This window comes from Syngnathus scovelli, chromosome 4 (assembly GCF_024217435.2).
Source record: "Syngnathus scovelli strain Florida chromosome 4, RoL_Ssco_1.2, whole genome shotgun sequence".
NCBI classification, from domain to species: Eukaryota; Metazoa; Chordata; class Actinopteri; order Syngnathiformes; family Syngnathidae; genus Syngnathus; species Syngnathus scovelli.
Genome location: NC_090850.1, coordinates 1,567,074 through 1,711,252, shown reverse-complemented (window position 1 = coordinate 1,711,252; position 144,179 = coordinate 1,567,074). Strand labels below are relative to the sequence as shown.

At 44.3% G+C, this 144,179-nt stretch overlaps 3 protein-coding genes and 1 long non-coding RNA gene across 10 annotated transcripts in view; 1 reads left to right on the top strand and 3 right to left on the bottom strand.

The window, feature by feature from the left end:
• efl1 (elongation factor like GTPase 1) overlaps positions 1-9,311 on the bottom strand; it is a 94,651-nt gene extending 85,340 nt beyond the window's left edge. Inside the window, exons 1-3 of one of the 3 annotated variants that reach the window (XM_049717402.2) lie at positions 8,832-9,311; positions 8,592-8,690; positions 8,155-8,222 (exon numbers count right to left, since the gene is read on the bottom strand). In XM_049717402.2, coding sequence (XP_049573359.1) covers positions 8,155-8,222; positions 8,592-8,682 — 159 coding nt within the window. In that variant the 5' untranslated portion in view covers positions 8,683-8,690; positions 8,832-9,311. The remainder of the gene's footprint in view (positions 1-8,154; positions 8,223-8,591; positions 8,691-8,831) is intronic. The other 2 variants (XM_049717400.2, XM_049717401.2) reach the window with 2 other exon arrangements.
• Positions 9,312-14,602: 5,291 nt separating this feature from the next.
• On the bottom strand, positions 14,603-34,043 carry spg21 (SPG21 abhydrolase domain containing, maspardin). Of its 3 annotated transcripts, XR_007480566.1 has the most exons (10): positions 33,886-34,043; positions 31,827-31,889; positions 24,998-25,159; positions 24,635-24,715; positions 24,126-24,271; positions 16,071-16,179; positions 15,896-16,003; positions 15,670-15,810; positions 15,010-15,118; positions 14,603-14,796 (listed from the first exon to the last, which is right to left on the bottom strand). XR_007480566.1 is itself a non-coding variant. In XM_049717493.1 (9 exons), the coding sequence occupies exons 1-9, from the start codon at positions 33,916-33,918 to the stop codon at positions 14,692-14,694; spliced, it is 948 nt and encodes a 315-aa protein (XP_049573450.1). In that variant the 5' UTR covers positions 33,919-34,042; the 3' UTR covers positions 14,603-14,691. The 3 variants fall into 3 exon arrangements, 2 of the variants coding, with proteins under 2 accessions (XP_049573450.1, XP_049573451.1); XM_049717493.1 differs by lacking the exon at positions 15,010-15,118 and having other exon boundaries at positions 33,886-34,042; XM_049717494.1 differs by lacking the exons at positions 15,010-15,118; positions 31,827-31,889 and having other exon boundaries at positions 33,886-34,031.
• Positions 34,044-41,716: 7,673 nt separating this feature from the next.
• Positions 41,717-105,226, bottom strand: shcbp1 (SHC SH2-domain binding protein 1). Of its 3 annotated transcripts, none has more exons than XM_049717447.2 (13): positions 104,938-105,226; positions 102,530-102,742; positions 96,943-97,058; positions 92,582-92,790; positions 79,102-79,197; positions 78,796-79,026; positions 78,540-78,717; positions 71,869-71,989; positions 67,651-67,782; positions 56,265-56,383; positions 52,224-52,325; positions 43,276-43,417; positions 41,717-43,013 (listed from the first exon to the last, which is right to left on the bottom strand). In XM_049717447.2, the coding sequence occupies exons 1-13, from the start codon at positions 105,116-105,118 to the stop codon at positions 42,697-42,699; spliced, it is 2,157 nt and encodes a 718-aa protein (XP_049573404.1). In that variant the 5' UTR covers positions 105,119-105,226; the 3' UTR covers positions 41,717-42,696. The 3 variants fall into 3 exon arrangements, with proteins under 3 accessions (XP_049573404.1, XP_049573402.1, XP_049573405.1); XM_049717445.2 differs by having other exon boundaries at positions 102,530-102,760; positions 104,938-105,224; XM_049717448.2 differs by lacking the exon at positions 52,224-52,325 and having other exon boundaries at positions 102,530-102,760.
• Positions 105,227-129,130: 23,904 nt separating this feature from the next.
• On the top strand, positions 129,131-132,536 carry LOC137840269 (uncharacterized). The gene is made up of 2 exons (XR_011086801.1): positions 129,131-129,546; positions 132,291-132,536. It is a non-coding gene; the product is annotated as an uncharacterized lncRNA (long non-coding RNA).
• The last annotated feature ends 11,643 nt before the right edge of the window (positions 132,537-144,179 follow it).

Here is a 144,179-nt window from a genome sequence, read left to right as displayed (position 1 = left end):
CGAGCACCCTTAATCTCTCCGCACCAAAGTCCAGAACGCCATAAAACCCACTTCCGCCGATGTTGAGCAGAACATGCCCGCCGCACTAGTAGCACGACGTATCACACGAGACGAACATACACAAAATTGCCGGACAAACACTCAGTAAACACTCACAAAACACCGAACGGGACAGAGAGTGGCCGCTGCGTGTGCACGCGCCGCCATCTTGAACCGCCTAATCGTGCTTGCTACCTGGCTCATATCAGCATCCACATGCTCATACGATAAAATTTTCAAAATAAAAGCACAGCATACCGTATTTGCCGGTGTATTAGTCGACCATTTTCGATCAAAAATCGACCGAAAAAAATCGACCTCGACTTGTACACCGAGTCATAAAATTTAACTTCGTATTCATCGCTTCAAATGTGATGGTAACCAAGGCCGTTTCTCATGCATCTGTGCGTGGGTGTGCGTCCGTCAGGCTCAAACAGCGAGAAACTGAATCATTATAAAGCGTTCGTCGCATTAACACGCATCCTCAGCAACAATTTCAAATATTCTCACCTCAATAACGGACATCGAAAGCCAGGCAGCGACAATGACTGCTAGGGGGAAGTACTGGGTATTGAGCGAATGTGCGAGTCATCGCGCGTCAAGCAACGACAATAACTACCGGTACGTAAACATTCAATCGCCATGTCTAAATGAATGGCGGCACTTAGAAAATATTCGCCAAACTTGGCCAGACTTCCAGGGGAAGAGGCCGAATTTTCACTTGTTCTGGCCGACTGGAGGAACCAGCCGAGGCGGACACTTTACGGCGGTTGAGTCGTTGGCACTTAGAAAATATTCGCCAAACTTGGCCGGACTTCCAGGGGAAGAGGCCGAATTTTCACTTGTGGTGGCCGACACGGGGAACCAGCCGAGGCGGACACTTTACGGCGGTTGAGTCGTTCGCACTTTGAAAATATTTGCCAAACTTGGCCAGACTTCCAGGGGAAGAGGCCGAATTTTCACTTGTGGTGGCCGACATGGGGAACCAGCCGAGGCGGACACTTTACGGCGGTTGAGTCGTTGGCACTTAGAAAATATTCGCCAAACTTGGCCAGACTTCCAGGGGAAGAGGCCGAATTTTCACTTGTTCTGGCCGACATGGGGAACCAGCCGGGGCGGACTCTTTATGGCGCAAGAGCCGTTGGCACTTAGAAAATATTCGCCAAACGCTCTCAGGATAGAGAAGACCAAGAAGATGCCCTTTATGACGACGAACTAAAAGAAAACGAATGGAACGAGCTTTTCGGAAATAGCGACGATTAAGACGAATTTTGAACTCTATGTACCGGCAATCACTTTATAATTATAATTTGTAGTTTCTTAACTAAAAATAAACCAGTTTCTAAGAGTGTTCATTGTTGTTAGTCTCTCGGCGCGTAATATCACAGGGTCATGAAGTAAATAATATTTAAAATGGCGTATAGATCGCTCGCTACAAACTCGCGAATTTGAACACATTTCGTCAATAAATTTCGCATATTTCTGATTGAATTTTGAAGTTTAATATAATGCAACAATTGAGCTCGACTTATACAAAGGATATATCATAAAATCGTAAATTTCCGTTGAATTTTAGTGGGTCGACTTATACACCGAGTCGACTTATACACCGGCAAATACGGTAGTTAACATTTTACTTTGACTTCGTGGTCACTGTGATAGCCAATCAGTGGCTCTGGATGTGGCCCCTGGGCTGCACTTTGCCCAAATCTGGATTACATGGCCAAATAAAATAATTTCGACTATTTTAAGTTGTTGAGTGGCATGGTGGTACAAGATGGTGTATAATCCGGATTTAGCCCAGGCACATTGGCTATCCTAAAACATGTAACTCCAAATTTCACCTGGAGATGGTGCTAAAGCTTGACATAGAGGTGACCTGTTGAGGGCCTAGTAAAAGTTACTTAAAAGTTAGTTCCTCAAAATTAACTTTTGATAAACTGATAAAGGAGGTGACTGATTGATCTAGTCAACCTCTATTGTAATTCAAATATTTCACCAGGAGATGGTGCCAAAGCTCGACATAGGGGTGACCTGATGGAAACTAACAAATCTAATAAATTAAATTGTTTGCAGTTGGGAGGAAACGACCTGTTCAAACACGTAGCAACACACAACTTTGGAATATGATTTTGCTTTACCATAATTTTAATCTGTAACAGTTTGAGCAATATCATTATATATGTTAAATTTAGAAGAACCCATTATTATGGCTACTGAGGATTATCTGTTAAATTGACTATTGTGAAAACATGCTTTTTTGATGTTGCAATGTTTAAATCGATATCCAACATGTATTTAACATTGTTGTTCCATCGATCCATGAATGTATTAAGTTGTAGGGAGACAAAAGAGGTTATTTGCTATACTGGTGGAATCGGCCAGATATTCACCTAGATATTCCTATGACCTGGTGCAGGGATTCTGACCTTCCACCTCGATATTCCTATGACCAGGTGCAGGGATTCTGACCTTTCACCTAGATATTCCTATGACCTGGTGCAGGGGTTCTGACCTTTCACCTACATATTCCTATGAGGTGGAGCGAACGAGCCTATAAAAGCTTGGTTCCGGACAGGAAACTTGCTCTCTCTCGCCAGTATGCTGGCACTGCGTGCCCGGAGCCAAGAACGCCTTTAGACAAAGATGGATTTTCATCCTTTTTGTGATTGGAATTTCTGGAGTCTTCGAATTGGACTTTGTCAAATTTTAAGCTTATAGATATGCATGGAGAGAGGACTTCGGGCCAGCAGAGAAAAGAGATGCCATTTTCAAGGCGTGGTCCTCCTCCTTTAGGCCACATATCTATTCAAACAGAATTCGGATTTTGGAACAAAGGAGAACTGATCACTCGACTTTTTCCACCAAATAGCATTTCAGACTTTTTGTCTCCTCTTTTGCTCTGAGATTGGTGAGTGGAATTGTTGTTAATTGTTCGACTTGTAATTCTTTTCCTACTCTGTCATTAAAATTTCTTCTTAAGCCTTAATTTGGTTATCAATTATTTCGTATTAACTATGTCGAGCAAGGTTTAATATGCGGTAATTAGAACTTTTTACCTCTCAAAATCCAACCCTAACGTCCCCGTCGTGAGAGGTGGTAACAGGTGAAGCTGGCAAATAGGGCAATGGTAAAGCTCATGGGCCAATCACCCGTGTAGTGGATTTAAAAACGATTACAGAAACATTGATGAAGAAAAAGAAACCCACAACCTAGGAGATGTAGACTCTTCAAGCATACAATCTGAAGAGGAAATGAAGTCGCATACTGAAAACCATTTGGAGAGGGTGCGGTGGAATCTGCTATCCCCTAGGAAACCGACCAACATAGCAACCTGGAACATCAGGTTCGCAGCAGGGAAAACAACAGTCATTGCTGGAGAGATGAGAAGATAGAAGGTTTCCATTCTTGGCCTGTGCGAAACCAGATGGATCCAGACAGGTGAAGTCAAACTAGCCAGTGGCGAATACATTCTCTACTCTGGGCATGCAGAGGAAGCAGCACCACACACAGAAGGAGTGGCACTCATGCTCTCCAAAGAAGCGCAACAGGCCCTCATCAGTTGGGAGCCCATCAGCTCAAGAATTATCACTGCGAGATTCCAAACCACCCATAAAAGAATCAACCTTCAAATCATACAGTGATATGCACCTACCAACAATGCAGAGGAGGAAATGAAGGACAATTTCTATAACCAACTAAAACATCTACTCCAGTCCAGGAAGGAAAAAGACCTAACCTTACTCATGGGCGACATGAATGCCAAGGTGGGAAACAACAACAATGGATACGAACTGGCCATGGGAAGACATGGACTTGGCACCATGAACGAAAATGGGGAAAGATTTCCAGACATATGTGCTGACACCAACCTGGTCATAGGAGGCACCATATTCCCCCATAAACCCATTCATAAAGCCACCTGGATATCTCCCGACCACACTACCGAAAACCAGATTGACCACATATGCATCAACCGGAAGTTCAGACGGTCTCTCCTGGATGTGAGAGTTAAGAGGGGGGCAGACGCTGGATCAGGCTGCAAAATTCCAACTCAAGCTAAAGTGCCGCAATACCCCTGCTGGGAACAGAACAAAGTACAACATCCAGCTCTTCCAGGACATTGGAACAACTGAGCTGTATAAAACCACCCTCCAGAACAGGTTTCAAGCCCTGCAAGAACAACCAGTGAAGGAATACTGGAACAGACTGAAAAGTGTATGGAAGGAGACCTGTCTGGACGTTTTAGGGAAGAGGACAAACCATAAACCTTGGCTGTCAACAGAAACCTGGAAAAAAAATAGAAGAAAGGAGAGCCAAAAAGGATACACTAAACAAATGCAAGATACGAGCGAGAAAGGCCGCAGCCCACAAGGACTACGAGGAAGCAATCAAGGAAGTAAGGAAAAGTGCCAAACGGGACAAGGAAAACTACATTGAGGCACTGGCTAAAGGAGCACAGGGAGCAGCAGCACAAAACAATCTCAAGGAACTTTACATGAACACCAGGAAACTAGCTGGGAAGTTCAGACAGAACAACACACAAATCCGGAATAAAGAGGGACGACTCCTCACCACCAAGGAGGAACAACACCAAAGGTGGACAGAGCATTTCAGCAAGCTGTTGAATAAACCACCGCCCGACCAAGTAATAGAGATCTCATCAGCAGCACACCAACTCAAAATCAATTGCGACCCCCCAACAAGATCTGAGGTAAAGAGGGCTATCATGATGCTCCGACGTGTCAAAGCCGCAGGGCCAGATGAAATCCCAACAGAGGCCCTACAGCCGGATGTTGAAACTACAACCGCCATGCTCCACACACTCATCAGGAAAATATGGGAGGAGGAAGAAAACATACCAGCAGACTGGAAAGATGGGCTTATTGCTGTCATCCCCAAAAAATGAGACCTTGGAGACTGCAACAACTACAGAGGCATCATGATGCTATCAACACCGAGCAAAGTGTTAAGCCGCATCATCTTAGAAAGACTACGGAAAGGGGTTGACGAGGAGCTCAGAGAAAATCAAGCTGGTTTCAGAAGTGAGAGATCATGTATTGACCAAATTGCTACCCTTAGGATCATCATAGAACAATCGAGAGAATGGAACACCCCGGCTTACGTAAATTTCATAGACTTCGAAAAGGAGTTTGACAGCGTAGACCGGAAGCTATTATGGAGCTTAATGGCACATTACGGAATACCCCATAAGTTCATAATCATCAAAAGCTCATATCAGGACATGCAGTGCCAAGTGCTGAAACCAGGGACCAACACAGAAAACATTCACCGTGCTCACTGGAGTGAAACAGGGATTTCTACTTTCCCCCTTTCTATTCCTTCTATGCATTGACTGGATCATGAAACAAACTACCCACAATAAAAAGACAGGCATCCAATGGACTTTGACAGAACAACTGGAAGACCTGGACTTTGCTGACGATATTGCTCTACTCTCACACAGCCACCAACAGATACAGGAGAAAACTCAACTACTCGAAAATACAGCAGCTGGACTGGGACTAAAAATAAACAAAGCAAAAACCAAAGAAATGCGAGTAAACAACAAAAACACAAACCCCATTATCCTCAGGGGCTGCCCACTGAAAGAGGTAGACAAATTCACATACTGAGGAAGTGTAATTGCAGTGGACGGTGGAACGGAGGAAGATGTGAAATCAAGAATAGGGAAAGCAAGAACAGCATTCAACATATTAGAAAATATCTGGAAAACCAAAACCATTTCACTCAATACTAAACTCAAAATTTTCAACTCCAACGTCAAAACAGTGCTGCTATATGGGTCAGAAATATGGAGGACCACCAAACACATCACCGCTAAACTGCAAACCTTCACAAACCACTGCCTAAGACGCATCCTCAGGATCTTCTGGCCCAACCGCATCAGCAACACCAGCCTATGGGACCGCACCAAACAAGAAACAATAAAGATACAGGTTTTGAGGAGGAAGTGGAGCTGGATAGGACATACCCTGAGAAAAAAACAACATGGCTATAACCAAGCATGGAACCCACAAGGCAAAAGAAGCAGAGGGAGACCCAAAAACAACTGGAGAAGGAGCACAGAGCTGGATGTCAAGAAGATGGGACTGTCGTGGAAACAGCTGGAGAAAATGGCACAAGACAGACGAGGGTGGATACTCTTCATCGATCGGCTATGTTCCGAAAGGAATGGAAAGGCTTAAAGAAGAAAGAATTTGAACTTTACATTGTCTTTATTTCCCTATCGTAGTCATTCTTTAAATCTGTTCAATTCTTCTTAAAGTGAAGACAGCTTTAATTCTTAACATCAGGAATTGTCAAATCTGGTTCGAAGTAGTTATCTTGAGCTCAGCTAGGGCGAGTGCGCTCTAGTAAATCAACGAATCCCTTTGGTCTTACCAAAGACGGATAGATTTATCCGAGCGGTAACAAGAGCTACAAATCAAAAAAGGGGAAGGAGCCGCTGTAAAAAGGGAGCGGTCGTCTTGATTCCAGGCCTCAAGTGGTACTCTGCACCGGTTTCAGGGTGACTTTAAAGGGATTGGCGTCCTAAAAAGAATAAATTCTTTCTGAATTGATATCTTAGAAGCGGTTAGACTCGGACGAATCTTTCCCCGCCCTGACCTGAAAACTCTCGTCTCCCCGTCAAAGGGAACAAGGAGAGTTTTTAACCCTTTAAACCAGGGATGTCAAAGTCAAACACACCGAGGGCCAAAAAAACAAATTTGCTACAAGCCGAGGGCCGGACTGGTTCAATGTTTATTAAAATATATCGGAATGATTGCACATAGCCTATTGAACTAAGACCTAACACAGTGTACATTATTTAATGATTAAATGAATATGGCAATATTTTGTTATGGCTCTGTCAGTAACTTCAAGGGAAAATATTTTCAACAGCCAAACAGCAAAAAATTAAATTGTTTTAAAAACAAAATGTGTTTCTTAATATCAAGATAAATGCATAAATAAAAGTGCATGCATTATAAACTGAAAGTTTATTATTGTGCTGCTCTATGATCTACCGATCATTGCTTTCAAATCGTAAAATAAAAAATTAATCAAATCAGTTGTATTCTTTCTCATGGCTCTTATCTGCAATTTTCCCTTGGTCCATTCAACTGAAAAATATAAATAAATAAAATTCAAAAATGTACGGCACACAGACAAAACAATACTTTCTTCAAAGAAAAACCACGTCTTGTAGAAACAAATGTAAAAATGTAACCGAATTAAAAAACGGAAAATACGTTACTGTTCTGTGATGCTCACTTGTCTGAGCCTGAGCCTGATTCTTAGAGGTGTCTCATCTTTTGTACAAGTTCATCAATGTTCGGGGTTAGGCTCTGAGGCTCAAAACCCGTTTTTGATCAACTCTCCTTCTGCAAAGGGCCGGGCTGATTTTGCGATCTCTTTTGCCACAATAAAGCTAGTCTTGGCAGCAGCGTCGCTTTGCGATTTAGCATACGTGAACATAGCCTGTCTGGACTTAAGGCCTCGTTTTAACTCTTCCACCTTCTGTAGCTTTTGTTCATATTCCATTTTCTTGTCTTTGTGTGTTTCTTAGACGTTTGATAGTGCCTTCTTAAATTAAATTCTTTCATTACAGCCACATTTTCTCCACACAGAAGACACACAGGTTTGCCTCTTACCTCCGTAAACATGTACTCTGCCTCCCACCTGGCCTGAAAACCCCTGTTCTTAGCGTCCACCTTACGTTTAGCCATTTTTAAGGAGGGGGGTATCAGAAAGTTGAACTCTGCTCTGACTACTGATGAATAATGAAGCCGCTTGTGCGAGCTGCAGGGACATCGCGGGCTACCGTTGCATTGTGGGAAATGTAGTGTTGGTGCGTGCAAAACACCAGCGGGCGGCTGTGGCCTGCGGGCCGGTTCTAATAGTAATTCAATATTATCCAGGGGGCCATAGATAAGCAATTCGCGGGCCGGATCCGGCCCGCGGGCCGTAACTCTGACATATGTGCTTTAAACGGAGGGTCGGGTCACTTACGGTCGATAAGTGCGGATTTGACAAAATTAAACTGTGGCTTTTTGATAAGGGAGTGAGGACATTTATATTTTTACTGGACATATGCAGAAAGAAACTTACCTTCCCTGCCTGGCGGCTTGATATGATACCATTGCTTGCCACTAAGCAATCAGCAAGAGTAGTTTTACCTGGGGGGTGGGGGGGGGGGGAACAAACGTAGTCAACAAATGTCTTAAATGAATGAGGATGTTGTATTTAAACCTTTTAAAACTACAACAACCATCATGGGGAGGATAACGTATTTTTCTTTATCAAACTACTATTTCACATTATATCAAGAACTTGTCTCGGAAAAGGTGGTTGATTACACAGGAAGTGGTTCCACTATACCGAATGTTATTTTAAACGGAATGAAAGGTGTAATCTATTGACTGTACTGTATTTTCTGAATGCGTCTACTCTATATTTTAGGTTGAACGTTTATGTTACATTCAGTTATAGCACTTGTATACAAACTCTGAAGTAGACTGTGTAGAAAATCCTAAGAATAAACTCACCGTGGTCAACATGTGCCAATATGCAAAGATTTCTAATACTGGCTGGATTTTTCTGCAGTTCAATGATTCTATCCAGACTGGTAGGGCCCATTGCGAACCCTAAAACAATTATATAACACACAATACACACAATGTTAGACGGACGATGACTCCGATAGAATATGCTCCATAATGTCAGGCCTTGCAGCACATTTGAGTTCGTTTATGACAATCAAAGCTGTCAATGTAGCACAAACAAACCTGAGCAAGTACGCTGTAAAAAGCAGGCGTTGTAAACTCAAGACTGCTCGTGAGCCGAGTGGATAAGAGAGAAACAAGTCTTCTGAAACTTCTGATGGTACAAAACACCGAATGGCACGGAGCAACGTGCATTAAATCAGCTGAAGAATATGACGATACGGTCGTCTAATTCACATGCGTGTCTATTGTTTCCGGGCGAAAGAAGTCCAGAATGACGTCATTCCTCTTCTTCTTCTGTCGTATTTTCGGCAGAGTAAACGCGACGTGGCGCAGCACAGCCTTCCCAGATAAAATAAAATGATGTATTGCTACAACGACAAAAACAAAACTGAACCACGAGCGCCTCATATCTGCGATTACAGCTCTAAATCGTGTACAAAATACTTATGTCATCGGCTGGTGGTTCCCATTCACTTCAAATAAAAATGAGTTAAAGAAAAAACTGTGGCATGAGTAAAAAACACGTCTTTATTCTCTGACTAACTGCCAAGAAATGATCCAAGTGAACAAAGGAATAAAGACAAGATGACGCAAGACGCTAACTGCAGGCTTGCTGTGTTAGACCCCTGTTACGAAAGTACGCCACAATACACCCTCGGCGGTGCGAGTGTAACTGCGGTCCAGTAACTGCGTGTAGCTGGCCCAGTGTCTTTTTTTTCTTAGTGTACTGAGTGGAATTGTCTTCGTTGCTCAGCTGGTCTTCAAAAGCACTTGGTGGAGGGTGGCTGGCTCAGGGAAGGAAAACTTCAGTGACACACGGCTGATTGGGAAAATATTTTATTCTACAGATGTCAGAATGAAGTGATTCATGCCCAAAGAAAAATAGTTGAGTGGCCCGCCCCGAGTCGTCCAGTCCCCAAGCTTTATACCTAGCGACTCTTGACCTTATCGCTTTGCCTAACAGCTGCGGGTTACTGAAACTAAACCTCACTATCCCGCGCAAATAGGTCCGTGCTTGATCTGGTACATGACCCCAGCCTTATAAGGGAAACATACAGGAACAGGGCCAGAGTAAAAATATACTACAGCACCACTATAAAACTAATAAATGTCAGTGTACAAATGTTTTTATTAGTGTAAATGTTTTTGTTATTGTATATATGTTAGGGTGACCAGATTTGGCGTTTTTAAAAAGAGGACACCTTTTTTTGGAGGGGGGGGGGGTCATTTTTTTTTTTTTTTTTAGGGGGGTTCATTTGTGTCATGTTATGACACAAATGACATGATGCCTGTATAGCAATTGCATTCATTGGCCCGAATAACACAAAACAACATATATACAATAGCAAAAACATATTTACACTAACAAAAACATACGTGCACACTGACATTTTTTGAGTTTTATAGTGGTACACTAAGTAAAAAAAGACGAAAGAAATACAGCCATCGGTGCAGCATTTGACGATAAAAAAAAAGGTCTCTTCAGTCCTCCTCTTGTGGGGCGCACCTTTATTTGCCACAGACACGTAAGAGCCTGCCTTGCATGTCAAGCATAAGGATCACGACCCTGGCGAAAGCACAGGAATTGAATCAAAAATTCAACCCCTCTGTGAACGTGCATTTTCATTTTGGCATTGCTTGTAAACACTCAGTGGAGACTGGCCAGCCCACCCTACTTCGTGGCAAAGTGACTAGATTTGAGGATAAGGGCGTGACTTGTTTGCGAACAATACAGAAAAACCTAAAATTAAGTGAAATCAAACGGAGTGGCAATTTTATTGACTGTCCATGTATTACCGTATTGGCCCCAATATAAGACGACCCCCTCTTTTTCAAGACTCAAGTTTGAAAAGACTTTTTGAACACCAAATTTAATTTTTATACAGAAAATGATTACATATGAAACAAATGATTGTAACAATATATTCGAGAAAAAAAGCATGTTGTTTTGCCTCATTCAAATCATGCAAAAACTGTCTATCACATCGTAATATCTGAACATTTAAATACGTAAACTAAAGTGCAATCACATTTGTAAATGAATGGCTTCTGTTTTTTGAAATGTAAATAAAGTTGATCTCAAATGACGTCATGTTCGGTCAGTCGGACAAACATTGTGTCCGACTGACCAACTGTAGTTGCACGCATCATTTTGGTGGAGGACAACGTACCAGGGGCACGGTTTTATTGCCAAACATAGTGTGGAACTACTCAAACGTTGGCTGACACGCAAAGGCCTCAAAGTGAGCGGGAAGAAACCCGTTTTGGTCGAAAGGTAAGCTTTATTTTGCGATAACTCTCTCACTCCGGTAATGTCCTGGAAAGTAACCTCGTGTTGCTGACTTTCCTGATAATTAATCGACAATCATAGTGTGGAACAACTTAAACATTGTCTAACATGCAGAGACATTAAAGTCAGCTGAAAGAAAGCCGTTTTAGTCGATAGGTAAACTATTGTGTGATAGCGTTCTCGCTCAGGTGAGGTCCTGCAAGCTAACTCTTGTGTTTGTTCGACTGTGGCGCATGCTGTTCTAAAAATAGTAACTTTGGGGTAATTGTGACAAGCCCCAATCAAAGTGAAGTTTAACTGTAACTGTCTTGAAACAAATCTGAATAAGGAAAAACATTGCAATAAAATAATGCAAACTGCTACCGCTATTGTTGGGGAGCCTGAGGACTGTATAGGGGGTTGGCTCGGGTGGTTATGCTTTTTTGCCCCCGGGTGTCGGTCAGAACACAGGAGGGAAGACGTGGTTCAGTTTTGATTGCTTTACTGAATTATTGGCAAAAAAGCACTGTGGCTCATAGGGGCATACAGGCAAACTGGCAGGGTATAGGCACACGTTTGGTCATAAGGATGTGAGAGCAGGTGAGTGTAGTGTACATGGGTAAGTCTTTGGGTGTGTGAATGTGATTCTTGTGTGTGAGATTATTGTATGAAGCGTGTGGGGTGTGTGTGTGTGTGTGTGTGTGTGTGTGTGTGTATGTGTGTGCACGTGTGTGTGGTTCTGCAACAGACAGAAATACAGCACGTAAGTCAACGCTCAACTTCTGACGTCACAACACTAGTAGACGGCACACATTACTTAACTAACTGCGCGTAACGGTTCCGCTATACTAAATAACCATAAATGAAATACTCTCTGCAACACACCAAATATAAGTCAGAGACAACAAAATAAGTTTGCTGGCGACCGTTAGTCGCCGTGCCGCTGAGTAACGGCTACTCGTACGACGTGAGGGAAACTTAAAGGAGCGTGCCGGAGCTGTCAATCAAACGGCGCGCACACGAAGCAAACTGCGATCGGACAAACGGCACAACAGTGGACAGTAGTAACAATGAAATGTATAAACTCACTTTGTGTCAAAGACGCACACGATCACAGCAACATACTCAGTCGATACCAGCAACCTTTAACTTACCGCTGCGCACAAGTGAATGGGTATAATGTCTAGACCCTGAATGTAAGACGACCCCCACTTTTTCAGTCTCATTTCAATGCAAAAAAACATTGTCTAATATTCGGGCCAATACGGTATGTTTGAGGCAGTCCAACAAAATCCCGGACGGTTTTGAAATTCCCCCCGGGCATATTGTTTAGGGCTCAAAAGTAGGACATGTCCGGGTAAAAGGGGACGTCTGGTCACCCTAAATTATAGGTATGTTGTTTTGTGTTATTCGGGCATATTGCTAGACAGTCACCATGTCATTTGTGTCATTACATATGAGTTTGACAGTCTGTGGGCGGTTTGTCAAGGAGTCTTTGATCCAGAGGCAGGTGGTGATGGGAAGACCCAGGTGGTGCAGCTTCTGGATCAGGATCTCCGGGATGATGTGGTTGAAAGCTGAGCTGAAGTCCAGGAAGAGCATTCTTACGTAGCTCCCCCGGTGCTCCAGGTGGGTCAGCACAGTGTGGAGCGCTATGGTGATATCATCCTCAATTGATCGGTTTGCCCTGTAGGCAAACTGGTGGGGGTCCAGAGTGGGAGGCAGACAGGTTTTGATGCGCTGAGAGACCAGTCTCTTAAAGCATTTCATGACTACAGGCATAAGTGTGACAGGCCTGTAGTCGTTGGGGTTGTATAAAAGCTAGTCTGACTGAGGAAAGCTTTGGACTAGGACCTCCCATCCATGGGACTACCATAAAGTGTGTGAAAGACCTGTCCATTGGTTGCAGAAAAAGTAATGTAACCCTAAGAGATTACCAACTTCACTGCAGGTTATTTCAGTCATGCCAGTAGGATTCCTGTTGAATTGCTTAGAACCATGGTGAAAATACAGAAAATTTCAGATTATTTTTTTGCCATCAGCAAACATACAATTTGAATGTGCGTGTAGTTCCTTACGTACGATTTGAAATTATCTTAGCTTGAGATGACCTTTCAAAAATTAGCCTTAAAATGCATTACCTATGACGCCATCCGAGGTCTGCCGTAACGGCGCTATCAGCACTGGTGAAAACAAAGTTGTCTTGATCTTCAATCTGTACGTCGTACTTATGAAGCTCAAGTAGTGACGAAGGACCATGGCCTGCTTCAAACAGATTCAATAACTTCTTCATCTGAAACATCTCGGTGTATCAGGTCATCAGCACAGTTGATTGGGTGATTGTAAACACATCTTATGTAGACAATCATCGGGAGTTTGTGGAGATAGACACAACAATTCCATGAATTTATAACACGTGCACATCAAATGCCAACAAATCGCCATTCGTGCATGCACGATAGGTTGTTTACATGTGGTATTTACCTTCAGTTGTGAGATTTCGGACAAAGACCTTTTGTCACACTCACACTAGTGGACTATATGGATGACGTGGCGGGTTCTGGCTTCATTATTGGCTGAGAAGTACCAGAGGTATCGTTTGAAAAATAATTTCCCTGGCGAAGCTTACTTTGTTGGAAAGTGGGCGGGATTGATTCTAGTGGGCTGGACTGTTTCTGGAGCAGCTCCATCCAGTGGCGCTGCAGCGAGCGGCCTGTAACCGTTTTAGCCACGGACTGTTTTATTGTCAGACAATTTTCACAGACCAATGTTCGATGACGTCCCTAGTTTTGCAAAGAAAACTTCTAAAAAACATTCTACAAAAAATAAATAAATAAATAAATGTCAAATAATCGACTGCACATTGTTTTTAGAAGTTTTCTTCGCAGAAATTGTCCGTGTTTGGACTACAATTCCATTTCCGAAAAACAGAACAAGTACAATCTTAAACCTCACCGTACTATCCTTCCAGCCAATCATATAGCGTGACGTCTCAAACGTGTTAGACCCCCAAAGCCGAGCTGAACATCCGAGTGTGGTGGATAAATTCAACAAAATAAAATATGACCGGCATAAAAACAATGGTATTGTGGTGCTGAAGGAAATGAGACGCAGGAGGTGTGTCGCAAAATACTTGACTGAACATACACGTAAAACGAGATATAAGAACAACGGAAATGCGTTAACACATAAACACTACGTTCGCAACACACGCTTCAAGCCTTAGTTCCATGGGGGAATAATTTATGCGAACACCACAGTATAATAATAAACGTGAATCCACTGTGTATTCCTATGCAAGTTTACTTGCAGCGTCCTCATAACATCACGTCAAAAACACAACATGAGTAATGTTCACGTCACTGAGGTGTAGAAGAGAATCCGGTCCATTTTACAAAATAAAAGATTGTTCAGACTCAGGTAAATACAATGGAAATAATGCAAGTTATTTATTCTTTCTTGTGCAGCCTGGTACCAAATGATCCACGGACCGGTACCAGTCCACGGCCTGGGGGTTGGGGACCCCTGAACTAGATGACTGACAATATACATAGACAAAATGTTTTATGATCAATTTCATTTTTAATCAAAAAGGTTCAGTTACATTTTTGCAGCGCTCCAAAATGCTGGTCATTGGTCTTCGTCAGATTCTTAGCATGTTTTCAGGTGGCACTCCTGGACCTCCAGTTCCTCAACACTCACCATACCCAGGTCAATGGCAGCATACCGTGTTCCATGGAACTGATGCAAATGAATCTAAACATCAAAGAATAAGCGGCACTATGGTTATAATCAAAATTATGAAACAGACCAAAAAAACTATGAGGTTTCAGTGGAATACGTGCGTTTCCCACCCACTGTCAATTTGCCATGCCTTCATTAACTTACTGGATATGAAGTGGGTATTGTGGGCTTGGTATATAATTGGTGGGAAAATCTTGTTCACGACTACATAAACATCCTTCTCACCTAGTGCAATGTCGATCTCCTTATTTATTTCTAGAAATGTGACCAAAGAAACATCCAGGGCAATAGATGAGGAAGCACATTCAAGTTATGGAGTGGCCCGGTCAGTCTCCTAACCTCAACCCAATAAAAAACATGATTTAATCAGCTGAATCTTTGTATTTCCAAGCAGAAGCTGAAAACCCAGAATGATGCAGACAATTTCTATAAAAGAGGGGTGACAAAATACCTCCTGAGCTGTACAATAAACCTGGTGGACCAACTAACTGTGCAGGACAAGGTTTGCTACAAACTTAGGTTTTGTTTGGGTATCAGACATTTGCTTTAAGCAAAATTCACATTTTACAACTTTTCTGTTCCAGATGGTTAATTTCTAATTCCTTTTCAAGTGAACAAACTGACAAATTCAGCATAAGAGCCATTAGTCATTTTCCCCTGAAAGTGTTGGGTTTCACAATTACAATTTTTGCTTTGAGAGCAGCAGTAAGTTTGTTGAAGGCCGTGGTTATAATTTGACTTCACTGATTTGCAGATTTGGTCTGCCGCACTGGGGGGTTGTTGTCTTAAAATGACACCCACATTAAAGTTGGGTTTCCAAATAACGAGCAGCAACGACAAATTAACAAGCAACTGTTTGCAAGGCTTTATTTTGCACTACCGTACCTGTATGTAGAGGTTTACATCAGCACTTCGGCAAAGGTATGGGAAGTTTCCACCAGTTTTGAGATGAGCTCGTTTGGCATTTGGAAACAATTTATACATCTCTTCCTTTGCTTCTAAAGAGAGTGCACTCTGATCAAAAACCTAAGTGTAAAAATAAACACCATGACTTATCAGAGCTGCTGTATGAATGAATACTGTATTCATATTCACACGCATTCCCACTTACATCTATAATAGTCACAGCAACCTCCTTTATTTTATGTGGCTCCACATAAGAATTCTGACAGTTTAGCGTTAACCTGGATGCCAGCTCTCTCTGGTTTAGGCTCTCCAGCTACAACACAGAAATTACACATTATTCACTTTCATGAAGGAACAGAATATGAGCATAATTTTCTTACCCTATCAACCATGAAGTCAATCGCACCGGCCATTTCTGGGTCGACTGGTCCTTTAGCAAAGTTCCCGAGAACAATCTTCTTCAACATGAAAGCTGGCATCAACCAAAAACTGAGCAAAGATAATAAAATTAAGTTGTTTTAGGGCATACTCACACCAAGCCATTTAATCCACCCCTGACTTGGCTTAGAGTTCCCCTCCCACTCCTGTCCACCAATCACATTTAAGCAGCCTGCCTAACTTTTGCCCATTTAAATGCGCCACCACTTCATTATATGTCGCATTCTGTTTATTTCTAGTAGGCAAGGTGGCTCTCAGGCGGTATCATTGCTGTGCGCCAATTCTGTCATGCTGCTCCCGTTCTGTCTGTGCTGCAGAGCACGATGTCCCGCTCCCTGAGACACTCAGCTAAGACAAAATAGCTTAAATTTCATTTGAAGTCAACCACCACCACCCTTCCCCCTGCTAACACTTTTATTTTTAAAATAATTTGTTCACGTACATTTGCCTGTGTTAGTACAAAATAGTAAAGTATAAAGTATAGTACTTGTATCAACCTGTGTTCTAGGGCTGTCACTATCAAATATTTTTATAATCAATTAATTGAATAAAACTTTTTGTTGTATTGCAAAACACTTTTTTCCTTGATTACAGTTGATTAACCAATTATTATTGTTTACATGGTGTTGTTTAGTGATGAAAAGAACAACGAAACAATATTAGAGGAATATCATGCGTGAAGGATTGCCCTTTTTAAACTGATTCAGGTACACATTTAGACATTGTTTTCCAAAGTAAAAGCTCATGTGCAAATGGATTATTTTGGTTGAAATCAAAACATGATAAAACTACTAAAATCAGAGAATACAGTTGAGGCTGAAAGTAGAGGATATGTATAATTTTAGGTTACAAAAAAAAAGACTCAACTATTACTCAATTATCAAAATAGTGGTTGATTAAAGTGATCATTGATTACTTGTGGATTAATCACTTAATTTGATATCTCTACATATATTGGCCAGATACTGTGATCCCTCGTTTATCACTGATAATTAGTTCCAAGATAGGAGAAAATCCGCGATGTGAGTCAATTTTTTACGATATCTGCACAAGACTTTTATAGTTATATTTTTAAACACTTGATTGTATTTTCAAACACTTTTTGAATATTTTAAAGTTAAACCGACCTTCAGGAACATTCTTTAGGGCAGGGGTCACCAACACGGTGCCCGCGGGCACCAGGTAGCCCGTGAGGACCCCATGAGTCGCCCGCAGGACTGTTCTAAAATTAGCTCAAATAGCGGCACTTGTCAGTGAGCTGCATCTATTTATTTTACAGTCAAACCTCGGTTTCCGAACGTCCCGGTTCTCGAAAAAATCGTAATTTGAACAAAAAATTCGAGTTTTTTTTTTGCTTCGGTTGTTGAACAAAATTCGGAGGTCGAACCTCACGAGATGAGCCGGGAGGACCCGAGAAAACCCGACCGCGCGGCCCGGATGCCGACTGAATCAGTAGTTATTGTATTTTCGTTACTTTGAGGATTGTATTAGCCCCTAATCATGCCTCCAAAGAAAGCAAGTGGGAGCAGAAAAGCCGTCCTAAAACACAAAGACGCTCTTAAAGCAATGCGACACTGAGCGCCCGGCGCGCTGCAGTTGCGCGATCGGACCAAATAAAGCTCCCCGCGCACTGAAGTCCACTTAAATTTTAGAAAGTACATCAGGACTTTAAAAATATTTTCTAAATTTCAGCGATGGCTCTGTCACAATAATGCGACCAGCGCTGTGCAGTTGCGCGGTCGGCGACGCGCTACGGTTGCGCGTTCGGTGGTGCGCTGCAGTTGCGCGATCGGAGAAAAATGCGCAAATGAAAAAAATGTTTAAAAAAAAAAAGGGGGGTTTTTTAGTCTTGGAACGGACTAAAATTTTTTCTATTATTTGTAATGGGAAAAATGGATTCGGAATTCGACCGATTTGCTTCTCGAACCGCCTTCTGGAACGGATTGTGGTCGAAAACCAAGGTTTGACTTTATTTTTGCTATTCTTGTTAAAATCACATACATGAGAACTGGAAATGACAATAATAACAAAGTGAAAGCTAAATTGAGTAGGTGTATTCGGCCATCCGTGGACGAGTGGGGGGGTGCTACCGGCGTGGAGGGGCAGGGGCGGGGCAATGACATACCAGCTCTGCCGAACCCCTGAAGCCAACTCACCAAACCCCTGGTTCAGAACCACTGCTTTACACAAATGATAGTATTTAGGTACGTACTCTACGTTTACGTACAGCCCTCCGATTGTTTTTTTTCCCCAATCTACGTAAAAAGTAATGTCCTCTGATTGGTTCATCGGGTCTACATATTATGCCTGTATATTACGGAAGCCGTACAAAAAAACATTACAAATTTTGGAATTCGGTCCACACAAAAGGCGCACCTTATTAAAAGGTGCACCTTCGTTTTTTGAAAAAAATAAAGGCTTTTAAGTGCGCCTTGTGGTGTGGAAAATACGATATATAAAAAGGTCATAAATGGGCATCAAGCCCAGCAGTGTGAACGTAGCCTGAGACTGCTGTGGACTTGTTTTGACGATAGAATTGTTGTGTTGTTTTTTTATTGTGCAGTGTGGCAGTGATCATGATTAACTGGCAGACGAGAGGTTGCACTTATAGAATATATGCTTTGCACAAGCATGTGCCCCAGTGTAACAGTGCTAGTCATTATATATTGTATATTATGCAGATATACCGTAATTTCCGGACTACAAGCCACGACTTTTTTCCAAAATTTTGGACCCTGCGGCTTATAGTCAGGTGCGGCTTATATAAGATTTTTTTCGTGATTTTTGTGATCACTTTTACTCTTAACACTTTTATATAAAGTAAAAGCTACAAAACAAACTGACAAATAACTCGTTTTCAAATCAGACGAGTAAAAACTGGTCAAATATTTAAAAAGATATTATTAAAAGTGAAGACAATTTGCAATTCTAGTAATGACACACGAATTTGATGCACAATTTGTCTTCGCGGGCCACATAGAATGATGTCGCAGGCCGTATCTGGCCCCCGGGCCTTGAGTTTGACACCTGTGCTCTAAACCCTTTCTCTCACTCTGCCATGTCACTCAGAGATTACACAAAGCAGTGACGCTGTTTGGACCATCTGCATTGTATTAAAACCCAAACAATCAGCATTTAAATTCAATTCTTCTGACATTTTGCTCACCAAAAACAAGTTGTAATGAATGTGGACTTTTAATGCATTTTATTCAGAAGGTTACTTTGACCCCTCCGTGAGTCGTCACCTTATCGTGGTGGAGGGGTTTGTGTGCCCCTATGATCCTAGGAGCCATGTTGTCGGGGGCTTCATGCCCCTGGTAGGGTCACCCATGGCAAACGGGTCCTAGGTGAGGGGCCAGACAAAGCACGGCTCACAGAAGCCCCTTATGATGAGTGATATAAATGGACTTAGTTTTCCCTCGCCCGGACGCGGGTCACCGGGGCCTCCCTCTGGAGCCAGGCCTGGAGGCGGGGCTCGAGCGTCTGGTGGCCGGGCCTTCGCCCATAGGGCCCGGCCGAGCATAGCCCGAAAAGGAAACGTGGGTCCCCCTTCCCATGGGCTCACCACCTGTGGGAGGGGCCGAAGGGGTCGGGTGCAATGTGAGCTGGGCGGCAGCCAAAGGCAGGGACCTTGGCGGTCTGATCCCCGGCTGCAGAAGCTGGCTCTTGGGACATGGAATGTCACCTCTCTGGCAGGAAAGGAGCCCGAGCTGGTGTGCGAGGAAGAACAATTCCGACTAGATATAGTCAGACTAGCCTCCACGCACGGTTTGGGCTCCGGTACAAGCCCTCTCGACAGGGGCTGGACTCTCTTCCACTCTGGAGTTGCCCACGGTGAGAGGCGTCGAGCAGGTGTGGGTATACTTATTGCCCCCCGGCTGGGCGCCTGCACATTGGGGTTCACCCCGGTGAACGAGAGGGTAGCCTCCCTCCGCCTTCGGGTGGAGGGACGGGTCCTGACTGTTGTTTGTGTCTATGCACCAAACGGCAGCTCAGAGTACCCACCCTTCTTGGGGTCCCTGGAGGAAGTGCTGGAGAGCGCTCCTTCTGGGGACTCCATCGTTCTACTGGGTGACTTCAATGCTCACGTGGGCAATGACAGTGAGACCTGGAAGGGCGTGATTGGGAGGAACGCCCCCCCCGATCTGAACCGGAGCGGTGTTCTATTGTTGGACTTCTGTGCTCGACACGGATTTTCAATAATGAACACCATGTTCAATCATAAGGGTGTCCATGTGTGCACTTGGCACCAGGACACCCTAGGCCGCAGTTTGATGATCGACTTTGTAGTCGTGTCATCGGATTTGCGGCCGCATGTTTTGGACACTCGGGTGAAGAAAGGGGCAGAGCTGTCAACTGATCACCACCTGGTGGTGGGTTGGCTCCGATGGTGGGGGAAGATGCCGGTCCGACCTGGCAGACCCAAACGCTCTGTGAGGGTCTGCTGGGAACGTCTGGCAGAACCTCCTGTCAGGAAGAGCTTCAACTCCCACCTCCGGCAGAGCTTTTCCCACGTCCCGGGGGAGGTGGCGGACATTGAGTCTGAGTGGACCATGTTCCGCGCCTCCATTGTTGAGGCGGCCGACCGGAGCTGTGGCCGTAAGGTCGTTGGTGCCTGTCGTGGCGGCACTCCCCGAACCCGCTGGTGGACACCGGCGGTAAGGGATGCCGTCAAGCTGAAGAAGGAGACCTATCGGGCCGTTTTGGCCTGCGGGACTTCGGAGGCAGCTGACAGGTACCAGATGGCCAAGCGGAACGCGGCTTCGGCAGTTGCTGAGGCAAAAACCCGGGCGTGGGAGGAGTTTGGTGAGGCCATGGAGAATGACTTTCGGACGGCTTCGAGGAAATTCTGGTCCACCATCCGGCGTCTCAGGAGGGGGAAGCAGTGCAACGTCAACACTGTTTACAGTGGGGATGGCGTGCTGCTGACCTCGACTCGGGACGTCGTGAGTCGGTGAGGAGAATACTTCGAAGACCTCCTCAATTCCACCTTCACGCCTTCCATTGAGGAAGCAGGGCCTGGAGACTCTGAGGCGGATTCTCCAATCTCTGGGGTCGAAGTCACTGAGGTAGTTAAAAAACTCCTCGGTGGCAAGGCCCCGGGGGTGGATGAGATCCGCCCCGAGCTCTTAAAGGCTCTGGATGTTGTGGGGCTGTCATGGCTGACACGCCTCTATAATGTTGCGTGGACATCGGGGACAGTGCCTCTGGATTGGCAGACTGGGGTGGTGGTTCCCCTCTTTAAGAAGGGAGACCGGAGGGTGTGTTCCAATTACAGGGGAATCACACTCCTCAGCCTCCCTGGTAAGGTCTATTCAGGGGTGCTGGAGAGGAGGGTCCGTCGGGAGGTCGAACCTCGGATTCAGGAGGAGCAGTGTGGCTTTCGTCCTGGCCGTGGAACAGTGGACCAGCTCTACACCCTCGGCAGGATCCTCGAGGGTGCATGGGAGTTCGCCCAACCAGTCCACATGTATTTTTTGGATTTGGAGAAGGCGTTCGACCGTGTCCCTCGGGAGGTTCTGTGGAGGGTGCTTCGGGAGTACGGGGTGCCGAGCCAACTGATAAGGGCGGTTCGGTCCCTGTATCACCGATGCCAGAGTCTGGTCCACATTTCCGGCAGTAAGTCGGATTCGTTCCCAGTGAGGGTTGGACTCCGCCAAGGCTGCCCTTTGTCACCGATTCTGTTCATAATTTTTATGGACAGAATTTCTAGGCGCAGCCAAGGCGTTGAGGGGGTCCGGTTTGGGGACCTCAGCATCGAGTCTCTGCTTTTTGCAGATGACGTGGTGCTGTTGGCTTCTTCAGGCCGTGATCTCCAGCTCTCTCTGGAACGGTTCGCAGCCGAGTGTGAAGCGGTCGGGATGAGGGTCAGTACCTCCAAATCCGAGTCCATGGTCCTCGATCGGAAAAGGGTGGAATGCCCTCTCCGGATCGGGGATGAGATCCTGCCCCAAGTGGAGGAGTTCAAGTATCTTGGAGTCTTGTTCACGAGTGAGGGGAGGATGGAGCGCGAGATCGACAGGCGGATCGGTGCAGCGTCGGCAGTAATGCGGACCCTGTACCGTTGTGGTGAAGAGAGAGCTGAGCCAAAAGGCAAAGCTCTCAATTTACCGGTCGATTTACGCTCCTACCCTCACCTATGGTCACGAGCTATAGGTCGTGACCGAAAGAACGAGATCCCGGATACAAGCGGCCGAAATGAGTTTTCTCCGCAGGGTGTCCGGGCTCTCCCTTAGAGATAGGGTGAGAAGCTCGGTCATCCGGGAGAGACTTGGAGTCGCTACTCCTCCACGTTGAGAGGAGCCAGATGAGGTGGCTCGGGCATCTTATCAGGATGCCTCCTGGACGCCTCCCTGGGGAGGTGTTCCGGGCATGTCCCACCGGTAGGAGACCCCGGGGACGACCCAGGATGCGCTGGAGAGACTATGTCTCTCAGCTGGCCTGGGAACGCCTTGGGATCCCCCGGGATGAGCTGGATGAAGTGGCTGGGGAGAGGGAAGTCTGGGAGTCTCTCCTAAAGCTGCTGCCCCCGCGACCCGACCCCAGATAAGCGGAAGAAGATGGATGGATGGATGGAGGTTACTTTGAACCTTAAACGGCGGCGCGGCGTACTTATGGATTTTTACGGCCTACGGCCTCCAGGGGGCGCTCTAGCAGGAAGCAAGAGCGAGACAGGCGAAGAAGAGATAATGCGCCAAAGAAGACGTGCTAGTTTGTGTTTACATTTCGCGCATCACGCAGAACGCGATCAAGTCGGACATTACTGAAAGGAAGCCTTTATACACAAACCGTCATCATGGGGACATATGATGACGCTTTTAAGCCAAAGGCAGTCGATGTTGATGACATTATCTTGTGTCTACTCTGGAGCGTACTTATGGATTTTTACAGCCTCCGGTCTCCAGGGGGCGCTCTAGCAGGAAGCAAGAGCGAGACAGACGAAGAAGAGATAATGCGCCGAAGAAGACGTGATCGTCTCGCGCATCACGTACACACCCGCATTCACACAAAGACAGGAAGCTTTTATACACAAACCGTCATTATGGTGGACAAAAGAAATGCATATGATGCCGCTTTTAAGATATAGGTGTCGCTCGCTAATTTAATGTAATTTAGCGCTTCATGCATGAATAAGATTAGCATGAACAGACCCTCTTCACACTCGAAGAAATGCATAAAACCGACGACGAAAGAGAGACTGAGAAAGTGTGAGGCGAAGGATATCTAACGCTATTCCAATCGGACACTAAGGAGGAAGACTTTGATGGTTTCAGTGCACAGGAGGAAGATGAAGACGGCTCTTGTTTTACTTTTACTGGTATGTTTTTTTTTAACCAGCCCTGTTAGTGCTGTGCTACCGTGTTGCTGCTGTGTTGCTGCTGTTTTACCGCCGCGTCTCAGTGACTGTGCTGTGTTACTTCCGTGTTGCTGCGGTATTACTGCCGCGTCACAGGCAGTGTTTGGAAAGAAATGTTAAGGTATGTTATTAAAGCTTTAAAAAAACTTTCTGTGTCCAGTCTTTCTTTGCTAATAACTCGCGTGCACACTTCCGCGTTGCTGCGGTACTACTGCTGCGTCACAGGCAATGTTTAGAAAGACATGTTCAAGTATGTTATTAAAACGTTAAAAAGGCTTTCTATGTACTGTCTTTCTTTGTAAAAAACTCGTGTGCACGTGCGGCTTATAGTCCGGTGAGCCTTATGTAAGAAAAAAACTGAAATATCTCTGAATTTTAGCTGGTGCGGCTTATAATCCGGTGCGGTTTATAGTCCGGCAATTACGGTAATCAATAATGTGCAATACTGCAATTGTATGACACATCCACATTGCAAGCACTTGTTTGTGCAATCATGTCATGGCTTGGTAAGTGTTTTCATTTTGAGCACTCTCACAGGCCAACTTTAAATGTCAGGTGGCCTCAGACAATGCACGGACTGCCGAGTGTGAGTACGCCCTTACTCACGTTATATTATTAATAATAAAAAAATAGGGAAAACCTGTTCGCTGTCCATGTCTGGTTAAAGATGGAGGTATCACTGAATGAATTACACAGTATCAAAGAGTGCACCCTGGGGGACTTGCAAGTGAACTCTGCAAACTTCTGGGCCAGGAAGCCACCCAAGGATGCACCAAAAAGATGAACCTTGAACATGGCAAGACAGGAAAATCATTAGAAAGACTAAAAGGACAGGTGCACACGTGGGTGGGAAACCAAACAAACAAACAAACAAACAAACAAACAAACAAACAAACAAACAAACAAACAAACAAACAGTATTTATTTCAAAATCAGTGCTTTCTAAAGTGGCTATTTATAGCAATTTACTTGGGTGTTCAATGTGACAACTGATGTGTATGCAGGTATTTCAAAGAAACAATAATGGAAAAATAGAAAACGACAAAGTTCACAAATCTGTAAATGTGAAAAGGGTGAATGACAATATACACGTTGAGAGATGAAGTACATAACAGGCAAAACATAAGTGTAAAAAAAACAAACGCTTACTTTATCTAACTGCAAGTGATCGAGAAGCTTCCTAAATCCATCACAGAACTCCATGAGATCCCAGTACACTGGATACTGAAGCTGAAACAAACAAAATACTAGTACCGTCTTCAGAAATAAACAGTACAGGGGCAATCTGAACCTGGGCAATCAAAAGAACAGGCTACAATTATTATTATTATTGATATGACTAAGAAAGAACCAGCTGTCATTCCAGGAATCATTCCAGTTCAAGCAGAGTATTGATATGTGCATCCACTGACGAGTGAAAGAGAAAAAACTGCACTCCCAACATGCGCCTAGAGCGTAAGTAAGCGCTGTGCTTTTCCAGGTCTGTTCCACGCCAATATCTGTTGAACTCACAGATATTACTCTGTAGCCCCAGCCTGTCAAAGCCAACATCTGCTGGAAGAACACTTCTGCAGTTCCACTGACAGGCGGAAGGAACATGATAGGGCACCTGATGCTCTTCGGGCCTGCATCATACAAGGACCACACTTTGCTGTCATCATCATCAACAATAATCTAGAAAGGGGGAAATGAGAACATGTATACAATTTAAATAATAAAAAAAAAAATCCACCATACATTACGTTTGAATGTACTATGTGCATGTACATGCTTAACATAAACGCAAAAAAATATTTTGCATCATCACTGTTGAGGAAAGAAAACGTACAATTATACCAGTAACCAGTATAGCAGAGGACATGACCCATGAATGCGGAAAGTTTGTGTGACTGAATACTGATGAAAAAGTATTTATACTCTTCTACATGAAAAGCATTTTGAAAGCATTATCCTTATAATTACCAGTAGTATTCCAGTATCAGGGTGATACCAAGTCCATAAAATTGAAAATATTTCAACTTTTGTAATTTTCAGAATATAAAGTGGGAATGAGTAGAGAAGTACACACAAATCTTTGGTGACAAAGTTTTTTCCGACATTATGCTTTTCATAGACTGTGCTTTTTTGGTTGGGCTGGATGAGGGCGCTCTAAATTTCACCGTTGGCCGTTACTCATCAACTGGGTGGGCTTAAGAAAAATGGCACCAAAAAGAAACTCATATTTTGCAGGTTACAAACTTCAAGTTGTAAAATATGCAGCTGAAAACAGTAATCGAGCAGCACAAAGAAAGTTTGGAGAACCGTGATGTACCAATGGATTACTATTTCAAGTGACGTCAGTGGCACGGCGCGGCGGTTGTTTACATAAAGGACAAACGTACCCACGTAAGGACTACCGGCATCATTAGCGGTGATCATTTCTAAGTGACACGGAGGACAAAGAATTTGAAGGAATTAAGGATTTGGAGTGACATAGAAGGTTTGAAAAACTATTATGGCTTTTACGCACGCCCGGTCCTACTCTACTGAGTCGGGGGCCGGCGCTCGGCCGAGTGGCTGTCCGCGAACGGTGCATGGGGCTCGGACATGGCCATTACGCACGCCCGGTCCTATGCCATGGAGCTCTCGTGTCTGGAAGTCCACGCCGCCACACGCTTGGAAGTTTGTTTTGTTTAATAAAGAGCCGTTTACTAAACCCACGTCTATCCTTGTACTTTGTTAACGCTACAATATAGTTATATACTAGATCTGTGGAATAAAGACGAGGCTGACGTCAGGGCGCACGCGCGGCGATGTTGCCAAAGGACGAGGAATTTGATCGATGCATTTAATGGATTTAAAGTGCACGGATGGTTTGATAATATTATTGCTTATACGTATTATAGTTACTTGAAATATAGTTTATCTATCGTTATATGAGCCTGTGGAATATTTTGAAGTGCAAGCGCCCTCAGCTTTGTTGACAAAGAACGATCGATGGATTTAATGAATTGGAGTGACACCGATGATTTTATAAACGTGTTATTCATATAATTGTTTTCTTTAATAACTCTATATGTTACATCAGGCCCATTCTCAGCTCCTCGTTTGTGTTTGTCACGTTAGCATACCTATCGTTTAGCCTGTTGCTATCGTATCGAACGATCAATGGATTTAATGAATTGGAGTGACACCGATGATTTTATAAACATGTTATTCATGTAATAGTTGTCCTTAATCACTCTATATGTTACGTCAGGCCCGTTCTCAGCTCTTTGTTTGTGTTTGTCACGTTAGCATACCTATCGTTTAGCCTGTTGTTGCTATCGTTTAGCCTGTTGTTGCTCGTTCATGACTGTTTTTGGTGTAGGATTTTGTCGAATAAATTGCACCCCAAAATGCGACTTATACGCCGGAGCGACTTATATATGTTTTTTTTTCACTTTTTGGGGCATTTTATGGCTGGTGTGACTTATACTCCAGAGCGACTTATAGTCCGGAAAATACGGTATGTCTTATCACCGTGGGATAGTGGGAAACGTAATTGCGATCTCTTTGTATGTCTTGGCATGTGAGGAAATTGACAACAAAGCAGACTTTGACTTTGAAAACCGATTCCATCCATCCATCCATCTTCTTCCGCTTATCCGGGATCGGGTTGCGGGGGCAGCAGCTTCAGGAGGGACTCCCAGACTTCCCTCTCCCCAGCCACTTCATCCAGCTCAACCCGGGGGATCCCAAGGCGTTCCCAGGCCAGCTGAGAGACAGTCTCTCCAGCGTGTCCTGGGTCGTGCCCGGGGTCTCCTACCGGTGGGACATGCCCGGAACATGCGTACAGGAGGCATCCTGATGAGATGCGCGAGCCACCTCATCTGGCTCCTCTCAACGTGGAGGAGTAGCGACTCTACTCCGAGTCTCTCCCGGATGACCGAGCTTCTCACCCTTTCTCTAAGGGAGAGCCCGGACATCCTGCGGAGAAAACTCATTTCGGCCTCTTGTATCCGGGATCTCGTTCTTTCGGTCACGACCCATAGCTCGTGACCATAGGTGAGGGTAGGAGCGTAAATCGACCGGTAAATTGAGAGCTTTGCCTTTTGGCTCAGCTCTCTCTTTACCACGACGGACCGGTACAGAGTCCGCATTACTGCCGACGCTGCACCGATCCGCCTGTAGATCTCACGCTCCATCCTCCCCTCACTCGTGAACAAGACCCCAAGATACTTGAACTCCTCCACTTGGGGCAGGATCTCATCCCCGATCCTGAGAGGGCATTCCACCCTTTTCCGACCGAGGACCATGGACTCGGATTTGGAGGTGCTGACCCTCATCCTGACCGCTTCACACTCGGTTGCGAACCGCTCCAGTGAGAGCTGGAGATCACGGCCTGAAGAAGCCAACAGCACCACATCGTCAGCAAAAAGCAGAGACGCGATGCTGAGGTCCTCAAACCGGACACCCTCAACGCCTCGGCTGCGCCTAGAAACTCTGTCCATAAAAATTATGAACAGAATCGGTGACAAAAGGCAGCCTTGGCGGAGTCTGTTACGGTTTTTCAGATTATCCTTATCGTATGATTATGTTGGAATGCAACCGGTAATAAATAACCTACCTTGTTCCATCCTCCGCAAGGTCGTAAAACATCCCCTGATATGTTTTGACTAGAGCACAAGGACTTCCTATTCAGCCTACTCTTCCCCCCCACTCTGTTTCTCTTAATAAATATGTCCTTGCAGTTGGGAGAGTTTAGACCTCCATTCAAACATCGCTGCACGCACAGCGACGAATGGACTCTCCACCTGCAGGTGTCTAAAAGGACTTGTCTCCGGTGTGGTTCTTGCAAAATAAGTTGGAGTGAGCGAATCTCTAACAGAGTCCAACCCTCACTGGGAACGAATCCGACTTACTGCCGGAAATGCGGACCAAACTCTGGCATCGGTGATACAGGGACCGAACCGCCCTTATTAGTTGGCTCGGAACCCCGTACTCCCGAAGCACCCTCCACAGAACCTTCAGAGGGACACGGTCGAACGCCTTCTCCAAGTTCACAAAACGCATGTGGACTGGTTGGGCGAACTCCCGTGCACCCTCAAGGATCCTGCTGAGGGTGTAGAGCTGGTCCACTGTTCCACAGCCAGGACGATAGCCACACTGCTCCTCCTGAATCCGAGGATTGACCTCCCGACGGACCCTCCTCTCCAGCACCCCTGAATAGACCTTACCAGGGAGGCTGAGGAGTGTGATTCCCCTGTTTTTGGAACACACCCTCCAGTCCCCCTTCTTAAAGAGGGGAACCACCACCCCAGTCTGCCAATCCAGAGGTACTGTCCCTGATGTCCACGCAATGTTGTAGAGGCGTGTCAGCCATGACCGCCCCACAACTTCCAGAGCCTTTAAGAACTCCGTGCGGATCTCATCCACCCCCGGGGCCTTGCCACCAAGGAGTTTTTTAACTACCTCATTGACTTCGACCCCAGAGATTGGAGAGTCCGCCTCGGAGTCCGCAGGCCCTGCTCCCACAATGGAAGGCGTGTAGGTGGAATTGAGGAGGTCTTCGAAGTATTCTCCCCACCGACTCACGATGTCCCGAGTTGAGGTCAGCAGCACGCCATCCCCACTGTAAACAGTGTTGACGTTGCACTGCTTCCCCCTCCTGAGACGCCGGATGGTGGACCAGAATTTCCTCGAAGCCGTCCAGAAGTCATTCTCCATGGCCTCGCCAAACACCTCCCACGCCAGGGTTTTTGCCTCAGCAACCGCCGAAGCTGTGTTCCGCTTGGCCATCCGGTACCTGTCAGCTGCCTCCGGAGTCCCGCAGGCCAAAACGGCCCGATAGGACTCCTTCTTCAGCTTGACGGCATCCCTTACCGCCGGTGTCCACCAGCGGGTTCGGGGATTGCCGCCACGACAGGCACCAACGACCTTACGGCCACAGTTCCGGTCGGCCGCCTCAACAATGAAAGCGCGGAACATGGTCCACTCGGACTCAATGTCACCCGCCTCCCCAGGGACGTGGGAAAAGCTCTGCCGGAGGTGTGAGTTGAAGCTCTTCCTGACAGGGGATTCTGCCAGACGTTCCCAGCAGAACCTCACAGAGCGTTTGGGTCTGCCAGGTCGGACCGGCATCTTTCCCCACCATCGGAGCCAACCCCCCACCAGGTGGTGATCAGTTGACAGCTCCGCCCCTCTCTTCACCCGAGCATCCAAAACATGCGGCCGCAAATCCAATGACACGACTACAAAGTCGATCATCGAACTGCGGCCTAGGGTGTCCTGGTGCCAAGTGCACACATGGACACCCTTATGTTTTAACATGGTGTTCATTATAAAAAATCCGTGTCGAGCACAGAAGTCCAATAATAGAACACCGCTCCGGTTCAGATCGAAGGGCCGTTCCTCCCAGTCACGCCCTTCCAGGTCTCACTGTCATTGCCCACGTGAGCTTTGCAGTCACCCAGTAGAACGATGGAGTCCCCAGAAGGAGCGCTCTCCAGCACTTCCTCCAGGGACTCCAAAAAGGGTGGGTACTCTGAGCTGCCGTTTGGTGCATAGACACAAACAACAGTCAGGACCCGTCCCCCAGCCCGAAGGCGGAGGGAGGATACCCTCTCGTTCACCGGGGTGAACCCCAATGTGCAGGCGCCCAGCCGGGGGGCAATAAGTATACCCACACCAGCTCGACGCCTCTCACCGTGGGCAACTCCAGAGTGGAAGAGAGTCCAGCCCCTCTCGAGAGGGCTTGTACCGTAACCCAAACTGTGTGTGGAGCTAAGTCCGACTATGTCTCGTCTGAACTTTTCTGCCTCGCCCACCAGCTTGGGCTCCTTTCCAGCCAGAGAGGTGACATTCCATGTCCCAAGAGCCAGCTTCTGCAGCCGGGGATAAGACCGCCAAGGTCCCTGCCTTTGGCTGCCGCCCAGCTTGCACTGCACCCGACCCCTTTAGCCCCTCCCACAGGTGGTGAGCCCATGGGAAGGGGGACCCACGTTTCCTTTTCGGGCTGTGCCCCTATGGGCGAAGGCCAGGCCACCAGACGCCACCAGACGTTCACCTTCGAGCCCCGCCTCCAGGCCTGGCTCCAGAGGGGGGGCCCCGGTGACCCGTGTTAGGGTTTTTCAAATTATCCTTATCATATGATTATGTTGGAATGCAACCGGTAATAAATAACCTACCTTGTCTCATCCTACACAAGGTCGTAAAACATCCCCTGTTTTGACTAGAGCACAAGGGTTTCCTATTCAGTCTACTCTTACCCCCACTCTTTCTCTTAATAAATATGCCTTTGCAGTTGGGAGAGGCTCCAGATTTCATTCCTGTAGCGAGTGAGCTCTCCACCTGCAGGTGTCTAAAAGAACTTGCCTGTCTCCCGTGTGGTTCTTGCAAAATAAGTTGGAGTGAGCAAATCTCTAACAACCCGCGTCTGGGCGAGGGAAAACTAGATCCAATTTTCTTAATCGTCATAAGGGGTTTTGTGAGCCGTGCTTTGTCTGGCCCCTCACTTAGGACCCGTTTGCCATGGGTGACCCTGCCAGGGGCATGAAGCCCCCGGCAACATGGCTCCTAGGATCATAGGGGCACGCAAACCCCTCCACCACGAAAAGGTGACGACTCACGGAGGGGTGAAAACCGATTCCAACAAGATTAATTTCTGACAGCCATATTTGCGCGAAAAATTAGAAAGCCGTTTGGCCCAGAGAGAATCTCTCTTCAGCTTTAGGATGCCACTGATGGATGCTGGATGATATTTTGTGCAACATTGCAAAAACATGGGAAAATGGCTTTGATTTTACCCTTGTTTACAATGTAAAGTGGGACCCTGGTTAAAGTAATTCATTTTAAACTTAAACCTTTGTGGAGTTGTTGCGAGTATTATGACTGCTTGTTTGCGACTGGCAGCTCTGTATGTGTCACGTGTATGCAGACTGAACATTCGCGTGAAGAAGCATTCTGGTAGGAAAGCAGGAGCGAGCATAAGTAGTAAGAGTTTGAGTAACTAGGATGGGAACGAACGAGACAATATTGAGTCGAGTGTAAGAAGCAAGAGAAAAAAAGAGTGCCAAATTAACCTGTGTCGTGTGAGTGTGTGTGCGTGCGTTGTTGGGCCGCTGGGCCCCCTGATGACGACGTGCGATGACTGCGACCCCGTAGGCAACTCTGACATTGGCAAAACATCTCCCTTGCATTCCCTGCTCAGCCACTGCCGTGACCAGTTCTCAGTTTACTTCTTACTTTGTTTCCTTATTTAACAAAGGTTATTTGGAAGTTTTCATCAGTGTCTGCTTCTGGGTCTTACCAACCTCACTAATTACAGTTTGGTCAATAAATCATATAAGCATTCAGAATTTGGAACACACTGTATACGTACTCTTTTTAGAGGAACTGTGCTTCTGAACCAGTTATAGTCTGGAGAATCTTTGATTTCTTCCATCTGTTGAACACATTCAGAGATGGGAAAACTTAAGAACAATGAATTGCAAAAATAAAAGGAAATCGAGAACGATACTATTGTTTTGAAGCAAATCTTTCTTTGTGATCATCAAATATGATTAGCTTAATGACAAGTGGACATCGTCTTGTGTAATTGTCTGAAAAAACATGGAATGAGCATTTCAAACGCCTATAATAATCTTCCATAGCCAATAAAATGACTATTCTAGAGCCAAAAAGCTACTCTACGTAAAATGTTACATTTGCACAATTTGAGTTGCGCTTTTACAGCAAGAGAAACTAAAATGTCATGGTAGGGCTGGACTATTTATAAAAATTTAATTGATACTATCATTTTGAAGTCTATGTTTTTAAAATGTTATAATCGAACAAAAACAATTAATGTGCAGAATGCCGCATTCCATTTACAAGTTCTTGACGTGAAAGTACCCTGAATGCACCCTGTTGCTAGCATCGCATGCGTGTAAGCGCAAGTGATTCTCCCATCCTTAAGCGTCCTTTAAGTTATTTAATGACACCTTAGTTGTACTTTACTGTAAAACTTGGAAAGCAACAGCAATGTGTACATATTCTGTTAGGTTAGACAATCTCATGTAAATTTTAATGTTTATACTATGTTTGCAATTCTTTTCATTAGTTTATATAAACATAACTGCTCAATCAGAACACGAATACAACACACAGAACTGTATAAACACACACACATAGACACACACACACACACACACACACACACACACACACACACACGCACGCACACACAGATACCAAATGGTCATGTGACATTTGCCCGCCTTTCCAGACAGTATAAAACAAGCTGACCTGGAGAAGGAAGTTGTTGTTTCATGTGCCGCTGGGCCATTGTGTACTGGCTGCCATTAAACAACCCAAGATCTTGCCAATAAAGAACCAACTCCACATCGTTGTTTTTCCTCGCTCAACATCGGACATCGCTCACAACACGCAACAAACTTTACACTCAACAAAAATAATTACACACATTGTGTTTATTAATATTTTTAATTTCATGAACTCTGTATCTGGCATTAACTGGAACTCTGTCTATCATCCATCCGTCCGTCCGTCCATCCATCCACAATATATAAGTAGCACCGGAGTACAAGTCGCATTTTTGGGGGAACTTTCTTTGACAAAATCCAACACCAGGAACAGACATGAATAGGCAACAACAGGCTAAATGAGAACGTGCCTGGCGTAACATATTCATAACTATATCATAAATAAGTTGACATCGTTTCTAATTTGCAGATCTCTGTTTTTCGCGGGTGGTTTTGGAATACATCTCCGGCGAAAAACGAGGGATCACTATACACACTACACACACACACACACACACACACACACAACACACACGCGCACACACACACACACACACACACACACACACACACACACACACACACACATTTTAGTTTCCATCTAAGGAATATAAACGTATCAGCGTATCTTTAGTATTGACAGATTTTATTGTGTTTAATAAACTAAAGGTGAGGAATGTCAGAGTGGTCCTAAGACCTAAGACCTAATGTATTTCTGCATGCAACCCTTTGGGGAAAAACTAGTTTTTCTGTATGCAATCCTCTGTGAAAAAAGTTTGACTAACTCCACCTTTAATTACTAAAATGCAAACAACTGAGGAGTAAGGCATGATTGCAATGTGTATTTATTATTTACTTTTTTACTTACATTTAATGAAATGCCGTAAATATGAAATGTTCTCTTTTGTTAATTGTATTCATGATGTAAGTATGTTCCCGTTAAACAATAATATAGTTGTTATTTACTGGCACAACGTTTTTTATCTCAATAATTTGGCGAATTATACGAAAAATACTCAACTCGTGTACGTCATGTATTGGCTAGCTTACGGTATTGCAGCGTTAACCTTTCAACCAACCATTCGCTTGTGACATGCAACAAATTACATGGGTATGAAAATACTTATGCTTGTTTACCGTTTGGTTGCGGGTGTTCACTAATACGTCCATCTCAGTTTAGTCGCTCGCGCCATCACATGACATGACATGAGTTTGCCAGCTTTCACCATCACTTCCGCAAACAACTATTTCTTCATCGTCTTAGAGGTGAATGGCGGTTAGCAACCAGGATCCTGCCGCATTACCGCCACTTATCGGACTGAATTGTAAGTGAGCAGATTAGAGGGGATGATCTTATTTAAATTTTGTTTTGTAATATTTATCAAATTTCTCCACACATACCACTGATGGACTGTTATATACGTCGTTATATAATGGAAGGTTCTCGCAAAAGAAAGCCTGTTTTTGACGTGCTTGAGAAATATTGCGCTCGTGCAAGTGAGTGCGAAGACGTTTCCTATAAACAACAGGGAAGGGTGGAGAGGAGGGACCTGCGCGTGTGCTGTATTAAAAAACGAACAAATAGGCTCTGGTTTCTAAGCTGTCGGAAAAATCGTCTGTCATGCCTTTAAAAGGCCTCCACTTTTCCAAATTCAGCATACATTTTGCATTTTGTCCTCTTACGCAGTTAAGAGAAAAACATACCAGGTAAGATCAAAATAAATATCAAATTAATAATACAAAATAAATAAATAATATCTTACAATAATAAAAAAAAATCTCTGTATTATTGCAATGTTTGTTGCATGCTTATGTCTTCTGTATTTATCAACTGGCAAAATTAAATGTGCAAACTGTTAGGCTACGGATTTTAGTTATTGATCTGACTCCAAATTGCGATCAACACCGGTATATGTATAAATCGGTTTTAGTTAGCTTATGGGCTTATAAATATAAATTGACGCTCGAAACAACGAAAAGGAAGCTGTTGCTCTTAAAAATATAATTTAAATTTGCCGCACAGACGAGTTTGACTGCACCGAGCCGCCAGCCGGAAGTGACTCCTCATAACGTCTCAAGTTGTACGCGTTTAGCTTCAGTGAATGTAAACAAAAAGAGAAGAGGGGCCAGCGCGGAGACGTCGGGCCAGGTTTGCGGCCAACCCAGCTCGCCTCGCCGTGCCTTCCATTATCCTGGCGTACGTTCGTTCGCGGGACGACAAGATGGGTTGAGTTCGCCTGATAGGATCCACGAACCGGACAGTGCGTGCCTGCTGTGTGCTCGTGTTCACAGTGGCCTGGTTGACTGTCATCTTTCCGGACTCTGCTGTGCATCGGGAGCGGCTAGCGTGCTATCACTCTTATTGTTCATGTTCTTGTTTTAATTTTCCTGTGTTGTTTACTTGTATGTGCGTTGTGAACTCTGTCTTGTCACCCTGGGATAGTGAGAAACGTAATTTCGATCTCTTTGTGTGTCTTGACATGCGGAGGAATTGACAATAAAGGAGACTTTGAGACTTTGACTGTGAAAAGTATGTCGAAGCGTGACGGGAGGGGCACAATTCAGAAAACGTGCTCAGCTCGTCGAAAAAATGCGATTTAAGAAATAAAATTAAAAATGCGCCTAAAACCTAAACCAAACGCTGCAGATGTTCATTTCTCCATGCGCAGTGGTCAACTCGGCACTCTACTCTTTTTGCTATGCCAACCTAACCACAGTGACGGGAGAGGCACAATTCAGAAAACGTGCTCAGCTCGTCGAGAAAATGCGATTTAAGCAATAAAATTAAAAATGCTTATAAAACCTAAACCAAACGTTGCAGGTGGTCATGTCTTCGTGTGCCGAGATCAACTCGGCACTCTGAAGCCCCCAAGAGCACTTTTTACTATGCCAACCTAACCAGAGTGACGGGAGGGGAACAATTCAGAAAATGTGCTCAGCTCAGCCCAAGTGAACTGCTAGATTCATCATATTCTGCGTCAAAAGAGATTTCTGAATCGGATAAAATGATGCTAATATTGCCGCTAGAAACGGAGCTGTCGCTATCATCTGCCATGTTGTTTGGGTTTGTTGACATCCAGATGTACAACTTGTGACGTCACAGTAATGGCGCCGCCAGTTTGGCTTCGTGCGGGACCCGATCGATAAACTGGCATTTCATTTCAGCTTTATTCTTAGTAATCGTGTCCATTTTTAATTTCCAATGCGGCAAATGTGTTCACTTTATACATTCTATCAAATTCCGTTCTAATTGAAAAAAAAAAAAGGGATGGCCCTAGCCCTTTAACACGAGTTGCTATGTCCTAATCCACACACTGGCATACCTAACAATTTTGCGAGTTCGTTCTGTCAAAGAGAAGACCAGTACATCAATCAGACCGAATTTACCAATTGTTTATTCCTGACAAAGCGAACTAATACAGGCGCCTGGGTCCCGAGTCCCTCACACCAAAACTCGTGCGTTCTTGTGACCCACAACAAGAGACAACACATTCTTCCGGGTTGCCAAGTTTTAAAAAAAAACAATATGAATATTCAAACATGCGAAACATTGTGTGATGATTGGTCGATGGCCATCTCCTCCCCGGCTGGGTGTTATTGCTGAGTGCAGCTGTCCGGCCTCAGCCGTCTGGCGGTTGGGTCTTCCCCGCGAAGCCCGACCACCAGGACGTGGTGTTATTCTTGTTTCTCACCGACCTTGAGATGTGCTCGTGAGGTACTCCCTGTCTGGGCTGATGATACATCCTGTTCCACAACACTTCGAAGAAAACAAGTTCATGCAGTTTGCCTGCACATTCTTCGCCACCCACCAACCACACAAGCACTCCACTACTGGAAATTATATTGATATGATTATAAGTCTAACACAGCCTTAATAAAATATGTTTGCAAACTACCGAAAGCACATTTCCCTTTAAAACATAGATGCTTAGAACTTGACTTACTCCTTCATGACCCTTGGAGAGACAATTACCCAAACAAAAAAATAATTTTCTTGGTTTAAAACAAATGCAAACATTAAATCTCGGTTACATTTTTGGTTAACAACCACAATGAATAATCAAAAAGTGAAATATTTCCTGCCTCACTCACTGTGGTATGGATTCCTTTATGTCACAATTGAACCCCAACAGGAAAAACGGCTATTGGAAATTTAATTGCAACCTTGTTGGATTTTGTCCACAATTTAGGGAGCACGTTATCTTCGCCTCACGGCAAAAGCCATTGCCAATCACCTGTTATCCAATTTACTCACGTGCTCGTTTGATTTCTTCAGATTTAGGAAAATGCTAAGACACTGAAGCACAAATTAGACTTACGCAGGTTGGTTGAGTTCAATCACAATTCTTGTTCAGAAAGCTCTGTCTTCAGGAAAGTACAATACAGCGCTGGGCCTTTCAAGAGCAGAAAGTCAGAAAGGCTTATATCAGCTGCACATGCCAGTATGGGCCGAGTTTGATGGGTGATGAGTCTTTGGGGTGGGGCAAGTTCACCATGGGAGTGGGTGCTGGTTATGGGCGATTCGGTGTGTGTGGGGGCTGTTGTCTTCCATCCCGTCTTTCGGCCTTGTCGATCATCTTTGGCCGAGTCCTTGGCTGGCTCCCTCTGGCACCTGCTGGTTTTATCTCCACGTGACCTTCCTGTGAACATTCTTCTCCAATCTTGGACATACACTGTCGTACCTCATTCTTTCAATTTTGTCATTTTGTACGAAATTATGTTAGCTTTTGGCTGTGACATTATTAATCTATTGCTGTTCTTTTGATACTTCATGTCTTTGCTTATTCTTAGTTTAATCATGCTTCCAACCGTATCTTTTCTTTGTTAGACAAAATATTTTCCTCTGTGCAGAGCGTTCAGTAGTAATCAAAAACTGGCGTCTCGCATTAGTCAAAACATAAGATACAATCAAGTATTGAACGGTCAAGACGACTCTGGCCGTGTCCGTGATTTAGAGAAAAAACATCAGGCATGCATTACACAGTTCCTTAAGGGTCATTAAGCTATTTAGGCAATATGTCAAAAGTCATTTGTTATTTCAAAGTGCTCAGAAATATATATCAGATCATAAAGTTATAAAAACCTTTCTCATCACCACTTATCAAAAATATCTAGTTATGTCTTCTTTATTGATTTGGTGTGTAGGTATAATTATATGCTTAAAATGTTTCTTTTATTTATTTAATATGTGAATATACTTGTCTGCTTATGTACTTTATTCAATGAGGTTTGAGCATATCTGTTTTTGTAGCTAGGCAGGACTTTTTGTATTTCGACCCCATTCCTTCAACCTTTTAAAACACAAAGAATACTGTAAGAGGATTGAGGGTCTTGTTCAAAACCTTTTACAAGACAACTCTTTACGCTTGTATACCTCAAAATGGGAATATTTAAAGTAGAAAATCCCCAGCTCTCACTATCATTTTGCACAAATATGAAGAAACATAACTTAGCAGAAGAAAAAGTAGTGAAAAAATACTTTTGATTAACAATCAATTTAAAATTTAAAAAAAATTAAAATGACAAATTGTCTTCACTTTTAAAAATACAGATATTGCTAGCAGTTTTTGTTACCATTGATCTTGAAGATTTTCACTAGTCTACGGTTTCAAACTTAGCTATTCATCACTTTGTTGTTTAGCCTATACTGTATACAATAAAAGGCGTGTTTATAATAAAAGGCCCTCTGAAGGAAACTATGACTACAATGCGTAAAATGAGTTTGACACCCCTGATTACCGTAGGTTATGCGGGCATTTGGAGGCTTTCATGTATAAATGTCCAGCTTGAGTGCATAAGAACTGGCAGCATTGCAAATTGCCCAGATCTTCAGTCCGTATTTTGCCGGTTTGGACGGCATTTACAGTAATCCCTCGTTTTTCGCTGGGGTTACGTTCCAAAAAGAACCCGTGATAGGTGAAATCCGTGAAGTAGAAACCTTTATTTTTTAACATTATTATACAGGTATAACATTGAAACCAAGGGACAAAACTTGTTTTCAGGCCCAAGCATTTGTTTAACAAAGAGAAATAAACAATTTCTTCCAGATAACTACAGTAAAATAATCATTTTAACCATCAGCACGTACTATATAGTGTGCCTCTGTGGTCTGACTCCGCTCTGTCGTGTCTTTTTCATCTGCAGCCATAACACAATGCACTGTGAAAAAAATCTGTGAAGCAATGAGGCCGTGAAAGGTGAACCGTGATATAGCGAGGGATGACAGTACTGTTTGAACGAGCAGCGCCCTCCGAAAGAGATGAGCTTCTCATTCACATTGCCATCCCAGCCAGGATTAGGGTTGATTTTCAAACAAGTGCCTCTTGAATTCTCAGCTCCACAGAACTCCCTGAAGCTTTAAGACACTGAACAAGCATGCACAAATGCAGATGAAAACTGAAACTGACGTCATACAGGCTGCTCTCTCGGCAATGAAAGTATTGTATTTCAAACACTTGATTTTGCAAAAGACCTTCCACCAGCAGCTCTACAATTATAAAGGGGTCCATGCAAACAATGCGCATGCACACGCACACACAAACGCTCAGACACAGACACAATCAGACACACGCACTCACACGCTCAGACACAGACACACACAAACACACACAAACACACTGACGCACACGCCGTACACGCACACACACGCACACGCACACACACACACACACACACACACACACACACACACACACACACACACACACACACACACACACACACACACACACACACACACACGTTCACCGTGTGTTGTGGAGTAGGAAACTAAGAATGTACAAATTGAGCATTCAAAATGCAACACATTTAATGTAATATTATATTTGCTTTAACTCTATATCTATTTTTGTGAATGTATTATTTCTAAACTTGTTTTCCCAAAGAACCATAAAACCTTTAAAACTTGGTATGTGCACATGTGAAGCCCTTTGAAACTTGTCTGTGATTTAGGGCTATATAAATAGATTTGACTTGGTACGTAAAACTGCAAAGGTAAAGGTGTAAAGCCCAAATAACTAAAACAAGAGCAAAAATACTATCTCTATTCATCCATTGTATAAACCGCCTTTTCCTCATGAGGATCAGGGGTGTGTTGGAACTTATCCCAGCTGACTTCGGGTAGTCTCATTAAGAGTAATTCTGAGTTCAACACCATTTAGAGCACAAAAATCTCTCAAAATTATTGAATGCTCTCATAGGATGATACATCTCATGTGGACTTCAGGGTGAGCTGCACCAAGTTCCTGGGGGTGCACATCAGTGAAGACCTCTCCTGGTCCGTAAACAACGCGTCACTGGCAAAGAAAGCTCAACGCCGCCTGTACTTTCTGCGGAAGCTCAGGCGTGCATGTGCTCCTCAGGCAGTCCTGTCTACATTCTACCGTGGCACCATTGAGAGCGTCCTCACCAGTTGCATCGCTGTCTGGGGTGGTAACTGCACTGAACAGAACTTGAAGGCCCTGCAGCGCATAGTGAATACGGCTGGTAAGATTATTGGTGCTTCGCTCCCCTCCCTGAAGGACATTTACACCTCCCATCTCGCCCGCAAGGTAACCTCGATTGCCAGAGATGTGAGTCACCCGGCTCACTCTTTGTTTGACCTTCTGCCCTCTGGGAAGAGGTACAGGAGCCTGCACCACCAGACGCGCCAACAGCTTCTTTCTCCAGGCTGTTAGGGCCCTGAACTCGCTACCCCCTTCTGCGTAGCGTGCGGCACTATTGCACTATTTTCGGGAATGTCTGCTGTACGCGCACTTGCTCCTTTTTTTTTCTGCTCCTCTTATTTATTTATTTATTGTTGTGTTATTTATTCATTATTTATTCAGCACGCTTTTGTTATACTTGTTTACTTGTTTGTCTGTTGTGAGCCATGTCTTGTCACCGTGGGATAGGGGGGAACGAAATTTCGGTTTCTTTGTGTGTCTTTGGCATGTGGAGAAATTGACAATAAAGCTGACTTTGACTTTGACTTTTGATTATCGTCACCATTCGACGAATAAATGCGAGTGGAGGTGCTCATTATGCTACTGCGTTACATCGACTCAAGCGTCATTGCGCTTCTTTCGCTCCTCTAAGCACACGTCGCATTTTGAAGAAGCACGCGCCGTGTGACTGTTTTTTGGCCAGGCTTTCCAAATAATCCCCCCCTCCCTGCCCAATTGGGTGTGTTTAGCAAGGTTTTCTTTGTAAGTCTAAAAAGAGAAAACCTGAAACTTATAAGTCTTTCATATATAGACATTGTTAAATGCCATCGACTCTGTGGCGCCGCTACGTCTGAAAACGCGCCACAGTTTCTACTCTGGTTCACAGATGAAACACGTACGCTTAAGCAATTATGTAGAAACCATGAGGGCAAATGGAGTTTAACCAAACTTGAGGTTTTCCATCAGGCATGGCATGACAGCCTCTTGAAATATAAAGATGCGCTTATCTTAGCAAAAACTCATTATTTTTCGCAAGTCATTAATCTCAATAAAAACAACCCTAAATACCTAGTTGATACAGTGGCAAAGCTAACATTACGTTAGCCGACCCCCAATAGCTCCTTCCACTCAGCTGACGAGTTCATGAAATTTTTCGCTCGAAAGATTGAATCCATTAGGAATGAGATCAAGATGACCATTCCAAACGCTCAGTTGAGACCGCCGATTACCGGCGCTGACGACCATGCAATAACCCTCTCAAATTTTAAAAGTGTGTCCCTTGAAAGGCTTACACAATTGGTTAGTGCAGCTAAACAAAATCATGTTTACTCGACCCGCTTCCAGCCAAACTATTTAAAGAATTATTTCAAATTTTAGGACCGTCTGTCTTAAATATAATTAATCTGTCTGTCTCCTCTGGGATAGTGCCAACAGCCTTTAAAACCGCTATAATTAAACCGCTACTACAAAAGTGCCAAAATTAAAAGTGAGATCAATGAAAATATATAAAAGCTTGAAATTTCAGAACAAATAAAAAGACAAAATATTGTTCATCTCAAAATTCTATTTGTAAAGACGTCAAGTGACTACAGTTAAGTGACACACATTTTACATCCAAGTTAAATAGGTGAATTGAATGCTTGTTCAGGGAAAACATTTGTGTATTAACAGACAATCTGTACTAAATGTTGCCATGTGGAAGAATACCTTTTACTTTTTGTGATCATCTCGACAGGCTCAGTGCACTCAGCAAAAACCAACAACAAAATACAAAAATACTGAACAATAACAAAGAAAGGTATTCCTCAAAACAATTGTGAGTCAGTTTGTGAATAACTATATATTAAAAAGAAAACATTTGAACAGTGGCATTAGGTTTTAGAGGCCAGGACACTATATTGTAAAACTTAAAAAATTGGTATTCGTTTGTATGACCTCTACAGTACGTTTATTGCCTTTGCTCGGTATGCTTCTTCTTTCTCATCCATCTTGATACGCCTACTGTTGCCAATATTGGTTGAGTCACATACAACTATTACACAAGGGGATAGATACGTACCTTCACCACCTTGAAAATGCATGGTCAGGTCCACAACTATTTGGACAGGATTGTTCTGATTATGCCTTTAGACATTAGCACAATGGATTTGGAATATTAAATGCAAGATGTGATTAAAGTGTGGACTTTTAGCAAGTTAATTACTTGATCTCAACTTAGTGAGCACAAAAATGAATGCAAATAGCCCTAAAACAAGCAGAATCTGAACTGGCAGCAGTGAAGGCAAAAGTCCTGTGCGAAGCAGAGTCTATGACACCAAACTTAAGGCATTCAAACTGTTAAGGATTTTCGAGTATTAAAAATGGTTATACTGCATTTAGAAGTGTGTCAATTGCCCACAAACCTCTGGGACCATCAAAATAATGGTACCTTGCACAAGTTTAACACGCGCGCGTCACACGCACGCGCGTATATATATATTAAACGGTTAAGTCAATTTGTAGATCAGAGTGTTGTTTGGATTTCTTAGTATAAAAAAGTGCCAAAGTCACCCATGCCATTGCGTTTGAACTGGTTTCCCTCAATAGATATGAATATCTTGTGGTCAATAATGTCTTGCAGAGCAAGTGTACAGGATGTGTTCTTGTTCACGCTTGGCTGACGACAAAACTGCCAGTTCCTTGCCGAGTTGGCATTACGGTCTTGATGTGTATTCTCTGTCAATTTGGGTGGAGCGTCTTCTGAATTGCTTGTAATCTCGCTTGATGAGGGGATTGGGTGTCCAGCAACATTTTTCCGCAGTCCGTCTTCAAACCTCTGTTCAACATCTTTTACTAGCTCATCTAGAAGAAGAAGGAGCTTGATTAAAAATGTTACATTTATGGCACTCTAGTATAATAGTATACACCTCAGGTGTCAAAACTCAAGGCCCGCCTTATAATTTTATGTGCCTGCAAAGGCAAACCATGTGTGCCATATTTATTGCTAAAACACCAAAACTGCAACTTGTCCACACTTAAAAATGACTTTTTAAAAGGGCAGTGCGGGGCTTTTATGGAGTAAAAACATGATGATGGAAATAACGAGCATTTAGAACTACTTTACCTTTGTAAGCACAATTGTCAAGATGAATGTTCCTGTCAGTGTGAGTGGGTTTTACAAGAATCACCCCATAGCCTTCATTATTATGAATCACATTGTTATCCATGGTAATGGAAGGGATCACCTCCACCTCATCAATCAAGTCCTGTAATTATGAAAATATATTAAATATTATTACATTTAATATACAATAGTAAATCCTCTATATGGTTAGTGATCCTATTTGGCCTATGTGTTTTCAAGAGATGATAGAAGAGTGCCAGGTTATTTTGTGTCTGTATTGCAATGTTGTTTTTAAAGGGGAAGTCGACCCTGAAATGTTCTTAGTAATGTGTTCTGTGCAGCCCAACTAGTAAAAAACCAGTGTTCTGATTATTTTATTTGTGGAATATGAATTAAACAGGGTCAGGTCTCTGAAGCTGAGCCGTGATTGGTTGTGACCTGAGACCTAGAAACTATATCATTTTCAGTCAACAGCAAGTGGCAAAATGGCCAGCCCCTGAGATGGATATCAGGGTTCTTGCAGGTTTGAGTAAGTGAAATTTAAGAGCTTTTAAAACAATCATGCATATAAATTTAAGACCAACACTGTGTATTACTAGAAACATTATAATTATCTCAGACATTCTCAAAGCATGTCATTTATTGAATCAGTCGTAGAAAAATATCAAACAAACTCATAAAACATACCGTATTTTCTGCACCATAAGGCACTCCGGGTTAAAAGGCGCAGACTCAATTGCGGGGTCTATTTTGTATTTAATCCACATATAGGGTGCACCGCATTTTAGGGCGCATGCATGCCATGACTTACAGTAAACAAAAACAAAAAACCCGTCACGGGCGCAAGCCTGCGAGTTCGGTTGTACTTTATTCTACAGTCTAACCATGTACTCTACTGTACTCACATTATTGTTAATCAATATTCATACGCAAATCCGTCCAAGTCCTCATCTTCTGTATCTAAATTAAACAGTTGGGAAAGTTCACCATTAAACATGCCAAAAAGCTCTAATTGTACCTCGTAAGCATGTCTCGTTGTCTATGCCATTTTAGAGAGTCCTTATACTGTTTTCTTTTTACAAAGGATGGTATTTATTTATCAATGGCGGCGGAGGTATGTACTCAACGTGTTACGTACAGTGATTGGTTTACCGCCCCGATCTACGTAAAATGTAATGTTCTCTGATTGGTTCATTAGGTCTACATATTACGCTTGTATATTACGTCTCTGTGTGGCGGAAGCCACACAAAACAACTTTGTCTTTGCCTATGCCATTTTAGAGGGTCCTAGTGCTGTTTTCTTTGCACAAACGATAGTATTTATTTATCAATGGCGGCGGAGGTACGTGCTCAACGTGTTACGTACAGTCCTCTAATTGGTTTACCACACAGATTTACGTAAAATGTAATGTCCTCTGATTGGTTCATAAGGTCTACATATTACGTCTGTGTACGTATTAAGTCTCTGTGTGGCGGAAGCGACACAAAACAACTTTACAGATTTGCACAAACAAATCAATATTTATCAACGGCGGCGGAGGTACGTACTCTACGTGTTATGTACGGTCCTCTGATTGTTTTCTTGCCCCAATCTACGTAAAACGTAATGTACTCTGATTGGTTCATCAGGTCTTCATATTACACCTGTATCATACAGAAACCATACGAACAACTTTGGAGATGGCCTAATGGTGCGGAAAATACAGTAATCAAAATACTGATGATGATAACAGAACTTCCTGAGATCCATATTCGCAACACACTCATACATACAGTACATCCTAACCCTACACGTATCTGACTTCATCTCCTTTAGCACTGATCTCAAATCAAGGACTTTCATTTTAGCAAGTTTTTCTTTGTGCTTCTAAGAGCATTGGACTTGGCCAGAAGCTGAGCCATCTTAGAGCCATCCTTGCGCTCAGTTTCTTTTGCAAGGGCATCTGTTTCTCTAGCAAGACAGTAACGTAACAGGAAACGTAACGGGAGCAAGTCAGTGAGTTCAGTTGTTCTTTATTCTACTATTTAACCATGTAATGTACTGTACTACCATTATTGTTAATCAATATTCATACGCGAATCCATCAAAGTCCACATCTTCTGTATCAGAATTAAACAGATGGGCAAGTTTGCCATTAAACATGCCAAGTTGACTCTCGTCATCAGTCAAACTCGTCACATTGCTTTTTGGCAATGATTCCGGCTTTCCAGAAAGCTTTAATTGTGCCTCGTATGCATGTCTCTTTATCAATGCCATATTAAAGGGTCCTAATGTTGTTTGTTTTGCACAAACCGATACTATTTATCAATCGCAGCGAATGTATGTACTTTATGTATTACGTACAGTTCTCTGATTACCATGGTCTATGTATTTTACGTAAAACGTAATGTCCTCTGATTGGTTCATCAGGTATTCATATTACGTTTACATATTGCGTCTGTTTGGCTTTCTTCTTAATTTCATTTATCAAGCACACTTCACTAATAAAAATATGCAGTGGATGGATTCTACAAAGACTAGAGAAGCTCATTGCATGATCAAGGATGCGCTTTAAGCCAGTAAAATCATGGTCTCTTTTGCTTAAGAAGGGAAAGGTAACAGACAGGTACCGCTTCTCTATGGATGGAACCACTATCACGTCCATCACGGAAAATAGCCAGTCGGGAAGTTTTTTCATCACAGTCCCAAAGACTAAATATTCATCCAGAGAACCAGCAAGGAGCTTGAGGGGTGATTGAGATGTGTCGACAGATCTGGCTTGCCAGGGAGATTCAAAGCCTGCATTTACCAGCATTCCATTCAGCCCCGCATCCTCTGGCCTCTACTCATGTACACAGTACCCATCACAACTGTAGAGTTCATGGAGAGAAAGATCAGAAGCGACTTGCGAAGATGGCTTGGCCTACCCCAAAGCTTGAGCAGTGCTGCCCTGTACGGCAGTAGTCACACCTTGCAGCTTCCGTTCAGTGGACTCACTGAAGAGTTCATGGTGAGAAGAACTCGGGAAGCCCTGTAATACAGGAAATCCAGGAATGATGAAGTGGCATCAGCTGGAGTCCAGGTGCGGACAGGCTGGAAATGGAGGGCCAGCGAGGGTCTAGAAGTAGCAGAGTCGCGACTGAGGCATAAAGTACTGGTCGGGTCAATAGGCTCAGGGCTGGAATTGGTTATTTCCAATCAACCAGGGTGGACAAGGCCCAGGGAAAACAGCGGCAACACCTCATTCAGGAGGACGTGCAGGCAGGCATAGAGGAAGAACAAGCTAGCAGGATGGCGGGAATGCGACAACAAGGAGAGCATGGACCAAATGGGAGAGTGTTTTTCAATGGAAGATCACCTGGGCCAACATCTGGAGAGCAGACTCCCTTAACACCAGGTTCCTAGTCCGAGCTATTTATGATGTCCTACCGAGTCCTGCCAAAGTCCATGTCTGGGGCAAAGCAGAGACACCATCCTAACCCCATTGTCCAGGACGAGGATCCCTGGAACACCACTTCAGCAGCTGCCCAAAAGCCTTTGGAGAGGGGCGTTATCGCTGGACCCACGACCAATTACTGAAGGCGGTTGCTGAGAACATAGCCAAGGCCATTAACACCACCAAGGGCCACAGCAAGCCTGTTAGGGTTTTCCAGGTTATCTTTATCGTAGGATTATGTTGGAATGTAGACTATAATGATTAACCAATCTTGTCTTGCTCTCACAACGTAGTAAAGTAAAGTGGTTGCTTCCTCTGCTTGAGTGACCAGCTGCAGAGGAAGCAATCAAAGTTGTTCTGTTTCCCACAACATCGTAAAACACCCCCTGCTCTGATCTTACCAGAGGCCGGGGGTTCACCAAACCTGTCCACTCTCACCCCCACTCTGTTCCTCCTAATAAATATGCCCTTGCAGGAAGGAGACTTTTCAGACTTCATTCGATAATCGCTGTTCAGACAGCGACGAATGGACTCTCCACCTGCAGGTGTCTAAAAGAACTTGCTTGTCTCCTGTTTGGTTCTTGCAAAATAAGTTGGAGTGAGCAAATCTCTAACAAAGCCTGTCCATCAGGTTTCACAGAGCCCGAGAGAAGCCCACTAACCAAGGTCAGGTCTTCTCAGAACTGCCACAGACTAGCAGCTAGAAGTAGATCTGGTCGAACAGCTGAAGATTCCAGCAATAATTATATCTACACGGCTCCGGCCAGATATGATCAATGTTTTTGATTCCACCAAGAAATTCTGGAACTCACAGTGCCCTGGGAAGAACACATGGGGGAGGCAAATGAGAGGAAGCGAGCCAAGTACCAGGAGCTGGTGGAGGAGTGCAGGAGCAAAAGCTGGAAGACCTACTGTGAACCCCTGGAGATGGGATGCCGAGGATTTGCAGTGTGGTACCTTTCCAAAGTCCTCACCATGTTGGGCCTTACCGGTGAGGCAAAGATAAAGGCCAGGTCTGCAACTTAAGCCGCAGAAAGAGTCATAGGATAGCTGTGGATCAAGAGGGCTGATCCGTGGATGTAATGCTGGTGGGACACAGGCCGGAGTCTGATCATCTCCGGTCGGGTCGCCTGGGTGAGGGTGTCTGATGTTGAAAGACCCAAAACACCCAGTGACCCCAGGTTACAACACTGATGATGTGTCCCAGTGTATCAGCAAGATGTATTCTTCATATGGATTTCAGAATCAGAATCAGCTTTATTGGCCAAGTTTGTGCATGCCAAACAAGGAATTTGACTCCGGTTGATCTCAGTCTCTGTACAACATTTAAGTGACTAACAACATTCAGGTTACTAACAACATTTAAGTGGCAAGAAGATGATATTATTGCCCAGTGATGTCTCTGGGACTATGAGTGGTGTAAGTTCATCAGAGCGACAGCCTGGGAAAAGAAGCTGTGTCTGCGTCTGCTGGTTTTGGCGTACCACGCTCTGTAATGCCGTCCGGAGGGGAGTAGTTCGAACAAACTGTGACCTGGGTGAGAAGGGTCTGCAGAGATGTTACTTGCACGTTTTCCTGGTCGTAAAAAGTCTTCTCCTCTTTGTGTATTCAACTGATTAGTCATGCATTACAATTTTGTAATGTTCTAGAATCCAAAAGCTTTATTTTGGGACCTTTATCAGACATGAGTTTAAAATGTGATTAATTACATTAATTAGATATCCAGCAACTAATTAGATTATCTTTTAATCGCCTGACAGGTCTAGTGTTCAAATGAGTATATTTCTATTTAGGTTAGTGGCCTTTTCCCAAGAAGGTTCCAAGATGATGAAGTGCATTACAAAGTCAACTTTAAGTCAATCAGGCATTGGGACAGTACAGGATATCAAGTTGATGGGAGCAAGCAGGAGCATAATTATCCAATAGGGAGAAAAAAATCTTTGAAGAGAAAGGGGGCAACAAATTAGGGCTACATGATATTGGGAAAGCATGTGATATGTGATAAGGATGTTAACTATAGCGATATAGATGATATTGCAGCATTTAACATGGACCTAAAGATATTACATTTTATAATATAATGAAAGAATTAAATTTTTTCATTGTCTTAATTCATTGTAATCCCTCTCAGATAACGTTCAGCCATTGGGTGGTGAGGCACATTTAAAGTTGGATCTGACAGCTCTAGTGTTCAAATGAGTATATTTCTATTTAGGTTAGTGGCCTTTTCCCAAGAAGGTTCCAAGATGATGAAGTGCATTACAAAGTCAACTTTAAGTCAATCAGGCATTGGGACAGTACAGGATATCAAGTTGATGGGAGCAAGCAGGAGCATAATTATCCAATAGGGAGAAAAAAATCTATGAAGAGAAAGGGGGCAACAAATTAGGGCTACATGATATTGGGAAAGCATGTGATATGTGATAAGGATGTTAACTATAGCGATATAGATGATATTGCAGCATTTAACATGGACCTAAAGATATTACATTTTATAATATAATGAAAGAATTAAATTTTTTCATTGTCTTAATTCATTGTAATCCCTCTCAGATAACGTTCAGCCATTGGGTGGTGAGGCACATTTAAAGTTGGATCTGACCAGTCAAATTCAAACAAAAGCATACAATTTCATAAGGACATGATTGCATGTCTTTGCAATATGTATATTTGTTGGAATAATCTTAAGTGAAGCTTTGGCCTGCCAGACCTGGAGGCCTCGCCTTTACGAGTTTATCTTTCCTTTTATCTAGGTTCTTCCTTTTTAGTGATAGGGATGTCTTTTGATCCCTGTCAGCCATTTGTATCCTTCCTGTCCTTATGTTGTCTGTGTGTTTTGGTTCCCGTAAGAGGCCTTCACTAACAATGAGCAGGGCTTATTTGCATAGGTGACATGTTCTTTGTTTGATTCACAGGAACTTCATTCCTTTTCATTTAGATGTAGGTTTGGTTCATAGATTGTAGTTTATCAGACCTATTTTTCTTTGTTAAGGGTTACATACAGTTAGAAGTAGTTGCATAAAAGTTATCCCATATTTACTCAATGTTTGTTTAAGGAACTGCATACCGGTTACCTCACATTTGTTTAATGTGTGTTGAAATGTTTAGGACAAGTTACTTATTATTATTATGTGTTAATTACCAAGTAGATAAAGTTAGCAAAGGTCTAGTTGCATTTGTTCCACAGCAAAGCCGCAATCAACGTGCTTCAGGGTATTTGACCCCGGTCGAGGAAGAGTCAGCCAACTGAGGGAGGACAGCTGGGGACGGCCTCTGCGGGGGGTCAAGAGCCAACAACGAAGTGCTAATTCACACCACACTACATTCTTTTGTTAATCAGCGTTGCTACAGACACAATCCCCCCTCCCTTAGTGTAGCAACGCCTCTGTAACCAGGGCAACCATAACATTAAAAAGAGGGGCACGTGGAGGAAGGACTCAGAACTGATGGAGGTTGTAACTGAGATTGCTTTCTCTATCGTTCTCCTCGCGAGTAAACCTGTTCTGGTTGTCTTCTCCTCTTCATTCCAGCGAGTGATTTAATGTCTAATCGTATTTAGACCCAACAATATTGCATAGACCATTATTGCAATAGCAATTTTTAATGTACTATACAACCCTACAATTAATTGAACGAGTAAAATGCAACTTAAGTTGTTTGTTTTCTATTTCAAAACGAAAGCAATACATGGGTGGGATTGCCATGGCAAAAAGAGACGGGATTGTTATTTATTTTTTACTAAGGTCTGTGTCTGGTCAGGATTTTTTCTGTGGATGTGAGATGGGACGGGAGAGAAAGTCCACTTCTGTGTCACATACAGAGCCACCCCTACCTTGCCTTCTCTGACCACATCATACTGCTGTTCTCACCCCATTAATAAAAGGGGAAATCCGTCCAAGTCCACAGTCAGGCGCATCAAGGTGTGGCCCAGTAATGCTGCCCTCTGTTGCTTCATGACCATTTTAGAGCACAAAACTGGCAAATGTTCAGAAAAGCAGCTAGCTACTCGGGAAGGAAAAATGGCCTTGCTGAAAAATATTTTAATCAATTCTGGGCACCACCTCAAAACCTGGTTATGATGTCTACACCACCAAGATCATCATTATGTACCTGAACAAGAAGCCCTGGCTGAATGGAGAAAGCATTGCTGAAGGCATCAGGAGAAAAACTAGCTATGGGCATCAGGAGGTCTTAATACACCTATGCTTGGAAAATCCAGGGCCACTTCACCTCCAGTGGCCCTTGGAGCGCGTGGAAAGGAATTTTAAGTGTCACAATTTACAAGAGCAAGGATACATGATGTTCAAAAGAGACCTCCCAGCCAGATGCCCTTAACCAGTTCTTCATCCACTTTCAGGATCCCCACAACACCACAACTTGACACCCCATCCATCTCATCCCCATCAGACACAAAAACAACACTACAAAGGATTCCCTCCTGCAAAGCATAAGGCACTACCAATATCAAAGGGCACAGTGTTCAAAGTGCTAAAAGACATTTTCAGCACTTCACTCCAACTATGTCTGTCCCAATCATCCTTTTAGACTGCCCTCCATCATCCCTTTAGCCAAGACTGGTTTGACTATTAGCCAATAGCCTTCACTCCTAAAGGGCTTAAAGAAGCTGATCATGGTACAAATCAAAAACTCCATCAACAACACTGTAGACCCCTCTCAGTATGGCTTAAGGAAGAACCACTTCACTGATGATACCATTTCATCAGTGGTCTACACAGCCCTCAAGCAGGAACCCATATATCTGTCTGCTCTTCCTGGATTTCTCCACAGTCTTCGACACCATCATCCCGCAGAATCTGGTGCAAAAGCTGATCGTTCTTGCACTGAATCCTTCACTGGTAAACTGGGTCCTGTACTTTATAACTAGCAGACCACAGATTGTCAGGATAACACCGTCTCCCCCATCATCCTCAGCAAAGGCTCCCCACAGGGCTGTGTGCTGAGTCCCATCCTGTTGATGCTACTGACCTGTCTGCTGTCGAATAATGAAATTTGTGGATGAAACAGGATTGTAGGACACATCACAACCAACTATGATTCAGAGTATAGAGAGTAGGCAGAACATTTGGTGGGTTTGTGCAAAGATAACCACCTTGGCGTTTTTGTCTTCTGAAGGAAGCTCAGCCACAAGGTGCTATGTGCTTGACCTAGCAGCTGCATCATTCTGGTGCATTGCATCGCTGCACAAGTTCAATCCATGAATAAGCATCTCAATTATCTCTATCAGATTTATTTTGTTGTTCTATATTTATTTTCACAAGTATTGGGAATTCCGAAGAGAAGAGAGCTTTGTTATCTTATTACATGCAATATCATGTGTAAATGTGAATTGGTGTGACAATAAAATGCCTTGAATCTTTTAAGCGTTACAAAGAATATCAGTGAGGTGCAGCACAATACACGTTATAACAATATTTGTTTGGATGCATTACAGCAAACCTTAAATTTGGTCACTGCACTCCTCTGCCACCCCATGCAGATAAGAAATTACAGGTTGAACTTTTGTCCACCCACCATTGGTTGGTTCATCTTGATGAGAATGCCATCCTTACAATGGTGGATGCCGTTGCCTACCAGAGTGCACACACTGCCAGGATAAATCTCAATACCAGCTCCCTGCATAGATCACAAAGGATGTCATGTGTTGTCAAAACATGACATCAACTTTCAAATCAGTTATTGTCAGTCACTTAAAACCGAAATACAGTAATCCCTCACTACTTCGCGGTTCACCTATTGCGGCCTCGTTCTATCACGGATTTTTCTTTAAACAAATATTGCGGATAGATTTGTGTCATCGCAGATTTTTTTTTTTTTTTTTTTTAAGTCTGCCACACACACACTCACAGCGTCATATGCAATGAAGCACACAAGACAGGCAACAAGACAGGCAAGTGCTACACCATCAGCGACTCCCCGATGGTCACGGCTTTTTGCGGCATCACATGGAGTGCAGGGCTTTGTCTGCCCATATGACACTAATGGCCAATGGGAATATGTTGATCTGTGTCCTTGGAGCTGATTGGCTTAGCAGTTCTAACTACACTTTATCTCAGCCTCCCGCACTTTATTCACTCCATCTGCGTTAACATATCAGCAGCACCTCAGACTTGCACTTCATTACACACATACTATCACGTCTCCGCTCCTCGATCACCAAGCGGGGTGGAACTGCGTGTCTGCTTCTCACTCCCGATCAGATTGTCCTGTTTGTCCGTCATAAAATTATAAAAGTCTTGTGCGGAAGCCCTCGCACTGGGCAGCGGGGGCACAACAGCCGGTCAGCACGGCAAGAGCAGAGCGGAGACGCTGCACGTTTACACTTTAAAATGACGAGCCGGTCAGCGAGCTCGCGTCGTGCAGGCATCTCGTGACACAGTGGGCTAGGCAGGTGGCAGGCGTGCGTGTCAAAACAGACAAAATTGTGAGGACTGGCGATTAGCAGTTCTGTATGGCGACGCGCGCCTCAGAGGCCTAGTGCGGAGGGCGCGTGATGCCATAGGCCAGCAGGGCAAGAGCGGAGACATGACACAGCCACGCACAAAGGAAAAATGCACCGCCGTGCAGAAACAGTCGTAGGTAAAAAGCACTGCCGTCCAGGATTTGTGACAGCGGCCGGTGTTGTGCTCGATTTGGTTCCCCCGTTAGGATTTGTTCCCCTTGCCGCTGGAGCGCGCACACCTTGTTTGGAAAGCGAAAAAAGGATGTCGTACGGCGTCGTACGGTGTCAGCACTATGTTGTTTTCAATAAAAACATAAAGAACACACGTTTGCGTCAGTCAATTTTAATTTTTAGAAAGGATTATTCTCATTTGATGTCTTTAAGATCATTCGCGTTCTGCCGTTGAAGCGGGGTGCATTCAAAGACCAGTCGTACAGATGAAACACTCATTCAGTTCACCAAAAAGCAACGATATAATTACGTGAGCTCTTTGCATAAACCTCGATGCAAAGGAACTCCTCTTTTTGGGTACCGTTACATGCTACAAGGAGTATATATTACAAAGGTGACTTTATACTTAATTGTGATCATCATTCATCCATCCATTTTATTACTCTGGTATTTCCAAAGCAAATTAATATTGTTGCATTTATTAATTTGCTTTAAAATGACAGCGCATTATAATTAAATGTTGACACTATAGCAATGTCAAACGTGTTCATTTAAGAAAAAGCCACACACGTTTTGTGATAAAATCTTTCATAACGAGAATGATTTGAGTGAATTGATTTGAATGAATAATTGAGAGGAAATTTCAGTTCTGAAGGCTCCTTTTGTCCCAAGCAAAGTGACAGGTGGTGGGGGGGATAAAAATTGTAACAGGAACTCTATAAAAAATGTCAACCCATCAGAATTTGTGCCCCCCTCCCATTTTGAAAACGGTGAGTCCTGGACATCGACTGGCTTTTTTTTCTGTCTTCCTGGGAGTCTGTTCAGGTAGTGTGGCAAATTTGAACAGGTTCCCTCATTCCTAGGCCAAATTACAGGGGGGGAACAGATCCTCACAGCGGCCCAGTGAGGATATGTCCCCCCCCCCCCCTCATTTTGAGAACGGTGAGTTCTGGACTCCAACTGGCTTTTTTTTTCTGTCTTCCTGGGGGTCTGTTCAGGTAGTGTGGCAAATTTGAACAGATTCCCTCATTCCTAGGCCAAATTACAGGGGGGGGGGGGAACATATCCTCACAGAGGCCCCGTGAGGATATGTTTCCCCCCTCATTTTGAGAACGGTGAGTCCTGGACTCCAACTGGCCTAGGAATGAGAGAACCTGTTCAAATTTGCCACACTACCTGAACAGACCCCCAGGAAGACAGAAAAAAAGCCAGAGTAATAAAATGGATGGATGAATGATGATCACAATTAAGTATAAAGTCTCCTTTGTAATATATACATACTCCTTGTAGCATGTAATGGTACCCAAAAAGAGGATTTCCTTTGCATCGAGGTTTATGCAAAGAGCTCACGTAATTATATCGTTGCTTTTTGGTGAAGTGAATGAGTGTTCCGTCTGTACGACGGAATTAAAACTGACTGACGCAAACGTGTGTTCTGCATGTTTTTATTGAAGACAACATAGTGCTGATGCCGTACGGCGTGCGCGCTCCCGCGGCAGGGGGAACAAATCCTCACGGGGGAACCAAATCGAGCAACACCGGCAATGAGCACTAAGCGCAGGGCATGCCTCTGAGCAATGTGTGGATGCCCTCGTGCTGGACTGCCGGGATGCGTCAGCCGTTCAGGACCGCAAAAGCAGAGAGGAGCCGTGACACATTTACATTTTAAAATGTTTAACTATTTAAAAATACAATAAAGCGTTTAAAAATGAAATTATAAGACTTGTGCGGATGCGCTCGCACTGGGCCGCATCAGTCGGCCAGCACGCAAGAGCGGAGAGGAGCCATGACACTTTAAAAAATTCAAAAAAGTGTTTAAAATACAATAACGTATTTAAAAGTACAATAGAGTGTACAAAAATATACATAATTAAAGTCTTGAGCGGATGCGCTCACACTGGGCCGCGGGGGCGCGTCAGTCGGCCAGCACGCAAGAGCAGAGCTGAGCCAGACACGTTCATACTTCAAAAAAGGTTCATAAAAGTCTTGTGTGGATATTGTAACAATATATTTACTCATATTTATGTTCTTATTTATTTAAATATGAATGTTTCTGCAAGCGTCGGCAGTAATGCGGACCCTGTACCGGTCCGTTGTGGTGAAGAGAGAGCTGAGCCAAAAGGCAAAGCTCTCAATTTACCGGTCGATTTACGCTCCTACCCTCACCTATGGTCACGAGCTATGGGTCGTGACCGAAAGAACGAGATCTCGGATACAAGCGGCCGAAATGAGTTTTCTCCGCAGGATGTCCGGGCTCTCCCTTAGAGATAGGGTGAGAAGCTCGGTCATCCGGGAGAGACTCGGAGTAGAGTCGCTACTCCTCCACGTTGAGAGGAGCCAGATGAGGTGGCTCGGGCATCTTATCAGGATGCCTCCTGGACGCCTCCCTGGGGAGGTGTTCCGGGCATGTCCCACCGGTAGGAGACCCCGGGGACGACCCAGGACGCGCTGGAGAGACTATGTCTCTCAGCTGGCCTGGGAACGCCTTGGGATCCCCCGGGATGAGCTGGATGAAGTGGCTGGGGAGAGGGAAGTCTGGGAGTCCCTCCTGAAGCTGTTGCCCCCGCGACCCGACCCCGGATAAGCGGAAGAAGATGGATGGATGGATGGATGGATGTTTCTGCAAGTCAGTTTGACTTTAAAAAATAAACAATAAAATACAATAAAAGTTCATAAAATGGATATTGTAACAATATATTTTCTCTACATCACGGATTTTCACTTATCGAGGGTGGTCTTGGAACAAATTATTCGAGATAAACGTGGGATTACTGCATTTAAAACATAATAGGCTTTGAAGTATTTGATCAGATGTTATTCATAATTTCTAACGTTATGCCTTTGATATTGGTAGACAAGTGGGAATGTTAGAGCTTCTAGAAGAGAAAGACAAAATAAGATTAAAAAATAGAGAGAACTGAGACTTGTACTAAATAAATTACCTTGGATCCATATAGATCACACATATTCATAGTGAGGTGAGAAGATGTTTGGACAACAACTCCGGTGGTCTCACACTGAAGCACACAATTCTCCATGGACAGACTTCCCTTCCTCACACCTGGTGACCAAACAGATAAATTATAACCATTGTAACACAAATAATAATAAAGATATGTATATAATAAAAATCATAACAGGGTGGTAATTAAAGACTCTTTTAAAGCTACGTGTGAAGCTCTGAATAAATAAAGATAAGAAATTTACTGCAATCAAGACAAATATGTAGGATGTAGGGTAGAACAGGGAAATGGGGAGCGGGGAGACTGCCAGTGGGTGTTATTGATGTTTTTTTTTTTTGAAACATTGTTGCTTTTCCAAAAGTGCTGTGTATATTGCAAGTAGATTGACTATCACCAAAACAAAACAGGATGTGATGATGCAAGCAACAAACTTTAAAGCAAGCATGGTGGGCTAACCAGGGCAAAACCCTGTTTTCTCTGAACAAGGGGTAAGATTAGACGATATAAAGGGGAGGGGGGGGGGGGGGTCCAGCCAGAAGTGCCTCATGCCACCCTGGCCACTCATGTTGCATCTTTGGACATACGTGCGCGAACGACTCGCTGAAATGGGCAGAGGTGTAGGTGGTGGGGTGATGAAATGAGCCCAAAATCTAACTGTCGTAGCAGTCAGCCATTGGCCCGAGGCGAAAAGGCTGCCTGTCACCAAGCATTGCAGATCCGGCAGCCATGAAAACGTTTGCATCGGTTGGAAGGAACCAGAGACCGTACATTTAGACAAATATGGTATAAGTTTTTTTTAAATACTTGTTTAAGTTTGTCCGTATTTTCCGCGCCATAAAGCGCACTTAAAAGCTTTTAAATTTCTCCAAAAACTAAGGTGCGCCTTTTAATAAGGTGCACCTTTTGTAAGGATTGATAGATTAGTTTGATCCTATGATTATGTTGGAATGGAACCTGTAATAATTAACCAAACTTGTCCTGTCTTAAAGTAGAAGAAAGTGCTAAGATCCTTTGAACTGATTGACCAGCTGCAGAGGAAGCAATCTAAGTTGTTCTGTTTACACAACATCGTAAAACACCCCCTGCTATGATTTGACCAGAGGCTCACCCCATCCTGTCCACTCTCACCCCCACCCTGTTTCTCTCAATAAATATGACGAACAGATTCGCCACTTGCAAGTGCTCAATGGGCATACTGTCTCCTGTGTGGTTCTTGCAAATAAGTTAGAATGAGCACCACTCTAACACCTTTTGTGTGGACCAAATTCCAAAATCTGAAAAGTTGTTTTGTGTGGTTTCTGTCACGCCCGTGCCACTTCGCTCGGCCACACCCCTTTCGTTACCATAATGTCTGTCACCTGCTTCCTATTGTTACCCTGTGTATTTAAGCCCTGCCCGTGTGTTTCTCCCTGTCGGTGTCTACTGTTGTGTCCATTCCTGTTCGTGCCCAGTGTTCCTGTTCGTGTCATCTGGTTTTCCCTCGGTCTGTCTGAAGGCTCACGGTCAGAATTTTAATCTTGTCCAAGGGGACTTCATGTCGGTCAGTCTGTCTGTTTTGCTGGCCGTGAGTCTTCCTCCCGTCTGTGTCGTTCGTTCCCCACCTGCCTCCCTTCCAACTCCTTTTCCCTGCAATAAATCCTGGTTCAAGCTGCATTTGGTCGCCCTGGCTCAACTCATTCCTGACAGAAGACACCGACCATCACAGCGACCAGCGCTTGGACCAACCCTTTGCCGGCTCCCGCAACTGCTGCATGGTCGTCAAGAAGATGAGTTCAAGCGACGCAAGACGCACGGCCGCCCCCCGACCCAGTCCCGGCGGCGCGGATGCTGCGGCCGCCACCGGTTCCGGCGGCGCGGATCCAGCGGCCGTCACCCAGTCGGCTTCGGCGGCGCATGACGCACGGCCGCCCCCCGATCCAGTCCCGACGGCGCGGATGCTGCGGCCGCCACCAGTTCCGGCGGCGTGGATCCAGCGGCCGTCACCCAGTCGGCCTTCGGCGGTGTGTGACGTGCGGCCGCCTCCCCATTTCCTCCCGGCTCTTGTTGGACGGTCTTGGACTTTTTCTTTTTTGGGACGTCGGGAGCCGTCCCTTGTGGGGGGGGTACTGTCACGCCCGTGCCACTTCGCTCGGCCACACCCCTTTCGTTACCATAATGTCTGTCACCTGCTTCCTATTGTTACCCTGTGTATTTAAGCCCTGCCCGTGTGTTTCTCCCTGTCGGTGTCTACTGTTGTGTCCATTCCTGTTCGTGCCCAGTGTTCCTGTTCGTGTCATCTGGTTTTCCCTCGGTCTGTCTGAAGGCTCACGGTCAGAATTTTAATCTTGTCCAAGGGGACTTCATGTCGGTCAGTCTGTCTGTTTTGCTGGCCGTGAGTCTTCCTCCCGTCTGTGTCGTTCGTTCCCCACCTGCCTCCCTTCCAACTCCTTTTCCCTGCAATAAATCCTGGTTCAAGCTGCATTTGGTCGCCCTGGCTCAACTCATTCCTGACAGTTTCCGTATTATGTAGGCGTAGTATGTAGACCCGATGAATCAATCAGAGGACATTGCATTTTACGTAGATCGGTGTGGTAAACCAATCAGAGGACTGTACGTAAAACGTTGATCAGATACCTCCACCGCCATTGATAAATAAATACTATCGTTTGTGCAAAGAAAACAGCACTAGGATCCTCTAAAATGGCATAGACAAAGTTTTGTGTGGCTTCCGCCATACAGAGAGGTAATATACAGGCGTAATATGTAGACCCGATGAACCAATCAGAGGACATTACGTTTTATGTAGATCAAGGCAGTAAACCAAACGTAACACGTTGAGTACATACCTCTGCCACCATTGATAAATAAATACTCTCGTTTGTGCAAAGAAAACAGCATTAGGACCTTCTAAAATGGCATAGACGAGACATGCTTACTAGGCACAATTAGAGCTTTCTAGAAAGCCAGGATCATTGCAGAAGAGCAATGTGACAATGACGAGAAAGAACTTGGCATGTTTAATGGCGACCTTGCCCAATGTTTAATTTTGATACAGAAGATGAGGACTTGGACGGATTGCATATGAAGACTAGAGTACCGTATTTTTTGGACTATAAGTCGCGGTTTTTTTTCATAGTTTGGGTGGGTGGGGGGGGGGGCAACTTATACTGAGGAGGGACTTATGTGATTTTTTTCATAAAATTTCAATATTAAAAAAAAAGTGAAACCGCGATAAACGAACTGCGATGTAGCAAGGGATTACTGTAATTTGAATTTCAAGTGACGTCAGCAGCGCGGCGCGGCTGCTGTTTACATAAAGGACAAAGATTCGATCACGGGATGACGAAGATGACGAGGGGCTCCACGTACTACCGGCATCATTAGCGACTTTGTTTGTAAGTGACACGGAGGACGAAGAGTTTGAAATATTTAATGATTTGGAGTGACACAGAAGGTTTGAAAACCTATTATGGCTTTTACGCACGCCTGGTCCTACTCTATGGAGCGCTCTTTCACCTCCATGGATGGAAGTCAGGGGCCGGTGCTCGGCCGGGTGGCTGTCCGGGGACGGTGGATGCGGCTCGGACATGGCTTTTACGCACACCCGGTCCTATTCTATGGAGCTCTCTTCCACCTCCGTGGTTGGAAGTGGATGGAAGTCCACGCCGCCACACGCCTGGAAGTTGACGCCGGTGCTTGGGGCCGTGTGGCGGTTAACTATTTATGTTATAGTTATTTGATATATTTCATTTCTTGTAGCAACTTGTTTATGTTTTTATCGTTACAGTTCAGTAGTTGATGGCTTGTTGAACTCTTGTTTTGTTAAATAAAGAGATGTTTACCAAACCCACGTCTTTCCTTGTACTTTGTTAACGCTACAATATAGTTATATACTAGATCTGTGGAATAACGACGAGGATGACGTCAGGGCGCACGCGCGGCGTTGTTGACAAAGGACGAGGAATTTCATCGATGGATTTAATGATTTGGAGTGACACAGATGGTTTGATAATATTATTGCTTATATAATAGTTATTTGATATACAATTTATATATTGTTATATGGGCCTGTGGAATATTTTGAAGTGCAAGCGCCGTCAGCGGCGCGCACCCATTGTTGACAAAGGACGATTGATGGATTTAATGAATTGGAGTGACACAGATGGTTTTATAAACGTGTTATTTATGTAATAGTTTTTTGAATAACTCTGTTACGTCAGGCCCGTTCTCAGCTCTTCGTTTGTGTTTATATCACGTTAGCATACCTATCGTTTAGCCTGTTGTTGCTCGTTCATGTTTGTTCTTGGTGTTGGATTTTGTCGAATAAATTTCCCCCAAAATGCGATTTATACTCCGGAGCGACTTACGTATATATGTTTTTTCCCACGTTATTGTGCATTTTATGGCTAATGCGACCTATATTCCGGAGCGACCTTTAGTCCAAAAAATACAGTACAACCGAACTCACTGTTTCGTCACATTTTTTTTGTTTACTGTAAGTCATGGCATGCATGCGCCCTATAATGCGGTGCACCCTATGTGTGGATTAAATACAAAATAGACCCCGCAATTGAGTCCGTGCCTTTTAACTCGAAGCGCCTTATGGTGCAGAAAATACGAAAATACTGTAGTTTTGCTCACATGACTTAATAGAAATGATCTGTAGAAGCGTAACACTCAACAGGTCAATCGCCTGTGACATCCCACAATAATATTATAACACAATGTGGAAACATATACTAAAAAGTGACATTAACTAAAAAAACGAATTCTGTCAGGCTGGGTCAATGTTCTTTCTCTCCCGTTAATTTCACCAGCGTGACGCTGGCCCCTTACCTCACGCAACATTTAAGGAAAATAGTTTGTTTTGTTTGTGCTTCGTTTGTGCTGGTTTGTGCCGTAAAAATGTATTTGACAAAATCCAACACGAAGAACAGACATGAACGAGCAACAGGCTAAATAATAGGTATGCTAATGTAACAAACACAAACGAAGAGCTGAGAACGGGCTTGACGTAGCATTCAGAGTTATTCAAATAACAGTTACATAAATAAAACGTTTATAAAACCATCTGTGTCACTCCAATTCATTAAATACATCGATTGTCCTTTATGTCAACAATGCCGGTCGGGTGCGCGCCGCTGACGGCGGTTGCACTTCAAAATATTCCACAGGCCCATATAACGACATATAAATTATATATCAAATAACTATTATACAAGCAATAATATTATCAAACCATCTGTGTCAATCCAAATCATTAAATACATCGATCGTCCTTTATGTCAACAATGCCGGCCGGGTGCGCGCCGCTGACGGCGATTGCACTTCAAAATATTCCACAGACCCATATAACGATATATTAAAGGGGGAAAACTAAAGGAGTCCAAATTCTTGTGGGTCTTGTAATGGGGAGAATTAAGAATTTTTGGTAAGGGAGAATTCTTGGAATCAATAGGCATAAGATGAACGGTTTAAAGGGGTAACGAGTTTCATCGGGTGAAGAATGTAGAAGGGGAAAAACTGAATGTATCCAAATACTTGTGAGTCTTGTAATGGAGAGAAAGTAGATTTTTTTTGGTAAGGGAGAATTCTTGGAATCAGTAGACAAACTCCATAGTTTAAAGATGGAATGATTTGAATCAGTCAAGAAATGTAGAAATTAGAAGAGGGGGGGACTGAATGAGTCCAAAATATTTGTGGGTCTTGTAAAGAGAAGAATGTAGAGTTTTTGGTAAGGCAATCAGTAGGCATAAGCTGAATAGTCGGAACGGTTTGAATCGGTCAAAAAATATAGAAATTAGAAGGCAAAACTAAATTATTTTAAATGTTGTGGGTATTTTGAAGGGGTAAATGTAATTTTACTACGTGGCAATTTTGGGAATGTTAAAAATCATTCTACCGGTGATTTGAATGAGCTGAATGCTGTGAATTTCAAATGGGAACAATCTAAATGTAAAATGTTGAATATGCCGTTGAGAATGAATGGTGAAATTTATACTGAAAATTTATGAATTTGGGGAAAACTGTTTTTGGGATGAAAAAAACGGAAGCCCAGCTTTTTTGTAGGTTCATCATCACAGATTCTCATCTTAAGGCAAAAGCCCCCCCCCATTGACATGAAATCATAAAATTTCCGTTATAAGTTACCAAAAATACCAGCAAAATTGCAAAATACCTGCATAGTGTTTTTCTTTTTAACAACAATAATATACTGTTGACATCCAATATTGCCATTGTAGAATAACACCTTTCTCCCTTCACACCTTTCTCAGGTGATCAGCAGCGATCCATACTGGGTTCCTACCACTGAGGAAGAATACCTGCACTTTGGGGAAAAGGCAGACTCATCTAACCAGGCACTCAAATATATGAATGCTGTCCGCCGCCGAAAGGGCCTCTATGTGGAGTCCTTTTTGCAGTAAGCAAAATGTTAGCTCTGTCTGATTGCTGCTCTGAACTTTTTAATGTGTTATCTATCCATTATGTAGTGGGACATGGCACCACAAATGTTGGATTTGGAAAGCAATATTTTATTGAACATTTATTCTGCTTAATTAAAAACAAACATTTTTTGCACTTGTGTCCGGTATTTATTTATTTATTTTTTTTAGGAATCTGGGCAGAAACTCAACTTTTACGTCAGTGTTTCCCAACCACTGTGCCACGACACACTGGTGTGGCGTGAGAAATGTTTAGCTGGGCCGTGGGGAATTGTCCAATATTGATTACAAAGCGCATGTAAACACAATCTCCAAACCACTCGTCAGCGCCTGGTCAGCCACTTGCTAACCGCACGTGTGTATATATATATATATATATATATATATATATATATATATATATATATATATATATATATATATATACACACACACACACCGTATTTTTCGGACTAAAAGTCGCATTAGCCATAAAATGCACAATTAAGCGGAAAAAAAACATATACAAGTCGCTCCGGAGTATAAGTCGCATTTTGGGGGAAATTTATTTGACAAAATCCAACACCACGAACGGACATAAACGAGCAGCAACAGGTTAAACGATACGGTATGCTCATGTGACATAAACAAACAAAGAGCTGAGAACGGGCCTGACGTAACATTGACAGTTATCCAAATAACTAACATAAATAACACCTTTATCAAACCATCTGTGTCACTCCAAATCATTAAATCCATCGCACGTCCTTTATGTCAACAATGCCGGGTTCGCGCCGCTGACGGCGGTTGAACTTCAACTTATTCCACAGGCCCATATACCGATATATAAATTATATATCAAATAACTATCAAATAAGCAATATTATTATCAAACAATCTGCGTCCCTCCAAATCATTAAATCCATCGATCGTCCTTTATGTTAACAATGCCGCATGCGCGCCGCTGACCGCGGTTGCACTTCAAATTGTTCCACAGGCCCATATAACGATATATAAATTACCGTATTTGCCGGTGTATTGGTCGACCTTTTTCGATCCAAAATCGACCGAAAAAAATCGACCTCGACTTATACACCGAGTCATAAAATTTAACTTCGTATTCATCGCTTCAAATGTGATGGTAACCAAGGCTGTTTCTCATGCATCTCATTGTGCGTGGGTGTGCGTCCGTCAGGCTCATCAAACAGCGAGAAACTGAATCATTATAAAGCGTTCGTCGCATTAACACGCATCCTCAGCAACAATTTCAAATATTCTCATCTCAACAACGGACATCGAAAGCCAGGCAGCGACGATGACTGCTAGGGGAAAGTACTGGGTATTGAGCGAATGTGTGAGTCATCGCGCGTCAAGCAACGACAATAACTACCGGTACGTAAACATTCAATCGCCATGTCTAAATGAATGTCGTTGGCACTTAGAAAATATTCGCTAAACTTGGCCAGACTTCCAGGGGAAGAGGCCGAATTTTCACTTGTTCTGGCCGACCGGAGGAACCAGCCGAGGCGGACACTTTACGGCGGTTGAGTCGTTGGCACTTAGAAAATATTCGCCAAACTTGGCCGGACTTCCAGGGGAAGAGGCCGAATTTTCACTTGTGGTGGCCGACACGGGGAACCAGCCGAGGCGGACACTTTACGGCGGTTGAGTGGTTCGCACTTTGAAAATATTTGCCAAACTTGGCCAGACTTCCAGGGGAAGAGGCCGAATTTTCACTTGTGGTGGCCAACATGGGGAACTAGCCGAGGCGGACACTTTACGGCGGTTGAGTCGTTGGCACTTAGAAAATATTCGCCAAACTTGGCCGGACTTCCAGGGGAAGAGGCCGAATTTTCACTCTTTCTGGCCGACATGGGGAACCAGCCAAGGCGGACTCTTTACGGCGCAAGAGCCGTTGGCACTTAGAAAATTTGAACCGGGCGGCGTGCGCGAGTGCGCGGCCCGCTGGAAGTCGAATGAGGCTCAGGGATTTCATCCGCGGTGCTTATAAAGTGCCGATCCGCCGGCCGGAGCTATTTTCGGAAACCCGACGCGTGCGCACGGCCTCCCGGCTGTGCCGGGCAGCGTGCGCGAGCTTGCCGGCTGCTGGAAGTCGAATGAGGCTCTGCGATCTCCTCCGCGGTGCTTATAAAGAGCCGATCCGCTCGGCGGGAGCTATTTCCGGCCACTTGCCGCGTGTGCACGACCTCCCGGTGGTGCCGGGCGGCGTGCGCGAGTGCGCTGGCCGCTGGAAGTCGAATGAGGCTCCGCGATCTCCTCCGCGGTGCTTATAAAGTGCCGATCCGCTCGGCTTGGAGCTATTTCCGGCCACTGCGCATGCGCCCGGCCTCCCGGAATTTGAACACATTTCGTCAATACATTTCGCATATTTCTGATTGAATTTTGAAGTTTAATATAATGCAACAATTGAGCTCAACTTATACAAAGGATATATCATAAAATCGTAAATTTCCGTCGAATTTTAGGGGGTCGATTTATACACCGAGTCGACTTATACACCGGCAAATACGGTATATATCAAATAACTATTATATAAGCAATAATATTATCAAACCATCTGTGTCACTCCAAATCATTAAATCCATCGATCAAATTCCTCATCCTTTGTCAACAACGCCGCGCGTGCGCCCTGACGTCACCCTCATCGTTATTCCACAGATCTAGTATATAACTATATTGTAATGTTAACAAAGTACCAGGAAAGATGTGGGTTTGGTAAACGGCTCGTTATTTAACAAGAGTTCAACGAGCCAACAACTACTGAACTGTAACGATAAAAACATATACAAAATGCTACATGAAATAAAATATATCAAATAACTATAACATAAATAGTTCACCGCCACACGGCCCCAAGCACCGGCGTCGACTTCCAGGTGTGTGGCGGCGTGGACTTCCATTCCCGGAGGTGGCTGGGACCTACGCCGAGTAGGACCGGGCGTGCGTAGGAGCAGTGTCCGAGCCCCATTCACCGTCCCCGGACAGCCACCCGGCCGAGCGCCGGCCCCGACTTCCATCCATGGAGGTGAAAGAGAGCTCCGTAGAGTAGGACCGGGCGTGCGTAAAAGCCATGTCCGAGCCCCATCCACCGTCCCCGGACAGCCACCCGTCCGAGCGCCGGCCCCTGACTTCCATCCACGGAGGTGAAAGAGCTCCGTAGAGTAGGACCGGGCATGCGTGCAAGCCATAATAGTTTTTCAAACCTTCTGTGTCACTCCAAATCATTAAATCCTTCAAACTTTCCATCCTCCGTGTCACTTACAAGCAAAGCCGCTACTGTTGCCGGTAGTACATGGGGCCTTTCGTCATTTTTTTCATCCCGTGATCAAATCTTCGTCCTTTATGTAAACAACCACCATGCCGCTGACGTCACTTGAAGTTGAAATTAGTAATCCATTGCTACATCGCATTTTCATTTTTTTTATTTTGAAAATTTGTGAAAAAAATTCACATATAAGTTGCTCCCCAGTATAAGTCACCCCCCCACCCAAACTATGAAAAAACGCTATTTATAGTCCGAAAATGTATGTATGTATGTATGTATGTATATATATATATATATAGTTTACATTAACATTCAAACCTATAAATTCTGTACATATGTACGTAGTTATGTATGCATATATATATACGTATATATATATATATATATATATATATATATATATATATATATATATATATATATATATATACGTATATATATGCATACATAACTACGTACACATATATATATATATATATATATATATATATATATATATATATATATATAGATGTTGGAATAATTTTAAGTGAAGCTTTGTCCTGCCAGACCTGGAGGCCTCGCCTTTACGAGTTTATCTTTCCTTTTATCTTGGTTCTTCCTTTTTAGTGATAGGGATGTCTTTTGATCCCTGTCAGCCATTTGTATCCTTCCTGTCCTTATGTTGTCTGTGTGTTTTCGTTTCCGTAAGAGGCCTTCACTAACAATGAGCAGGGCTTATTTGCATAGGTGACATGTTCTTTGTTTGATTCACAGGAACTTCATTCCTTTACATTTAGATGTAGGTTTGGTTCATAGATTGTAGTTTATCAGACCTGTTTTTCTTTGTTAAGGGTTACATACAGTTAGAAGTAGTTGCATAAAAGTTATCCCATATTTACTCAATGTTTGTTTAAGGAACTGCATACCGGTTACCTCACGTTTGCTTAATGTGTGTTGAAGTGTTTAGGACAAGTTACTTATTATTATGTGTTAATTTACCAAGTAGATAAAGTTAGCAAAGGTCTAGTTGCATTTGTTCCACAGCAAAGCGGCAATCAACGTGCTTCAAGGTATTTGATCACAGTCGAGGACGAGTCAGCCAACTGTGAGGGAAGACGGCTGGGGACGGCCTCTGCGGGGGGTCACGAACCAACAACGAAGTGCTAATTCACACCACACTACATTCTTTTGCTAATCAGCGTTGCTACAGACACAATCCCCCCTCCGTTTAGTGTAGCAACGCCTCTGTAACCAGGGCAACCATAACATTAAAAAGAGGGGCACGTGGAGTAAGGACTCAGAACTCATGGAGGTTGTAACTGAGATGGCTTTCTCTATCGTTCTCCTCGTGAGTAAACCTGTTCTGGTTGTCTTCTCCTCTTCATTCCAGTGAGTGAGTTAATGTCTAATCGTATTTAGACCCAACAGAGAGTATATATATATATATGTATAGTGTTCAAACCTATAAATTCTGTTAGCGCAGTTAAACGTGGCACAGAGTACACTTGCTGTTCTGTACCTTAAGGTCTAAAGAATGTTAATTGGGCTCTGTTAACAGACGAGTACATAAAACATGATTATACACAAAACTGGTAAAGCAGGACAATGTGTATGGCACCTCAATAATAATACTCAGGGGTTATCATGGATAATAAAAAATGGTTTGGGGTGCTTTCTTTAAAAACTTAATACTCACATAAAATACCCTCAATTGCATCATGCTGAATGAATTTAATGTTGGACATTCTGATTTCAGCTCCTGTAGACACAATAAATGAGTCTCCAGTATACTTCTTCTCAAACACCACTTCATCAGGGGATCCATATCCTGGAGAGACAAGAATTAATAGGTTGATTCAACAGTGAAGGTGTTTGCCGATTGTAAGATCAACCTACGTATAGTGCATCCGGAAAGTGCTAAATGCATGGGTATTTTGTTTTGTAACATGCCTTGCACCTACGGTCAAGAATAATCATTTACATCTACAGGTTCATGTCCTGATCATTGTGTTTTCTATTTTTTTACATAGTGTTTACTGACTGCTCAATAGTAATTTTAAATTTGATTGACTCAGGGCACGATTGGACAACATAAACGAGTTTTGTGCACAGATTGAACTATTTTGAGGTGAGATTTAAGATTTGGGCACAGATTCAACTATTTTGCAAGAAGAATCTGGATATTTGTAAATCTAGCTCAAAAAAATTATTTTGTGTTCTTTTCCATTTTTATATACTGTATTTTCCGCACGATAGGTCGCATTTAAGAGCTTATAATTTACACAAAAAAAACACAGTGCGCCTTATATATGGATCAATTGATGAATTTGTTGATCCATACTGGTTGTACACAGCGCTCTGCCAAAATGTTTCAGTACGTTTCAGTACGACTAGTAAATTACAAGGTTGCATCGTTTTCAGCATTACGGCAACAGTGGTCAGGGGCGTCACATAACTAAGCTGGTCGATCACATGACATTTAAAAAAAAAAAAAAAATTCTATAGGCTTGAATCCATCCCATAGCTGTCAAGAGGCAATCACAGTGAACCGCACATGCGCAATAGACAGTGACGACACTCCCTCACCGCAGCAAGTTTAGCTGCGCATACCAAAAAACGGCACCAAAGCTAACAAGCTAATCATCGCATTACGCATCAACGCACGCACTCGCTTTTTTCTTTTAAACTGAAGGAAATTTATGACCATCAAAAATGAGTGGGGTTGCTGGACCAAGTAAGAAGTCACACCGTATCACTTTCATATGGAATGGGAGTTGGACTTTTTTTTACCTCATTGACTGGTTGGACATTCCCTTTAGCACAGCTCCATCTAGTGCAGTCTCTCAAATAGTGGGGCGCACCCCTCTGGGGGGAAACGGTGCGATACCAAGGGGGTCGCGTGTGACACCAGGGAACATGCTTTTCTTTTGGCTGTACTAGATTAAAGGGTAATTAGACATCAGTAGGTGGGAGTGGCGGTATCACTGTAAGAGACTGTAAGAGTGTGCGCAAAGAGTATTCGCTCTACAGTGTAGAGCGCACGGAACATACGCACACACAGCACAAAGCAGGCGATAAAAAAGTGCAGTGGGACACCATGGAAAGTATTTAACAGGGTTGAAAAGAACGGCGGAGCGAGATGGAGATAAGAGAATTGAGAGTCACACGAAAGCCAAGACAAGGAAATATGACGAAGCGTACGTAGCACTCAGCTTCAGTGTGACTACGATGGGAGACGAGGAAATACCGGTGTGTTTACTGTGCCTTAAAATGTTGGCAGCGGACAGTATGAACCCAAATAAATGAAGGCGGCACTTATAAAGTCATTGCACCCCAATCACGTTGATAAGATGCTTGAGGTTTTTCAGCGAAAACGGGCTGAATATTGCCAACAATCATCCAACTTTGTGAATGCTACTTCAGTCAATCAGCAATCACTGTAAGCATCATATAAAGCAGCGTAACAAATTGCTCAGTGCAAGAAAAAAACACCATTGCAGAAGAGCTGATACTACCTGCAGCCGTGGATATGGTCTCTGTCATGCTGCCTCATTTTGAGCACAAATTGTTTTATTCATTTTTGTTTTGTAGGTTAAAATGTTTTATATATTGCGCTCCTGAGTTAATGTTGCTGATTACTTTGAATTTAATATTATTTATTGCTGTTATTTAATTTAATATTATGCACCGTAATTTCCGGACTATAAGCCGCGACTTTTTTCAAAAAATTTTGACCCTGCGGCTTATAGTCAGGTGCGGCTTATATAAGATTTTTTTCGTGATTTTTGTGATGACTTGATCACTTTTACTCTTAGCACTATTATATACAGTAAAAGCTACAAAACAAACTGACAAATAACTCGTTTTCAAATCAGACGAGTAAAAACTGGTCAAATATTTAAAAAGATATTATTAAAAGTGAAGACAATTTGCAATTCTAGTAATGACACACGAATTTGATGCACAATTTGTCTTCGTGGGCCACATAGAATGATGTGGCGGGCCGTATCTGGCCCCCGGGCCTTGAGTTTGACGCCTGTGCTCTAAACCCTTTCTCTTACTCTGCCATGTCACTCAGAGATTACACAAAGCAGTGGCGCTGTTTGGACCATCTGCATTGTATTAAAAGCCAATCAATCAGCATTTAAATTCAATTCTTCTGACATTTTGCTCACCAAAAACAAGTTGTAATGAATGTGAACTTTTAATGCATTTTATTCAGAAGGTTACTTTGAACCTTAAACGGCGGCGCGGCGTACTTATGGATTTTTACGGCCTACGGCCTCCAGGGGGCGCTCTAGCAGGAAGCAAGAGCGAGACAGGCGAAGAAGGGATAATGCGCCGAAGAAGACGTGCTAGTTTGTGTTTACATTTCGCGCATCACGCAGAACGCGATCAAGACGGACATTACTGAAAGGAAGCCATTATACACAAACCGTCATCATGGGGGACAAAAGAAATGCATATGATGTCGCTTTTAAGTCAAAGGCAGTTGATGTTGATGACATTATCTTGTGTCTACTCCGGAGCATACTTATGGATTTTTCCGGCCTCCGGTCTCCAGGGGGGCGCTCTAGCAGGAAGCAAGCGCGAGACAGATGAAGAAGAGATAATGCGCCGAAGAAGACGTGCTAGTTTGTGTTTACATTTCGCGCATCACGCACACACCCGCATTCACACAAAGACAGGAAGCTTTTATACACAAACCGTCATTATGGGGGACAAAAGAAATGCATATGATGCCGCTTTTAAGCTATACGTGTCGCTCGCTAGTTTAATGTAATTTAGCGCTTCGTGCATGAATAAGATTAGCATGAACAGACCCTTTTCACACTCGAAGAAATGCATAAAACCGATGACGAAAGAGAGACTGAGAAAGTGTGAGGCGAAGGATATCTAACGCTATTCCAATCGGACACTAAGGAGGAAGACTTCGATGGTTTCAGTGCACAGGAGGAAGATGAAGACGGCTCTTTTTTTACTTTTACTGGTATGTTTTTTTTAACCAGCCCTGTTAGTGCTGTGCTACCGTGTTGCTGCTGTGTTACCGCCGCGTCTCAGTGACTTTGCTGTGTTACTTCCGTGTTGCTGCGGTATTACTGCCGCGTCACAGGCAGTGTTTGGAAAGAAATGTTAAGGTATGTTATTAAAGCTTTTAAAAAAACTTTCTGTGTCCAGTCTTTCTTTGCTAATAACTCGCATGCACAGTTCCGCGTTGCTGCGGTACTACTGCTGCGTCACAGGCAATGTTTCGAAAGACATGTTCAAGTATGTTATTAAAACGTTAAAAAGGCTTTCTATGCACTGTCTTTCTTTGTAAAAAAAACTTGTGTGCACGTGCGGTTTATAGACCGGTGCGGCTTATGAAAGAAAAAAACTGAAATATCCCTGAATTTTAGCTGGTGCGCCTTATAATCCGGTGCGGTTTATAGTCCGGCAATTACGGTATGTTTATTATTATTTTATTGTATTTTTTTCAGCATAAAATGGCAGTTGGTCAAGAATGTTTATAGTTTGAATAATTATCATTTATTTTTTATTTCAGGCAAAGTGATGCACTTTGAATCTGTTTTGTTACAGACTAAAAAACAATGTTTTTAATAAAGTTATTCTTTATTGTAAGTTGATCTATCTTTTATTTATTTTTTGTTTTCTTTAATGTTAATAACATGGGGGGGCGAGAAATGTTTTCTTCTCCCTAGGGTGGGCATCACAGAAAATGATTGAGAAGCACTGATATAGTGGATGCATAACAAAACTCTAGTCAACCCCAAGTTTGTTGCAGTAGTTTCAATTCTATTCGTCACAGGTCCTACTCAAACATATAATTTATATAACAAGTGAAGATTTGTGAGAAAATTTCCGGATGCACTGTGCTCTTCGAACCCTAATCTGAATATTGCATAACGTATACCCTCTATAGTGATGGAGTCTGGAAGCAGGATGCAGCTGGTAACACTGTATACTCCCGGGAGAACAAAGACCATGTCACCTTGATGGCATGAGTCCACCGCAGAAACTGGGTCTCTATGGAACTACATACACACAAACACACACACACATATGACTACAGAAGCACTGTAATGGCAAACTCTTGCCAAGGTGTGGATTGTATATAAACATTATTATGCCCTGAAGGGACAGCTCACTCTACTTACATAATTAACATTACAATGTTTGTCTGGATTATCGGTTCAGATGGTAGGCAACTCCAAATTGTCCTTGGTGTGATTGTGAATAGTTATAGTATTTCTATAAGTGTCCTGCGATTGGCTGGGGACCAGTTCAGGGTGTATTTTGCCAAACCCCCTAACATGACTGGGATAGGCTCCAAAACAGACGTGACCCTTGTGAGGATTAAGCGGTTCACAATGTGAATAATGTCATGGCTGAGAGCCCAGACTAACTGCGACACTCATTTCAGCATGTTTGTGTGTGCCATTGCAACAGAATGCATTAGAGTAATTTTTTTGCAATATGAAATTCTTCTGTCATGTTCATATAGTCTGTGGTGGTGGTTATCATTTGTACCTTTAAAAGAAACAATCTCAGTCATGACACTTATTTTTGTGCTTTGATTGTAGGCACGACTTATGAGGCTGCTTGCAAAGAACAAAGCACTGCTTCAAATGGATGCTAAGTAGTTGGGAAGTGTATTGTATAATGCAGCAAATCTGAATATTGATATACTGTGTGTATATATATATATATATATATATATATATATGTGTGTATATATATATATATATATATATAAAACACTTTTCCTCACCACCCGTGGGTGGTCTCTTTTTCCCTTCAAGCTCGGGTCCTCTACCAGAGGCCTGGGAGCTTGAGGGTTCTACGCAGTATCTTTGCTGTTCCTAGTACTGCACTTTTCTGGACTGAGATGTCAGATGTTTTTCCTGGGATCTGTTTCAGCCACTCCTCCAGTTTGGGGGTTACTGCCCCTAGTGCTCCAATGACCACAGGTACCACTGAAGTCTTCACTTTCCAGGCCTTCTCCAGCTCTTCTCTGAGCCCTTGATATTTCTCAAGTATATATACACACACACACGGTAATGTGCCTTAAAACAGAGGTCCCCAAACCCCGGGCCTCGGACTGGCATTGGTCCGTGGTTCATTTGGTATCGGGCTGGACAAGAAAGAATAAATAACTTGCATTATTTCCGTTTTATTTACCTGAGCCTGAACGATCTTTTATTTTGAGAAATGGACCGGATTCTCTCCTACACCTCAGTGACGTGACCATAACATTACTCATGTTATCTTTGATGGCGCCGCTCGAGTGGCAGCCTGTTACAGCAGCTCTGTCCTTTCTTCCCTTCTTTTTCAAAGTCAAAGTCTGCTTTATTGTCAATTTCTTCACATGCCAAGACACACAAAGAGATCGAAATTACGTTCCCATTATCCCACGGTGACAAGACAATGTACATACAAGTAAACAACACAAGAAAATAAAACAAGAAGGCACAAACAATGAATAAATAAAAAGTCAAAAGTCAAAGTCAAAGTCAGCTTTATTGTCAATTTCACCACATGCCAAAGACACACAAAGAAACCGAAATTTCGTTCCCCCCTATCCCACGGTGACAAGACATGGCCCACAACAGACAATCAAGTAAACAAGTAAACAACAGCGTGCTTGAATAAATAATGAATAAATAACAACAAATAACTAAATAAGAGGAGCAAAAAGGAGCAAGTGAGCGTACAGCAGACAGTCCAGAAAATAGCGCAACAGTGCCGCACGCTACGCAGAAGGGGGAAGAGAGTGCAGGATCCTAACAGCCTGGAGAATGAAACCAGCAGACACAGAGACAGCTTCTTGCCCCAGGTAGTCGCTCTGATGAACTCACACCACTCTTAGAGTCTCAGTGTCATTACTGTGCAATAACATCCCGCTTTCCACACCTTTTTTGTCTACACTGTTTGTACTATGTGTCCTCTCTGCATCCATGGCAGCCTGGTCATCCTAGAAGAGGGACCCTCCCATCTGTGGTTTCTCATTTCCCCTAGCTGGAGTTTTGAGTTTTTCCTTGCCCTCTTGGGAGTTTAAGATCAGGGGGTGTTTGAGAATATCTTTCGTTCTTCACATGTCCTGAGTGTTGTTGTTAGTCACCAAAATGTTGAACAGAGGCTGTGATTTACTGAAGTCAAATTCCTTGTTTGGCACGCTCAAACATGGCGAATAAAAAAAACTCTTGAATCTGTTGGTGAGTCTGGCGGTGCGGGAGCGCAGGCTCCTGTACCTCTTCCCAGAGGGCAGAAGATCAAACAAAGAGTGAGCGGGGTGACTCACATCACTCATAAAGATGTCAGAAAGCTCAGTGCACACTCACAAGTGCCTGTACGTACTCAGTAGTATGGACCTGGCGCACTCCGCGCTCGATTTCTATCAGTGCCGAATTTTGAGTGTGGGCTGTGACGTTAGCATTCTCGTAATTTGCGCACTGAGCTTTCAGATACAGTTTTACGCAAAAGCCACCCACAAACCTTCCCCTGGAATCCTTCCATTAAAATGAGACGCCCAAGAAAAAAAAAAGTGGACTCTGAGTGCCAACCACGCTAGCAGTAAACACAGGAACGGGCGGCTACAGCGGAGAGCTTGACAGCTACTTTGAAGACTCAGCAAAACTTTTTTCACCGACAAACTGTGGATCAAATGTCAAGTACAGAGGCAAGTCTTTGTTGCACCACCCGTTTTCGACTAATCTTAACTTTTAAAGTTTTTAAGGCCGACTTTAAGGAAGTGTTTCCCGTTTCCTTACCTCTGTCACCAGGTGTTTGTGAGTTAAAACTCTGCTCTGATTTTCAGATATCTGTCACCGTGTTGCCGTTATGATTTCTTTACTTTATTTTAATGTATTCTTTCACTGATTCTTAAAGTCTATAAAGTCGCGTTTTTTTCATAGTTATGGGCGTCGCCCCGACTTATACTGAGGAGCGACTTATATGTGAATTTTTTCACAAATTTTCAAAATTGAGAAAAAAAAAAGTTAAACTGCAATAAACGAACCGGACGTAGCAAGGGATTACTGTAATTTGAATTTCAAGTGACGTCAGTGGCGCGGCGGTTGTTTACATAAAGGACAAAGACTCCATCAAGGGATGACGAAGGGCCCCACGTACTACTGGCATCATTAGCGGCTTTGTTTGTAAGTGACACGGAGGACGAAGAGTTTGAAGGATTTAAGAATTTGGAGTTACACAAAAGGTTTGAAAAACTATTATAGCTGTTACGCACGCCCGGTCCTACTCTATGGAGCTCTCTTTAACCTCCGTGGATTGAAGTCGGGGGCCGGCGCTCGGTCGGGTGGCTGTCCAGGGACGGTGGATGGGGCTCGGACATGGCTTTTACGCACGCCCGGTCCTACTCTACGGAGCTCTCTTTCACCTCCGTGGATGGAAGTTGGGGGCCGGCGCTCAGCCGGGTGGCTGTCCGGGGACGGTGGATGGGGCTCGGACATGGCTTTTACGCACGCCCGGTCCTATTTTATGGAGTTTTCTTCCACCTCCGTGGCTGGAAGTGCCACCTCCTGGGATGGAAGTCCACGCCGGTGCTTGGGACCATGTGGTGGTGAACTATTTATGTTAAAGTTATTTGCTATATTTTATTTCGAATAGCAACTTGTATATGTTTTTATCGTTACAGTTCAGTACTTGTTGAACTCTTGTTTTGTTAAATAAAGAGACGTTTACCAAACCCACGTCTTTCCTTGTACTTTGTTAACGCTATAATATAATATACTAGATCTGTGGCATAATGACGAGGCTGACGTCAGGGCGCACGCGCGGCGTTGTTGACAAAGGACGAGGAATTTGATCGATGGATTTAATGATTTGGAGTGACACAGATGGTTTGATACTATTATTGCTTATATAATAGTTATTTGATATATAATTTATATATCGTTATATGGGCCTGTGGAATATTTAGAATATTTAGACATCAGCGGCGCGGCGCATATGCGGCATCGTTTCCATAAAGGACGATCAATGGATTTGATGAATTGGAGTGACAGATGGTTTTATAAACGTGTTATTTATGTAATAGTTATTTGAATAACCCTGAATGTTACGTCAGGCCCGTTCTCAGCTCTTTGTTTGTGTTTATGTCACGTTAGCATACCTATCGTTTAGCATGTTGTTGCTCGTTCATGTCTGTTCTTGGTGTTGGATTTTGTCGAATACATTTTCCCCAAAATGCGACTTGTACTCCGGTGCGACTTATGGTTTTTTTTCACGTTATTGTGCATTGTATGGCTAATGCGACCTATATTCCGGAGCGACGTTTAGTCCGAAAAATACTGTATTTGGTCAGCTCGCGGTGCCTGCCTCCACCTGTCAGTGGATCACCAGCTTCCTGACCAACAGGAGACAGCGTGTCAGGCTGGGGAGCACCACATCTGACACCCGGACCACCAATACTGGTGCCCCTCAGGGGTGCGTCCTCTCCCCACTGCTCTTTTCTCTCTACACCAGCGATTTCTCCTCAGGTGACTCTCCTGTGAAGCTCCTGAAGTATGCAGACGACACCACTCTCATCGGACTGATCCGGGACGGTGATGAGACTTCGTACAGATAAGAGGTGGAGCGGCTGGTCCACTGGTGCAGCCAAAACCAACTGGAGCTGATCCCGCTCAAGATCGTGGAGATGGCAGTGGACTTCAGGCGAGACCCTTCACCACTTTCACCCCTCACTATCCGCAGTAATACTATTCTCTCCACAGACACCTTCAAGTTCCTGGGAACCACAATCTCTCGGGACCTGAAATGGACCGGCCACATAGACTCTGTCCGGAAGAAGGCCCAGCAGAGGCTGTACTTTCTCAGACAGCTCAAGAAGTTCAACCTGCTGCGGAAGCTGCTGAAGACCTTCTACACTGCCATCATCAAGTCTGTCCTCTGCACCTCCATCACTGTCTGGTTTGGATTGGCCTCCAAACAAGATAAGCACAGACTGCAACGGACAATCAGGACTGCAGAAAAGATAATTGGAATCAACCTCCCATCTATCGAAGACTTGTACCTGTCCAGGACCAGGAAGCGTGCAAGTAACATGTCTACAGACCCTTCTCACCCAGGTTGTAGTCTGTTTGAACTACTCCCTTCCGGACGGCGTTATAGAGCTCTGTACGCCAAAACCAGCAGACACAGAGACAGCTTCTTCCCCCAGGCTGTTGATCTGATGAACTCACACCACTCTGAGAGTCTCAGAGTTATTGCTGTGCAATAACATCCTGCTCTCCACACCTTTTTTGAATTGTCTACACTGTTTGTACTATGTGTCCTCTCTGCATCCATTGCAGCCTGGTCATCCTGGAAGAGGGACCCTCCCATCTGTGGTCTCTTCTCAAGGTTTCTCATTTCCCCTAGTTGGAGTTTTGAGTTTTTCCTTGCCCTCCTGGGAGTTTAAGGTCAGGGGATGTTTGAGAATATTTGTCATTTTTCACATGTCCTGAGGGTTGTTAGTCACCTAAATGTTGAACAGAGGCTGTGATGTACCGAAATCAAATTCCTTGTTTGGCACGCTTAAACATGGCGAATAAAAACACTTGAAAACCTCTTGAAGAATGTTTGCCGTTTGATGTGATTTCGCCTCATTAGATAAACATCTTTCATTAATCTAACCTGCAGGCGCTGAAGTGATGGAAACTGTTATTCATAATAACAGTGTCGTATTTAATGAGAATCACTGATAGTAGTTTTTTGGTGTAATATTTTTTTTTTAATGCTGCTAATAAATGCATTTGTTTTCGAAAAGCTTTTTTGAACATCAATGCTTTACTACCTACTAAAGCCCAAAACCTTTTATGCAATGACCTTTACATGTCGTTTATATTACTTCACACAAACACTACATCCATCTGCTCCTAGTTCAGCCCCCCAGTCAAAATTTAGAACCCAATTCGCACGTCAAAAAGTTAGCCCAACCCTGGCCTAACCCTTCTGAACACGCTTGAAGATGTCACGCTATATGATTGGCTGGAAGGACAGTATGGTGACGTTTAAGATTGTGGTTGGTCTGTTATGCAGAAATGGGATTGTAGATCAAAAACACGGACAATTTTTGCGAAGAAAACTTCTAAAAACAATGTGCAGTTGGTGATTATTTGATTTATTGATGTTTTCAACATTTGATTTTGATTTTATTTGTTTTTTCTAGAATGTTTTTTAGAAGTTTTCTTCACAAAAATTGTGACGTCAAACACTGGTCCGTGAAATTATTGTCTGACAATAAAACGGTCCGTGGCGCTAAACACGTTGGGGACCGCTGCCTTAAAATACAGATTCAATTCATGCCATAATCACGCTCGTTAGTCAAAACATTCGTATCGCAAATCTTCTTTTTCTATTGAAGTGGATGTAAATGTCATTTTCCCTTACAGAGAAGTGAAAAAAGAAAATTCATTTGTGTAATGTTTTTAGTAAGAAAATTAGCACCCTATAAAATATATTACAGTATATTATTATTGTAAGATTGGTAAGATAAACAGCAAAAGACACCATCATGCATTGGCATAGTTTTGAGGATTAGTCAACATGAACATTAAAATAATACTGTGATTGCAATGTGGATACCTGAATCTCAGTGCCCACAGAGGAAAAGTGTTGTAGAAGCCTGTCATTCAGGAGGGACTGGAGCTGATTTGTGGTGCAGGAGGATGTGACCACATGTGCAACCTTGATTCCTGACTCTCTCAGCCCACGACTTTGTATGAATTGATGTCGAGGATTACCTTTGTAGCCCAGCACATATCTGGAGTTTAAAGAGTTTGTGGGTTAAAAGTGGATATAGCGGCTAATTGGTAAACATAAAGAGAACCATTTCACTTACCGTAACAGTGGGTTCTCAATGAAGTACAACTTCCGTTTGAATGTTTCCAGCTGTTCGCAGAGCTTCAGGCCCTCCACCATGGATACATTATCTAGTTCTGAGTCAGAGTCACTGCTCAGATGGCTGCGTAGCATTGAAAACTGCTGAAAGCACTGGGTACACTTTTCCAATATGAGCTTGTATTCTTTCACAAGACCTGCTGGGACTCTTTCCTCTAATATGTCATAGTGGCTGCGGTAAGAGACACATTGAATATAATTATGACTTTTAATACATATTGTATCAATAACATGACAATGTACTTACAGTCTAAGCCGAGGCTCTACACAACGGACAAAGTAGTCAAAGTCATCATCCTCATCTTCTTCATCCCACAGTCTCCACACATGCTTACAGAAGAATCTAAAAATACAGTGGCTAGTATGTAAAAGCAACGCACAACACCACACCACATCACAACAGATGATAAAATCCCTGAAACCATTGAAATTGTATACAGAGAAAATGTTAAAATGGTGGACTATTTACTCATGAAATTGTTCACAAACAGGTCAATCCCATCCTTGCGTGTGAGCAAGTGAGCCTTTTCAGGATGCTCCTTTTATATGCAATCATGACACTAATCTGTTTCATATTAACCTGCTCACATGTGGAAAATTCAAAACCAGTGTTTTTTGAGCATTCCTAAACTTCTAAATTTCTAAAGTCTAGCCAGAATGCTTCACTCAAAACGTCCTGATTGTCTTGAATGTGCCCCAATTCTAGTCATTTTCAAGTCCCATTTAAAAACGTTGTTTTCTTGTTTTTTTTGTTGTTGTTTCTGTTGCAGTGTTGTTTTATTTGCCGTTTCCTTTGTTTTATTTGTGCGTTAATCATTGTTTTATCTTTTGGTATTCTATTCTGATTTAAATGATTATTATTTTACATGCTGCTTACAGTTATTTGTTTTCTGTGAATCCCTTTGAATCGTCTCATTGACTAAGTTTACGTGTAGTCAATAATTTGTGTTAAAGTCAGAATTCCGGTACCTGAAACAATCAGAATACCGTAATTCCCGGACTATAATCCATTACTTTTTGCACACGCTTTGAACCCTGCGGCTTGTTGTCCGGTGCGACAATGGATCTATGGATTTTTCATGATTTTTGTGATGACTAATACACTTATACACTCATAAAAAGGCTGTGGACCGCTGTTGTGCAACACCGCTTAGCTGGGCGGAGGGATAAGTGTCCAGACACACGGTCACTGGGGAAAAGAGTGGTGTGTTGATCGCATGTCCGTCTGCCAAGTCAAGTCAAGTCAAGTCAAGTTAAGTTTTTTTATATAGCCCTAAATCACAAACAAGTCTCAAAGGGCTTCACATGTACAAAAAAAAAAAGACAATTATTCTCAAACATCCCCTGATCTTAAACTCCCAGGAGGGCAAGGAAAAACTAAAAAAAAAAAACCTATCAGGGGAAAAATGAGAAACCTTGAGAAGGGACCACAGATGGGAGAATCCCCTTTCCAGGATGACCAGGCTGCAATGGATGCAGTGAGGGCACATAGAATACATAATATAAAAAAAATCAAAGAAAAAGTGGATGTCCAATTCAAAGTGAAGAGCTGCAGGAGGTGCCCTCAATTGCCCTGGCAGTGTCTTCGAGGGGGGTAATCCGCTGCAGTTCCATCATCCTGATTGGTCCACGAGATTCCAGACAGCCGCTGTCAGTTTGGGTGTCACCTAATCACCTCTCCAGCCGGGGAGGAGTGGGGGGGGGGGGGGGGGGGGGGGGGGGGGGGGGGGGGGAGGGAGCTAAAACACAAACTCCAGCCGAATCGGTCACCGCAGGTTAATTAAAGGCTATATCATAAAATTGTGCCTTTAAATGTGTCTTAAATATTTCTACTGAGGTAGCAGTTCTAATATCCATTCGTAGGGAATTCCAAAGTTCTGGAGCCCGAATAGAAAATGCTCTAGACCCTGCAGACATTTTTTTGGCCCTCGGGGTCACTATAAAACTAGCGTTTAGCGCAGTCAAATATTGCCGTATAATTGGCACAAAGAAGAGACAGAACAAGATCAAGACTGACATTACTGAAGAAAAGAAGCTTTTATACACAAACCCTCATTATGGGGGACAAAATAAACGCATATGATGCCGCTAAGTTAAAGGCAGTCGATTTGGCTCTTAACGAAGGAACTCGAGCTGCTCATGCACTGTAGAGGTTTCCTCTGGTCACTAGAGGGCACTGAGCTATTGTTGATGATATCTTTTTGCGTCACCCTTTTCTTTCTTTATTTCCCGGTCACGACTACTCTGGAGCTATACGTGTAGCTCGTATCACATTGCGAACGATACCCCTGTAAGTGGTCCCATTTTATTTATTATTAGTTGTGTCCGTGGGTCACTTGGTACCGGGCCACCAAGCCGCACAAGAAAATAATTTTAAAAAAATTTCATTGACGATCAATTAATTCAGGTCAAGATGCTCGTCCCGGTCACATGACATGTTTCCCCAGTCGAACCCGCAAAGCTAGCAAAAGTGAGTAAGAATTGATTTTGAAAAATATATTAAAAATTGGCGAATCTCTCCCAATTACATCCGTCTGTTCAGGTCAAGACACTCGTCTCGGTCACGCGACATGTCACCTCAGTCGAGCCCGCGAAGTAAGCAAATATGAGCAAGAAACAGAGATGTTTGGAATGCTTCTTCAGAAAGGAAAAAAAAAGCCCTATGAGGAGACGGAAGAAGAAGAGGCTGCATTTAAAAGAAAATTTCCGGAGTCCTACTTAAAATATGGATTTATCGCCACAGGTTACTGACGCGTCAAGCCCACTCTGCGTAATATGTGGCGACAGGCTAGCTAACGAGGCAATTAAGCCTTCAAAACTGCTTCGGCACATGGAGACCAAGCATCCTGTATTAAAAGACAAACCTTAACCACTGCGGGTGGGTGTCATTGTCTCCGATTACGCCAAGATGGGACCAGCTCATTTCTGAGAAACAAGCTCAGTGCTCCCACTAATTCACCGTAATGTTGAGTTTTATTTTTATGTCGCTTATACCGTATTTTTCGGACTAAAAGTCGCTCCGGATTATAGGTCGCATTAGCCATAAAATGCACAACAACGTGAAAAAAAACATAAGTCGCTCCGGAGTATAAATCGCATTTTGGGGGAAATTTGTTCGACAGAATCCAACACCAAGAACAGACATGAACGAGCAACAACAGGCTAAACGATAGGTATGCTAACGTGACAAACACAAACGAAGAGCTGAGAACGGGCCTGACGTAATATTCAGTTATTCAAAAAACTATTACATAAATAACACGTTTAGAAAACCATCTGTGTCACTCCAAATTATTAAATCCATCGATCGAATTCTTCGTCCTTTCTGTAAACAACGCCGCTTGTGCGGCGCGCCGCACATCGAATCTTTGTCGTTTATGTAAACAACCGCCGTGCCGCGCCGCTGATGTCACTTGAAATTAAAATCACAGTAATCCCTTGCTACATCGCGGTTCGTTTATCGCGTTTTCACTTTTTTTTTTAATTTTGAAAATTTACGAAAAAAATTCATATATAAGTCGCCCCCCCACCCAAACTATGAAAAAAAAAACGCGACTTATAGTCCGAAAATTACGGTTATTGTTTTTATGCCAGTCGTATCATTTTATTTGATCGTATTTATATATTTGTCATAAATATATTATTTATTTATATAAATTTATTATTTATTTATATAAAGGCCGGTCCACGAAAATATTTCAGACACGTAACCGGTCTGTGGCGCAAAAACGGTTGGGGACCACTGCCCTATTGAACATCTGTAGGGCATCCTCAAACGGAAGGTGGAGGAGCGCAAGGTCTCCAACATCCACCAGCTTCCTGATGTCATCATGGAAGAGTGGAAGAGGATTCCAGCGGCGACCTGTGAAGCTCTGGTGAACTCCATACCTAAAAGGGTTACGGCGGTGCTGGAAAATAATTGTGGCCATACAAAATATTGACATTTGGGTCCAATTTTGAGATTTTCAGTTGGGGTGTACTCACTTTTGTTGCTAGCATTTTACACATTCATTGTTGTATTTTGAGTTACTTTGAAGTAACAATGAATTTACTTTGCTATCCAAGCTCTACCGTGACTACTTAACATTGTCACAAAGTGTCATTTCTTCAGTGTTGTCCCATGACAAGATATAATTAAAACATTGCAGAAATGAGAGGGGTGTACTCAGTTTTGTGAGATACTGTATGAACATAAGACTTGCCCCTAAATTTAGCTGGTGCGGCTTATGTGCGGGTTATATCCCGGAATTTACGGTAACTTATTTACATACATACCTTAACCAAACAAGACAAGCACAGACTGCAACGGACAATCAGGACTGCGGAAAAGATAATCGGGACCAACCTCCCATCTATCCAAGACTTGTACCAGTCCAGAACCAGGAAACGTGCAAGTGACATCTCTACAGACCTTTCTCACCCAGGTCACAGTCTGTTCGAACTACTCCCCTCTGGGAGGCGTTACAGAGCGCTGTACGCCAAAACCAGCAGACACAGACACAGCTTCTTCCCCCAGGCTGTTGCTCTGATGAACTCACACCACTCATCGAGTCTCAGAGACATCACTGGGCAATAACATCCTGCTCTTGCCACTTAAATGTTGTTAGTCACCTGAATCATCAACATTATGGCGCAAAGACTTGTTATCTCCGCTTGTTACTTTCTCACTTTATATTTTCAGTAGAGACAGAAAATAAAGTGAAAATGCCGCAGAAAAATCACTGAATTAAAGTTTGGCTTAAGGACGCTGCCGAAACAAGTACTCCCTGTACTCAACAGACCAAGATTAATTTCCTCTTGAATGTCGCAAGAGCATATGCAGTTAGGAGGTAACACAATCACAAAAACGGGATAGGGTTAGAAAAGAGGGGTATTTTTTGGAAATTTAAAAAAAACTAAGCAAGAAATATTTGGGTTTCTGTGTGTGTTTTCATGGACTTTAAAAACCCCAATACTGCAAGTATGTGGGTTTTAAAAGAGTCATTGACTGCATGTAAATGTAGTCAGTGTATGAAAGGGTAAACTGCCTTGTCTTGCTTAAAAAGACAAGTTTCTACACGCTAGACCAGGTATGGGCAAACTACGGCCCACGGGACCGTTTAATCCGGCCCGCCAACCCTAAATAAATTGTATTATTAAACTTTTTTTTTTTTCCGGTCATTTTGCCTGCAATGACTGCATTTCCCCAGTAGATGGGGAACCACTCGCCTGCGCATTTACTACCGGAAGCCGTGTCAGAAAGCTCGGTGCACACTCACAAGTGCGTGTACGTACTCAGTAGTACGGAAATGGCGCACTCGCGCTCTATTTGTCTCAGGGCCGAATTTAGAGCGTGGGCTGTGACGACAGCATTCTTGTAATTTGCGCGCCGAGCTTTCGGATACAGTTTTACGCTAAAGGCACGCACGCACAAACCTTCCCCTGCCCTGGAATCCTTCCATTAAAATGAGTCGCCCAAGGAAAAGCAAGGTGGACACTGAGTGCCGAGTGTTTAAAAAGAGTGGCCAATTTGGCTCGACGTACGCGACGTGACGTTCAGCCACATGAACATCAACATCAACCCGTCACAGATATAGGTAAACGGACCAACACCTCGGATCTCTCCTAAGAATTGCCACAACAAATTTTACTCCAGACTATGACACACTAGCAAAAAAAGGGAGACCAACAACACTGTTCCCACTGAAAATGAAGGGGAGGCTTTCAAGTTTGTTGTAAAAAAATGAATTTTGAATATGAGCTGTACAAATACCAGGGATTGAAACTAGCGACCATTCTCATTTTCAAACAATGCAGGATGCTCAAGGACATTGATGCACCACCTGTTTGTGACTAATCTTAACCTGTAAAGTTCTTAAGGCTTACTTTAAGGAAGTGTTTCCCGTTTCCTCACCTCTGTTACCAGGTGTTTGTGAGTTAAAACTCTGCTCTGATTTTGAGATACCCCTCACCGTGTTGCCGTTTTGATTACTTTATTTGGATGTATGCTTTCACCGATTCTTCAAGATTATATATTTGGTCAGAATGTTTGCCGTTTGATGTGATCTCATAAGATAAACATACATCTTTCATTAATCTGACCTGCAGGCACTGAAGTGATGGAGACTGTTATTCATAATAACAGTGTCATATTTTATGAGAATCACTGATAGCAGTTTTTTAGGGATGTTTTTTTTTTTAATGTTGTTAATAAATGCATTTGTTTTCAAAAAACTTTTTTTGAATATCCATGCGTTACTACCTACTAAAGGCCCAAATCTTTTATGCAATGACCTTTACAGGTCGTTTATATTACTTCACACAAACACTACATCCAACTGCTCCTTGTTCGGCCCCCCAGTCAAAATTTAGAACCCAATTCGGCCCGCAAGTCAAAAAGTTTGCCCACCCCTGCGCTAGACCGTATTTACTTTGGTGAACACTGCCGCGTGACGTCGTCTTTAGTGCATGTCACTCGATGGCAAGTGAGTGATCAATTATTTATGTTCTACTACAATAACTATCATAAAAGATTTAAACTTTAACTTTTAATTCATTGATTGAAACTTTATTGATCCCGGGGGTGGGGAAATTCAGGCCACAGCAGCATTTATACCACAGAGCGGGTGTATAAACTTTAAACAAAGACATAACGCGCGCGCCCACGCACACACACACACGCGCACGCACACACGCACACACACACAAAACCTCCTACATCGGGCTATGGATGCACGCGTATGTTACTATTTGTGGGTATTTTTATCTGTGGGTATTTACAGTGATCACTCATTTATCACAGGAGATGCGTTTCAGAACCACCCGCGAAAATCAAAAATACGCGAAGTACATTGACTGTATTATTGAATTGAATTCCTTTATTGTCACTGTTAACGCAGTGTTAACCGTGAAAATCTGTTTTATTAGTAAATAGACTGTATTACTGATCAATTTAAACAACATTGTATTTAAATTTCCAACTCATAGTGTTTCTTGTTGGCCGCTAGAGAGCAGGGATTTATAGCAAGCCATTTAGAAGAGTGTTTTTTCTTGACAAGCAATGCAAAATCGATAAAATTCGAAGATGGCGGCGCCCTAGTCGGCTGCGGCAGCTACGGCTCTCGACAACCTGTGAGCATTTCTACAAAATATGCCGCCTAGGACGCTACAAACAACACAAAGATTAGTTTATCCATCCAGTAGGTTAGTATATGATCGCCAGCGCCTGCTGGAGTTACGGTCATCAAGTGTTTTTGGACTTGTAGCCACAACTACCCTAGACTATCTACGTAGCCTCGGAGTGCTTTGGGCACAAGTCTCACGATGCAGCGGACTCGCCGGGCAGCACACGCCGGAGGAGGAGCAAGCGTAGGCGGTGTGACCGGCGGCGGAAGCGCGGCTGTGAAGGTGGGCTAACGGCTAAGCTAAAAGCTAACCCCTACAAACCGCAGCTTCCATCCATCTTACTCTCCAACATCCGCTCACTGGATAACAAAATCGACCATCTACAACTGGAACTCTCTTTAAAGAGGGAGTTTAGAAACTGCTGCGCTCTCATCCTGACGGAGACATGACTGAACTCATCAATACCAGACAACGCCGTTAGACTGGAGGGGCTCGCTACATTCCGCGCCCACAGAAACAGCGAACTAAGCGGTAAATCCCAAGGGGGTGGGCTGTGTGTTTACATCAACAACAACTGGTGTAAAAATGCTAGAACTGTCGCCAGCTTCTGCTCTTCGGACATCGAGCTTTTGACTGTTAACTGCAGACCCTTCTACCTGCCCAGGGAGTTTACTGTTGTTAGCACTGCTTTGTATGTGCCTCCCAGCGCTGATACTAAAGAGGCCATGAGCGTTCTCTATCGGACAATCAGTGAGCTGCAATCCACGCACACAGAGGGTGTTTTCATCATTGCTGGGGACTTTAACCAGGCTAATATGAAGACTATTCTCCCTCATTTTTACCAACACGTGTATTTTTCAACTCGGGGAGAGAACCCTCCAGACTTGGTTTACACCAATATAAAAGATGCATTCAGAGCAGCCCCCCGCCCCCACCTCAGCTCTTCAGACCACTTATCTGTTATGCCAATCCCTGCATACAGGCCCCTGTTGATCAGAGCAAAACCCACAGTGAAGCAGGTGAGGGTGTGGTCTGAGGGGGCCATGGAGGCACTCCAGGACTGCTTTGAGTGCTCTGACTGGGACATGTTCAAATCAGCAGCAACATATGACAACCAGATCAACATTGATGAGTACGACATGACTGTGTCAGCCTACATCAACAAATGCACCGAGGACGTCAGCACCAGTAAGAACATCATCACCCGGGCCAACCAACGACCCTGGATGACGTCAAACGTCTGAGCACAGAACTCAGACTTCAAGTCTGGTGACAAGGAGGCACTGAGGACAGCGAGAGCCAACTTGAACCGTGCCATCAGGCGTCAGGTATGTGGCAAGGCATACGGGCGATTACAGACTACAATTCACCCTCCCCCCCGGTGGGTGAAGTTGATGCTGACTTCCTAAATGGACTAAATAACTTCTTTGGGAGGTTCGAGGCACTAAACAGCACTCCAGCAGTTAAAACTGTTCCCCATCAGGAAGAGGAGGCACTCTGCCTTGACTCAGCCGACGTGTTGAAGACTCTGAGGAGAGTCAACCCACGTAAGGCCCCAGGCCCCGACAACATACCTGGGCGGGTGTTCAGGGAATGTGCAGGTCAGCTGGCTGGTGTAATCACAGACATTTTTAACACCTCACTGGGCCAAGCCACAGTGCCAGCATGCTTCAAGACTGCCTCCATTATTCCAGTGCCGAAGAAACCTCAAATCACCTCATTAAATGAGTACCGGCCTGTTGCATTGACTCCCATCATGATGAAGTGCTTCAAAAGGCTGCTTAAAGAACACATCGTCTCCAGACTCCCCCCTACATTCGACCCGTTCCAGTTTGCCTACCGGCAGAACCGCTCCACTGAGGATGCCATCTCCTCCGCTCTTCACCTGAGCCTGGCTCACCTGGAGGAGAAGAACACCCATGTGCGGATGCTGTTCCTGGACTTCAGTTCAGCGTTTAACACCATCATCCCACAGCATCTGGTAGGAAAACTGGAACACCTGGGCTTCAGCACCCCCCTTCGCAAGTGGCTGCTAGACTTCCTCACCAACAGACCTCAGTCAGTCCGGGTCGGACAGAACACCTCCGATGTCATCACCCTCAGCACAGGCTCCCCTCATGGCTGCGTCCTGAGCCCCCTGCTGTTCACCCTGATGACACACGATTGCGTCTCCAGGTTCACCATCAATCACATCGTGAAGTTCGCAGACGACACAACGGTGGTGGGCCTCATCAGAGACAACAACGACCTGTACTACAGAGAGGAGGTGGAGCAGCTGGTGGGCTGGTGCAGAGACAACAGTCTGATCCTGAATGTGGAGAAGACGAAGGAGATCATCGTCGACTTCAGGAAAAACCAGCCTCAGCATGCTGCACTGATCATCAACAGCTCAGCTGTGGAGGTGGTCAGCAGCACCAAATTCCTGGGGGTCCACATCACAGACGACCTCACCTGGACTGTGAACACCACGGCACTGGTCAAGAGGGCACAGAAGCGCTTGTACATCCTGCGGAGGATGAGGAGAGCCCATCTGCCCCCACCCATCTTGAGGACGTTCTACAGAAGCACCATAGAGAGCATTCTGACAAGCTGTCTCTCTGTGTGGTGTGGAGGCTGCAGCGCCTCCGATTGGAAGAACGTGAGGAGAGTGGTGAGGACAGCAGAGAGGATCATCGGGACTCCTCTTCCCTCCATTCAGGACATTTCATCTCAGCGCTGCATGTCCCGAGCCCGTAACATCATCAGTGACCCATCACAACCCCACCATGGACTGTTCTTCCTGCTGCCCTCTGGGAAGAGGTTTCGCAGCATCCGCTGCAGGGCCACCAGGTTCTGCAACAGTTTTTTCCCTGCTGTCATCAGACTGTTGAACATTTGAACTGTTGAACTCTAAACTGGACTCTGCATCACACATACACAGAACTGAACATTATGACACTACGAACCACTATCTTGCGCTGTCAACTTTGCCGAGCTTTTATAATCCATTTAAATTTAAAAGCACGCAACCTGGTTTAGCATTCCTCTGCACACTTTTTAATTACTGTTTTGTCTCCTTGCACTATTACATACATATCACTGCTGCACTTTATACTTATTTTATTTTATTTTACATTTTTATATAGTATGTTATTTGTATTCAACCGCAATATCACTGCATTGTTGTAAGCTGTATGAAACGGAATTTCGTTTTGTATGCACCCTGTGCAGACAAAATGACAACGTTTGTAAGTCTAAAATGTCCCTCTTCAGAATTACTAACTACTACATTAACCCTACCCAATACTTTTACCCTACATAAACCTTTCCCATTCCCTTAATAACCAATCCCACATTGTTCTGTGCATGTATTGTACCTCTACAGCAGTGGTTCTTAACCTGGGTACGATCGAACCCTAGGGATTCGGTGAGTCTGTCTCGGGTTCGGCAGAGCCGCCACTGCGGAGGTCCGAACACCTGATTTATCGTGTAAATTCGTGATAACGCATATCTGAACTGGTCTCGAAAGGCACACTGATTTGCAGGTATGTGATTTGTTGCGAGTTCATGCATTGTGTTGGTTTTGTTTAAGTTAAAGTTAAAGTCCCAATGATCATCGTTACACACACATCTGGGTGTGGTGAAATTTGTCCTCTGCATTTAACCCATCCCCATGTGATTTTGATCCATCCCCTGGGGGAGAGGAGAGCAGTGAGCAGCAGCGGTGCCGCGCTCGGGAATCATTTGGTGATCTAACCCCCCAATTCCAACCCTTAATTCTGAGTGCCAAGCAGGGAGGCAATGGGTCCCATTTTTATAGTCTTTGGTATGACCCGGCCGGGATTTGAACTCACAACCTTCCAGTATCAGGGCGGACACTCTACTACTAGGCCACTGAGCTGTTTATTGAAAAAGGTGATGATCATGTACGGCTCATTTTGTGCAGCAGTAAAAAAACATCTATGTCTTGAATTTGAATTTTTTTGTTTTCATTTTTCCCTAAAGAAAATGCGCATATGAAACTGGTGGGGTTCGGTACCTCCAACAAGGTCCCAACTCCCGCACCGGTTGGTGCTTCTTCCCTTGCACATTGCTCAGAGGCATGCCCCGCACTATTAGGTCTCATTGCCGCTGTCCCAACTCCTGGACAGCAGTGCTTTTTTCCTAAGTGTGCAGCCAGCCGCGCACCCCACGCTTGTCTGCAGTGACGCACGTTGCTCAGAGGCCCGCCCCTCACTAACAGTGTGTATTTAAACGCTGTTCTCCTGTCACTTATAAACCCGTGAAGTAGCGCATTCGCGAAAGGTGAAGCACAAAGTTGTTTGAGATGTGACTAAGCCTGTGCTGTGCATGAACAAATGGTTATTCGGCCGTTCATACAAGTGGGTGTGGAAAAAAAACAACTAAATAATTTGCAGAGTTAGCTCAGAATCGGCGTTTCTACAACATTTACATACAAACTTGACCTATGTGGTAACGCCAGTTGACACAGCTTAAAAAATAATCTGTACATGAAATCATGCCTGATGTTCTTTTGGCAATACACAGAATTTTTCCATGGCACCCTGCAACTCTCTGTGATTTGACGTTGACCTAGGGGGCTTTTTCCCGGGTTGTTAGCTCAAATACCAGCACACCAATTTGCTAAGCAGCGCAAAATGTTTTTAAATGAGCAAGAGCTGATGACGGAAATGTTTGTTTCAGGCAGGCAGCCTGCAGCAGAGATGTCTTTGAATAGAGCCTTCACTCTAAGTGGCTGCCATGTTGAACAGCGAGCTCAGCAATGGTCGCTACATTATTGTAACAACAATCCACGGCAAAATTGCTAAAAAAAAAACAAAAAAACAATGAGAACAGAGCCAAACACACCCAGGGTGGCAGCTTTAGGCACGTCATCAACCAGTCTAGGCTTAGTCTACTAATATACAAGGTCTCTGCGGCTAGGCTACGAAGTAGCTATTTTACAATGTCGAAGTGTGTAACAACCGACACTTGACCAAAATAGACGCAACCATTTGGAACTAAAAACAATTCAGGAGTTAGAACAATGTGACAGCAATGCGTCTGCGGATTATATTAGTAAGCAGATGTGAGCATTCTGTTTGTAATGATGGATGTTCTGTCAGGGGGGGGGGGGGATCCAGGGCACTTGCTTCGAGCACACACTTATATGTTGAGCTCTTGTTTTGTGAAAGAAAGAGCCAGTTACCAAACCCACATCTTGCCTGGTACTTTGGTAACGCTACAATATAGTTATATACGTAGACCTGTGGAATATTTGGAGCCTCAACTGACGACGAGGCTGACGACGAGGCTGACGACGAGGCTAACGACGAGGCTGACGACGAGGCTGACGACGAGGCTGACGTCAGCGGCGCACGTAGGTCCGGAGTCATTAGCTGTGTTTTTTTTTTTTTTTTAAAGTGCCAAAAGACGAAGATTCCGATGGATTTAATGATTTGGAGTGACACGAAGGTTCGATAAAATTGTTGTTTATATTACATTTATTTGATATATTTAGTCTGACGTCAGCGGTGCACGTAGTTCCGGAGTCAACAGCTGTGTTTTTTTGTTTTTTGTTTTTTTTTGACACAAGACGAAGATTCCGATGGATTTAATGATTTGGAGTGACACGGATGGTTCGATAAAATTGTTGTTTATATTATTGTTATTTGATATATAGTTTATATATTGTTATATGGGCCTGTGGAATAATTTGAATTACAACGGACGACGAGTCCGACGTCAGCGGCGCGCCACACGCGTTGTTTACATAAAGGACGAAGAATTCGATCGATAGATTTAATGATTTGTAGTGACACAGATGGTTTGATAAAATTGTTGTTTATATTATAGTTACTTGATATATAGTTTATATATCGTTATATGGGCCTGTGGAATAATTTTGAACTGCAACTGACGACGAGTCCGACGTCAGTGGCGCGCTGCACATGCAGCGTTGTTTACATAAAGGACAAAGAATTCGATCAATAGATTAATTGATTTGGAGTGACAGATGGTTTGATAAACGTGTTATTTATGTTATAGTTATTTGAGTAACTGTTAATGTTACGTCAGGCCCGTTCTCAACTCCTCTTTTGTGTTTATGTCACGTTAGCATACTGTATCGTTTAGCCTGTTGTTGCTGGTCCATGTCTGTTCTTGGTGTTGGATTTGTCAAATAAATTTGTCTTAAACTCTGGTGCGACTTATACATGTTTTTTCCCCTTTATTGTGCATTTTATGGCTGATGCAACTTGTACTCCGGAACGACTTTTAGTCCGAAAAATACGGTAAATATCATGAGGCATTGTATCGACTTGTATTCCAATTTGCATTAGTGACAAATTTCAATGATAAAAGATAATATTTAGAGTGGTGCAAAGCCAATGCTGCATTCGCAAACACCAAAATACAGGAGCAGCTAATTTTTGTGTTATGTACACACACAACCAGTGCATAAACTGATCAGCTAAGAAAATACACAATTTCCCAGGCAATTTGCCAGTGTTTGTAGGTTCCTATCAAATCAATGAGGACGTGCTCGAAAACTGACCATTACTGAAATGTTGCTTTTTTATTTTTTACACAACATTATAGGGATTCACACATGGTTCAACACAGTAATTGGGATAAAGTCATACCTGAGATGCTCAATGCCCAAGGCGGTCTGGTCGTACTCTCCCGACTCTTCATAGACAATCTGAAGTTCTATTAGAGGGACCTTGTGCTGGGTTGCCTCTAACAGCTCTGCCACAGCTTGCTCGTTAATTTCACATCCTTTGAGCTCACACTGCAGGGGAAACACTGGCTTCACGCAAGCCTTGAGATCACTGAAGTCGACATCACAAACCTGAAATAATGCCCATCTAATGGTTAGTTTGAATAGGTTTATAATTATCCACAGATTTTGAATCAGTGGGATGTTATTGTATTGCCAAGAATATACAGTAATTAATGAAAGTGGCTGTTTATGAAATGCAAAGCAATCCAAAGTTGTTTTATTAAATGCAGCTTTATGATGTAAACATTTATTAATCTACATGGGAATTGCACGTCATAAGGAAAAAAAATGTGGTGAAAAGAATGGCTATGAATCACTATCAGGATAAACAAAATAAAAAAATCAAAATAAACTCAACTAAACGCGTCAATGAGATTCAGCGTTTACACGGAGCTCTATGTGTGGCGCGGCTCAGTGGTAGAGTGATCGAATCAACTCTAAAGTTGTGGGATCTATCATCAACCCTGGTGACCATGTCGAAGGGTCCTTGAGCAAGACAATGAACCCCAATTTGCTCCCAGTGTGTATCTGGCAGCACCTTGCATGGCAGCAGCCTCCCATTGGTGTATGGATGTGTGTGTGAATGTGAGGCATTGTAAAGCGCTTGTGGCGTATAGTGTAGATCAGGAGTGCCCAAACTTGCAAAGCGGGCCGGATTTGGTTAGATGAAATTGTAAAGGGGCCGACCATTCGCACCGACATTCCTCGGACCATTACCATTGTAAATATGTAACTGTATCCTTTGCTGTCTGCAGATAGAGTGATATTGGAAATGAGAATCTATTGTTAATTGCACTAACAGAAAAGTTAAAGATTAAAATAATAATAAATGAAATACAAATAAACAATTTTATGAAAGTTTAATGATTTTTTATTAGATTATTAAGTTTGTTTTATTATTGGTATTGTTGTATTAATGAGAAGGGTGATATTGGTGTTTCGACTGCAGCAGACAGGCCAGGTTGCATCATGTCAGATTTTTAATCCAAATTAAATCATTCCCCATTTTATCTTTTTTATTTCAACTTCATACGCAACAAATTACTTCATAATCACAAAATAATAATCCATAGTCTTTTTGTCTTTTGCGATCACTGTGAGTGGGTGGCGCGGACGCGTAGTAGTGTGAAGTTAGTACGAAGTAGACAGCTCTCACCAGTCCGTGTTTTTAGCGTCGCCTTAGTCCTTGATGTGTGGACATTTGAATGAGGAAGTGTTTGTGTCACTGTGCGTGTGAACTGGGAAGGGACGGACGGGGGAGACACGCTCGCAACCGATCATGAGCCCTGGCTCATGTGCGCGTTCCCGTTCGGACAAGTTTCATTTCTGTGGCTCGCTCTGTGGCGCGCAGGTCCGGGCGACAGTGTCAGCGAGCAAACTTATTGATTTTTCGGGCCGGTCTAAATTTAGATGTGGGCCAGACTTTGGACATGGTTAGTGTAGATAAAAGTGCAATAAGTGGAGTCTATTGAACAAACTTGGCATGAAATAGTGTTAACATTGTAAAAGGATGGCCATGGACCAACTTCACTAAAAGTTGTTGGAAAAAAAAAATTCCTCAAATGTCCTCTTTAAGAACACAGCTTCTCAAGGCAATTACACTTTTTGAACACATTACAGTGATCCCTCGCCACTTCGCGCTTCACCTATTGCGGCCTCAGTGCATCGCGTTTTTTCTTAAAACAAATATTGCGGATATATTCATTGCATTGCGGATTTTTGCGGCATCACTTGGAGTGTGGAGCTTTGTCTGCCCATATAACTTTACAGTACAATATTGGCCAATGGGAACATGTTGCTCTGTATCCTTGCAGCTGTTTGGCTGAGAGCTCTAAGAGCTGTTCTAACCACACTTTATCTCAGCCTCCTGCACTGTATCCACTTCCACTTTGTTGGCGTCAACAGTACATATATATTGGCAACACCTCAGACTTGCACTTCGTTTCTTGTTTTTTTTTACCTTTGGGATTTTTAGCTACAATACCACAAAAACGTCTTGCACCCTCTACGCCTTCTGGAGACGGCAAGCGTAAGAGGAAGATGCTTACAATAGCAGAGAAGGTGAAATGTCTTGACATGCTTAAGGTAGGGAGAAGTTAGGCAGAGGTTGGCAGCCGTTATTGTTGATGAGTCGACCGTGCGTTATATTAAGAAGGACGAGAAGAATATACGTTCGGCTGCAATTATTACTTTTACAAGGGGGGCAAGGGTTTAAGGGAGGCAAGGATAGTAAGTCCATGCAATATGGGCAACAAGGGCATATCCCTTTGGGTAAAATACTGCAGGAAGAGCATTCTTTTCGATACGAACATCATCCGTGAAAAGGCCAGGCAACTGTACATCCAACTTGCAGATGATGATGATGATATCAACCCTGACGACCCTCAACTTCACAGGGATCTCCTCCTACTAGTCAACGCATTTCTTTCACTGCAAGCAAGGGTTGGTTTGAGAAGTTCATCATGAGATTCAACCTGAAGAGTGTTTGGTTCCATGGAGAAGTCTCTGCAGACAAAGTTGGTGCAGAATTGTATAAAAATATGACTTTTAAGTCTATCATTGAAGAAGGGGGCTATATGCCTGAGCAAGTGTTGAACATGGTCGAGACTGGCTTTTTGGAAGAGTATGGCATAAAGAACATTCATCATAAAGGAAAAGGACAAAGCACCTGGGTTTAAGGCCTCCAAGGATCGCTTCACACTCACAACTAATGTGAATGTGGCAATGCTGCTGGGCATATGGTTCAGCCAGCGCTAATTTATAAATCAAAGGTTCCAAGAGCCCTCAAGAATAAAAACATGAATGTTCTCCCAGTGTATTGGATGCACTATCCGAAAGCTTGAATAACCAAGTCATTGTCAAAAGATTGGTTCCATAAGTGCTTCATCTCCAAAGTCAGGGTTTACCTCGTTGAAAAGGGGCTACATTTTAATGTGCTACTACTGATGGACAATGTTGGAGGCCTGAGTGCCCAAGGTGTGTGTGGATAGAATTATTGCCTCCAAGAACCACATCCCTCATCCAACCAACGGACCAGGGCGTTATTTGTGCGTTTAAGGCACTGTACACCAAGCACACCATGCAAGACCTGGTTGAATCCATAGACACTGAAATGAACTTTTTGGTGCAGGAGTATTGGATGGTGTTGAGTATAGTAACGTGTCTCAAGCACATCGAGAACATGCTGAGGGAGATAAAGACAAGGAATTGTGGCCAGAAGTGGTCCACGACTACAAAGGATATACATACCTTTGAGGAAATTCGTCATTCCGCTATCAGTAGTGTAGTAAAGCTAGGAAGGCAAGTCAAAGGAGTAGGCATTTCTGAAATGAATGAGGATGATGTTAGCAGGCGCCTTGATTGCCAAGGAGAACTGCTAACGGATGAAGATCTGGCTGAGCTGACAAGGTCAGAGAGTGAGGACGAAGCAGAAGGCAAAGAAGATGACCCAGAAGAAGTCGGTCGAACACTCGAACACCTGGCAACCATAATGCGATCTGCAAAAGAGCTTCAGAGGATGGTGGAGGAATGGGACCCAGAGATGATTTGTGCGTTGCAATTCAGAAATACAGTGGACGGAGCCCTGCACGTGTATAAATGCATCTTAACCTAGGAAAAAAAGCAACGTCAGCAGCTGCCTATCACTATGTTTCTGACACGACCACCAGGAAAAGAACCAAGGGAAGACTCTGTTGTAATTGAGATTCCAGAAAGTAAGGACAAAGTTATGGCACCACCCAACGAATCTGGCATCTGACCTTACGTTAGTAGTATAAATATATAAATAAATAAGAATGTTTTTGAAAGTCAGTTACTTTAAAATGTTTAAAAAAAAAGGTGTTTTAAAAATCCAAAAAAGTGTTTAAAACTACAATCGTGTTTGAAAATACAATAAAGATTCATAAAAGTCTTGTGTGGATATCGTAACAACAATTGACTCTACATCGCAGATTTTCACCTCTCGCGGGTGGTCTTTGAACCAATTATCTGTGATAAACGAGGGATCACTGTACATCTTCAATACAATGTAAACGTGACGAGCTCTGGAGCCAAGAAAACCATTATGATGCGTGCATCACCTTGTTTTAGTTTTGTAATGTCCTGCCTCATAGAACATTTCATGTCATTACTACATGTTGTGGTTTCTGTTATTTAAATATTGCTCAAATGGAATGTACATTTTCTCTTGATAATAATAGAAAACCACATGGAATGTCTCACCTCTACAAGAACGTCAAACAACTCCGCAGACCACAGAGCTTGCCAACCGAATGACTGTACCACTTTTTTCAAGTAGTCAGCAGTAAAGGATTTGACTTCTGAAGGCTTGCAGTCACCTAACCATTAAAAGGAAACAAAGAAGGCTAAATAGACATGTACAGAAAAGCAAAAATGTGTAATTTAGTTATTTTATGGCAGCATACCCAAGATTTTTTTTCCCTGGCAACAATATGCCACAATAAAGTGCAACAATACAATGCAACATGTTTGGTGCCTTAAAAACACCAATCTCACAAGAGTGAATTCCGTAGTTAATATTTATCTCTCTTTTCACAACAATTTAGTTAGACACTGACTGTGAGGTTAACTTTTTTGTTTGTTGTGCTGAATAAATTGTAAAATATTGAAATGTTTTTCGTCTTAACTTTCTTGCATTTTTTTTGTTTCAACTGTCAGGAAAATGAACCTAAAATACATAAATAACTTGCATTAATCAGAAGACATAAACAACCAAACAAAGTACATTAAAATAAAATGATTGCCTCTCAAATATTGAAGCTAAAATTGGGAAATTACACTATAAAATACTGGTAAACAAACCACACCTTTTATAGCAATGGAATTAATTAACTGCAATTTAAAAGCAACTTGCCAAAACCACCGTATATAATTCCCTTAATTTTATTTTTTTAACCTTCGTTTATCCAAATACAATACCATATCATAGAAATGTGTCTTTAAACGTGTCTTAAATGTTTCTATTGAGGTAACAGTTCTAATATCAATTGGTAGGGCATTCCAAAGCTCTGGAACCTGAATAGAAAATGCTCTAGACCAGTGGTTCCCAAAGTGGGCGGTACCGCCCCCCTGGGGGCGGTGGAAAGATCTGGGGGGGGCGGTGAGGACGAAGGGGGCGGTAGGGGGGCGGTGAGGACGAAGGGGCGCTAGGGGGCGGCAGTCCGAAGTCAGAAGTTGAAGGGGGCGGTAGGGGGGCGTTAGTCCGAAGTCAGAAGTTCGAACGTTTGTTTGACGACACGTGCAGTAGGACGAGTCAGTCGACGGTGGGGACGGACGACAATTTGTACACAACATGTGCGGTTGTGGGTGGACGGACGACAATTTGTACACAACATGTGCGGTTGGACGAGTCAGTCGACGGGGGGGAGGGGGGGGCGCTAGTCTGAAAAAGTTTGGGAACCACTGCTCTAGACCCTACAGACATTTTTTTGGCCCTCGGGGTCACTAAAAGACTAGCGTTTTGCGAGCGGAGGTTATGAGACGGAACGTAAGAAACAACTAGGTCGGCGAGATATGGAGGCGCTAAGCCATGCATTGATTTATAGGTTAATAGAAGAACCTTGAAGTCACATTTTAAATGGACCGGGAGCCAATGTAAGTTGGCTAATATTGGGGTAATGTGATCAAATTTTGTTGTCCGTGAGAGCAGCCTTGCAGGAGCATTTTGCACTAACTGTAGACTTTTGATACTAGACTTAGGAAGAATGCGTTACAGTAGTCCAGGCGCGACGTAACAAACGCATGATTAATGGTTCCCGCATCACCGGTCTAGAGGACGAATCTTAGCAATATTACGAAGGAAAAAAAACGCAATTGTAGTTATGTTCTTAATGTGCTTTTGAAAGGAGAGCGTTGATCACTTCACATGTTATTTTCACTTTAAACCGCATGAGGGCGCACTAGACCAGTGAAATAATTGGAGCTGCCACTGACAATGAGTCTGACCTTCCGGAGTCAGCAGCGGCGTTGTTTATAAGTGACACGAGGACGAAGATTTTGTTGGATTTAATGATTTGGAGTGACGCAGATGGTTCGATAAAATTGTTATTTATGTTAGACTTATTTGATATATACAGTCAAACCTCGGTTTTCGAACGTCCCGGTTCTCGAACAAATCAGAATTCGAACGAAAAATGTGAGATTTTTTTGCTTCGGTTGTCGATCAAAATTTGGAGGTCGAACCTCGCGAGGTGAGCCGACAGAACCCGAGAAAACCCGACCGCGAGGCCCGGATGCTGACTGACTCCGTTCGTTATTGTATTTTCGTTACTTTGAGGATTGTATTAACCCCTAATCATGCCTCCAAAGAAAGCAAGTGGGAGCAGTAAAGCCATCCTAAAAGACAAAGACGCTCTTAAAGCAATGCGACAGTGAGCGCCCGGCGCACTGCGGTTGCTCTGTCACAATAATGCGACCGGCGCGGTGCAGTTGCGCGGTCGGCAGCGCGCTACTGTTGCGCGTTCAGCGGTGCGCTGCAGTTGCGCGATCGGACAAAAATGCGCAAATGAAAAAATGCTTTAAAAAAAGCGTTTTTTTTAGTCATGGAAGGGATTACATTTTTTTCCATTATTTGTAATGGGAACAATAGACTCGGTATTCGACCGATTCACTTCTTGAACTGCCTTCTGGAACGGATTGTGGTCGAAAACCGAGGTTTGACTGTAGTTTATATATGTTATATAGGCCTATAGAATAATTGGAACTGCAACTGACTCAGTCTGACTGAGACTGACCTCAGCGCCACATGTACTTCCGGAGTCAGCAATGGCGTTGTTTACACCAGTGTTTCCCAACCACTGTGCCGTGGCACACTGGTGTGCCGTGAGAGACGTTCAGCTGTGCCGTGGGACTGTCCAATATTAATTATGGAGCGCATTGTAAACAGGATCGCCAAACCACTGGTCAGTTCGCGCAAGGCCTGGTCAGCCACTTGGTAATCGTGCATGTGTGGAGAATCAGAGAATCTTGAGATTTCATATTGTGTCGATATGATTGTATTGCATCGGCACATATTCAGTTTATGTGTGTGTTGCTGTGTGCTTTTGCTAACAGTGACAGACACTATGACGGTTGTGGTGCGTTTGTGGTCCGATGGAAATCAGAGAATGCAGTTCAACCGGAGAACCTGGATTGGTTATTTTTCACATACGTAAAATAAGCAGTCAAGTCGAGACTCCTCGACTGTGATAGCCACTCAGCTGCTGTCAGAACAGCAGAGCGTCTTTAAAAGTGACTTTGTTCTTATTGTTGCAGTATTTATAGACCTAGTCTAAAACAGTAAACAAAATCACATTGATACTTTTATTTTAATCACAATCACTTTAAATAGTTTATTTCTTACACCGTGTAAAACCTTTTTAAAAAACTGTCACTTTTATTTTAAAAAAAGGAATACAATTTAAAGAATATTTAGTATTTATTTCTATTAAATTATTCGACTCTCCATACATATATAGGAATAGGACTCTACGTGTTTCGTTGTAATATAACTGATTTTAATATAGGAGCTTAACAGATTTTTGTTGGCGGTGTGCCGCGAGATTTTTTCCAATGAAAAGGTGTGCCATGAATGAAAAAAGGTTGGGAAACACTGGTTTACACAGAGGACGAAGATTTCGATGCATTTAATGATTCGGAGTAACACGGATGGTTTGCTAAACGTGGTATTTATGTTATAGTTATTTGAATAACTGTTATTATGTTACGTCAGGCACATTCTCAGTTCCTCGTTTGTTTATGTAACGTTAGCATACCATATCGTTTAGCCTGTTGTTGCCTATTCAGGTCTGTTCTTGGTGTTGGATTTTGTCAAATAAAGTCCCCCCAGAAATGAGACTTGTACTCCGGTCCGACATACAGTCAAATCTCGGTTTTCCACCACAATCCGTTCCAGAAGGCGGTTCGAGAAGTGAATCGGTCGAATTCCGAATCCAAGACAAATAAAATAAAACGCCTTTTTTAAGCATTTTTTTTTTTATTTGCGCATTTCTGTCCAATCACGCAACTGCAGCGCACCACCGAACGCGCGACCGACCGCGCAACTGCACCGTGCTCGTCGCATTATTGTGACAGAGCCGTCGCTGAAACTTAAAAAATATTTTTAAAGTCCTGATGTACTTTCCAAAATTTAAGAGGACCTCAGTGCGCAGGGAGCTTAATTTTGTCCGATCGCGCAACTGCAGCGCGCCGCCGACCGCGCAATTGCACCGCGCTGGTCGCATTATTGTGACAGAGCGGTCGCTAAAATTTTGAAAATATTTTTAAAGTCCTAATGGACTTTCCAAAATTAAAGTGGACCTCAGTGCGCAGGGAGCTTAATTTGGTCCGATCGCGCAACCGCAGTGCGCCGGGCGCTCACTGTCGCATTGCTTTAGGAGCGTCTTTGTGTTTTAGGATGGCTTTACTGCACCCACTTGCTTCCTTTGGAGGCATGATTAGAGTTGATGCAATCCTCAGAGTAACGAGAATGTAATAACGAACGGTGTCAGTTGGCATGCGGGTCCTCTCGGCTCATCTCGTGAGGTTCGACAACCGAATTTCGTCTGACATTCGAAGCAAAAAAATCTCTAATTTTTTGTTCGAATATCGATTTGTTCGAGAACCGGGACGTTCGAAAACCGAGGCTCCACTGTACTTTATTTGATATTATAAAATATATTTATAAAACTATTTTCTCAGCCACTGAATGAATAACAACATTGATAACTTAAAGATTATTAAAAGCTGAGGATCCCCCAAAAAATGCAAACAAATGCAGCCCCCCTTTTCTCTAAACTAACTTACTTTACTTAAAGACAACAAAAATATACATCATATGCGCCATGAAACATGTTAATGCTCAGTAGTACACACAGCACTTATTTGCCGTGTAGGTAGTGATGGGAAAATTACGCTATAGATTTGCTTCATTAATCAGATGGGAAAATTACACTATAGATTTGCTTCATTAATCGGTTGTGGGGTTTTTTGTTGATAAATGGATTCAAGAATAATAAATGGATTTAAGAAGCAACGGTGAGCTTTCAGACCAATCAAGATGCGTTAAAAAAAAAAAAAAAACACAATAACTGGTACATGAAGCAAATTCGACACTTCGCGTTACCGTTACTACTTGTAGGTCTACTAAATGTGATTACGTTTAATGGGGATATATGGAGCTGAAACAGGAAGACTGATGAAATATTTTATTATATACAACTTGTAGGTTTACTAAATGTGATTAGGTTTAATGGAAATATATGGAGCTGAAACAGGTAGATTTTGATGATTTTTTTTATTCTAACAATATAGTCATAATGGCATTTATTTAAAAAAAAAAATGGGGGAAGAAGTGTTAGTGCACAATAGGCCCTGTGATGCGGCCCAAGCATTTGTCCTTATAGTCAAGTCAATAACTTTGGTGTGGGGTGGATTAATTAATCAATGAGTTCAATTAAATAAAACATATTTAGACAGCATTTTTCTCCTTTGCAATACCTTTACTTTTATACTTTAAAGTAGTTATAAAACAATTGCGTTTATACTTTTACAAGTAAAAAGCTGGAATTGGTACTTCAACTCCTACTAGAGTATATTTCAATCCCACTATCTATATTTCTACTTGAGTAATGAACATGAAGCTTTTTGACATTGCTACCAATGAGGCAACAGCTTTCTACGTTGCTTTCCACCAGTTTTGAAAACCAGTTTGGTCGCCCCCAAAATTTTACCATACCACACGCATGCACGACTGCAAGATCTGCTAGTGTCACAATGAGCTTGTAACTAAAATAACTGTTCACATTCTTACCTAGTATGAAGTCCTGGTAGGCTTTGAACCTTTCATAAAACAGGAGATGGTCTGTTTTGAATGTGTCTGGTAAACTTGAGTTGATTCCTCCATTGTGCTCAGATCTCTGAAGCTGGGTTCCTGTCTTAGCGTTGAAGTTGTCTGTGCCACTGTCGTCGTCGTCATCATCCTCATTTTCATCTCCATCATCACTTGCATCATCGTTAGCTTTCCCTTCATTTTGGAATAGAGCTGCCGCATTTAAAATAGAATGGAATATAGTCGCTCTCGGTCTCTCTAGCGATCTATCGGTCTATCTATAATAGGGTGACCAGACGTCCTCTTTTTACCCAGACGTGACCTACTTTTGAGCCTCAAGAAAATGTCCGGGTGAAATTTCAAAATCGTCTGGGATTCTGTTGGACTGCCTCAAACATAATACAAGTACAGTACATTGTCAAGAGAACTCGCTACCCCCTTCTGCGTAGCGTGTGGCACTGTTGCGCTATTTTCGGGAATGTCTGCTGTACGCGCACTTGCTCCTTTTTTTTCTGCTCCTCTTATTTATTTATTTATTGTTGTGTTATTTATTCATTATTTATTCAGCACGCTTTTGTTATACTTGTTACTTGTTTGTCTGTTGTGAGCCATGTCTTGTCACCGTGGGATAGGGGGGAACGAAATTTCGGTTTCTTTGTGTGTCTTTGGCATGTGGAGAAATTGACAATAAAGCTGACTTTGACTTTGACTTTGAATTGCCACTCTGTTCCATTACACCAGGGTTGTCCAAACTTTTTGCAAGGAGGGCCAGATTTGATAAAGTGAAGGGGCCCGGGGACCAATCGTTTTTTCTGACATTTTTTAACTACAGAAATTTCATGCAAATACACACTCTTATGAAACAAATTTCATCGTCCCATTTGTCTTTATTTTTTAAATGACAAAATAACCAAATATAAGCCACTCAGGCAGATGTGAACAACTCTAAAAACACAAATTCTGCCTTCCATTCATATCTGAAGAGTCAGATAACATTGAACAAAATGTATGAAATACCTTAAATTTACAAGAGTTTAAAATTATTTTGCCTCATGAACATTTTAAACAGGAGTTATAAGTAATGCAAAGTTGTCTGTTATTATTAAAAGTGAATTTTGCTCCTGTCATTTACAATATTTTTTTCAGAAAGTAATCGTTTGTGTCACGTCTACAGGTTCATAACATCAACAGTATTAACATGGTCACTTCGTAATATTTAATAAGTAATTTTTACTTTTGATCTACTTTTGACTCACAGCCCCGTCCGTGTGAAGAGTCGCTGTTGTGATGCCAGTTCAGCTTGGAGCTGCTTCACTTTATCAGCGCAGTTACTCCCTGTTAGCTTGTCGTATGTGTTAGCATGTTTAGTCTGATGGTGTCTCTTTAGGTTGAAATCCTTAAACAAGGCAACCATCTCTTTACAAATTAGACAAACACAATTGCCTTGATTTTCAGAGAAAAAGTAATGTAATTCCCATATCTCTTGAAAGCGAGGGCCCTCAATGTCAACTTTCCTCGTTTTTTTTTTTTTTTTTTTGCAGTCGCCATGGCAGAAATGAGCGGAGAGTGGTGGTGCTGCCACATTCTGGTAATAGGAGGAATTACAGTTTCAAGTTTCATGATTTTTTTTAATTCAGTTTGACACTGCAGGCGGGGCATTAATAATACATTATTAGACCGAAGCTGCGGGCCGTATGAAATATGACCAGGGGCCGGATTTTGCCCGCGGGCCGGAATTTTGCTGTATAGTAATTGCATTTATTGGCCCGAATAACACGAAACAACATATATACAATAACAAAAACCTATTTACACTAACACCAACCAGTTTTATAGTGGTACACTAAGTAAAAAAAGACTTAAGAAATACGTCCATCGGTGCAGCATTTGAAGAAGAAAAAAGGGCTCCTCTTCAGTCATCCTCTTGCGGGGTGCGTTGGCACCTTTGTTTGCCTCAGACACAGTGCCTGCCTTGCACGTCGGGCACTCAGCTTCATAATGATCACGCCCCTGGCGAAAGCACTGGAATTTTTTTATTTAACTCCTCCGTGAACGTGCATTTTCGTTTCGGCATTGCTTGTAACACTCGGTGAACACTGGACAGCACACCTTACTGAAGTAAGGTGACTAGATTTGAGGACTTATTTGCGAACGATACAAAAAAACCTGGAGTGAAATCGAACGGAGTGGCAATTCTATTGACAATGTACTGTCCATGTATTATGTTTGAGGTAGTCCAACAAAATCCCGGACGGTTTTGAAATCCCCCCCGGACATACGTTTTAGGGCTCAAAAGTCGGACGTCCTGGAAAAAGAGGACGTCTGGTCACCCTAATAATAGCATTATAGCAAGTTACCAAATAAAATGAAGCTTAAGATGTAGCACGTACCTTGAGTTATATGCTGCATATTGCGTTCAGCTTCAGGACTCGCTGGGTTACTTTCTTCACAGACTTCATCTCTGAGAGTCGAGTCTCCAACAACGGTGTTTTTCTTCTGACTTCCATTCAAAATTCTTCCAGCCGATCGATCGTCATATATTTCTTGCGCCATTAAGATTCTGCAGTACATGAAAGAAATGTTTTACTAATAGGATTGTTGCGCTTGTGAAAGCGACCAACGCCCACACCGACCAACTTTCAAAAATTTCCCTGTTTGTACTCAACGAGAACTTATCATTTGGGTTCAACAGCAGCTGCTCTTGTGACATTACCGCCACCTAGTGAACTGGAATGCAAATTACGACTTTGAAATAAACTACTTTCTTGGTTCCGATTTTTGATGAATAAACCCATGAAAGAACATCAGATACAAAGGCGTATGCTTGGTCTAAGCTTTGGTAGGCATTACAACTTACTTCCCCCAACCCAAAACCAGAACTTGATCATGCATCACGTGTACACAACCAGACACTCATACTCGGCAGAACAGTTCAAGAACACTTTAATTATTGCTTTTCCAAATTCAGCATACATTTTGCATTTTGTCCTTTTATGCAGTTAAGAGAAAAACATTCCAGGTAAGATAAAAATAAATAACAAATGAATTATTAAAAAACAAATATCTTGCACGATATAAAAATATTTAAATAAAAAAATCTGTATTATTGCAGTGTTTGTTGCATGCTTATGCCTTCTGTATTCATCAACTGGCAAAATTGAAAATAATAATAATAATAATAATAATAATAATAATGCTTACAGGCTTAGAATTCTCAGTGGAAATTGCTTCATTTTGAGAAAACGAACAGCTTTAGCTTCCCTTTTAAAACTTTTCCTGCGACAAATGTACACTTGATTTTTATGGTAAGTGTAGCAGCTCTGAGTCATGTTTTGTCCTTTAACAGGTGTTTTTATTCTTTTTCAAGTCATCCAAACAGTCTCCTGTGTATCACGTCACTCTTTTCTCGACGCGTCCCCAAAACGTACATCCGTGGTGCCTTTAATGGCAGTAGGATATATCACAATAACAAAAATACACCGAACCGAGTAAAGAAACGGCCAGAAAAAAAAACACAATGAAGATGATTGCGAACCCACAGAAAGCCCATAAATGAATTGAACATCAGTGAAACATTTGTGAGGCAGTTGGGACTCTCACACCAGCGTTCAGTTTGTGCATAATATGCTTCGTATTTCTTTCAGAGCGCTTCATTGTTGCAGCGGCAGGGCAGAGCGGAAGTGGATGCCAGTTCATCCCTCTCACTGCTGTACAAGTGTTTGAGCACCTTCTAAAGTGCGCGCGAAGAGCGATTACGTTTGGCCAGTGGCCACAGATGAGCACAGATGCGTTGTCACTGTCAACACCAACATGGACCTCTTTCTCCGCGTGAGGCTACCTGATCGGCACTATTAAATGTAACTAAATAACTGTTGCAGCCAATGAAATAGAGGCATCTGTCGTCATCGTCATAGCTCCGAATAAATCTCGGAACCTCTCGTAAAAACAACTAATTTAAAGTATTTTTTTTTTCAATAATGCTATCACTGCGTAGTATACTGAAATGTTACATTATTAAAAAATGTTTTTGCTGTATGAAAATAAAATGGTAAATATTGGTAGGGACTATTTTGTATTCCCCGACAGTGGAGCCTCGGTTTTCGAACGTCCCGGTTCTCGAACAAATCGGTATTCGAACAAAAAAATTCGAGATTTTTTTTTTTGCTTCGGATGTCGGACGAAATTCGGTTGTCGAACCTCGCGAGATGAGCCGAGAGGACTCGCATGCCAACTGACTCCGTTTGTTATTATATTCTCGTTACTCTGAGAATTGCATCAACTAATCATGCCTCCAAAGGAAGCAAGTGGGTCCATCCTAAAACACAAAGACGCTCCTAAAGCAATGCGACAATGAGCACCCGGTGCGCTGCGGTTGCGCGATCGGACCAATTTAAGCTCCCTGCGCACTGAGGTCCACTAAAATTTTGGAAAGTCCATTAGGACTTTAAAAATATGTTCTAAATTTTAGCGACCGCTCTGTCACAATAATTCGACCAGCGCGGTGCAGTTGCGCGGTCGGCGGCGCGCTACGGTTGCGCGTTCGGCGGTGCGCTGCGGCTGCGCGATCAGACAAAATTAAGCTCTCTGCGCACTGAGGTCCACTTAAATTTTGGAAAGTACATCAGGACTTTAAAAATACTTTCTAAATTTCAGCGACGGCTCTGTCACAATAATGTGACCAGTTGCGCGGTCGGAGGCGCGCTACGGTTGCGCGTTCGGCGGTGCGCTGCAGTTGCACGATCGGACAAAAATGCACAAATGAAAAAATGCTTAAAAAAGGCGTTTTTGTTTTGCTTTGAACGGATTAATTCTTTTTCCCATTATTTGTAATGGGAAAACATGATTAGGAATTCGAACGATTCACTTCTCGAACAGCCTTCCGGAACGGATTTTGGTCGAAAACCGAGGCTCTACTGCAGTGTTTCCCAACCAGTGTGCCGCGGCACACCGGTGTCACGTGAGAGATGTTCCGTGGGAAATTGTCCAACATTAAATACCGAGCGAATTGTAAACAGGATTACCAAACCACAGGTCAGTTTCCGCAAGGCTAATCGTGCATGCGTGGCAAATCGGAGAATTTTGAGATTTCATGTTGTGGCATCGGCACATACTCAATTTATGTGTGTGTTGCTGTTAGTGTTGGCTCGTGAGTGAACGATTCGTTCAAAAAAGGTTGGGAAACACTGCTCTACTGTATATGGTTGTGATATGTCTCTACCATCCCTTCCGTGAGTCGTCACCTTATCGTGGTGGAGGGGTTTGCGCGTCCTAATGATCCTAGGACGCAAGTTGTCTTGGGCTTTATGCCTCTGGCAGGGTCACCCATGGCAAAAGGGTCCTGAGTGAGGGGCCAGACAAAGCACAGCTCATAGACCCCTTATGACGAGTAACACAAATGGACTTGGTTTTCCCTTGCTCAGACGTGGGTCACCGGGGCACCCTCTGGAGCCAGGTCTAGAGTTTGGGCTCGAAGGCGAGCGTCTGGTGGCCGGGCGTTCACCCATGGTGCCTGGCCTAAAAAGGCAATGTGGTTACCCCATGTCCCATGGGGTAACCACCTGTGGAAGGGGCCAAAGGGGTCTGGTGCAGAGTGAGCTGGGCGGCGGCCAAAGACAGTCCGATTCCCCAGCTATAGAAGCTGGTTCTTGAAACATAGAATGTCACCTCTCTGGCAGGAAAGGAGCCCGAGCTGGTATGCGAGGGAGAAAAGTTCAGAGTAGACAAAGGCTGACTTGCCTCCACACACAGTTTGGTTTCTGGTACAACTCCTCTTGAGAGGGCAGGACTCTCTTCTACTCTGAAGTTGCCCACGGTGAGAGGCGCCGAGCAGGTGTGGGCATACTTATGTTGTTGTACTTATACTTACAACTTGAAGTTGCCCCCAGCTGGGCGCCTGCACATTGGGGTTCACCCTGGTAAGCGAGAGGGTTGCCTCCCTCTGCCTTCAGGTCGGTGAACGGATCCTGACTGTTGTTTGTGTCTATGCACCAAACAGCAGTTCAGAGTACCCACCCTTTTTTGAGCCCTTCAAAGAAATGCTGGAAAGCGTTCCTTCTGAGGACTCCATCGTACTGCTGGGTGACTTCAATGCAATGACAGTGAGACCTGGAGGAACATGATTGGGACGAACACTCCCCCCAATCAGAAACCGAGTGGTGTTCTATTATTGGACAAAATGGATTGTCCATAATGAACACCATGTTCAAACATAAGGGTGTCCATGTGTGCAATTGGCACTCGGCCGCAGTTTGATGATCGACTTTGTAGTCCTGTCATCAGATTTGCGGCCGCATTGTCATGCTGTCATGTGTCGTCCGGATCACTTCCTGTTTTATTGTGTGATTTTCCTCTCGTTCCAGTCGGTGTGTCCTTCCCCTGTGCGTCCGGTCACGTGAACCCCTGATTCCAAGTGTGTGCACCTGCGCCAATGACCAACTGTCTTCACCTGTGTTCCCCTCCTGTGTCCATATAACCCGCGTCTTTCCCCGTATCCAGTGCCAGTGCGTCTTGCCTTGTCAGAACACTAGCGATCACGAAACCCTCGAGTTCCACGTAGAAGCCTTGTTTGAGCAACCTTGATCACCGATGTTAACTTGGTTACATCGCTACCTTGTTTTTGTATTTCCCTCGGTTCGAGGCGCTTTGATTTCCCCTTTTTCTCCCTCGGTTCGAGGCGCCTTTGTTTTCCCTTTTTTCCCTCCTAGTGAGGCGTTTTTTGTTCGACTGTCAGTGGCGACAATAAAAGCCTTTTTGGACATTGAACTCTCTGCATTCGAGTCCTCTCCCTGCTCTGCGCCTGACACGCATGTTTTGGATACTCGGGTGCCAAGAGGGGTGGAGCTGTCAACGTATTACCACCTGATGGTGGGTTGGCTCAGATGGTGGGGGAAGATTGTCTTACCATGTCTTACCGCTGGTAGACAACAGCGGTAAGACATGCCATCAAGCTGCCTTTTTGTTCTGTGGGACTCCGGAGGGAGTTAACAGGTACTGGATGGCCAAGTGGAAAGCGGCTTCGGCAGTTGTTGAGGCAAAAACACGGGTATGGGAGAAGTTCGGCGAGGGCATGGAGAATGACTTCCGGACGGCTTCGCGGAAATTCTGGTCCATCTGATGTTTCAGGAGGGAGAAACAGTGCACCATTAACACTGTGTACAGTGGGGATGGGGTGCTGCTGACTCGGTACATCATGAGTCAGTCGAGAGATACTTCAAAGACCTCCTCAATTCCCCCCACACGCATTCCATGGTGGAAGCAGAGCCTGGGGACTCTGAGGTGGGCTCTCCCATCTCTGGGGTTGAAGTCACCAAGGTAGTTTAACAGCTTGGTGGCAAGGCTTCGGGGATGGATGAGATCCGCCCGGAGTTTTTAAAGGCTCTAAATGTCGTGGGGCTGTCCTGGCTGACACGCCTCTACAGCATCGCATAGACATCGGGGACAGTGCTTCTGGATTGGTAGACTGGTGTGGTGGTCTCCCTTTTTAAGAAGGGTCTCGTCATTTTTTATTTTTTACCCAATTCACGCTTTGAATCGAGGCTTCATTTGGCACACCCACCTTTGCTCAATCAAGACATGCTCTGAAGCCTCACGTCATTTGGCCCATCACAGAAAAATAAGGCTTTCAAAGTCAAAGTCAAAGTCAGCTTTATTGTCAATTTCTCCACATGCCAAAGACACACAAAGAAACCGAAATTACGTTCCCCCCTATCCCACGGTGACAAGACATGGCCCACAATAGACAATCAAGTAAACAACAACGTGCTGAATAAATAATGAATAAATAACACAACAATAAATAAATAAGAGGAGCAAAAAGGAGCAAGTGAGCGTACAGCAGACAGTCCAGAAAATAGCGCAACAGTGCCGCACGCCACGCAGAAGGGGGTAGCGAGTTCAGTGTCCTAACAGCCTGGAGAAAGATGCTGTTGGCGAGTCTGGTGGTGCGGGAGCGCAGGCTCCTGTACCTCTTCCCAGAGGGCAGAAGGTCAGACAAAGAGTGAGCCGGGTGACTCACATCACTCGCAATCGAGGTTGCCTTGCGGGCGAGATGGGAGGTGTAAATTCAAGATTCAAGATTCAAGAGTTTTTTATTCGCCATCTTTGAGTGTGCCAAACAAGGAATTTGACTTCGGTAAATCACAGCCTCTGTTCAACATTTAGGTGACTAACAACAACACCCAGGACATGTGAAGAACGAAAGATATTCTCAAACACCCCCTGATCTTAAACTGATCTTAAACTCCCAAGAGGGCAAGGAAAAACTCAAAACTCCAGCTAGGGGAAATGAGAAACCTTGAGAAGAGACCACAGATGGGAGGGTCCCTCTTCTAGGATGACCAGGCTGCAATGGATGCAGAGAGGACACATAGTACAAACAGTGTAGACAAAAAAGGTGTGGAAAGCGGGATGTTATTGCACAGTAATGACTCTGAGACTCTAAGAGTGGTGTGAGTTCATCAGAGCGACAGCCTGGGGGAAGAAGCTGTGTCTGTGTCTGCTGGTTTTAGTGTACAGAGCTCTATAACGGCGTCCGGAGGGGAGTAGTTCAAACAGGCTGCAACCTGGGTGCGAAGGGTCTGTTGAGATGTTACTTGCACGTTTCCTGGTCCTGGACAGGTACAAGTCTTGGATAGATGGGAGGTTGATTCCAATTATCTTTTCTGCAGTCCTTATTGTCCGTTGCAGTCTGTGCTTGTCTTGTTTGGAGGCCAATCCAAACCAGACAGTGATGGAGGTGCAGAGGACAGACTGGATGATGGCAGTGTAGAAGGTCTTCAGCAGCTCCCGCGGCAGGTTGAACTTCTTGAGCTGTCTCGGGAAGTACAGCCTCTGCTGGGCCTTCTTCCGGACAGAGTCTATGTGGCCGGTCCATTTCAGGTCCCGAGAGATTGTGGTTCCCAGGAACTTGAAGGTGTCTGATGAGAGAATAGTATTACTGCGGATAGTGAGGGGTGAAAGTGGTGAAGGCCTCGCCTGAAGTCCACTGTCATCTCCACGGTCTTGAGCGGGTTCAGGTCCAGGTGGTTTTGGCTGCACCAGTGGACCAGCCGCTCCACCCCCTGTCTGTACGCAGTCTCATCACCGTTCTGGATTAGTCCGATGAGAGTGGTGTCGTCTGCATACTTCAGGAGCTTCACGGAAGAGTCACTTGCGGAGAAATCGTTGGTGTAGAGGGAGAAGAGCAGTGGGGAGAGGACGCATCCCTGAGGGGCTCCAGTGTTGGTGGTCAGGGTGTCAGATGTGATGCTCCCCAGCCTCACACACTGTCTCCTGTTGGTCAGGAAGCTGGTGATCCACTGACAGGTGGAGGCAGGCACCGCGAGCTGGATGAGCTTCTGTTGGAGGATGTCAGGAGCGATGGTGTTGAACGCCGAGCTGAAGTCCACAAACAGGATCCTGGCGTACTTTCCTGGGGTGTCCAGGTGTTGCAGGATGTAGTGCAGTCCCATGTTGACCGCATCATCCACCGATCTGTTTGCCCGGTAGGCAAACTGGAGGGGGTCCAGCAGGGGCCCCGTGACATCCTTCAGGTGGTTCAGTACTAACCTCTCGAAAGATTTCATGACCACAGATGTCAGTGCAACAGGTCTATAGTCATTCAGACCTGTGATGGCGGGCTTCTTGGCCACTGGAACAATGGTGGAGCTCTTGAAGCACGAGGGCACCTCACACAGCTCCAGGGAACGGTTGAAGATCCCTGCAAAGGTGGGCGCCAGCTGCTCAGCGCAGACTTTCAAGCAGGAAGGTGACACGCCGTCTGGGCCCGGTGCCTTCCTGATCTTTTGTCTCCGGAACATCTGGCGCACTTCCTCCTCGCGAATCTGGAGTGCGGGCGCGGCCTCTGCAAGAGAGAGAGTCGGTGACCACGGTGATGGAGGTGTGGACAGAGCAGTTGTGGAGGGAGGTGAGTATGTGGATTGTGTGGATTGTGCTGCAGGAGGTCCCGTTGTGTGGGAGGACCGATCAAACCTGCAGTAGAGCGAGCCTTGGGCTCTCCGCAGGACGGGGGGTTCGTTTCTTGAAGCCCGTGATGCTCTGTAGGCCTTTCCACACTGTTGAGGGATCAGGATTGGCAGAGAGGTGTCTCTCCAGGCTCTCCCCGTAACACCTCCTGGCTTTCCTGACCTCTCGGTTTAGTGTGTTTCTGGTCTACTTGAACAGGTCCCGGTCGCCGCTCCTGTAGGCCTCCTCCTTGACTTTGCGCAGCCTCCTAAGGTTCGGTGTAAACCAAGGTTTGTCGTTGTTGTACGTGCAGAAGGTCTTAGTCTGCACACACAGATCCTCACAAAAACTGATGTATGATGTGACAGTGTCAGTGAGTTTATGCAAGTCTGAATTTGCAGCTTCAAAAACACTCCAATCGGTGCAGTCAAAGCAGGCTTGGAGGTCCTGCCTTGACTCCACTGTCCACTTCCTGACAGTCCTCACCACAGGCTTAGAAGTTTTTAGCTTCTGTCTGTAGGCAGGGATCAGATGAACTAGACAGTGGTCCGAGAGTCCTAAAGCTGCACGAGCCACAGAGTGGCATGCATCCTTAATTACGGTGTAGCAGTGGTCCAGTGTCTGTGCCCCTCTGGTGGGACACGTTATGTGCTGTCTGTATCTGGGGAGTTCGTGTGCGAGGTTCGCCCTGTTAAGATCACCCAGAACAATGATTAGTGAATTTGGTAGAAGTTTCTCCATGTCATTCACCTGGTCAGCCAGCATCTGCGTGGCTTCACTCGCACGTGCGTGTGGTGGGATGTAAACAGCCGCCATGACGATCGAGGAGAACTCCCGTGGTGAATAGAACGGCCGGCAGTTTATGAAAAGTGTTTCTAGGAGAGGGCTGCAAAACTCTTTCAACACCATGACATCGGTACACCAACGTTCATTAATGTAGAAACAGAGACCACCTCCCTTTGATTTTCCGGAGAGCTCCGCGCTGCGATCTGCACGCGTTAGCCGAAACCCAGCTAACTCCATGGCGTGGTGGGGGGTTCGTTCGCTAAGCCACGTTTCAACAAAACACAGCGCGGCGGATCTGCTGAAGTCCGTGTTCCTTGAAGTGAGGAGCAGCAGTTCGTCCATCTTGTTCGCCAGGGAGCGGAAATTCGCCAGATGAATTGACGGTAGGGCAGAACGGAACCCTCTCTGCCTCAGCTTTACGAGGGCTCCCGCTCGTTTTCCGCGTCGCCGCCGTCGCGCTAGCTTGTATAGCACCGCCGCTCCGGCTAAAATCTCCGACAAACAGTCTGAATCAGAGAGAACCGGAGAGAAAATACCAGAAGAAGACTGACCGATGTTTAACAGTGCTTCTCTAGTAAAAGTGATCCGGGATGGACAGCAGAAGACACAGAAAACACACAAAATAAGACAAAGAAACAGAGAGCGACTCACCGTGGCAGCCATCCGCGGCGCAAATGTCCTTCAGGGAGGGGAGCGAAGCACCAATAATCTTACCAGCTGTATTCACTATGCGCTGCAGGGCCTTCAAGTTCTTTTCAGTGCAGTTATCACCCCAGACAGCGATGCAACTGGTGAGGACGCTCTCAATGGTGCCACGGTAGAATGTAGACAGGACAGCCTGAGGAGCACATGCACGCCTGAGCTTCCGCAGGAAGTACAGGCGGCGCTGAGCTTTCTTTGCCAGTGACGTGGTGTTTGCGGACCAGGAGAGGTCCTCACTGATGTGCACCCCCAGGAACTTGGTGCAGCTCACCCTCTCCACCACAGCACCATCGATGATCAGCGGCAGGTGTTTTGTGTGACCCTTCCGGAAGTCAAGTCAAGTCAAGTCAAGTTTATTTGTATAGCCCTAAATCACAAACAGTCTCAAAGGGCTTCACATAGCCAAAATTGACAATTATTCTCAAAGCATCCCCTGATCTTAAGCTCCCAAAAGGGCAAGGAGAAACTCAAAAAAACCCTGCCAGGGGAAAATGAGAAACCTTGAGAAGGGACCACAGATGGAAGGATCCCCCTTTCAGGATCACCAGGTTGTAATGGATGCAGAGAGGGCACAAGTAATACATAATATGAAAATCAATGACAAAATGGATGTCGGAGGTGCCCTCGATTGTCCTGGCAGTGTCTTCAAGGAGGTTGAGCTGCAGTTTCTTCATCTTGAATTGGTCCCCGAGAATCCAGCTAGCCGCTATCAGCTTTTGAGCCACCTAATCCCCTCCCCAGCCAGGGAGTGGGTGGGCAGAGAGAACAAAACAAACTCCGGCCAAATCGGCCACTACAAGTTAGTTAAAGGCCATCTCATAGAAATGTGTCTTTAAACGTGTCTTAAATGTTTCTACTGAGGTAGTAGTTCTAATATCCATTGGTAGGGCATTCCAAAGCTCTGGAGCCCAAATAGAGAATGCTCTAGACCAGGGATGTCAAAGTCAAACACACCGAGGGCCAAAAAAACAAATTTGCTACAAGCCGAGGGCCGGACTGGTTCAATGTTTATTAAAATATATCGGAATGATTGCACATAGCCTATTGAACTAAGACCTAACACAGTGTACATTATTTAATTGTCACATCTCGTCCCCAACTGCTCCATTATGTGTCTGTTGTCTTGGTTTCTGTCTGTGTGCTCGCCCCTCCCCTCCTGTGTGCCCATGATCAGTGTGATTGTTCCCACCTGCCTCTCGTTACCTGTCGTGTATAAAAGTCCTGTCTGCCCCTCACTCCCGGTCGGATCATTGTCATTGGTATTGGTTTTGGTCATTGGTTTTGGTTTTGGTTTTGGTTGCTGTCGTTCGGTGTTGTCGTCCTGTCTTGGTGCCGTCATGTCCTGCTGTCTTCTTGTTCCACGTCCCGGTCAGTCAGTCAAGTTATTGTTTAAGTCATGTCAGTTTACCGAGTCTGTATTTTGAGTTGCTTCAATAAACCCTGGTCCAAGCTGCACTTGGTCGTCCTGCTCCATGCTCCACCCGACCGTGACAGAATGATCCGACCATCACAACGACCAGCGCTTGGACCCCCCTCCACCACCAGCTCCCGCTGCGACGCCCGATCGTCGTCCGAGCTTGTTCCAGCGCCATGGGCTTGCAGCTGCCATCGGATCTTGCTCCAGCGACGCCGGACTCACGGCCGCCATCGGAGTTCCTCCCGGCACCATCGCCTCTGCGACCGTCGTCGGACTTCGCTGCCGCGACGCCGGACCCACGGCCGCCGTTGGAGTGCCTCCCGGCGTCATCAGACTCACGGCCGCCATCGGGCTCCACCCCAGCGTCGCAGGACCCGCGAACGTCGCCAGACATCCAAGCCAGCTGCGTCGGACCCGCGATCGTCCCTGGCTCCACTCCCACTGCTGCGGCGCGTGATGGCTCTTGCCGCCGCGCAGAGCCCCGCCTTCCGAATGTCGCCGATCACTGTACGGACTTTGTGAGTGGCCGCCGATCGCGGTACAGACTTCCCAAGTCGCCGCCCCAGTGCGGTTGTGTTTCCGCGGAGTGCGGTTCTGTTTCCCCAAGTCGCCGCCCGTGTGCGGTTGTGTTTTCCCGAGTTTCCGCGGAGTGCGGTTCTGTTTCCCCAAGTCGCCGCCCGTGTGCGGTTGTGTTCCCCAAGTCGCTGCCCGAGCGCGGTTCTGTTCCCCAAGTCACCGCCAGAGTGCGGCTCTGTCCCCTAGGTCACCGCCCGAGTGCGGCTCTGTCCCCTAGGTCACCGCCCGAGTGCGGCTCTGTCCCCTAGGTCACCGCCCGAGTGCGGCTCTGTCCCCTAGGTCACCGCCCGAGTGCGGCTCTGTCCCCGAAGTCACCGCCCGAGTGCGGATCTGTCCCCGAAAACGCCGCCAGAGTGCGGTTCTGTCCCCGAAGTCACCGCCAGAGTGCGGATCTGTCCCCGCAGTCGCCGCCGGAGTGCGGTTCTGTCCCCTAGGTCACCGCCAGAGTGCGGATCTGTCCCCGCAGTCACCGCCCGAGTGCGGATCTGTCCCCGCAGTCACCGCCCGATGCGGATCTGTCCCCGCAGTCGCCGCCCGAGTGCGGATCTGTCCCCGCAGTCGCCGCCAGAGTGCGGATCTGTCCCCGCAGTCGCCGCCAGAGTGCGGATCTGTCCCCGCAGTCGCCGCCAGAGTGCGGATCTGTCCCCGCAGTCGCCGCCAGAGTGCGGATCTGTCCCCGCAGTCGCCGCCAGAGTGCGGTGCGGATCTGTCCCCGCAGTCGCCGCCAGAGTGCGGATCTGTCCCCGCAGTCGCCGCCAGAGTGCGGATCTGTCCCCGCAGTCGCCGCCAGAGTGCGGATCTGTTCCCCGAAGTCGCCGCCCGAGTGCGGTGCGGTTCGGTTCCCCAAGTCGCCGCCCGAGTGCGGTTCGGTTCCCCAAGTCGCCGCCCGAGTGCGGTGCGGTTCGGTTCCCCAAGTCGCCGCCCGAGTGCGGTGCGGTTCGGTTCCCCAAGTCGCCGCCCGAGTGCGGTGCGGTTCGGTTCCCCAAGTCGCCGCCCGAGTGCGGTGCGGTTCGGTTCCCCAAGTCGCCGCCCGAGTGCGGTGCGGTTCGGTCCCCCTAGTTTTTTTTTTTTGGGACGTCGGGAGACGTCCCTTGTGGGGGGGGTTCTGTCACGTCTCGTCCCCAACTGCTCCATTATGTGTCTGTTGTCTTGGTTTCTGTCTGTGTGCTCGCCCCTCCCCTCCTGTGTGCCCATGATCAGTGTGATTGTTCCCACCTGCCTCTCGTTACCTGTCGTGTATAAAAGTCCTGTCTGCCCCTCACTCCCGGTCGGATCATTGTCATTGGTATTGGTTTTGGTCATTGGTTTTGGTTTTGGTTTTGGTTGCTGTCGTTCGGTGTTGTCGTCCTGTCTTGGTGCCGTCATGTCCTGCTGTCTTCTTGTTCCACGTCCCGGTCAGTCAGTCAAGTTATTGTTTAAGTCATGTCAGTTTACCGAGTCTGTATTTTGAGTTGCTTCAATAAACCCTGGTCCAAGCTGCACTTGGTCGTCCTGCTCCATGCTCCACCCGACCGTGACATTTAATGATTAAATGAATATGGCAATATTTTGTTATGGCTCTGTCAGTAACTTCAAGGGAAAATATTTTCAACAGCCAAACAGCAAAAAATTAAATTGTTTTAAAAACAAAATGTGTTTCTTAATATCAAGATAAATGCATAAATAAAAGTGCATGCATTATAAACTGAAAGTTTATTATTGTGCTGCTCTATGATCTACATTGCTTTCAAATCGTAAAATAAAAAATTAATCAAATCAGTTGTATTCTTTCTCATGGCTCTTATCTGCAATTTTCCCTTGGTCCATTCAACTGAAAAATAAATATAAATAAATAAAATTCAAAAATTTACGGCACACAGACAAAACAATACTTTCTTCAAAGAAAAACCACGTCTGGTAGAAACAAATGTAAAAATGTAACCGAATTAAAAAACGGAAAATACGTTACTGTTCTGTGATGCTCACTTGTCTGAGGCTGAGCCTGATACTTAGAGGTGTCTCATCTTTTGTACAAGTTCATCAATGTTCGGGGTTAGGCTCTGAGGCTCAAAACCCGTTTTTGATCAACTCTCCTTCTGCAAAGGGCCGGGCTGATTTTGCGATCTCTTTTGCCACAATAAAGCTAGCCTTGGCAGCAGCGTCGCTTTGCGATTTAGCATACGTGAACATAGAACAGAACAGAACATGTCTGGACTTAAGGCCTCGTTTTAATTCTTCCACCTTCTGTAGCTTTTGTTCATATTCCATTTTCTTGTCTTTGTCTGTGTGTTTCTTAGACGTTTGATAGTGCCTTCTTAAATTAAATTCTTTCATTACAGCCACATTTTCTCCACACAGAAGACACACAGGTTTGCCTCTTACCTCCGTAAACATGTACTCTGCCTCCCACCTGGCCTGAAAACCCCTGTTCTTAGCGTCCACCTTACGTTTAGCCATTTTTGAGGAGGGGGGTATCAGAAAGTTGAACTCTGCTCTGACTACTGATGAATAATGAAGCCGCTTGTGCGAGCTGTAGGGACATCGCGGGCTACCGTTGCATTGTGGGAAATGTAGTGTTGGTGCGTGCAAAACACCAGCGGGCGGCTGTGGCCTGCGGGCCGGTTCTAATAGTAATTCAATATCATCCAGGGGGCCATAGATAATCAATTCGCGGGCCGGATCTGGCCCGCGGGCCGTAACTCTGACATATGTGCTCTAGACCCTGCAGACATTTTCTTGGCCCTCGGTGTAACTAAAAGACTAGCGTTTTGCGAACGAAGGTTACGAGACGGAACATAAGGAATGACTAGGTCGACGAGATATGAAGGCGCTAAGCCATGCAGTGATTTATAGGTTAGTAGACGAACCTTGAAGTCACATCTTAAATAGACCGGGAGCCAATGTAATCTGGCTAATATTGGGGTAATGTGATCAAATTTTCTTGACCGTGAGAGCAGTCTCGGCATTTTGCACTAACTGTAAACTTTTGATACTGGACTTAGGAAGACCAGAGAATAATACATTACGGTAGTCCAGGCGCGACGTGACGAACGCATGTATAATAGTTTCCGCATGCCCGGTCGAGAGGATAGGACGAATCTTAGCAATATTACGAAGGTGAAAAAACGCAATCCTGGCTATATTCTTAATGTGTTTTTGAAAGGAGAGCGTTTGGTCAAATATTACCCCGAGATTAGTTACCGTATCACTCTGAGTGATAGTACGGTTATCTATAGTTATAGTGGTTTCCTTAAATAAGTGTTGATAACGAGCAGGACCAATTATCAACATCTCAGTTTTATCTGGGTTAAGACGAAGGAAGTTGAGAGACATCCATTGCTTGATCTCCGCAAGGCACGCCTCGAGATTACAACAGTCCCACGGATCTGTCATCGATAACGGCATATATAATTGGGTGTCATCCGCGTAGCATTGAAAACTAATATTATATTTACGTATTATGTCCCCAAGCGGAATCATATAAATATTAAATAAAATCGGTCCGAGTACCGATCCCTGTGGGACACCACACGTAACATTATAGAGCTCAGAGGACGCATTGCCATGGACCACTCGGTGCGTCCTGTCTGATAGATAGGAATTGAACCAGATGAGTGCTGACCCTGAGATACCAACACAACTTTTAAGACGCCCTAATAAAATATCGAAGTCTACAGTGTCAAAGGCAGCACTAAGATCGAGTAGTAACAATACAGACGACGTATTTGAATCCATAGCTATGAGGAGATCATTAGTCACTTTAGCAAGTGCTGTCTCTGTGGAATGATTAGCTCTAAAACCAGACTGAAAAGAGTCATATCGATTATTAGCGACCATGTAATCAATAAGCTGCTGCGCTACTACTTTTTCAAGAAGTTTTGCTATGAATGGGAGGTTTGAAACTGGCCTATAATTACTGAGACAGTCCGGGTCAAGATTTGCTCGCTTAAGTAGCGGTTTAATAATAGCGGTTTTAAAGGCTGTTGGCACTATCCCAGAGGAAACAGACAGATTGATTATATTTAAGACGGACGGTCCTAAAATTGGAAATAATTCTTTAAGTAGTTTGGCTGGAAGCGGGTCGAGTAAACATGTTGTTTGTTCAGCCGCACTAACCAATTTTGTAAGCATTTCAAGGGACACGCTTTTAAAATTTGAGAGGGTTATTGCATGATCCCCAGCGCTAGTAACCGGCGGAGCGATTGGAATGGTATTCTTGATCTCGTCCCTAATGGACTCAATCTTTTGAGCAAAAAATTTCATAAACTCGTCAGCTGAGTGGAAGGAGCTATCGGGGGTCGGCTGGCGCAGAGTTAGCTTTGCCACTGTATCAAATAGGTATTTAGGATTGTTTTTATTGAGATTAATGACTTGCGAAAAATAACGACTCAACAACGATTTCCTTGGTCTTGTTGACGTTCAGCAGGAGGTTGTTGTCCCTGCACCACGTGGTCAGAAGGTCAACTTCCGACCTGTACCGAGTCTCGTCGCCCTTCGTGATGAGACCCACCAGAGTCGTGTCGTCAGCAAACTTCACTATGCGGTTGTCGCTGTAGGTCGCAGTGCAGTCATGCGTCAGCAGGGTGAAGAGCAATGGACTGAGCACGCAGCCCTGGGGGGCCCCCGTGCTCAGCGTGATGCTGGCGGAGATTTTGTCGCCAACACGCACCACCTGAGGCCTCTGACAGAGGAAGTCCAGTAGCCAGTTGCAGAGGGAGGTACTGAGGCCCAGCTCGTCGAGTTTGCAGATGAGTCGCTGCGGCACAATGGTGTTGAAGGCCGAGCTGAAGTCCACAAACAGCAACCTCACATATACGTCCTTTCTCTCCAGGTGGGTGAGGGCCGAGTGGAGGGCAGAGCAGATGGCATAGATCGTCGACACAATAGATGTATTATGGCTTGTGGGTTGACTGGCTGTAATAAAAGAAGCTTTGACTACTCGTACTGGAGAAGCCTACTCCTGTTCTTTGCATCTTCTTCCATGGATAGAGACCAAACCCCCAGAAGAACGTGTGTGTGTCTGTTCTCCCTTTTCGTGGTGGAGAACCTTGTGTGTTCCAATGAATCTGAGAGCAATGCCGTCTGGAGCTTAAGCTCCTGGTAGGGTCAGCCATGGTGGTAAGGTCGAGGGGGAGGTTCCAGACAAAGCGCAATCTAAAAGAAAAGACCTCAACAGTGGATGTGGCGGATGATGACAATGTCACAACAAATGAAGGCTGCAATAGAGGGTGGCCTCCAGTCGTCCTGGTCCTCCTTGCCATTGGAACCAGGTCCCCCTCTGCCAATGTTGTGGTGCCGTGTGGTGTCTGCAGGCGCATCAGTCTCCCCACGTTAAAAGATATCACACGCACGCGTCCTCCTGAAAGGGAATCCATCTTACTCTACATTCTGGATCATATGTCCTGTGGCGACCAGGAAGTGGGGACGGAAACAGGACAGTGTAGTCTGGGCACTCCTAACTACAACCTGGCACACAGGCGGTGGGTGTTAGATTCAGTTGCTAAGGTCTTGGAATGAGGCGGAAAGAGCTTTTCTGCAGCTGCACCCATGACTGAGCAGCCCTTTTCAGGATCCAATCTGCTCACCTCAGTAGGGGCGGGGGTTAGAAAAGGTACCCTACAAATAGCCTGCCTCAAAACTCCTGTCTGGACTACTGCATCCAGAGGGATCACCACCACGTGGTAAGAAACATAAACTGAAAACGGAATGGTTTAAACCAGGGGTGGGCAAACTTTTTGACTTGCGGGCCGAATTTGGTTCTGAATTTAGACCGGCGGGCCGAACCAGGAGCAGATGGATGTAGTGTTTGTGTGAAGTAATAGAAATGACATGTAAAGGTCATTGCAGAAAAGGTTTGTACTTTTAGTAGGTAGTAACGCATGGATATTCAAAAAAAGGTTTTTGAAAACAAATGCATTTATTAACAGCATTAAAAAAATATTTCACCAAAAAACAACTATCAGTGATTCTCATTATATACAACACTGTTATTATGAATAATAGTTTCCATCACTTCAGCGCCTGCAGGTCAGATTTTAGAAATATGTTTATCTAATGAGGCGAAATCACATCAAACGGCAAACATTCTGACTAAATACATCATCTTGAAGAATCAGTGAAAGAATACATCTAAATAAAGTAATAAAGAAATCAATAGTATTGTTGGGCTCCCTTTTTTGCAAGTGCATCATGGTCTGGAGTAAAATTTGTTGTGGTAATTCTTAGGATAGAGCCGAGGTGTCAGTCCGTTAATCTAGATCTGTGACGGGCTTTGTTGACGTTCATGTGGCTGAACGTCTGCTCACACACGAAGGTCGAGCCAAATTGTCCACTCTTTTTTTTTAAACACTCGGCACTCAGTGTTCACCGTTCTTTTCCTCGGGCCACTCATTTTAATGGAAGGATTCCAGGGGAAGGTTTGTGGGTGGCATTAGCGTAAAACTGTATCTGAAAGCTCAGCGTGCGAATTACGAGAATGCTGACGTCACAGCCCACACTCGAAATTCGGCACTGATGGAAATAGAGCGCGGAGTGCGCCGGGTCCGTACTTCTTTGTACGTACACGCACTTATGACTGTGCACCGAGCTTTCTGACACGGCTTCCAGGAGTAAATGCGCGGGCGGGCGCTTCCCCATCTATTGGGTAAACATGGTAATTGCAGGGAAAATTACCCCAAAAAAGTTTAATAATACAATTTATTCAGGTTTGGCGGGCCGGATTAAACGGCCCCATGGGCTGGATGTGGTCCGCGGGCCGTAGTTTGCCCATGTCTGGTTTAAACAGAAACATTTCTATTTTGGAGCCCGGAACAAAGCCAATGAGCGACCCGAAAGACAAACTGCCAAGAGAGCTAAAGAGACTCCAGACTGACATTGCAGCGCTCTCTGAAACCCGACTGGCTGATGACAGGCAGCTGAAGGAGGAAAGAGGCGGCTACACTTTCTTTTGGAAAGGAAAGCCGGCAAATGAGCCATGTATCCATAGCGTGGGCTTTGCTAAAAAGAACATCCTCATCAATCACCTCTATGAACTCCCTGTGGGCATCAATGAACGCCTAATGACCATACGCCTGATGCTTGCAAGCAGTCAAACGGCCACCGTTATTAGTGTGTATGCACCAACACTTGATGCACAGGATGAGGTAAACGAGACCTTCTACGCTGACCTTGATGCCATCCTATCCAAATTTTCCAAGGAGGACAAGATAATCCTACTGGGAGACTTCAATGCCAGAGTGGGACGAAACCATCATCTATGGAGAGGCACGATGGGAAGAGAAGGGGTTAGAAATATCAACTCCAACAGCACAGTACTACTGACAAAGTGCTCAGAACACAACATGGTCATCACTAACACTTTTCCGTCAAAAAAATACATTCAAAACATTATGTATGCATCCTAGCAGTAAAACTGGCACCTCATTGACTGTGTTATTGTCTGCACCAGCGACCGTTGTGACGTGCTTAACACCAGAGCAATGACCAGTGATTGCTGGACTGACCACCGCCTCATTCGCTCCAACATGTCTATCCGCTTTTTGCGGAAAAGAAGGATGATGGGTGATACCACCTACCAGCAGCAGGTCCAGGCGGCTCTCAGTTTCGGACCTGCCCAAGCAATATCCAACTGACGCTGAAGAACACTGGGACAGGCTTTCATCTACCATCATGAACTCCAACAAAAGCATCCTCTGTCATAAAAAGCGGAAACATCAAGACTTGTATGATGAAAATGACATTGAAATCCAACACCTCATCAACATAAGGTGGCAAACTTTTATCACCTGGCAAAATAACTTCAATCGCAAGGTTAAAAGAGCAGCCCATGCTAAAGCAAAGGCTGCTGTCCAATCAGCTGTTAGGAAGCTGAAGAACCATTGGTGGATGAAGAAGGCTCTGGAGATCCAGCAGCTTGTTGACTGGAGACACCAGAGGATTTTTCAAGGCCACAAGAGCAGTATATGGCCCCAGCTACCGCTTCCTAACCCTCCTTCGCTCCAAGGATGGGCTCACGCTGCTGAAAGAAAAGGGAGCAATAACAAACAGGTGGAAAGAGCATTATGAGGATCTTCTGAACAGGGACACCACTCTTGAGATGGAGGCCCTTGAAAATCTGCCTCAACAGCCAAAATCGAGAACATGGGAGAACCACCCAGCCTGGAAGAGGTGCACGATGTAATTATTAAGATGAAGAACAACAAGGCTGCTGGTCCTGATGGCATCCCAGCAGAAGTCCTGAAGAAAGGCGGATCCGATCTCTTTAGACACATCTATGCCCTGTTTCTTAAAATATGGGAACAAGAGAAGCCCTGCACAACTTCAGGATACCCTGGTTGTCTCCATCTTCAAGAAGGGAGAAAAGGCAGACCGCGGAAACGACCATAGCATTTCTCTCCTGTCCACCACAGGGAAAGCCCTAGCTCAGGTTTTGGCTAACAGACTCACCCCACTAGCAGAAAGCATTCTTCCTTAGTCTCAAAGTGGTTTTCCACCCAAACAGAGGCACCACAGATATGACTTTCATTGCTCGTCAACTCCAAGAAAAAATGCCGGGAACAAAATCTACCATTATACATGGCCTTTATAGACCTGACCAAAGCCTTTGAATCAGTGAACCGTCAGGCACTCTGGCTGGTTCTGGCAAAGATTGGCTGCTCAGAGAAATACACCCAGATACTGAGACTGCTGCATGACAATATGACAGCTGCAGTCCTCAGTGGCAGTGGAGATGAAACAGAAACTTTTGGTGTTGACACAGGAGTCAAGCAGGGATGTGTCATTGCTCCAACACTGTTCTCCATCTTTATTGCCGCTATCCACCACCTCACGGGCAGACATCTTCCCCAGGGAGCCCAACTAATGCACAGAACTGACAGGCAACTTAACATCAACTGATTCAGGGCCAAAGGTCGAACCACCACCATATCCATCATGGAGCTGCAGTATGCGGATGACAACGCCCTTGTAGCCCTCTTAGAAGAGGACCTACAGTGCACTCTGGTTGCCTTTGTGAAAGCATACAGTTTGGTCTAGCCATCAACATAAAATAGACTCGAATCCTCCATCAGCCACCACCAAACAGTACTCCTGTCCCGCCCCCAAACATCACCTTTGACAACACCAGAGGAAAACGTGGACCACTTCCAAGATCTAGGGAGCCTTCTATAATCAAAATCCAACATTCATGATGAGATACACCACCGCCTCAACTGTGCCAGAGGGGCTTTTTCAAGGCGAAGGAAAAGAGTCTTTGAGAACCGTGACCTTCTGGCAAAGACCAAAATCCTGGTCTACAAAGCTGTAATGCTACCCACTTTTCTGTATGGGTCAGAGGCCTGGACCACATACAGCAGGCATTTAAAAACTTTCCAAGTATATCACCAGAGATGCCTCCAAAGATTCCTCAGGATCAGTTGGGAGGATCGATGCACCAACACCAGTGTCCTGGAGGAGGCTGACATCCTCACAATCACTGCCACCATCGCTCAACACCAGCTCAGATAGACTGGTCATGTTGTCCGCATGCCTGATCTTCGACTTCCAAAACAAGTTCTCTACTCCCAGCTTGTTGAAGGAAAACGTGCCCCAGGAGGCCAGAACATGAGGTATAAGGACAACATTAAAACAAACATCGAAAGGTTTCACATAGACCTTAAGACCTGGGAAGACATGGCAAAAGATAGGTTGACATGGAGAAACCTTGTCCATGAGGGTGCTGCACTTTATAATGATGACCTCCACCATACTGCAGAAGACAAGCGCAGACTCAGAAAGGAGAGAACATCCATCAAATAGGCCCAACCCAAACCCACTACCACCATCACATTCACCTGTCCACACTGCACAAGAACAATCGGGTCCAAGATCGGCCTTCACGCCCATCTGAAGACCCACAAGGACCAAGACAGGGGACAGTCATACTCACTTGTGGTGACCGCCGATGATGATGGTGTGCGTGTGTGTGCGCATCTTCTTCCACGGGTAGTGATCAAAACCCAGAAGAATGTGTGTGTGTGTTTGTGTGTGTGTGCGTGCGTGTGTGCGCGTGCGTGCGTGCGTGTGTGCGTGTTTGTCTGTTTAGAAGAGAAAACTGTAGCCAAGAGAAAAATATGGATTTGAACCTTGACCATGAGTACCAGTGCTTAAAATATTTGACAGATGAGAAATAAGTAGATTGCTTTAGGGACAAATAAAACCATCGCAGGTTCGAATTGAACTTTTTGAATATATTGTATGCAGCCCAAGACAAGTATCAACAGTAAAAGTAATCATTTAAAAATCATGGCTCAAGCTGTGTTTGGTTTATGGCGTTATTTGTTTTTCATTACTGTTTAACTTGTATGTAAATGCTTGGTAGTGCATCGGAAGCTCAGGCCAGAATGCGATAAGAACAGAAAGAAGTCTGTTGTTTTTCTTAGTGTGGAGTGACCCAGTGTTTTTAGAAGTGCGTGCACTCCAATTTTTAGACTTTACCCTATACACAAATAAAACCTGCCAGAATGTATTTAGTGAAAATTTATGTAACCATTATTATTAAAACTGATCAACAATAGAGCACGCACAGTGCTTACCAAATTGATGAAACCACCACCCAATGTAAAGTTTATGCTACAGATGCCTTAAAAAAAAAAAAAGAATAATAAGAATAAGAATAATAAATTGTCACGGTCGGGTGGAGCATGGAGCAGGACGACCAAGTGCAGCTTGGACCAGGGTTTATTGAAGCAACTCAAAATACAGACTCGGTAAACTGACATGACTTAAACAATAACTTGACTGACTGACCGGGACGTGGAACAAGAAGACAGCAGGACATGACGGCACCAAGACAGGACGACAACACCGAACGACAGCAACCAAAACCAAAACCAAAACCAATGACCAAAACCAATGATCCGACAGGGAGAGAGGGGCAGACAGGACTTTTATACAAGACAGGTAACGAGAGGCAGGTGGGAACAATCACACTAATCATGGGCACACAGGAGGGGAGGGGCGAGCACACAGACAGAAACCAAGACAACAGACACATAGTGGAGCAGTTGGGGACGAGACGTGACATAAATCATATTTCATGGTGCTGTCATGGTTAATACACCAGTTAATATTGAGTATTTGAAAACATTCATTTATATTTATTATTCATAAGATCACGCCTCTTCGGGTGTTGCACACAAATTTGCAGGTTATGCATGGTGGGTGTGTCAGAATCTTAAACTGGGGAATTGACACACTTTGAAACTGTATCGAATTGACTTACGCCAATGGGAGAATATGCACTATTGAGAATGGAAAACCTAAAACTGGTCAATGGCATCACTGCCTTGCTCAGGGGCTTTAAGCGTAGTGCTGAAGGACCTTAGCTTCTCTCTACCATCTTGTAAGTACTGTAAATCCACAGGGATTCATCATTTCTAGAAAAATTTAAGGCTCAAATCAGCAGACAAATAGGCATGTTTCTGTCCTGATTACGCCCATTTCCGATCACAGATTTCAGAGGAGCAATAATAATAATAATGCATTTTATTTATGAGGCGCCTTTCAAGGCACTCAAGATCGCCGTACAGACATAAAATAGCATAAAAAAATGACCGGAAAGTAGCGGCAGCAAGTCGCGCCAGCGTTCACTCACATCCGGTAGACACAATTACAACATATTATGGGGATAAAAAAAAAACGTGACCTACTTATACACTATGTACAAAAAAGCTGCGTTAGCTTAGCTCAGTGGACTAGTGGTAGAGTGTCTGCCCTGAGACTGGAAGTTTGTGGGTTCAAACCCCGGCCGGGTCATACCAAAGACTATAAAAATGGGATCCATTTCCTACCTGCTTGGGACTCAGCATCATGGGTTGGAATTGGGGGGTTAGATCACCAAATGATTCCCGAGCGCGGCACCGCTGCTGCTCACTGCTCCCCTCTCCCCCAGGGGATGGATCAAAATCACACGGGGATGGGTTGAATGCAGAGGACAAATTTCACCACACCCAGATGTGTGTGTGACGATCATTGGGACTTTAACTTTAACTCAGGTGCCGCCGGCTAGTTGGCGTGGGCCATGCGCGTGTCGCGGCTGAGAAAGTTGAGCATGGTCTGCACCAGCTAGGGCAGGTCGTAGTCGTGCTTCCAGGCCCAGTCGCATTTGGTGTTGGAGTCGTCAAAGTCGTCAGGAGTCGGCGATGGCCTGCCGGACGGGGTCCACGTTGTACAAGTGTCATGCGGTCGCGTTTATTTTTTCAGTTTTTTGTCTTGTCAATTGTCGTAACTTTACTTTCGGTTTTATTTTGTCATCCCTTCCGTTTCAGTTCGTGTTTCCTTCCTCGGTGTTTGGTTGTCTTGTCTTCCCTGATCCCGATCGTGTGCACCTGCGTAATCGACACTAATTGTCATCACCTGTGTCCCCGCCCTTTTGTGTGTATTTAGTCCGTGTCTTCCCCTTGTCTTGTGCCAGTGTGTCTTGCCTCGTCCCGACCACCAGCGATCCCTTGATGTCCGAACTCTCTGTAAGAACCCTCCTTTTTGTCTCGCCACCGAGCGACGCTTTTGTTTGTGCCTTGGTCTCCATCGCCTTTTTGTCTCGCCCCAGTGCGACTCCTTTAGTTGGTACTTTTTGCTACGTGTTTTCCCTCGTAAGAGGCGTTTTGATTTGTACTTTTAGCCTTTTGACTCGCCTCAGTGCGACACCTTTTGTTTGTACTTTTTGCCACGTGTTTTCCCTCGCAAGAGGCGATTTGATTTGTACTTTTGCTCAGTGTGCTTGCTGGAATAAATCCCAGAAAGAAACGACTCTGCATCCGAGTCCTCCGTCTTGTCCCTTGCCTGACAACAAGACCTCCAGCTCGGGCACGTGCTTGCGCAGCTCCCGCACCAGCTCTTCGGGCGAGAAGCTCATGGCGTTGATGTTGTATGTGCACATGCTGAGTGTGTCGGCCGGTGCCTCCAGCACCTCCAGGGTGGCGCGTATATCATGGAAAGCCGCGTGTCGGGCTGCAGGAAGCACTCAAACTTGCCCGTCTTGAGAGCATCGTGGAACATCTGCACGGCGTAGTCGTGCCCTCGCCGGGCATGGAGTCGGCAGAAATGATGGGGTAGTAAAGATCACCTTCTATCTTCTGTCTGTTCTTCTCGCCATTCCTTTACTCATGCATGGAATTACTCCTGCACACCACATCACAGCCCGCAGCAGTAAAGTGTTTGCTGGGGACACTCCCTTTGTGACATCATACTCGCTTCAATTTGTCGTCTTGAGACGCATGGGGGAGTGTGCTGTGTTACTGAACTGAGGCCAAAACGACAAGTCTTGTCTGCAGGGCTGAGAGGAAATCGGCTGTTTCTAATGAGCACTTGCAAATGGGGTCAGGATGGTGATAATTTAAATATTTCAACAAGCAGGCATCCGAGGCATCAATATCTGGAATTGATGCACATGATGCTTACTGGCAGCGCGACGGCACTGTATCTTCTGCATAAACAGCGGGTAACTGTGACGAAGAGGTCCAGTGAGCAAAGTGCTGCTGGTTGCCTCACCGGCAGTGGCTTGCTAACATGGTCGGTGGTGGGCATGGAGCTGTTTTGCTCTGCCACACATTACTGGCTGGTAAGAAGCTGAATTCATTCTACTAATATCGTATGTTTAGCCGTCAAAAGAAATTTCTGCCTCAGCAAGCCACAGGAGCTAGCGGGAGCTAATCGCCGTGTCTGTCTGTCTGCCTGACTGCGTTTAGGCCTGTAACAACTTTAGCATCGTCCGAAAACTATGATAATTTGCTACGAAGATTTGTATGCTCATTCCTACTGTTCACTGCAACCTGTAAATGTAATTTATTTTTGTGGAGAGAATAGTGGGTAATTGGAGGTCACATTTGATGTCACTCTATCCAAAATCTTGTGCAGAACCGTTTATTTTCACAGGTTGAATTGAACAAGAGTAGGAATGTGCATATGAATTGTGGTGGCAATTAACTCATTCAACCAGGCGTTGTCAAGATGGTGAAAAACAGGCGTTGTCGAGTCGGACAGGGCAAGGTGAAATTGTGGTCAGGGACAGGCGATCGAGGTCAGACCAGATAGATTTCAGGATAGGTCATCATCTAATGTTGTCTGTCCTTCGGATTCGAAGATGACCATTGACTTCAATCTAGATCAATGAGCAGGGATTGTGAGCCCGGAGGTGACTGATGAGACCAATCCAGGCCCTGAAGGCTCCCCCGCATGTGGGATAAAGGTGGGTGTATTTGCTGTAATGGCGGCAGCTCGGGCCTCGCATTCGTTATGTTTTCTCTGGGTCTCATGCTGCGTTGAGTTTTGGCGAGCTCCAGTCGTGAGCCTACATCGCCAGCTTAGGTGGTCCAGAGAATGCATCGCCCAGCTGTTGGTGTCGATGCTGAAGTCTCTGAGAGAAGCTTTCAGGCTGTCATGCACATTTCAGCAGGGATAGCGTCGGATTCTGGTGCTTTGCTTCTTCTCAATCAGCAGCTGGGTCCCATCTGCATTGAGGAGGGGCGAGGATGGTTTGTTCTGATGCGCTCAAAGGAGTTGTTTTTCCTCTCCGAGCAGCACCTGTATCCCTTCCTCCTTTTCGTTGCACCAATCTTGGGTACGCCAGGTAGCTGGTCCGATGTGTTCAGAGGCAGTTGAGTATACGACGTCTCTGAAGGTTAACCACTGCTCCTCTATGCTGGCCCCATCATCGAGCATTGCATCAGTTAGTTCACTCTGGAAGTCCTTGGAGAAGTCTTCTGCAACTTTGCTGCACTTGAACTTGGAGATGTTCAGTCTCTTCGCAGTCTTTTGCCTTCTCACAGGCAGGATGCGGAATTTGACCCTGGACATGATGAACAGTCCAGCAGTCAGCACTACTTGGTCACTTTGAAGGTCCTGCGTATCCCTATTCCTGATGATGATGTAATCAATAAGATGCCAATGCTTAGAGCGAGGGTGCATCCATGACGTCTTGTTATGGGTGGGCAGGTGGAATATGGTGTTGGTGATAACAACGATTTGAGCAGCAGTAAACCGTTGCTGTTCCATTTGCCGATGCCACATTTCCCTATGATTCCTTCCCAAGTCTGATGGTCTGTCCCTACTCCGGCGTTGAAATCCCCGAGAACCAATAGCTTCTCTGATTGTGGGACTGCTGCAATGGGGGCATCCAGTTCTTCTTAGAACTTGTTCTTGACATCATCTGGGTTTGTCATCATTGGAGCATAGGTGCTGATCAGTGATGTGCACGTCTTGTTAGCAAGCGGCAGCTGGAGGGTCATACAGCTTGGAGGGATCCCCACCAGCCGTGGTAAGCTGGCCATGGTGATATGAAACAGACTATGTTTAGGGCACCTTTTCTAGCCCCTTCCTCCATAGAGGTGAGCAGAGCGAATCGTAAAAATGTCTGCTCAGACAACCAGGGGGTTGTCGAACTCCACTGCTGCTTCGGTCCAATAAAGAGCAACCACATGCCCTGAGCCGCCTCCGTATAGGTCTGTGACTGTCAGTGCCTAGTGTATCCGTAGCTGCTGATTTGCCACACGCCCATCGCCACAGGACCTGTGAAGGTTGCACAGGATGGTTTGAAGTCATGACTTGCCATGACTTGGAATAAAGTGAGGGTGAGCTGCGCAGAACGTCAGCCTCACTTTTGTCCGAGACCATTGAGATCCAGTGGCAAGACAAAGTCAAGATGACCGGAGATAGAAACAAATGCAGTGGATGACCGTGATGTCCTATGTGTCCTACTGTTAGAGTGTTCCTCACTCTAACTTCTTTGCAAGAACCACATGTGAGACAGTTTGGCCATTTTACGCTCACAAGCGGAGAAAGCCATGAGCACCCTGTATAGTACAGAGGTGCTTGAAAGCAGTCTGACTTACGCCTCTTGCAAGGGGATATTTATTGAGAGAAAACAGGGTGGGGGTGAGAGTGAACAGGTTTCGTGAACCCCCGGCAGCTGGTCAATCAGAGCAGGGGGTCTTAGCACTTTGTTTTACGTTGTTGCGGTAACAGAAGACGTTTGATTGTTTCCTCTGCAGCTGGTTAATCATTATAGTCTACACTCCAACATAATCATACGATCAAAATAATTTGTCAACCTACCATGCCCTATGTGCTCCACGAGGCATTGCTGGTAATCGCCTTTCAGCCAAGACCCCCTTAGCACTTTGTTTTACGTTGTTGTGGTAACAGAAGAAGTTTGATTGTTTCCTCTGCAGCTGGTTAATCATTACAGTCTACATTCCAAGATAATTATACGATCAAAATAATTTGTCAACCTACCATGCCCTATGTGTTCTATGATGCATTGCTGGTAATCGCCTTTCTGTCTCATGCTGGCGCCACCTGCGACAGGACCACGCCCCCCTGTCAGTGGAATCGCCGTCACCTGCCACGGGCTCATGGACAGCACTATATCAGCGGCGCCAGCGCAGACCCGAGTGTCAGTTTTTCCCGTGATGCTTCGCCTATCAGTCCCTGAGGAACTGATTTTACAATTCGGAAATCCGCAGAACTGCTTGTCCACCCCAGCCAGATCGCCGCTCCAGCGCCAGCTATTCCCATCATCCCCTTCCACAATAAAGTCTCTGTCGCTACGCACTTGGCTGTACTGTCTGATCCCTTACACTTTCAGCTTGTTGACTTCAGAAGTAGTCCATCTGCGCTCTCCGCCGAATCCAGACTTCACATGCTGGGTGGACAGAGCCCTGTCAGTAAGAGATCCCAGATCTGCAACTTCCGACATATCTTGTGGCATGCTTGCAAGCTAGTGGAGACTCGTGGCGGTGGAAGCGTCCAACTTCTCTCCATGATAAGGACTAGCTTGTATCATGCCATGATGATGATGCCATCATGTACATCTACCGCTTGATGGCACCATAGCGTAAATAATGCCTAATGGTAGTGGGTTTCGGTCGGTCAGTCGGTTTATTGTAATCGTTTTTTATAATTCACAGGCTGGCATCAAGTCAGCTGGAAGCCGGAAGAAAGTTGGATTCTGACCGTCCAGTTGACCTTTGGGAGCTATTTCTCACATTCAAGAAACTCCCAACATATCGTGTATGAGAAAAACAAACACTTTTATAAATTTTTACAATGTTTTTGGTAAATACATGTAAATCTCATTTTTATGCGGACTTTGTGGTCCAGAATTTGGGAACCGCGTTAACCCCGAAAGCGCGTGCTATGGATAGTGTTTTTTTTTATTTTTATAGAAAGGCATGTTTTTAATTCTTTGTATGCCAGCGACGAGAATACTCGTCATTGACATTAATTCCGTCGACGAGTATTCTCATCAACTTATTTTAATTTTAATAATGGGTAGATAAGACTCCCGGCTGGCCACCTCTCCACTTAAAATCAAGTCTATCGAGCATTGTAGTGGTTAACTCTGACCACTTGATAGCAGAGTTACTCTTGCTGGCTCATAAAGAGGTAAACTGTAAGCCCATCCATCCCACATGGGAGAACAATGGGGAATGTAGTTGTAGAGTTATGAAGGAAGAAGTCAGAGAGTGAGAGAAGATGGCAAAACGGAAGCGATCAGCTTTCAAGTAGCTAAAAATTTAGCAAACTATTGCTCTTCATGATAGCGGTAGAACAAAACGATGGAGAGAATTTAGAGGAGATGGCTGTGAGTACCCGACAGACACGGAAGTCTGCATCACAAGCCACCGCCGGCTTGGTCATACATGTAGTGTGTGCTTTGTGCCACAGGTCAAATGATTCACCGTCATCTAATGAGTATTCTGATGTGGGATACAGTGACGCACAAATACGTTAATTCTAAATAGCAAAACACACACATGCATTTTGAGCACCAACACAAACATTTTTGAACATTTGTAAATAGTTTGTCAAATGTGAAAATGTTGCTGTTTGCGCATGTTATCAAATATGAAAATAAATGTTTTTGCCATCAAAAACACATTTTCGTTATTTTTGTTCATGTTTTATAAAAGGGAAGGGCTGTTGAGATGTTTGAGATGTCACTAAACCAAATAATATTAGTCTCAAAGTCGCAGTTGTGCATAAATACGTCTTGCTGATTTGAGTGAAACCAAGCTATATTCAAATGGTGATAACTAAAGAACGGTATAGGTAGATTCTAACCTTTGCCGTAGACATAGGCAAACTACGGCCCGCGGGCCACATCCGGCCCACGGGGCCGTTTAATCCAGCCAATGGGGTCAATTTAGAACCAAATTCAGCCCGCCAGTCAAAAAGTTTGCCCACCCCTGGGTTAGAATCATACTTTTTTTTCTAATTAAAGAAGGGAGCCCAATCTTTCATTTGGTACCACCCGTGTGTATATAGCCATAGCACACAATATTCTGTAGGCTTTACAAAATAAGTGAAAATGCTCAAAATTGGCTGGGATTTTAGGGGTTATTTTTTCTGAAAATGCTTGGCATTTAAAGATTTCATCAGCCGAAGGGGTCCTTTGTTACGTCAGTTTAGGTCAGGATGTTGTTGGGTAGCCGAAGGGGTCCTTTTGCTGTCTGTCACCGTGAATTCTCCAATCTGTTGACATTTTATTAAAAGAGAAGCAATGTGTAAATGACAATATCAGGCGCATTGAGTAAGTCATTTTGATTCTATGTGAATTGGATGGAAGAGAGAATTAAACAGCCACTTATTCTACTACTGTGTCCAGCAACGCTCTTTTTTTACTGCTCTGTGATTAAGGGCTCTTGACTTATTCCCCATAAAAGTGTCAGGCGGTCATGTTTATTTTCCGGATTTCCGTCTTGTCTTGTCTGTGTAGTTGACACTAATTGTCAGCACCTGTGTCCCCGCCCTTTTGTGTGTATTTAGTCCGTGTCTTCCCCTTGTCTTGTGCCAGTGTGTCTTGCCTCGTCCCGACCACCAGCGATTCCTTGCCGTACGACTATTCTCCTCCACCTCAGAGCGACGCCTTTTGTTAGTGCCTTTTTTCCCATAGCCTTTTTTGTCTCGCCCGAGTGCGACGCTTTTTGTTTGGACTTTTGCCGAATGTTTTTCCCTCGCAAGAGGCGCTTTGAGTTGTCTTTTTGGTCATCCTTCTATTGGAATAAATCCGTGAAAAGAAAGACTCTGCACCCGAGTCCTCCGCCTTGTTCCCAGCCTGACAAAAAGCCTTAAATCACTAGTGTCAATATTCAGTTCACTCAAGTGTCCATTTAAACAGCCCGCTACCATGTCGTAAAAGATTTTCCTATATGATTATCAGTTTATCTGAGGTATGTTGAAAGTAGATTCATCCCAATAATATGGTCCCAAACCGGTCAGGCTGACAATGATTATGCTTCCATCCATCTGTCCATTATCTGAACCGCTTCTCCTCTGAACGCTGGAGCCTGTCCCAGTTGACTTCGGGGAGTACCCTGAACTGGTTTCCACCCAATCGCAGGGATTACTACTTTTATATGCAGTTAATAACCCTTTGAAAACCCAAACATTGCCAGTACTCAAGGTTTTAAAGGCCATGTAAACATGTGCAAAAACCTGAATATGCCCCTTGCTGTGGGCTTTAAAAACCTGAATAAGACACTAAGGTTTCCCCTTTTCTAACCAGAATATTTAGTCATGGAAACTGCAATCGGGTTGAGAGACCGAGCATATAAATTAATTCTGTGCATGCTCTTACTCTCTGCACAAGTTATACACGAATTCAACACCTTTACCATAGCGAGTCTAATTTGAGTATATTAGTTTCGTTTTGACATTATTTTCCATCTTTACGGAGAAAAGGCAAAGTGTTCAGAAAGTCCATGCATTGAGCGTGCAACTTGCTGGAGATACACAAGCAGAGCAAAACAATTGATTGATTGATTGATTGATTGATTGATTGTTGATTGATTGATTGCTACTTTATTGATCGGGGGGGGGGGGTCAGGTTCCCAGCAGCATTCATACCACAGAGTGGGTATATAAAGACACACAGATGACATGAGCGCAACTCAATAGGGTCCTATAAAAGGCTGCCACATACAACGGCGCCACAAAGAAAGACAATAAGTGCAAAGCAAAGCAACAAGACAAGAACAAAAGAAAAACGTAACAGCAGGCCAGCTGGTGAGAGGCCGAAATATTGTAAATGGTCCCGCCAACCAGCCCCCATCAATACCATAAGAACACCCCAAAAACACACACAAAAAAGCCTCCACGGGATCCATAAACAGGTGTAAGGGCAGTCAAGTTCAACGGTGCCCAATGGACCGTGGTTGTGAATCGTTGAAACATCACAAAACAGGCAAACGTGTGAGCAGCGTTCTGGGCAGATGGTCACTAAGGGGCAGGCACAGCAAAAGTCGTTGGTTCGGACGAGCACGAGGGAGCGGACCTCTCACAGGGGTCGCGGCTGCGAGGCCAAGTCGCGGGAGCCGGACGAGCAGGATGATTGTCGTTGAGTCGCGCCGGTCCCGACCGATGTGCGCAGTCATCCTCGGAAAAAACATTTATGATCCGAACCGATCTGCGCACGCCGAGGTGGTAGAAGGCACCGGCATCGCCGAATGGACAAATAGATAGAAAGAGAAAGGAGAAAAGAAGGAGATAAAGTGGAAAAGCGAGAACACTGCTGGGAGGCTGCCCCTCACAATGGCGCCATACCAAAAAAAAAATCATGGCGGAGCTTGGAAATGCGCAAGGAATGTTGGTGCTTGTTATACACGAAGTCAACATTTTTACCATAGTGAGTCTAATTTGAATTAGTTTTTCTGTAGCGTTTTGACATTATTTTTCATCTCTACGGAGAAAAAGGCAATGTGTACAGAAAGTCCATGCATCAAGCATGCAATTTGCTGGAGATACACAAGCAGAGCAAAACAATCGTGGCGGAGCTAGGAAATTTCTCTGCATCGTTCCAACTTTAGTACGCGTGTTGCCTAAGTAAAACTGGCGCCAATAAAGCCACAGTTTTGAAGGGAGGAGAAAAATGTCACTGCTTTATTCCTGTGACGATTCATATGAATTTAACGTGTTGTATTGACATGGAAATTAACAGTGTAAATGACATCCATTTTCGTCACAATGGCCATGCCTCAGCAAGTTATTAATTGTCCTGTAAACAGGTTATTCGGAATGTTTCAGAAATTGAAATTTTTATCTCAACCCGACCATTGACTACATGTGAAGGTATTGTATTGTAAAAACACAGAGTCCAATTTTGTTTAGAGTGTTGCCATACCAGTGTCAGAATTCAAGCCATCTGTGGCTATTTTCAGCACATTTTACCTTGTTCTGCACCGGTGATTCTTTTTTATATTTCAACCAATTTTTTTTCTATTTTTCGAGTTTTTGTAAAACATCTTGCCAAAAGGTGTTGGAATCATGACACCAGCCATCCTCAACCATTGTTAATTCAATAACGGGAGGATTTAGGGCAGGGGCGTCAAACACTCTCAGTACACAACTCAGTCCAACTTGTCTGACCCCAAGATAAGCTGTACCTTTATTGCAGACAAGCTGTACCTTTTCCAGTCTCTTGTGCAGTGAAGCCAAAAGGCCAGGCTCATCAGGGATGGAGAGCACCCTGGTGTTGTTGTTATTATTGCCGATGTTTTATGTGTTCTGTTGTATTGTTGTATCTTCTCTAATGCTCTCTGTTACAGTGATAGCTGTTGTGAAAGCTCTGAAGGAATGGGGTCAAAATACAAAAAGTCCTGCCTAGCTACAAAAACAGATGTGCTCAAACCTCATTGAATAAAGTACATAAGCAGACAAGTATATTCACATATGAAATCAATAAAAGAAACATTTTAAGCATATAATTATACCTACACACCAAATCAATAAAGAAGACATAACTAGACATTTTTGATAAGTGGTAATGAGAAAGGTTTTTATAAACTTTATGATCTGATATATATTTCTGAGCACTTTGAAATAACAAATGTCTTTTGATATATTGCCTAAATAGCTTAATGACCCTTAAGGAACTGTGTAATGCATGCCTGATGTTTTTCTCTAAATCATGGACACGGCCAGAGCCGTCTTGACCGTTCAGTACTTGATTGTATCTTATGTTTTGACTAATGCTAGACGCCAGTTTTTGATTTCTACTGAACGCTCTGCACAGAGGGAAATAGTTTGCCTAACAAAGAAAAGATACGGGTGGAAGCATGATTAAACTAAGAATATAATGACGTAAGCAAAGACATGACGTATCAAAAGAACAAACTTTACATAGTCAGGGAACAGCAATAGATTAATGATGTCACAGCCAAAAGCTAACATAATTTCATACAAAATGACAAAATTGAAAGAATGAGGTACGACAGTGTATGTCCAAGATTGGAGAAGAATGTTCACAGGAAGGTCACGTGGAGATAAAACCAGCAGATGCCAGAGAGAGCCAGCCAAGGCCGAAAGACGGGATGGAAGACAACAGCCCCCACACACACCGAATCGCCCATAACCAGCACCCACTCCCATGGCGAACTTGCCTCACCCCAAAGACTCATCACCCATCAATCTCGGCCCACAATGTGCAACTTAATATAAGCTGATCAAAGAACCTTGAACATTGCCTTTTCTGAATGGAGACTTTCTCCTCTTGAAAGGCCCAGCGCTGTATTGTACTTTCCTGAAAACAGAGCTTTTTAAACAAGAATTGTGATTGAACTCAACCAACCTGTGTAAGTCTAATTTGTGCTTCAGTGTCTTAGCATTTTCCTAAATCTGAAGAAATCAAACGAGCACGCAGGTAGTAAATTGGATAACAGTTGATTGGCAATGGCTTTTGCCGTGAGGCGCAGATAGCGCGCTCCCTAAATTGTGGACAAAATCCAACAGCTCAGTATAAAGATGTATTGTAAGATCTTGGGTTTTTATCAGTTGTTTACAAACCAAGTGACAAGTAAATTTGGCAAAAAAAATTTTGTAATGCTAAAAGCTGAAACTATTTTATACATACTAGTTAGTTTTTTAAGGCAACCCACGCAGGTTCTTAGACCCAATGAAAAAGCTTGATATATGGCTTTCTGAGTCAATTTCTGACTGGCTTTGTACATTTTCCATGTTGAGCTCTGCCAAGTTGAGCTTTAAATGAAGGCACACTGCCGGGTTTGTCACTCACCAAGATCTCACTTCGGGAAAATGACTACTTTATTAAATATACCACTGAGACATTTCCATGCTTTATTTTTTGTATCGTTTAATTACTGTGACATGAAAAGATCACATTCGACATTTTCTAAAATTACTTCACACTTGGTCTTTAAGTATAGCTCAGTCATTTTTACCATTCGAGGACAGCAAAAAACTGTTGTACCAACAAACGAACATTAAGTGAAAAATGTCATTTACCGTAAATTTCGGACTATAAGTCGCGTTTTTTTCCCATAGTTTGGGTGGGGGGGCGACTTATACTCAGGAGCGACTTATATGTGAATTTTTTCGCAAATTTTCAAAATTCAAAAATCCATGATGTAGTGAAACCGCGATAAACGAACTGCGATGTAGCAAGGGATTTTGACCTGCAAGTGTTGTTGTTTACATAGGGACCAAGGATTCTATCACAGGATGACGAAGATGACGAAAGGCTCCACGTTTGAAGGATTTAATGATTTGGAGTGACACAAGGTTTGAAAAACGTATTTATGTTATAGTTATTTGATATATTTTATTTCGTGTAGCAACTTGTATATGTTTTTATCGTTACAGTTCAGTAGTTGTTGGCTCGTTGAACTCTTGTTTTGTTAAATAGCCGTTTACCTAACCCACGTGTTTCCTGGTACTTTAACGCTACAATATAGTTGTATACTAGATCTGTGCGGCGCGCACGCGGCGTTGTTGACATAAAGGACGGGGAATTTGATCGATGGATTTAATGATTAGGAGTGACACAGATGGTTTGATAATATTGTTGTTATATGATAGTTATTTGAAATATACTTTATATATCGTTATATGGGTCTGTGGAATAATTAGAAATGCAACTTACGAGTCCGACGTCAGCGGCGCATATGTGGCGCATACGCGGCATTGTTTACATAAAGGACGATCAATGGATTTAATGAATTGAGTGACACAGATGGTTTGATAAACATGTTATTTATGTAATACTTATTTGAATAACTCTGAATGTTACTCAGGCCCGTTCTCAGCTCCTCGTTTGTGTGTATGTCACGTTAGCATACCGTATCGTTTAGCCTGTTGTTGCTGGTTCATGTCTGTTCTTGGTGTTGGATTTTGACAAATAAATTTGCCCCAAAAGTGCGACTTATACTCCGGTGCGACTTATATATGTTTTTTTTCACTGTATTGTGCATTTTTATGGCTGGTGCGACTTATAGTACAAAAATTACGGTAGTACTTTTTTTTTTTTTTTAACAAAAATCAACTCACTCAAAATGTTAATGTTATTACGGTATTATGTTTTCCCAGCATATCATTCCCATACCTGCCAACTTTGGGTTGTGAAAAATAGCGGGATTTTTTTTCATCTGCTTGAAATATAGGGAGTTATTTTTCATCGACGTATTGGCCCACAATTTCAGAGGGGCGGGGTGTTATTCGTCAGCCAGTTTATTGCATGATACATATCTGTCAACTTTGAGTCGTTAAAAATAGTTGTTTTTTTTTTCATCTTTGTTTCGGCCCCTATTAGCCTGTAACCACCAGTCAGAGGCCTGGTACCAGTCTGTGGACCACTCTGTAACAGGTAGTAGAGAAATTCATCCATCCATCCATTTTCTATTCTGCGGGTGTGCTGGAGCCTATCCCAGCAGTCATTGGGCAGTAGGCGGGAAACACCCTGAAACGGTTGCCAGCCAGTCGCAGAATACACAGAGACGAACAGCCATCCGCACTCACACTCACACCTAGGGGCAATTTGGAGTGCTCAATCGGACTACCAAGCATGTTTTTGGGATGTGGGAGGAAACTAGAGTGCCCGGAGAAAACCCACGCAGGCACGGGGAGAACATGCAATTTCCACACAGTTTAGACAGACCAAGATGACATGAAAATTTAATATGGTATCAATTTTAGCAGTTGACAGAAAATGCAATATTCTGCTGAGAGGAGGAAGTGTCGTTTTGCTGCATGGCTAATAACGGAACATAACATCTGTCTTTACCCAAAACAGAAGAGACAAAACAACTGTTTGTCTCTCTGTTGATGTGCCGTTTAATTTTAGCTAGTAATGTGCCAAAAAACCTGTCACACTTGGCAGCGGGACTTTTATGTACACTTAGATCCATTTCCTGATTATTTTCTTCATCCTCTCTTTTTCGTTTTCAAATGTTTTTTCTGCGTTTTGTTTTGATTGACGTATTTTTCAACACCCGTAAGCAGAGGACCACTGACCCCCGCATTTTATTACAATGGCATTTTAGAGTACTGTTGTTGATGTAGACCAATATCAGCCATTTTTGTGGAGCCCACCTGCTTGAGCTCTGGGACACACGAGCAGGGGAGGGGAGCCTTTATGGTGAGCAGGTCACACAGAGGGAATTAATTCGGGTGGCTGTGCTGCAAGGATTAGCCGTGTTGCATTCCATTGCCCAACAATGTAAACTGTTTACTTCATTTTAAAATCGGGAGATTTTAGATTTTAGGAATGACAGATAAGGGGGCAGGCGGCAGACAGGGTTGAAAGTCTTTTATCTAAATCGGGAGGGTTTCATTTCTGCCATGGCGACTGCAAAGAAAACGAGGAAAGTTGACATTGAGGGCCGTCATTTTTAAGAGAAATGGGAATTACATTACTTCTTCACTGAAAATCAAGGCAATTGTGTTTGTCTAATTTGTAAAGAGACGGTTGCCTAGTTTAAGGATTTCAACCTAAAGAGACACCATCAGACTAAACATGCTAACACATAGTACGACAAGCTAACAGGGAGTGACCGCGCTGATAAAGTGAAGCAGCTCCAAGCTGAACTGGCATGACAACAGCGACTCATCACGTGGGGCTGTGAGTTAAAAGTAAATCAAAAGTAAAAATTACTTAATATTAAATACTGTATTTTTCAGACTAAAAGTCGCTCCGGAGTACAAGTCAGCCTTAAAATGCACAATAAAGGGGGAAAAAAACATATATAAGTCGCACCGGAGTTTAAGTCGCATTTTGGGGGAAATTTATTTGACAAAATCAAACACCAAGTACAGACATGAACCAGCAAAAACAGGCTAAACGATACGGTATGCTAACGTAACAAACACAAAACGAGAAGCTGAGAACGGGCTTGACGTAACATTAACAGTTATTCAAATAACTATAACATAAATAATACATTCATCACACCATCTGTGTCACTCCAAATCATTGAATCCATCGATCGAATTCTTCATCCTTTCTGTAAACAACGCTGCGTGTGCGGCGCGGCGCTGACGTCGGACTCATCGTCAGTTGCAGTTCAAATTATTCCACAGGCCCATGTAACGATATAATATATAATATAAACTATAATATGAACAACAATTTTATCAAACCATCTGTGTCACTCCAAATCAATGAATCTATCAATCGAATTCTTCGTCCTTTATGTAAACAACGCCGCGTGTGCAGCGCACCGCTGACGTCGGACTCGTCGTCACTTGCAGTTGAAATTATTCCACAATATGAACAACAGTTTTATCAAATCATCTGTGACACTCCAAATCATTAAATCCATTCATCGAATTCTTCGTCCTTTATGTAAAAGACGGCGCACCGCTGACGCCGGACTCGTCGTCAGTTGCAGTTCAAATTATTCCGCAGGCCCATATAACAATATACAAACTATATATCAAATAACTTTAATATAAAAAATTTTTTTATCGAACCACCCGTGTCACTCCAAATCATTAAATCCGTCGGAACCTTCGTCTTGTGTCACTTAAAAAAACAAACGAACACACACACAGCTGTTGACGTCAGACTAGATATATCAAATAAATGTAATCCATCCATCCATCCATCCATCCATCCATCCATCCATCCATCTTCCGCTTATCCGGGGTTGGGTTGCGGGGGCAGCAGCTTTAGGAGGGACTCCCAGACTTCCCTCTCCCGAGCCACTTTATCCAGCTCATCCCGGGGGATCCCAAGGCGTTCCCAGGCCAGCTGAGAGACATAGTCTCTCCAGCGCGTCCTGGGTCGTCCCCGGGGTCTCCTACCGGTGGGACATGCCCGGAACACCTCCCCAGGGAGGCGTCCAGGAGGCATCCTGATAAGATGCCCGAGCCACCTCATCTGGCTCCTCTCAACGTGGAGGAGTAGCGACTCTACTCCGAGTCTCTCCCGGATGACCGAGCTTCTCACCCTATCTCTAAGGGGGCGGGGTTCGATTGAACCTAGGTTAAGAACCACTGATCCAGAACCTTTAAGAACTCCGGGCGGATCTCATCCACCCACAGGGCCTTGCCACCGAGGCGTTTTTTAACTACCTCAGTGACTTCGACCCCAGAGATTGGAGAGTCCGCCTTGGAGTCCCCAGGCCCTGCTTCCACAACGGAAGGCGTGTAGGTGGAATTGAGGAGGTCTTCGAAGTATTCTCCCCACCGACTCACGACGTCCTGAGTCGAGGTCATCAGCATGCCATCCCCACTGTAAACAGTTTTGACGTTGCACTGCTTCCCCCTTCTGAGACGCCGGATGGTGTACCAGAATTTCCTCGAAGCCGTCCGGAAGTCATTCTCCATGGCCTCGCCAAACTCCTCCCACGCCCGGGTTTTTGCCTCAGCAACCGCCGAAGCCGCGTTCCGCTTGGCCATCCGGTACCTGTTAGCTGCAAATTTTCAAAATTAAAAAAAAAAAGAAAAAGTGAAACCGCGATAAACAAACCGTGATGTAGCAAGGGATTACTGTAATTTGAACTTCAAGTGACGTCAGCGGCGCAGTGCGGCGGTTGTTTACATAAAGGACAAAGATTCGATCACGGGATGACGAAGATGACGAGGGGCCCCACGTACTACTGGCATCATTAGCGGTTTCATTTGTAAGTGACACGGAGGACGAAGAGTTTGAAGGATTTAATGATTTGGAGTGACACAAAAGGTTTGAAAAACTATTATGGTTTTTACACACGCCCGGTCCTACTCTATGGAGCTCTCTTTCACTTCCGTGGATGGAAGTTGGGGGCCGGCGCTCGGCCGGGTGACTGTCCGGGGATGGTGGATGGGGCTCGGAAACTGCTCCTACGCACGCCCGGTCCTACTCTATGTAGGTCCCAGCCACCTCCGTGGCTGGAAGTGCCACCTCCAGGGATGGAAGTCCACGCGGCCACACGCCTGGAAGTCCACGCCGGTGCTTGGGGCCGTGTGGCGGTGAACTAT

What these genes read in the sequence shown, in the direction of transcription:
- shcbp1 (XM_049717445.2), bottom strand. Translation starts at nt 105,118, where the DNA reads ATGTACTGCAGAATCTTAATGGCGCAAGAAATATATGACGATCGATCG. An exon ending in CTACCAGGACTTCATACTAG is followed by an intron (nt 97,059 to 102,529) that starts GTAAGAATGTGA and finishes TTTAATGGTTAG; the next exon opens with GTGACTGCAAGCCTTCAGAA. An exon ending in TGACAATTGTGCTTACAAAG is followed by an intron (nt 43,014 to 43,275) that starts GTAAAGTAGTTC and finishes TTCTTCTTCTAG; the next exon opens with ATGAGCTAGTAAAAGATGTT.
- spg21 (XM_049717493.1), bottom strand. Translation starts at nt 33,918, where the DNA reads ATGGACGTATTAGTGAACACCCGCAACCAAACG. An exon ending in TTGACTTCATGGTTGATAGG is followed by an intron (nt 16,004 to 16,070) that starts GTAAGAAAATTA and finishes TCTGTGTTGTAG; the next exon opens with CTGGAGAGCCTAAACCAGAG. An exon ending in TTGCTGTGACTATTATAGAT is followed by an intron (nt 15,811 to 15,895) that starts GTAAGTGGGAAT and finishes TTTTACACTTAG; the next exon opens with GTTTTTGATCAGAGTGCACT.